This window comes from Nerophis ophidion, linkage group LG02 (assembly GCF_033978795.1).
Source record: "Nerophis ophidion isolate RoL-2023_Sa linkage group LG02, RoL_Noph_v1.0, whole genome shotgun sequence".
Taxonomy (NCBI): Eukaryota; Metazoa; Chordata; class Actinopteri; order Syngnathiformes; family Syngnathidae; genus Nerophis; species Nerophis ophidion.
Window position 1 is genome coordinate 19276111 of NC_084612.1, and position 124614 is coordinate 19400724.

Here is a 124614-nt window from a genome sequence, read left to right on the forward strand (position 1 = left end):
TCACAAATAATTGGTTATTTTTCAAAACGGAGTATTGTTGGCGCTTTTTGGGTGGTTATTTACTGGGATTTATGGGCGGAATAGAGGACCTCCCATTGGTTCAGCTGTAAGGCGGCTTATATTCATGTTTATTTACAAGTTAGAATGCATTATAAACAAAATCCATCTGTCGTCATGTGTTTTATATATATAATGATAGGCAAAATCCCCCAAAAAGTGCATTTTCTCTCAACCGGTGGATGGTTACCTGAAAGGTGGCATGTGTCGTTTGATAGTCATTGATGAATGTATACGTCAGTGCAGAAGATGAGTGAAGAAACCGACTGGTGTGCTTACCCGCCAACATCATTTCAAAATAAACTCCATGGGTACTTAAGATAAAATGGTTACCAAGTTTTGAGGAAATCAATTACATGAATTCAAGTAAAATATTAAAAATATGTTCCTTTATGACAAATATTGGTCTATAGGTAAATGTACCTAATGTTAGCAAGTAATTCAAGCAATTAATTTATTGTGATTAATCACGAATGATCCAAATTATAAGTGTGTTTAATCTTTTTTTTTTTTTTTTTTTTTTTAAATCAATCATTTGAAAACACTACTTTTACTTATTCACAGGGGGTTGACTTCAATCCATACTGGAAAACTCGCCCTCTTATCACAGGGCCAATACAGACATACAACCATTCACACTCATTCACTTAATTTTTTAGTATCCGTACAGTTATAAGGTGTTACTATGGCTACCAGCGTCTTCAGGTGACACACACACCACTCTCCCAGAAATAATACAAAATTGTGCTAATTGTACTGGTTCTGCTGACTTTCTGTACACTGTTTTTAAAAGGACAACCCCTGCGAAAAACCCAAGGGAATGAATTGTACAATCAAAGACAAACATCAAAGTGTCTAATGAAGTGAAGTGAAGTGAATTATATTTATATAGCGCCTTTCTCAAGTGACTCAAAGCGCTTTACATAGTGAAACCCAATATCTAAGTTACATTTAAACCAGTGTGGGTGGCACTGGGAGCAGGTGGGTAAAGTGTCTTGCCCAAGGACACAACGGCAGTGACTAGGATATCGGAAGCGGGAATCGAACCTGCAACCCTCAAGTTGCTGGCACGGCCACTCTACCAACCGAGCTATATGAAGTCATTGGGAGGCTGATGAAGCACCTTCATCTCTATACTAACTGTGTTAAATTTCTCCCTTAGGGCAAAGCTTGAACTAATCAAGCAGGAAGGAGTCTATGAAGAAAAGTTACTGATGTTTAACTTTTGACAGTGATACAGCCCTGCAGCATATTTCAGGCTAACTTAGTCATGCGCTATTTCACACCCTCAGACTGTTTGTTGAAGGATTGACACAATATGAGTGGGCCTTAACTTGGATGTTCGTAAAAGTTAAAACCCAAAAGTACACAAAACTGACCTCAATGTAGCGGCTGCCCATGTGGTGCTTGTGGCGCTCCAGTGCCAGATCTCTATGCTCAGGATTGACAAAGCGAACCAAGGCCTCGCCATTCCTCCTTCCCTGAGCGTTGAGGCACAAGGCCACGCCCCCTCTGAAACAAATGACATAATTGTCCTTGAAAAACGTCAACATGTATTTATTTCGGTTCATTTGAAATAGGGACATATACAGAAACATAGATGTTTGAAACAATCATCTAATGTATGCATCATAGTGTTTGTAGCCAACGCTAATTTGTCAGTTGTCTCCAATATCTAATGATCTACATAGAAGCTTCCACCTGACTCTATGAAAATGAATGTTTTTCATAGTGTACATGGGTGTTAAGATGGTGTTTGTTTTATTATTTATCATATGTGCTCAATATGTATTATTCATAACTCTTTTTTTAGTTTTCATTGAATTAAAGGCCTACTGAAACCCACTACTACCGACCACGCAGTCTGATAGTTTATATAACAATGATGAAATCTTAACATTGCAACACATGCCAATACGGCCGGTTTAGTTTACTAAATTACAATTTTAAATTTCCCGCGGAGTTTCTTGTTAAAACCGTCGCAGAATGATGACGCGTATGATGACGCGTGCTTGTGACGTTATTGGTTGGAGGGGACATATTAGCCCAGCACCACTTACAACTAAAAGTCGTCTCCTTTCATTGCATAATCACGCAATAATTTGGACATCTGTGTTGCTGAATTTTTTGCAATTTGTTCAATTAATAATGGAGACTATAAATAAGTGGATTGCAGCTGCCTTTAGCACCGAAACACAGCAGATCTTTCTTTGTTTGTTGTAAAGCTTTAACACAGAGCGGTCAAGCGAACATGTTTCTCTACATCAACCAGCATGTTTTTGGATGGGAAAATTGTGATATTAAGTCGGCTTTTACCGGAGACATTAGTGGATTACTATACTTCCTACTGCAGCAGCTGTCAAAAAAGGAAGCCGGTAGCTTAGCTTCTCCATGGCTTCCATCAGAGACACTGGCGTTCACCGCAGCCATCTGACTTTGAGGTATGACTTTACAATCTCACTAAAACACTATTAAAACAATAAGCAGATTAGGGATCTTCCAGAATTATCCTAGTAAATGTGTCTAATTACATCTGAAACACTCACACTGCTGCCGCCCGGAGCCGTCGCTTTTTTTTTTTCTGTGCTTCACTCTAACTTTCCTTATCCACAAATCTTTCATCCTCGCTCAAATTAATGGGGAAATCGTCGCTTTCTCGGTCCGAATAGCTCTTGCTGCTTGAGGCTATGATTATAAACAATGTGAGGATGTGAGGAGCCCTCACACCGGTGACGTCACGCGCATATCGTCTGCTACTTCCGGTAAAGGCAAGGCTTACTTTATTAGCGACCAAAAGTTGCAAACTTTATCGTCGATGTTCTCTACTAAATCCTTTCAGCAAACATATGGCAATATCGCGAAATTATCAAGTCCGACACATAAAATTGACCTGCTATCCGTGTTTAAATAAGAAAATGTAATTTTAGTAGTCCTGGAAAAATGGCACCACTGAAGTGCAGCTATGTCTTCTTTTATGTCCTTTGTGTTCTTCAATTGTTTCCCTCTTGTTTTTACCCTATTTTGTGGACTTTTGAATATGCACTGCAACCACATAATTTATCCATTTTGGGATAAATATGTCTATCCTATCTTAATGCTTTGGTTAAAATATATCGGTAAAGCGCAACATACTTGGCGATATTGAGTCCTTTAAAGAAGCGAGCAATGTCTTGGTCTGAAGACTGCCATGGAAGTCCTCGCGCTCTGATGACCGTCTCACTGTCCACTGGCTCCGTCTTACTGCTACATGAAAACCATACAGGGAAACAATAAATTATTGAACAAAGCAGCAAACACACCATTTGTTTCATTAACAGTCATATAGACAACCTTAACTGTATTTTCCAGCAACCGTTCATGTAAATTATACATTGTCAAAGCGTGATTAAAAAAATATACAGTCTTCATATAAGACTTTAGCAAAGTACAGTATACCGTGAGAAAGAGTGACAATAAAAGCGTTAACAACACAGGCGTGCTAGCATTCCTGCTGTAATTAACACTTTAATCCCCTCTGATTTATAGACAATATAATTTAGGGTGTTGGCAGTCTTGCTGATAGTTGTGGCAACAACAAGATGTTTGCGTCTCATACATACCACGTGCCAGAATCAAACTTGTACTTTACGTTCTCCACGCAGGAAAAAATGTGATCTAAAAAGGACAAAACAGATAAGATTGTACATTAGCATCAAATACAAACCGTTTCCATATAAGTTGAGAAATTGTGTTAGATGTAAATATAAACGGAATACAATGATTTGCAAATCCTTTTCAACCCATATTCAGTTGAATATGGTACAAAGACAACATATTTGATGTTCAAACTGATAATTAATTTTTTTGCAAATAATCATTAACTTTAGAATTTTATGACAGCAACACGCGACAAAGAAGTTGGAAAAGGTGGCAATAAATATAGATACAACTGAGGAATGCTCATCAAACACTTATTTGGAGCATCCCACAGATGTGCAGGCTAATTGGGAACAGGTGGGTGCCATGATTGAGCATTTTTTTGGAAGCTGTTTTTATACCCAGTCTTTCACAAGAAAGGATGGGGCGAGGTACACCCCTTTGTCCACAACTGCATGAGCAAATAGTTTAACAGTTTAAGAACAACATTTCTCAAAGTGCAATTGCAAGAAATCTAGGGATTTCAGCATCTACGGTCCATAATATCATCAAAAGGTTCAGAGAATCTGGAGAATTCACTCCACGTAAGCGGCATGGCTGGAAACCAATATTGAATGACCGTGACCTTCGATCCCTCAGACGGCACTGTATCAAAAACTGACATCAATCTCTAAAGGATATCACCACATGGGCTCAGGAACATTTCAGAAAACCACAGTCACTAAATACAGTTTGTCGCTACATCTGTAAGTGCAAGTTAAAGCTCTACTATGCAAAAAGAAAGCCATTTATCAACAACATCCATAAACGCCGCAGGCTTCTCTGGGCCCGAGATCATCTAAGATGGACTGATGCAAAGTGGAAAAGTGTTTGTGGTCTGAAAAGTCCACATTTCAAATTGTCTTTGGAAATATTCGACATTGTGTCATCAGGACCAAAGGGAAAGCGAACCATCCAGACTGTTATCGACACAAAGTTAGAAAGCCAGCATCTGTGATGGTATGGGGGTGTATTAGTGCCCAAGGCATGGGTAACTTACACATCTGTGAAGGCACCATTAAAGCTTAAAGGTACATACAGGTTTTGGAAAAACATATGCTGCCATCTCAGAGCCGTCTTTTTCATGGACGCCCCTGCTTATTTCAGCAAGACAAAGCCAAGCAACATTCAGCAAGTTTTACAACAGCGTGGCTTCGTAAAAAAAGAGTGTGGGTACTTTCCTGGCCCGCCTGCAGTCCAGACCTGTCTCCCATCGAAAAAGTGTGGCGCATAATGAAGCGCAAAATACGACAGCGGAGACCCCGGACTGTTGAACGACTGAAGCTCTACATAAAACAAGAATGGGTGAGAATTCCACTTTCAAAGCTTCAACAATTAGTTTCCTCAGTTCCCAAACGTTTGAGTGTTGTTAAAAGAAAAGGTGATGTAACACAGTGGTGAACATGCCCTTTCCCAACTACTTTGGCCCGTGTTGCGGCCGTGAAATTCTAAGTTAATTATTATTTGCAAAAAAAAATAAAGGTAATGAGTTTGAACATCAAATATATTGTCTTTGTAGTGCATTCAATTGAATATGGGTTGAAAAGGATTTGCAAATCATTGTATTCCGTTTATAGTTACTTATAACACAATTTCCCAACTCATATGGAAACGGGGTTTGTATATAAGCAACATACTTTAATATCTATTCTTAATAAGTATGTCTATTGACATGTGTAGTTTGTCGGCAAAAAAATGCCCTATCAAACATACACAGAAAATTAGTCTGTTTAAATACGCGGGCGATATTTTAATATATTATTTGTAAGTGGACTTTATGGATGGGTTTCTGCCTTTCGCCATTCAGGCTGAGCGAGTTCTGAAAAAACAGGTACGACAAGTTGGGGGCCACAAAGGACAATTATGTAGACCCACACAATCAGGTAGTTAAATGGTTAAAATTGTTTTACAGCTATTTAATTAGAAAAGTAGACGTCACTTCAGTTAGTGCTCATGGTGTTTCAATCAATTGGTGTCAAGATGGGCGGTTACTTACTGTAAGGCTCAGCCAGGATGCAGAGGGTCAGCTCCACCATACTTCTCACTTCCCTCACCCCCGTCAGCTCTGTGACTCCAGGTAGACCCACATCTGCATGCCCGGTTAAAGGCCAACTACCTTTTTTTTTTAGTTTGTTTTTTTTACTCAACACTTTAAAATGGCTTAAAACAAGCTTTCATGCATCCATCCATCCATTTTCTACCGCTTATTCCCTTTTGGGGTCACGGGGGGCGCTGGCGCCTATCTCAGCTACAATCGGGCGGAAGGCGGGGTACACCCTGGACAAGTCGCCACCTCATCGCAGGGCCAACACAGATAGACAGACAGCATTCATACTCACATTCACACACTGCAATTAACTCAAAAAGGACACGTTCTAACATTGGTGAAAGCTCCAGCTTGTTTGCGGGGCCGGCACTGGGGCAGCATTTCTCAAACTCCTTTCTGAAGTCCACAAAGGAGAAGAAACACTCGGGAAGGACAAGATTCTGAAAAGCAGGCAGAAGCATTTGACAGGACAATACATCATTTGATGATCAGTTACACTCACAATACTAACAAAAGGGGTAAAAAGAATGCAGAATTAATAAAATAAGCATGAGAAATATAACCGTAATGAAAATATTCTTAGGAGTTAGGGTTATACAGTAAATGTTGAGAGTTTAGGCCTCCAATATAGTGCCATAATACTAATCCAAAAAAGGCTTTTATATAAAGTACTTTATTTGCATCATGTTTTGTATAATTTCACACTACAAGGAAGTGCAAAAATGACCCTTTTGCTGCATAGTTTGTTTTTGTAGAGGTGTAATGATTCATTTCAACAATGATTCAGTTCAATATTTATGTTTGCCGATACGATTCAGGGACGAGACGTTTTTTTTAGAATAATGCGATCCAAAAATGATTCATTGACATGAAATTGATTCAGTAAATTGTTAGCAAAAATTTTTTTTAAATCAACCAGAGTGACTATGAAATAAATACTGGATACTGCAGGTGAAGTTCCCTATTATCCTGTTATTTATTGTAAGGGAGTTAGGTATAAATGAATTACGGGTACAAACAAGCAAGCAAATAACAATTCATGGCTAATACATTTACAATTTACATTTAAATAAAACGCAGCCAACGCTTTAGGTTTAATTAACAAGAGAAAACGTTTTCTACTCCAATTTCAAACATTCAAGCAATTTTCAATAAAGTACAGTAACCAACATTTTGGGCGTAGAATTACCTCCTAAATAAAGTTCCCTGACCCGGCCATAGAATCTGTTTACCCCCAATAAAAGACAGCGTGTCTCAGGGGTGCGGAAACTTGTAGGCCCCCTCATCCCTGTTGATGGTGTTGGCCCCTCGCTTCCTAATTTCCATTGCATCCTTCATCAATCTTGTGTGCTTAATTCTGATGAATGACTTCTTGTGGTCTGGAAGTCGGTGTCTCCCGTCACTTGCTCTGCTTTCACTTCCGTTGTGTCGGTCACATATTTTGTGGCTTACAGTAGTATTGCGGCTTTATATTATTGTGTTGTGTCATGTGCTTTTTGCAGTATTGATGTAGCTGAAACCTTTTGTGTGGTAATTTATGATATTGTCTTGTCTATTGCCGTTGGTGTTTGTTATGACCTTTCTCGACCACTGTATTTGTCCGCCATTCTTGTTTTGATGATGCTACACATGGGCATATAGACTTCAGTTAACGTCATTTTCATTAAAAATGCTAAACCTCATAAAGTCTACTGTTTTTAAATCCAAAGTTTTCCTTTTTCTAGTATCATTAAAATCAATCGATTCCCTTTTAAAACAAGTTTGGATCGATACCTGTCTTCAGTAAAGAAAACTAGCAGAGCACAGATCAATATACTTATAATTTAAGAATATAATTCAATCTATTGACATATTGATCAATCGTTACACCCCTATTTTTTGTCCAACAAAATTATGTAAATGTATTCTCTCTTTACATTTTTGGACTGTTAAAATCTATACAATAGGAGAGCGAGAGTGTAACCCTATTTACCTTTTTGGAAGCCTCTGGGTGGAGGGCCTGTCGGATGACAAGGGGGCTGTTGACACAAAGAGTGTAAGAGCTCCTCTCGAGGCACTTTAGTTCCGATGCCACAGATTGCTGGAACTGCACAACAAACCGCAAAGGAAAATGTGTATTGTTACATCTTCTCGTAGATAACTGTCATTCATTGCATTCAAGAACCATCAAAACTTATCACAATCATATTTAAAAAAGGAAAATAATGCAGGTGTAGTGGACATCAACTAAATATAGCAGCAATTGACAGGACATCTTATACATGAATATGAGAATTTGAATAGGTTTCAACTCATGTGCAAACAGTACTGTGAGAATTAAAAAGCCCTAAAATTGAAGGTGTTGCTCTATTTAATGTTTGGATGGTGTGCACTTGTCAAACAGGTTTTAATGTTTGTCGAGTGGGAGTAGGATTACACAATTGCACTTCAAGACGCCATACAACTCCAACCAGGCTTGTTTAAGTAACGCAAACAACCATCAAAATCCTGAACACCAGCATGCATGATTTATTAAAGTACATGCAATGACCCCTGTCCAGTGTGTAGTGCCAACATGATGCACATGTTTGAAAGGCAATCACTTACCAACAAAAAACAGGCATGTTAATGGTGTTTTTACCTTTTTAAATGCGTTTAATGTGATGAGTGTGTCACTGCCACTTTTAAAAGAAATACTATATCATATGTCATTTATTATGATTCGTTAGTGAAACAATTAGTTCCAATACAAGGGACTTGTATAAAATGTTGCCTTTCCAAAGTGATCAGTTATCATCAGCTTTTTAAATTAGGTCTCAAACATCCCGCAAGACTCTTTTAAAAGACTAGATTGCGGAATTTAGACTGTGGTCAAAAAGTACTTTTAGTAAGCCCTACTGGGAACATGTCTTTATGTCTGTAGCTTTATTGATAATGAGTTGTGCTTGTCCTTGCCTGTTTCAGAGAGACACTTCCCCCAACTTGCTCCAGTGCCTAGGAAAGGCCGTTGGCACAAATCAGCAGCCACGTTTCCATTAGTCTAAATTACTCTAACCAAAAACAAAACGATCAAATTTATAGATCAAATTTCCTGACTGACAGACAGTTGTCCAGGCTTAAATTTCAAGACGTGAAGTGAAGTTTGCTTTTTTGCAAAACTGTTCTGTATGGGTTGGCTCATCTAGCAAGGTTGCGGGTCAGAGGACACAACATTTCCATGAGGAAAGATGTTTTTTTCCTTTGTGATGTCATGAAGAGAAAATGGCCTCTTAAAATGGATCAAAAGATTTTATATCAATATCAAATAAAATATCAATAGAATATCAATAAAAAAGTCAAAGTTGCATTACGTGGAGACCTCTAAATGAATATCTCTCTGTCAATCAAAACTGGGCATTATTACCTTGACAAAGACATTTTTGATCCAATTTGTTGAATGATCAAATTGCAAAACCCATCATGTCCTCATTCCACTGGAGAATTGTGAAAGAGTTGTCACCCCAGAGTACCCAATGTCCATGTGTGACAACATAAATTAGGCCCTGTGAAACTCTGGCAGAGAGAGCAGTTTCACATGGCCACAGGCTATATATGACTGATAAACACACACACAAAAGTATTACAGGTGCGTGTTTGGGCCCGTTTCTCAGTGGAGAAAATGCAGGGCCCATGAGGCAACGGCAAACATCTGCTGAAAAATGAGGAATAGGGTGTGTTCATGGGGTAACGTGGAAATGTTTTTTCGTAGATTGAACAGCAATGTGAGAAAAATGCGAGTTGTTCCACACAACAGGACCTAATAGTAACAGTGCAAACCTTGCCCAATTACTAAGACAGACGTTAATGTTCCAGAGCAGGCAATGACACGCCCCAACTCTTTTATTTGCTCAAATGTGCTTAATTCTTGAACCAACTGCAGCGTGGGAGACCAACAAGGTCACACAGCCCTGCCTCCTTAAGAGAGCTTTTATGTTGAAATCAGACAGCTTTAATTTAGTGGGCCCAATCACCCTATACCAGACATACACTTGAGCGCAAAACCCTTTCCCCCCACTTCTGACATTACCTTCTACATTGTTGAATCTTGAAGAACCTACAAGGTGTGTTCATAATTAAGGAGGAAATGGCCTTTGCACATGGTCCCATCTGAAAACACTCTTCACTGTATTATTTGTATGCATTGGTGAGGAAGGGCGGTGCATGTGGCCGCCACAATCTCTGATAAGAGCGTTGTCAGGGAGTGTCAAATAAGCCTAGTGTTAGAAAAATAGTCCAAAAGAATAATGCCGCAGCTGAACTTCTTGCACAATCAATACGGTGGTGTTCAGTATCCTCACACAAACTGACAAATACTATAGTGTATAGTATTGTAAAGTTAAATTAAGTAATTGTATTGCACAAAATACAAACCTTGTCAATACCTACCTGACTGATACAGTAGTACATCAATGTACAAGCTAAATTGGTTCTCAGCATCAAGGGTTGGAATTGGGGCTTAAATCACCAAAATAATTTCTGAGCGCTGCCACCGCTGCTCCTCACTGCTCCCCTTACCTCACCTTCCACGGGGTGGAACAAGGGGATGGGTCAAATGCAGAGGGTAATTTGACCACACCTCGGGTGTGTGCGTGTGTGTGTGTGTGTGTGTGTGTGGAGATAAGTGGTACTTTATTTTAACTTCAATGACCGACCTCGTAACTAAAAACACTTGTATCTCAAATTAGCCGCGCACATTGAAATAAAAACAATTTATTCAATTTTTGCCAAAAACACCACAAATTTAATAAGAAAACCAAACCTTGAGATTACAATAATTAGTTAAATATGAATACAATAAAATTTACTACAAACTACAATAGTGGTTTTATGAGATAATGTAATAATGTTGTAAAGCATTTAATGTGGGGACCGGACTAATCGGATGTTTCCTTTGGGTTGCTTTTCCGTCGTTTAACAATAGCAACGAAGAAATCGTTTATGTTGCACATAAACATTTTAGGGTGACGGACCGAGGAGGTCAGAGTAACCAACATGTGTGTCGGCATAAGACACCGGAAGCAAGGCTAATGCCCGATTGTCCAGAGAAGGACAAACTGAAACACGTCAGGCAGATCAATCGGCAACATATCTATATTTTAAATAATTAATGTCCACTATGTGGATGTTGTTCCAGCACGTAAGCGGAATTCTGCTTTGGAGTGGTGCAGACTGACGGTGCTGTGGTTGGGCTGCTTCGCCAAGTCTGCTACAGAGTAGGACACGGTTTTAACGGTTTGTTTTTCTGATTGGCTGCGTGTTGTCCTTGGCATGTCACTCAGTTGCGTTGGATGAAGGGCAGGATTTTGTTGATATCAGGGTGTGGGCTCTGAAAAAATACTACCAGTGGCAGGGGTTGTTCATAACTAATTAAAACGCTCGCAACTTAAAGCACAACAAAAATCTCAGACTGCTTGTATCTCAAAATACTCTTAAGGTACCACTGTATTTGCATTGTTAGAAGTAAACAACTGTTTTAATATTGTTGTGTGTGGGTATGTATGTCACGAGCTCTCTCTGCATGAAACTAAATGTGGAACAAAATGTAAAATGGTTTCCGACAATGTTTTTAAAAGCAATAGTGTCAAATGTTTACTGTGTATAAAAACAATACAGGTAAGGGTAAATACATTACTTCAGATATGAATATTTACTTTAAGGTACACGACGTTTAGCAATATTGTGGTTTGAGCACAAACAAAGTAGTCAAAGACCAAATTCAACATCCAAACATGAGTAATGCTATGACTCTTTACTTTTAGAGATTTTGCGGCGACACACCCACCAGGGATGATGAACTGTTTGACTTTGGCTTTTTAAATGTTTGCCTATTGGTTTTGTCTTAACATCCCTATGGAGTAACATGAGAATCTCATCCTGCAATCCATTACACTTTGACGAGAAAAATGCCTCACTATTAACCAATTCAGTACACAAAATTTGTTATCTTCTGGTGTAGTATAGTATGTAAATACAAACTTCAAGCTTGTTGCTTGTACTGATTAAAAATCAATAAGGTGACGATCAAAAAAACAAGACGCGTGTGTCTATGACATACCACATACATCAACAACACAGGCTGCAACACAAAGGCACCCGACAAGACATTCTAGGCGTGTTTCCTGGACTAATGGACAAATTACAGCGCAATACACTTTTAGTCATGACGCACAAATACACCGCAAATGCAGATTTTAAATCCGTTATAACTACATCTCACCTGCTTAACTTAATGTAGATGTGCACAGCACGGTCTACATACCGTCAACTCACAATTGCGAATGGTTTGTCAGTACACACCAAAAATATGTGATAAACTGGTATCTTTATTGGCTTCAAGAATTGTTCTTTAATCACTTCCGCTTCAAACCACACCTCCCCAATTTACTTTTTTTTTAAAACAAGCAAATTGAGGAACAGTTCAACATTTAACTAACAAAATGTCTGTCTGTGTGGTGGTCACTTTTTAAAAAGGCAGTTAAAACGTTTCCACCATCAATTCAGTAGTTGAATTAGATGCTCAATAGAATTGACAGATGTGTTGTCTTTACTGTGAGAAACAGGCTAAAAACAAGTGCAGTCCAAGATAACAAGAGAGTAATGGTTGACACAAAGGAATGAAAAGAACCAACTGATTGCTTGGGTTAATATTTAAAGGTTCAGCACACAAACTAACCTACACTGGAGCCTTAACCAGGCCTGTTTGCAAGGCACAACTCCACAAGTGGGCCCAGATTTTCATGAAACGTTAACCGTCCCAGAGCAAGAATGCAAAGTGCCATTCATATCAAGGCCAAGACAGAGTGATCATGAGAGGCAGTGAAGGGGTGGGGAAAGGTGCACCCAGTGCAAACAAACACTTGCAAGGTTCTTGAAAAACATGTTTGACAACACAAGCACTATTGGCTAAACACACAGTGACAGGAAAGAAAAAACAGCAAATTAATTTAAAAACACCTTTTTGTAGACCGGCACCCTTTCCACTTTCTGTCTGTCCTTCAGCATAAAAGAGAGGTGCGGTCACAGGTAAACAGCCCACCTTCCAGATGGCTGCAGCATGCATCAAGACAAGACAAGACCGGACTTGCGACTAGTCTTAATCTCCCACAAGCTCGAGGCGAAGCTAGCTGCTGAACTTCTATGCACTGTTGAAGAGTTTAACAGACAAAATACAACTCCCTCAATGAGAGGTCATTGAGGAGATTCACAGCTCTTCTATTACAGGGCGAGCAGATCAGTGCTATAAACATGGTCTTAAAAGCTTATTTATACCTGATAGAGTAGAACCTCAAAATTCAGATACTGAAGAAAATGTCAGGGGAAAAATACACCTACAACTGTGAATTGAACTAGTGCAGTAAATTATATTTATGTAGCGTTTTTTTCTCTAGTGACGCAAAGCACTATATAACATTGAGAAACCCATTATCTACACTTAAGCTATATTTACCCTGGTGCGGGTGGCTACAAGAAGCAAGGTGGGTGATGTGTCTTGCCGAAGGACACAACGGCAATGAATAGGATGGCGTAAACTAGATTCAAACCAGATAGGCTAAGTTTCTGGTCGGCCACTCTACCATCTGAGACATGCCGCCCCCCATTGTCACACTTGAGGTAGGGCTGGGCGATACTCGATATATCACGGGTTTGTCTCTGTGCGATATAGAAAATGACTATATCGTGACATTCGAGTATACGTTCTCAGGCAATTGCTTTTAGCTGCGGCCATTACACTACAGGCGTTTCTCACTCTCTTGTCTCTCCTTCTCACAGAGACGTAAACAAGAGCACCTTCTTACATATGTCACACGCTGTTGCGCGTGCCAAGTCATACGCTCTCGCAGAGCAGAGAGGTAGCGGCATGGGTAACGTTAGCTGTGATGATAGCGGTGCAGTGCGAGTGGTAATACGAGAGAAAGAAGGAGCGAATGTGGTAAAAAAATTAAGGAAGAATAATTAATTCCCAAGAAAAACAGCACATGGTCCATCGTCTGGCGGTGATTTGGCTTGAAGCGGTGAGATGTCGAACAGACAACAGTAATATGTCAAGTATGCGGCAAAAGCGTTACTACAAAAAGTAGCACAAATGCTGATGTATAGCATCATTTGAAAAGTCACCTGCTTGAGAATGAAGAGTGCGCAAAACTCCTCATGTCAAAATCTCGGTTCGATGCCACACGCCCACAAAATGCCCAAGCAACCATTTACACTTTCCACTATTCCACAAAAATAGTCGACAACAGAAGGAAATAACGTCCGCAGGAACCTACCACATAGCGAAGGACATACACTATTTGATTTCCTATTATGCAGCTCCTTTTTATTTGACAGTAATCGAAATATCTTGTTTGACATCATGCAAACAAGTGCACTTTATTAGTTTTAAACTTTTGTAGTGGCGTTCTGTACAAAAAGTGCACTTTAATTTATTGTTGTTTTGATAAGTCATCTTAGTGACATCATACACAAAATTGCACTAATAGCTTGTTAAAAATGTCTGGCGATCTCGCACTTTCTGTTCTGAAATGACATGAATGTTTGTGCCACGGCTCAACTATCTAATAAATACTGTTTAGGTAAATTGACTTAGTTGTGATTTCCCTTACTGTATAAAAGTTTAAAAATGAGCATATAAAATGCAGAATGAACAAGAATGTTTTAATGAAGACAGAGAATCATCATACCGGTGTGATTATATGCATCAAGTTTTAATTCAAGGCAAAATATCGAGATATATATCGTGTATCGTGACATGGCCTAAACATATACAGATATTAATAAAAGGCCATATCGCCCAGCCCTAACAGGAGGGTTTCCGATATACGGAACTTCAGCAAATCCCATAAGGCCTTGGAAATAGTAGAAGAAGTTGAGTGCTAACATTAGCTAAAAATTATAGTTACTCGCTAGGATTAAAATTGTGCTTGTTTCAAAATGTAATCAATTCAATATTATATTTATCATGCTTATGTGAGAGACGAGTACGGAAAATACATTTAAGCTAACCGCACAACAAAGGTATGAAAGATTAAATATCTAGCTGTTTGTTCACTGCAGTCTTGCTAACGGCTGGACAGATTTTCAGGTTATGTGTTTACTTTTATATAGTATATATTACGTTGCCTAGTATAAACATGAAATGTTTACACTCACTGACAAAGTTAAAATGCAGATAGAGTGTGTTGTTATTTTGACATTTGACAGCGGTTAACTTATTTCATACTGTGAGATAGTTCATCAAAAAACAATTGCATTTTAGGCAGGAGTTTTACTACATCCTTTTTAAATGTACAGTATATCACTACTTGAAATTTAAAGAGAACCTATCATAATTTTCATATTTTCTGTTTTATGTTGTCATACTGTTGGATACTCATGTTAAACAACGCCCAAGCATCCTATTACAAGGTTCATGCATTTGGGCGTGAGTTTGCACAGTTTGATGCCTTGACCGCTGTGTTTTGAGTTGTGACGCCACAGTGAGGTGGAAGTACTTATTTGGACACAGATATAAACTATCTGCTAGAGGGGTAGGAGATACAGAACCACTGCTCCAGGCATTGAGGATGTTATGCCTGTTGCCTGCTGCCATGTGTGTTATTCACTCTAGTCTAATGCCCTCCCATTTGCTCTGATATCATTAAACAAATACTTTTGTGTTTGTCATCACAACGTTTTACACAGGAATAAACCAGTTTGAAATTAAATCAGCCACTAAACTCAGTCAGAAAAAGACAGTGACATAATGACTTGCTTTGGAGGTAACAAGACAAAGTTAAGATAAAAAATATATTTTATTCTAACACTAATGTGCGACATGCAGTAACATAAGCACTGTACAAAAACTTTTACACTAATTATTGGTCGCACAAACAAGATGACTGGCATTTATGTCTGTCACTTACAGCTGTCTTGTACACATGCACAAAAGCAGTCCGAGAGTGTTACAAACCCTGTTTCCATATGAGTTGGGAAATTGTGTTAGATGTAAATATAAACGGAATACAATGATTTGCAAATCATTTTGAACCCATATTCAGTTAAATATGCTACAAAGACAACATATTTGTTTTTCAAACTGATAAACATTTTTTTTTGCAAATAATCATTGACTTTAGAATTTGATGCCAGCAACAACTGATAAAGAAGTTGGGAAAGGTGGCAATAAATACTGATAAAGTTGAGGAATGCTCATCAAAAACTTATTTGGAGCAGGTGGGTGCCATGATTGGGTATAAAAAAAGCTTCCCAAAAAATGCTCAGTCTTTCACAAGAAAGGATGGGGCGAGGTACACCCTTTTGTCCACAACTGCGTGAGCAAATAGTCAAACAGTTTAAGAACAACGTTTCTCAAAGTGCAATTGCAAGAAATTTAGGGATTTCAACATCTACGGTCCATAATATCATCAAAAGGTTCAGAGAATCTGGAGAAATCACTCCACGTAAGCGCATGGCCGGAAACGAACATTGAATGACTGTGGCCTTAGATCCCTCAGACGGCACTGTATCAAAAACTGACATCGATCTCTCAAGGATATCACCACATGGCCTCAGGAACACTTAAGAAAACCACTGTCACTAAATACAGTTGGTCGCTACATCTGTAAGTGCAAGGTAAAGCTCTACTATGCAAAGCGTAACAACATCCAGAAACGCCGCCAGCTTCTCTGGGCCTGAGATCATCTAAGATGGACTCATGCAATGTGGAAAAGTGTTCTGTGGTCTGACGAGTCCACATTTCAAATTGTTTTTGGAAACTGTGTCCTCCTGAACAAAGAAGAAAAGAACCATCCGGATTGTTATAGGCGCAAAGTTGAAAAGCCATCATCTGTGATGGTATGGCGGTGCATTACTGCCCAAGGCATGGGTAACTTACACATCTGTGAAGGCACCATTAATGCTGAAAGGTACATACAGGTTTTGGAGCAACCTATGTTGCCATCCAAGCATCGTTATCATAGACGCCCCTGCTTATTTCAACAAGACAATGCCAAGCCACGTTTTACAACGGCGTGGCTTCATAGTAAAAGAGTGCGGGTATTAGACTGGCCTGCCTGCAGTCCAGACCTGTCTCCCAATGAAAACGTGTGGCACATTATGAAGCGTAAAAAAAGACAACTGAGAACCCTTTCTTGTGAAAGACTGAGCGTTTTTTGGGAAGCTGTTTTTATACCCAATCATGGCACCCACTCCTCTCTGAGCTGCCACCTTATCGTGGTAGAGGAGTTTGCGTGTCCCAATGATCCTAGGAGCTATGTTGTCCGGGGGCTTTATGCCCCCTGGTAGGGTCTCCCAAGGCAAACAGGTTCTAGGTGAGGGATCAGACAAAGAGCAGTTCGAAGACCTTTATGAAGAAGAAAAAACATAGACCCAGATTTCCCTCGCCCGGACGCGGGTCACCGGGGCCTCCCTCTGGAGCCAGGCCCAGAGGTGGGGCACGATGGCGAGTGCCTGGTGGCCGGGCCTGTTCGCGCACAGCCCTAAGAGGCAACGTGGGTCACCCCTCCAATGAGCTCACCACCCATAGAGGTCGGGTGCAATGTGAGCTGGGCGGCAGCCGAAGGCAGGGCACTTGGCGGTCCGATCCTCGGCTACAGAAGCTAGCTCTTGGGACGTGGAACGTCACCTCACTGGGGGGGAAAGAGCCTGAGCTAGTGCGCGAAGTTGAGAAGTTCCGGCTGGATATAGTCGGACTCACTTCGACGCAAAGCAAGGGCTCTGGAACCACTTCTCTAGAGAGGGACTGGACCCTCTTCCACTCTGGCGTTGCCGGCAGTGAGAGGCGACGGGCTGGGGTGGCAATTCTTGTTGCCCCCCGGCTCAAAGCCTGCACATTGGAGTTTAACCCGGTGGACGAAAGGGTAGCCTCCCTCCGCCTTCGGGTGGGGGGACGGGTCCTGACTGTTGTTTGTGCTTATGCACCAAGCAGCAGCTCAGAGTACCCACCCTTTTTGGGAGCACTCGAGGGAGTACTGGAAAGTGCTCCCCCGGGTGATTCCCTTGTCCTACTGGGAGACTTCAACGCTCACGTTGGCAACGACAGTGAAACCTGGAGAGGCGTGATTGGGAAGAATGGCCGCCCGGATCTGAACCCGAGTGGTGTTTTGTTATTGGACTTTAGTGCTCGTCACAGTTTGTCCATAACAAACACCATGTTCAAACATAAGGGTGTCCATATGTGCACTTGGCACCAGGACACCCTAGGCCGCAGTTCCATGATTGACTTTGTAGTTGTGTCATCGGATTTGCGGCCTTATGTTTTGGACACTCGGGTGAAGAGAGGGGCGGAGCTTTCTACCGATCACCACCTGGTGGTGAGTTGGCTGCGATGGTGGGGGAGGATGCCGGACAGACCTGGGAGGCCCAAACGCATTGTGAGGGTCTGCTGGGAACGTCTGGCAGAGTCTCCTGTCAGAGAAAGTTTCAATTCCCACCTCCGGAAGAACTTTGAACATGTCACGAGGGAGGTGCTGGACATTAAGTCCGAGTGGACCATGTTCCGCACCTCTATTGTCGAGGCGGCTGATCGGAGCTGTGGCCGCAAGGTAGTTGGTGCTTGTCGGGGCGGCAATCCTAAAACCCCTTGGTGGACACCAGCGGTGAGGGATGACGTCAAGCTGAAGAAGGAGTCCTATCGGGTCCTTTTGGCTCATAGGACTCCGGAGGCAGTGGACAGGTACCGACAGGCCAAGCGGTGTGCAGCTTCAGCAGTCGCTGAGGCAAAAACTCGGACATGGGAGGAGTTCGGCGAAGCCATGGAAAACGACTTCCGGATGGCTTCGAAGCGATTCTGGACCACCGTCCGCCGCCTCAGGAAGGGGAAGCAGTGCACTATCAACACCGTGTATGGTGCGGATGGTGTTCTGCTGACCTCGACTGCAGATGTTGTGGATAGGTGGAAGGAATACTTCGAAGACCTCCTCAATCCCACCAACACGTCTTCCGATGAGGAAGCAGTGCCTGGGGAATCTGTGGTGGACTCTCCTATTTCTGGGGCTGAGGTCGCTGAGGTAGTTAAAAAGCTCCTCGGTGGCAAGGCCCGGGGGTGGATGAGGGCCGCCCGGAGTTCCTTAAGGCTCTGGATGCTGTGGGGCTGTCTTGGTTGACAAGACTCTGCAGCATCGCGTGGACATCGGGGGGGGTACGTCTGGATTGGCAGACCGGGGTGGTGGTTCCTCTCTTTAAGAAGGGGGACCGGAGGGTGTGTTCCAACTATCGTGGGATCCCACTCCTCAGCCTTCCCGGTAAGGTTTATTCAGGTATACTGGAGAGGAGGCTACGCCGGATAGTTGAACCTCGGATTCAGGAGGAACAGTGTGGTTTTCGTCCTGGTCGTGGAACTGTGGACCAGCTCTATACTCTCCGCAGGGTTCTTGAGGGTGCATGGGAGTTTGCCCAACCAGTCTACATGTGCTTCGTGGACTTGGAGAAGGCATTCGACCGTGTCCCTCGGGAAGTCCTGTGGGGAGTGCTCAGAAAGTATGGGGTATCGGACTGTCTTATTGTGGCGGTCCGCTCCCTGTACGATCAGTGCCAGAGCTTGGTCCGCATTGCCGGCAGTAAGTCGAACACATTTCCAGTGAGGGTTGGACACCGCCAAGGCTGTCCTTTGTCACCGATTCTGTTCATAACTTTTATGGACAGAATTTCTAGGCGCAGTCAAGGCGTTGAGGGGTTCCGGTTTGGTGACCGCAGGATTAGGTCTCTGCTTTTTGCAGATGATGTGGTCTTGATGGCTTCATCTGACCGGGATCTTCAGCTCTCACTGGATCGGTTCGCAGCCGAGTGTGAAGCGACCGGAATGAGAATCAGCACCTCGAAGTCCGAGTCCATGGTTCTCGCCCGGAAAAGGGTGGAATGCCATCTCCGGGTTGGGGAGGAGACCCTGCCCCAAGTGGAGGAGTTCAAGTACCTAGGAGTCTTGTTAACGAGTGGGGGAAGAGTGGATCGTGAGATCGACAGGCGGATCGGTGCGGCGTCTTCAGTAATGCGGACGTTGTACCGATCCGTTGTGGTGAAGAAGGAGCTGAGCCGGAAGGCAAAGCTCTCAATTTACCAGTCGATCTACGTTCCCATCCTCACCTATGGTCATGAGCTTTGGGTCATGACCGAAAGGATAAGATCACGGGTACAAGCGGCCGAAATTAGTTTCCTCCGCCGTGTGGCGGGGCTCTCCCTTAGAGATAGGGTGAGAAGCTCTGCCATCCGGAAGGAACTCAAAGTAAAGCCGCTGCTCCTTCACATCGAGAGGAGCCAGATGAGGTGGTTCGGGCATCTGGTCAGGATGCCACCCGAACGCCTCCCTAGGGAGGTGTTTAGGGCACGTCCAACCGGTAGAAGGCCACGGGGAAGACCCAGGACACGTTGGGATGACTATGTCTCCCGGCTGGCCTGGGAAGGCCTCGGGATCCCCCGGGAAGAGCTAGACAAAGTGGCTGGGGAGAGGGAAGTCTGGGTTTCCCTGCTTAGGCTGTTTCCCCCGCGACCCGACCTCGGATAAGCGGAAGAAGATGGATGGATGGATCATGGCACCCACCTGTTTCCAATTAGCCTGTATACCTGTGGGATGTTCTAAATAAGTGTTTGATTAGCATTCCTCAACATTATCAGTATTTATTGCCACCATTCCCAACTTCTTTGTCACGTGTTGCTGGCATCAAATTCTAAAGTTAATGATTTATTTGCAAAAGAAAAAAAATATTTATCAGTTTTAACATCAAATATGTTGTCTTTGTAACATATTCAACCTAAAGTGGGTTGAAAATGATTTTCAAATTATTGTATTCCGTTTATATTTACATCTAACACAATTTCCCAACTCATATGGAAAAATACGACAATCGGACTATTGAACGACTGAAGCTCTACATAAAACGAGAATGGGAAGGATTCCCACTTTCAAAGCTTCAACAATTAGTTTCCTCAGTTCCTAAAAGTTTGAGTGTTGTTAAAAGAAAAGGTGATGTAACAGAGTGGTGAACATGCCCTTTCCCAACTACTTTGGCACATGTTGCAGCCATGAAATTCTAAGTTAATTATCATTTGCAAAAAAAAAACAAAGTTTATGAGTTTGAACTACAAATATCTTGTCTTTGTAGCGCATTCAATTGAATATGGGTTGAAAAGGATTTGCAAATCATTGTAGGCACCAGCGCCCCCCGCGACCCTAAAGGGAATAATCGGTAGAAAATGGATGGATGTATGTAGTCCGTTTATATTTACACCAAACACAATTTCCCAACTCATATGAAAACGGGGTTTGTAGAATAACCTTCACAAGCTTTGATGTGAGAAAGCAACTCAGCAGCTTATGTCAATACAGCAGCATAAGGTTATTGCCTCTCTCTCATCAATGCGCCACTAAATGTAGGTCCTTAATGTTAGCACTTAAGATAACGATATCGCTAATGCTTGGTTAATACTCAGGTCACAGGATGTAAATGGAGTACTGATGGCAATTTTTGTATGGTTATTTTTGGGGTTTTATAGTCACAATTGATGCAGTGACATCATGGCTCCACTGTAAGCAGACTTTTTATTTCTGTGTTACAATGTATTTTAAAAAGACGCCTTTTCGTCGCTCATCATGATTGTAAATTGCAGGCAAAATTCAAAAACAAAGTGCAGTTCCCCTTTAAACTTTTGACGTGTCGCAGGCTAGACTGAAGTCATAGTTTGTACAACCCTGGTTTAAATGCTAAAACACTCCCTAAAAACACTTACTGTGCAGTCAAAAGTGGTTTTATGATGACTTGGATTATGTTGTGCATGGAATGTTGAAATGTATTTCATAGTTGCCAAAAATGCTGATGACTCAAGGCAATTTAGCTCCTTAAAGAGGAACTGCACCTTTTTTAAACGTTGACTAGCATTCACAATGCTTATGTAAGACAAGCACATATTTTTCTTTATCTTTATGAATTCTAACTCGTAAATAAATATGAGCAGAATTTAGCTTTCAATGGAGTCTATGGGAGTCGCTCTGTTATGCCCTTAAAAAACATCCAAACACCTCCATCAGGGTTTTATGTGCATGCTGTAGGTATATATGTAATGTAGTAGTAGGTCAGGTCAGTTCTTATCCCTGCTACTGGTAAAATGTAACCCAGTACAACCTGCCGCATGGGTAGATGGGACCCGTTAGCCCAGTAAGGTGACCCATCTAGGAGAAGGTAAACTCCAATCCAAAACCGCCACTGCCTTGTGGTATACCTTTCTTGGGGAAGGCTTCGGGAGTAAACCCTGAGGAAAAAATCAGGAGACGGAGTCCCTAAGGTGGTCCACTGCTGGCTACAGCGGTGCACTGGCAACTCCTGCGACACTGTTGGTGCCAAATTGTACCAGCTCTTGCTGCTCCTTTGGATCCATCATCAGTGTGAAGAGGGGGGTCCTGCTGCATGGGCAACAGCTTGACCTCCATACTACTCTGCCCTGGCTTGCGCCCTGGAGAGGTCACTCCAGCCTCGTGTCATAGCGTGGAAACAACAAACGGGAAGCAACAGTCTACCGGTTATAAGCTACAATGCTCGATTGGCGTAGAGCATAGCGCCAGGGGTTGCTTCCGACGGTGGGAGAGATCCTTGAATTTCATTAGACAGCTACTGCCCGCCTTAAGCTGGGCAGCCCCCAGCCAATTAGGTGCTGTCCCGCCACAGTCTGCCTTCCTCATTGGGTGCATGGGGATTAGGTAAAACAGACAAGCAGACTGTAAGACCTGCACCAAGCAAGAAACAAAGTATGAAAAACAGGTGCCCAGTCCTAAAACTGGGAAGCTGGAATGTCCGGACTATGACACCCGGACACTCAAATGATCTCCAACACATCAGTGATGCAAGAAAAACGGCTGTCATTAACAATGAGCTACTGAGACTCCAGGTAGACATAGCTGCATTGCAAGAGACCCGCCTAGCCGACTCGGGAACCCTCAAGGAGAAAGACTTTACCTTCTTCTGGCAAGGAAAGAGTGCCGGAGACCGCAGAGAGCATGGAGTTGGATTCGCTGTCAGGAACACCTTGTTAAAGATGGTTGAACCAGGTGACAAAGGATCGGAACGCCTGATGACACTCCATCTCCACACCTCTGATGTCCCAGTGACCCTAGTCTGTGCCTATGCCCCCACTCTAACGTCTACAGCAGAAGTTAAGGACACATTTTATGCCAACTTGAATGACGTCATCAAGAACATCCCCCCGAAGGAACATCTCCTCATCCTCGGTGATTTCAATGCGAGAGTGGGAGCTGACCATGACTCATGGCCTTCCTGTCTTGGACACTTCGGAGTTGGCAAAGTCAATGAGAACGGGCAACGGCTACTGGAGTTGTGTTCCTACCATAACCTTTGCGTGACCAACTCCTACTTTCAGATGAAACCACAGCACAAGGTGACATGGCGCCATCCCCGCTCAAAGCATTGGCATCAGCTAGACATGATCCTGATCCGAAAAGCCAACCTCAAGTTTGTGCTCGTTACTCGTAGTTACCACAGCGCAGACTGCGACACCGACCATTCACTTGTCTGTTGCAAGATCAAGCTACAACCAAAAATTTTTCAAAACTCCAAACAGAAAGGCAAACCCCGCATTGATTCCACCAGCATGCATCTTCCAGAGAAAGTAGAAGAGTTTGCCAAGTCCCTCAACAACATCCTGTCTGAAGAACACCAGCACTACTCTGCCTCCGAGAAATAGGGCCACCTCAGGGAGGCTATTCAGAAAACAGCCCTTGCAACATTTGGGAGGAAGATCTTCATAAACAACGACTGGTTTGTTGCCAAGTCCAGCGAGATGACCCCTGTCATTGAAGCAAAGCGTGCTGCCCTTACTGAATACAAACGCTCCCCGAATGAGAAGTCCCTGCAAGCACTGAGAATTACAAGAAGCAAAGTGCAACAGACTGCAAGACATTGTGCCAATGAATACTGGCAACAACTCAGTGAATCCATCCAGTCTGCAGCTACCTCAGGTAACATCAGAGGGATGTACGAGGGCATAAAGGCTGCTCTGGGCCCAACACAGAGCAAAACAGCCCCCCTAAAGACCACCAGCGGGGAAGTTATCACTGACAAGGGCAAGCAGTTGGACAGATGGGTAGAGCACTATTCAGAACTCTACTCCAGAGAGAACACTGTAGTCGCCTCAGCCCTTGATGCCATTGAACAGCTGCCCATCATTGAGGAATTAGATGCTGAACCAACACTTGCTGAACTTCACAAAGCGATCGACAGCTTAGCGATTGGCAAAGCACCTGGTACTGATGGCATCCCCCCAGATCTCATCAAGCGCTGTAAAGACACCCTCCTGCAGCCTTTGCATGATGTCCTCTGCCAGTGCTGGAAAGAGGGAGCCGTGCCGCAGGACATGAGAGATGCCAAGATTGTCACCCTTTACAAAAATAAGGGCGACAGGAGCGACTGTAACAATTACAGGGGCATCTCCCTCTTGAATATAGTAGGAAAACTCTATGCCCGTGTCGTGCTTGTGCGCCTTCAGACTCTTGCTGAGCGCGTTTACCCGGAATCTCAATGCGGCTTTCGCGCCAAGCGCTCTACAGTGGACATGATATTCTCCCTACGCCAACTTCAGGAGAAATGCAGGGAACAACAGAAGCCCCTGTACATATCCTTCATTGACCTGACCAAGGCTTTCGACCTGGTTAGCAGAGAAGGGCTCTTCAGCATCCTACCCAAGATTGGATGCCCTCCAAAGCTCCATAGTCTCATTAGATCTTTCCATGACGACATGAAGGCAACCATCCAGTATGAGGGTAGCATATCCAACCCATTTCACATTAAGAGCGGAGTCAAACAAGGTTGCGTCCTTGCTCCTACCCTTTTCGGTATCTTCTTTGCCCTGCTCATCAAACATGCTTTTGGGACTGCAACAGAAGGGGTTTATCTACGTACAAGATCTGACGGCCGACTTTTCAACCTAGCCCGTCTTAAAGCAAGGACCAAAGTCCGTGAGACAACCATCCGGGACCTGCTCTTTGCGGATGATGCCGCCGTCATTTCGCACACTGAACCAGAACTCCAGTGCCTTATGGACAGATTCTCCCAGGCCTGCAAAGACTTTGGGCTTTCCATCAGCCTAAACAAGACCAATGTGCTGAGTCAGGAAGTGGACACTCCACCAGCCATCACAATTGATAAGCACCAACTCAAAATAGTACACCAATTTACTTACCTGGGATCCACCATCAGTGACAATCTGTCCCTTGATAGTGAGATCAACAAACGTATCGGCAAAGCTGCCACAACCCTAGGGCGCCTCACAACCCGCGTCTGGGAGAACCGGAAGCTGACAACTCCTACCAAGATGGCAGTGTACAACGCCTGCATTGTCAGCACTCTTCTCTACGGCAGCGAAACATGGACAACATACTCCAAACAGGAGCGCAAACTGAACACCTTCCACATGCGCTGCCTTCGCCGCATCCTCGGCATCCATTGGAGTGACAAGGTGACGAATGCCCAAGTCCTCCAACGCGCTGGTCTTCCTACCATGTTCACGCTGCTCAGACAACGCAGGCTGCGTTGGCTCGGCCACGTGTGCCGTATGGAGGATGGACGTATCCCAAAGGACATCCTGTATGGCGAACTTGCCTCTGGCAAGAGATCTGTTGGCCGGCCGAAACTGCGCTTCAAAGATATCTGCAAGCGGGACATGAAAGCTCTGTACATAAACACTGAACATTGGGAAGAAGTAGCGGCTGGCCGCAGCAAATGGCGCAGTGTCCTTCACAAACAGCTGAAGACTGGCGAGGAAAAGATCCATGCCACAGCCAATGAAAAAAGAACCAAGCGGAAGACAAGCACTCCTGCAGTTGCGCCTTCCAGCTACATCTGCAGTAAATGCGGCCGTGTTTGCCTCTCCCACATCGGACTCATCAGCCACAGCAGGCGTTGTCGCTGAGTTTAAACTTGACCTCTGGACTGGCGCAGTATCCATAGTCGTTACGACTGACGGAGGCCTTTGAATGTAGTAACATATTCATAATATTTACTTATTTTTCTCAATTTAAGCATACACATTAATTTCACAAATGTGTCACGTTTGATCTTTCCTCCAACAACAACCCTGATTATTACTCACTGCAGACTTCATGAGACAACAAACATAACAAAACATCACTTACTGTAAAAACCCCGTTTCTATATGAGTTGTGAAATTGTGTTACATATAAATATAAACTGAATACAATGATTTGCAAATCATTTTCAACCCGTATTCAGTTGAATATGCTACAAAGACAACATATTTGATGTTTAAACTGATTAACATTTTTTTTGTGCAAATAATCATTAACTTTAAAATTTGATGCCAGCAACATGTGACAAAGAAGTTGGGAAAGGTGGCAATAAATACTGATAAAGTTGAGAAATGCTCATCAAACACTTATTTGGAACATCCCACAGGTGTGCAGGCTAATTGGGAACAGGTGGGTGCCATGATTGGGTACAAAAGCAGCTTCCATGAAATGCTAAGTAATTCACAAACAAAGATGGAGCGAGGGTCACCAATTTGTAAGCAAATTGTTGAACAGTTTTAGAACAACATTTCTCAACAAGCTATTGCGAGGAATTTAGGGATTTTACCATCTATGGTTCAGAGGATCTGGAGAAATCACTGCACGTAAGCGATGATAATACGGACCTTTGATACCTCTCAGGCGATATTGCATCAAAAACCAACATCGGTGTGTAAAGGATATCACCACATGGGCTCAGGAACACTTCATAAAACCACCGTCAGTAACTACAGTTGGTTGCTACATCTGTAAGTGCAAGTTAAAACTCTGCTTAGGAAAGCAAAACCCATTTATCAACAACACCAAGGAACCCCGCTGGCTTCGCTGGCCCCGAGCTCATCTAAGATGGACTGATGCAAAGTGGAAAAGTGTTCTGTGGTCTGACGAGTCCACATTTCAAATTATTTTTGGAAACTGTAGACGTGGTGTCCTCCGGAACAAAGAGGAAAGTAACCATCCGGATTGTTATAGGCAAAAAGTTCAAAATCCAGCATCTGTGATAGTATGGGGGTTTATTAGTGCCCAAGGCATGGGTAACTTACACATCTGTGAAGGCACCATTAATGCTGAATGGTCCATACAGGTTTTGGAGCAACATATGTTGTCATCCAAGCAACGCTATCATGGACGCCCGTGCTTATTTCAGCAAGACAATGCCAAGCCACGTGTTACAACAGCGTGGCTTTGTAGTAAAAGAGTGCGGGTACTTTCCTGGCCCGCCTGCAGTCCAGACCAGTCTCCCATCGAAAATGTGTGGCGCATTATGAAGCTTAAAATACGACAGCGGAGACCCCGGACTGTTGAACGACTGAAGCTCTACATAAAACAAAAATGGGAAAGAATTCCCCTTCAAAGCTTCAACAATTAGTTTATTCAGTTCTCAAACGTTTATTGAGTGTTGTTAAAAGAAAAGGTGATGTAACACAGTGGTGTACATGCCCTTTCCTAACTACTTTGGCACGTGTTGCAGCCATGAAATTATAAGGTAATTATTATTTGCAAAAAAAAATAAAGTTTATGTGTTTGAACATCAAATATGTTGTCTTTGTAGTGCATTCAACTGAAAATGGGTTGAAAAGGATTTGCAAATCATTGTATTCCGTTTATATTTACATCTAACACAATTTCCCAACCCACATGGAAACGGGGTTTGTACAATGATGTTACTACAGTCCTGTTTCGATGAAGAATGACTCAAAGTCTTGTGAAAGGTAAAAAAAATAAAAAATAAAAGGTGGCCGCAAACCAGTGTCTTTTTCTCCATCTACGGATCTTAATTGGCTGTCAAAGTTGACCAACTTCTCAGTTTGTCCACATCATGTTACTCTCCCAGTGAGAGACATGATTTTGATCTAGAATTAACTTTCACAAGCTTCGATGCGAGAAAGCAGCTCAGCAGCTCATGTCAATACAACAACATACGGTAGTTGCTGTATCAAGGTCCTTAATGTTAGCGCTTATTTGGGGTGTGGGAAAAAATCGATTCGAATACGAATCACGATTCTCACGTTGTGCAATTCAGAATTGATTCTCTTTTCTTTTTTTAAATTGATTTTTTATTTTTTATTATTATTATTTATTTATTTTTTATCAATCCAACAAACCAATACACAGCAATACCATAAAAATGCAATCCAATTCTAAAACCAAACCTGACCCAGCAACACTCAGAACTGCAATAAACAGAGCAATTGAGGAGACACAAACACGACACAGAACAAACCAAAAGTAGTGAAACAAAAATGAATATTATCAACAACAGTATCACTATTAGTTATAATTTCAGCATAGCAGTGATTAAAAATCCCTCATTGAGATTATCATTAGACTTTTATAAAAATAAAAAAAATAAAAACAATAGTGTCACAGTGGCTTACACTTGCATCGCATCTCATAAGCTTGACAACACACTGTGTCCAATGTTTTCATAAAGATAAAATAAGTCATATTTTTGGTTCGTTTAGTAGTTAAAACAAATTTACATTATTGCAATCAGTTGATAAAACATTGTCCTTTACAATTATAAAAGCTTTAAAAAATATATATATACTACTCTGCTAGCATGTCAGCAGACTGGGGTAGATCCTGCTGAAATCTTATGTATTGAATGAATACAGAATAGTTTTGAATCGGAAAAATATCGTTTTTGAATAGAGAATCGCGTTGAATCCCCTCCAAAAATATTGATATATAATCGAATTGCGACCCCAAGAATCGATATTGAATCGAATCGTAGGACACCCAAAGATTCGCAGCGCTCGCGCTTAAGATAACTATGTCGCTAATGCTTGGTTAATACTCAGGTCACGAGATGTAAATGGAGTACTGTTGGAACTTTTTGTATGGTTATTTATTGGGATTTATGGTCGGAATTGACACAGTGACGTCACAGCTCCATGGTAAGCAGACTTTTATTTCTGTGTATTTAAAAAAGACATGTTTTTGTCGCTCATCATGATTGTGAATTGTAGGCAAAATTCAAAAACAAAGTGCAGTACTGCCAGTACCCCTTTAAACTTGTGACGTCTCACGGGCCAGACTGAAGACATAACTTGGACACCCCTGGTTTGAATGCTAAAACACTACCTCTGCAGTCAAAAGTGGTTTTATGATGACTTGGATTATGTTGTGCCTTTAAAGTTGAATTCTAGCTTTAAATAGACTCACCTCTTGGAGAACTTTATCTAGGGGTTCTGCATTGACGATGTCCTCTAAGGTGAGGCCTGTGTCCTCCTTGCACTGGTCTGTTAGCTCCAAAGAGTCTGGCTTGACAAGACATCTATGAAGTTTGCCCACCTGGATGGAACAAGGATTTAGCATTGCAAGGTGCACAAACTAATCAATAAGAAGTCGCCCTGCCATGTACGAGAAAACAGACATCCCACCATAAATAACAATGATAACGTAGTCGTATTGACATGTCAAACCAAAAAGGTGTGTTTATTTCTCGAATGCCGCATTCAGCCGCACACCTGGCGAGAGGGTGAGCTAACGAGCTAGCATTAGCACACACCGTGTTGATTTTTAAATGTCAACAACACCAGCTCAGACATTAAACCAAAATGAATAAAAAAAAAACAACAACAAAAAACACACAAACGTAAGAAACCGTACGAACGAACATACCTTTTTCTCACGTAGGTCCACAATTTGCCACACCAAGAGAATTATTTCCCTCTCATCCGAACCCAGTTTACCCCCATTTGCACCAGCTGTTGCCCCAAAGAACACCACCAGAGTATCACTGTGCGAAGCCATCAGGGACCACAAGGGGTAAAAACTACAATTAAAGCAAAAGAGTCAAATAAAAACAACACTAGGGTTTCACCTTTTTTCCAAGTGATAAGAGGAGCGAACAATTGAGGAGAGAGAGAAAAAAAGAAGGGGAGATTATTTTCAGAGGGTAGCCACGAAGGAGTTTGCGAACCAGTCACTCTACCTGTTGCTGTACTTGACAGAGCTCTATCCAGAGATACTGGTTAGACTGGTAAAGAAGGGTTGAAATCCGTCGTTCTTTCACGCCAACTCCATAGCAAATCCTGCGTGAGGTTTTTTTTTCTTTTTCTTTTTCTTTTTTTTCTTAGTTACCTGTGTGACTCAGCCCCCAGCACCAGCCGAGTCTTCAAAGCCTTCTCCTATTGGCTATTTGCCAAAGGTGAGGGCGGGACTATGAGGCGGATGTTGCAATCTGATTCGTCAGTGGCGTTTTAATCAGGAAGTGGTATGACAGGACATCCATGAAGCATACACAAGGAATGTGGCAGATCACAGAAAGTAACTGGAGGTAGACAATGTATATCGAATCTGCTTGTAATTGGGTCAAAATCAAGATAATCTGACCATTTCTGATTGATGCTTTTTGCATATTAAAGTATCGAAAACATGATGGAACTGCTGAATCAATCTGTTTCTGCTGGGATAATTTAAACACAGCAATTAAAGATTCAAAATCAAATGCAATATTAACAAAAAAACAATAAAAGAGTAGATAGATAAATAGATGAATGGATAGATAGATAGATAGATAGATAGATAGATAGATAGATAGATAGATAGATAGATAGATAGATAGATAGATGGATGGATAGATAGATAGATAGATAGATAGATAGATAGATAGATAGATAGATAGATAGATAGATAGATAGATAGATAGATAGATAGATAGATAGATAGATAGATAGATAGATAGATAGATAGATAGATAGATAGATAGATAGATAGATAGATAGATAGATGGATAGATAGATAGATAGATTAAAAACATAAATGACAAATGGGTTGTACTTGTATAGCGCTTTTCTACCTTCAAGGTACTCAAAGCGCTTTGACACTACTTCCACATTTACCCATTCACACACACATTCACACACTGATGAAACAAGCTGCCATGCAAGGCGCTAACCAGCACTCATCAGGAGCAAGGGTGAAGTGGCTTGCGCAGGATACAACGGACGTGACGAGGTTGGTACTAGGTGGGGATTTAACCAGGGACCCTCGGGTTTCGCACGGACACTCTCCCACTGCGCCACGCCGTTCCTATATAGATAGACAGATAGATAAATAGTACTTTAGTGATATTTCATTTTTATTTTTTTTCATCAATCCAACAAAACAATACACAGCAATACCATAACAATGCAATCCAGTTTCAAAACCAAACCTGACCCAGCAACACCCAGAACTGCAATAAACAGAGCAATTGAACAAACACGACACAGAACAAACCGAAAGTACTGAAACAAAAATTAATATTATCAACAACAGTATCAATATTAGTTATAATTTCAGCATAGCAGTGATTAAAAATCCGTCATTGGCATTATCATTAGGCATTTATAAAAATAAAAAAAAGAACGATAGTGTCACAGTGGCTTACACTTGCATCGCATCTCATAAGCATGACAACACACTGTGTCCAATGTTTTCACAAAGATAAAATAAGTCATATTTTTGGTTAGTTTAGTAGTTAAAACAAATGTACATTATTGCAGTCAGTTGATAAAACATTGTCCTTTACAATCATAAAAGCTTTTTTGAAAAAAATATGCTACTCTGCTAGCATGTCAGCAGACGGGTAGATCCTGCTGAATTCCTATGTATTGAATGAATACAGAATCGTTTTGAATCGGAAAAATATCGTTTTTGAATCGAGAATCGCGTTGAATCGAAAAAAATCTATATATAATCGAATCGCGACCCCAAGAATCGATATTGAATCGAGTCGTGGGACACCCAAATATTCGCATTCTAAGGTCAGTGGATGAATGTATATGATTGTAGTTGCTCTGACGTGGGAAAGGGCTAGGATTCAATAAGCTTTGCTTCTTCCTACTCCTTTTCGGACATGATGTGATGTGAAATGATGTGGGATTGTTGATGTATTATGTTGTAAGTGTGTTCATGTTCGAAATAAACTAAGAAGGTAAGAAAGAAAGAAAGATTCCTTCAGGAGAGTTCTTTCAGGAAAATTAAAGTTCCAGCAGCAGTGTACAGAGTTGAGATCAATTTAAAAAGTAAAAAGTAAATAATGGGGGTATAAATTGAAACAAAATATAAACATATTACAATAAGAATACAAATAAAAAGCAACAATGGGAATAAAAATACAATAGTAAAATGAGAGTATAACAAGAGAAACTAGGCAGTAGTGACCATGTTATGAAAAACTATTGCACTGTTATTGTTTTGCATCCCCTGTCATCCTAGTACCCCCCTCCTTCCTCCCCAGAGAGGAGTTGTACAGTCTAATGGCGTAGGACAAAGGAATTTTTTAGTCTATTAGTCCTGCACTTGGGATGAAGTATATTGTTACCATGTTTAATCATGTCATTACTTTTATGCATACTTACGTAAAATTGTGTATTTGTATATTGTGCAATATTACATTCATAGATACACCTATATATGTAGGCGTTTCTGGAGAAATTTTCTATGCATCTGTTAATGCTAAATATATGTGCAATAGGGCTATAGAAAGATGTGCATATTTTTTTCTAAAGCACACTTATTATATGCAACAAATTATCACACTTGCACTTTAGGACTAAAACACATGTTCATCTGCTTTATGGACTTTAACGACAAAGGTGACTGTATTTCTAATCCAGTCCTAAACCGAGGTCATGCAGAAAACGACTGTTATACAGTATATGGGTTTCTTTTTTATTATTATAGCTGAGTCTGATGTCTGATGTTGGTGCTGTTTAGCTTTTATGTACATGTTTGTTTTTGTTTTTTTCCTAACAGACTTTATGGTATGGCTACAATCTTGCATATATATCTTTTTTTAACTTGCAACAATGCCGCATGTAACGAATTAAAAATATAGAATATACAGTACAGGCTAAAAGTTTGGACACACCTTCTCATTTAATGTGTTTTCTTTATTTTCATGACTATTTACACTGTAGATTGTCACTCAAGGCGTCACAACTATGAATGAACACATGTGGAGTTATGTACTTAACAAAAAAAAGTGAAATAACTGAAAACATGTTTTATATTGTAGTTTCTTCAACATAGCCACCCTTGCTCTGATTACAGCTTTGCAAACTCTTGGCATTCTCTCGATGAGCTGCAAGAGGTAGTTGCCTGAAAGGGTTTTCACTTCACAGGTGTCATAGTTTGGATGCCTTCAGTGAAAATTTACGATGTAAACAGTCATGAAAATAAAGAAAACACATTGGATGAGAAGGCTTGGTCTAAATTTTTGGCCTGTACTGTATATTTTCCAGCAAATATAATAAATTGTGTAAATTCTGCTTGACATTTGTTAAAGAATCCAGTTTAAGTTCCTTCATCAGATTCTTTAATACTTTTTTGAGACACCACAATGTGTGCCCGTGGAACCTTGTGTGTGCTCTTATGAAGGCATGATAACAGGGTAGATTTGAAAGACCTTAAGTGTTCTTCCTGCTCCTTTTTATTTGTGCTTGAGAATCATACTTTAGTTGTTTTTTTTTTACTTCAAACAAAATAAGAAAACTTCCACTAATTTATGCTGAATCCATGCACCATTTTACTGCACTCTCATCCCAAAATTCCATGTTATGTCACCTCTGACACACCCTATTTATTCTAGCATATCAGTAAATGAACGACTCACTCTTTCTCTCCTCCTCCTTTCACTTATTCAGCCACACCTATTTTTTTTGTATGTGTGTGTGTGTCCCAGATAAACCGGTTTGAGTAGTTGAAAGCCACACTTTGGGATATAGCTGAAATCTAAGGAGCTGCATGTGTAGTCTATCACAACAGAAGCAGGGGGTATTTATTAAATAGCACGATCGTACATGTCAAAATTCTGTTTTCTTGTAGTGGTTCTGCAAACATTTACAGTACTTTCATGTCAAACCGACCTTTGATTTTGTTGGTATACATTGTTTACATCCACACAGGTTAAATGATAGTGTAGCTTTTCCTGTTAAAAATCAACCTGCAATTTTTTTCAATAACTGATTCCCCAAAACTCTTATTTAAAAGGTTTTAACGATGACATTTTTGCAAATACATAGAAGTAAAGCAATTCTGCCACTGTCACAAAGTTATTGATTTAATTACAATATACTTTGGAGTGGTCTAGAGCTGCACTGCATCACAAGTCAAAAGGTGAAAATCATATAGGAATTTGAGGTAACGCTTAGTAAGTGCAATAATGTTTGGGTTTATTAAAAATACATATTCTTTAGGCCAACACTGTGCGTATAAGTCATATGTCATCAGAAAAGAGTATAATATAACGAGAATCGAGTTAAATCGAAAATTGATTCTGAATTGAATTGTCACCCCAAGAATCGGAATCAAAATCGAATTGTGAGGTGCTCAAATATTTCCACCTATATTGTGCTTAGTAACTGTTATGATCTTCGGGAGACACCCCCAGTATCACATCTTTTGTTGAGAATGATCTTCATATCCTAAATCTACAGAAAATCTAATATGCCTAATGCATATTTAAAATGGTTATCCTCTTGTGTTGGATCTAATGAGAGGTTCCTAATGGTATGGCCTGTGATGAGACAAAAAAATAATAATAAAACGAATGAAAAGTAGAGGGCACACTGCCATCTACTGGGGGAGTAGCTACACTAACCTCACTGTTTTGCTGTCATGTCAATGGCCGGGCCAAGAAAATGTTTTCATAAGTCACTTGTTTGACGGTCTCTTGTGTAACTGAGAGCTCTGAGGCCTCAAGATGATTCTGCATTTTGCGCCGCAACAAAGGGAACACGCAGCTTTTCATTTTGCAATCTTAGCATGGAGGGGAAGTGGTCTTGAATTTTTTCTGCTGTGAGACTCAAGTAAGAAGTAGTGGTTTCCATTTTTTGTTGCATTATCTTTTTGTTTGTCTGGTAAGAAAAAATAAGTATGCATTTTTACTCAAATCTGTACTTTGCAATGTGTCAACAAAGAAGTAAAGTAATTCTATTAAACTCAATGGTATAAAAGTAGAAACCAGAAACCTGCCAATTTAAATACAATAACTCATGTTGATTTATCACAAACTATTATCAATTAATCTTGTATCAACGCGGATTATTCACACAATTTATTTTGACCGCGTATCGACCCCAAAAGGGACAAACGGGAGAAAATGGATTGATGGATGGTGCTTTACCTTAACTGTGAATGGTTACCTGAAAGGTGGCATTGGTTTATTATACAGTCAGTGATAGATCAATGCATACCTCAGATCCAAGATGAGTGAGAAGACTCCAACTGGTGTGCTCACTAGTAAATTTCACTTAAAATACAAATAATGGGACTTTAAGTAAAACCGTTACCAGGTTTTGAGCAAATAATGAAGTAAAATATTTAAAACATGTTTGTGTATAATTTTCTCACAATAAAATTGGCCGGTGGCACAGGAGTTAGTGCGAATGTATCACAATACAAAGGTCCTGGATTCGAGATCGTTCTGCATGTTCTTCCTGTAACTGTGTGGGTTCCCTCCAGGTACTCCGGCTTCCTCCCACCTCCAAAGACATGCACCTGGGGATAGGTTGATTGGCAGCACTAAATTGGCCCTAGTGTGTGAATGTGAGTGTGAATGTTGTCTGTCTACCTGTGTTGGCCCTGCGATGAGGTGGTGACTTGTCCAGGGCGTACCTGCCTCGTGCCCGAATGCAGCTGAGATAGGCTTCAGCACCCCCGTGATCCCGAAGGGGACAAGCAGTAGGAAATTGATGGATGGATGGATAAATAAAATTGCATTCGTGTCTAATATCGGGGTCATTTTTTGAGTTATTTCATATTATGCAAGCAAGTACTTTGATCAATCAAAATTAATCATGATTCAAAAGTGTGATTAATCTAATTTGAAAGAAAATAAAATAATTCAACCAATTCCAGCAAATTATGTGCAGCCTCACGTCTTTGTCCACTGCTTGCAACTTCCTCGCATATTTTGGACAATTTACGTAAATCTTGCCGATGAAATTTGCTCTGTGCGGCGCTCAAACAAATGTCAACTGTTTAATCAAGACTTATGTTTGTTTCTTCAACTTCAACTCCTGTTACATGAGACACCAAGAGCCTCGTGTACTAAGAGTTGCAAGGATTTCCTACTGAAAGTTGGCGTACGTTCAAATCCAGAAAACAACATACACAACAAAAAATTAAGATGTATTAAGTGTGCACACGCTCTAATCCAAGCACATGTATCTGTTATATTGTAATGAACGGAGAAGTGATCGCATATGTTTCTTATTAATAAATACACAAATTATACTGAAATTAGCCATGTGCCTGACATCTGCAAGCCCTGGCCTGACCGAATGTGCTTCTTACTTGTGTTCTGGGCGAATGGAAGCGGGTTAAGTGGAATCGTGTCAATGAGTCAGAGAACCGCAAACAGGAGCAAATAAGAAATTAATGGTACTACATCAGGAAGAATGTGAAGACTCCCTTTTTAGACCAGTTAATCTGCCGTTTCTTTTCTTTTTCTCCTATGTCCCACTCTCCCTTGTGGAGGGGGTCCGGTCCGATCCGGTGGCCATGTACTGCTCGCCTGTGTATCGGCTGGGGACATCTCTGCGCTGCTGATCCGCCTCTGCTTGGGATGTTTTCCTGCTGGCTCCGCTGTGAACGGGACTCTCGCTGCTGTGTTGGATCCGCTTTGGACTGGACTCTCGCGACTGAGTTGGATCCAATATGGGTTGAACTTTCACAGTATCATGTTAGACCCGCTCGACATCCATTGCTTTCGTCCTTTCCAAGGTTCTTAGGCACCATTGTCACCGACGTCCCACTGGGTGTGAGTTTTCCTTGCCCGTATGTGGGCCTACCGAGGATGTCGTAGTGGTTTGTGTTGTGGTTTGTGCAGCCCTTTGAGACACTAGTGATTTAGGGCTATATAAGTAAACATTGATTGATTGATTGAAGAAGATAGATGTGCACGGTCACAACAGGTAGCTGTACCACGGATAAAGTAGTGCTGCACAACGTTTGAAAAGATAGTTGCATGTACATTTTTAGAATGGGTGGGTGACTTTGATTGCCCCCAATTGAAATACAATTTGTGTAATTCACAACAAAATTTGTCAAAGCCAGATTACAGTTACATGTGAAAATTATGTCATATTTAGTTTGCAATATTTGAAATTTAAACATGCCAGCATATTAAATATATCAAAATGATACGAATGACTTTGACTCTTGTTTGATTACTTAATTTATTATTAGAACACAGGAGAGCTACCTGCGGTAGCAACGGTACGTGACAAATGGTCGGGCCTTTCCTCCACTTTCTCTGGCACCGTTAAGGTCTCGCAACCACCAGCTACTGCAACTGTCCGCCCAACTGGCCAATCTAGTGCTGTAGTCACAGGAACACATTGGGACCGCAACAGGTGGCAAAATAGTGGTACACCAAATAATCACTTAATTAAATAATCAAACACAGTGTTACTGTTTAAACTGTGTATAGTGTTATATTAGCCGAAATATTAAATATACTTGTTAAATAACATGTCTACCTTGTTTTAATGAATATTTGGGCCTACTATGGTACTGTATTTAAATGTTGGTCATTATGGTTGTATTTGTAAATGAGGCCCAAAATGAGGTGAGCCTAACTTCAGTTATGTTAAAATTAATTTATTTGTACTTCAAGAAAACCCATAAAATCTTTTTTTGGAATCTCACTGTGCCACACCCCTACTCTTCATGACAGGAGCGCTCTACTGAAAAAACAAAACAAAAAATAACAACACTGGTAAAAGATCCTACTCTATGTATGACAAAAGTGATGTGGTGTACTGTTGCAAAACAAAATCCCAAGGATTTGGCCCACTGGTGTCCTGTACAGCATCCATTGACTTTGCTAGGATATATCATTCTCACTAACATCCACGCATTCCTTTGACTCAGACTCACACTTAGAGCTGTCAGTTTGATTGTTCTGTCTTTTAGACACAAAGGAGAACTCCCTGTTGCCCTCCCCGGGAGATGTGCTGGAGATGTGTCGGAAGAGCTTCCGAATGCCGGTGTCTCGCACAGAGCTGCGAAAGGACCGAGCGGCGAACATGTAGAGGACGGGGTTCACAGTGCTGCTGATGAACACCATGGCTCCACTGACAAAAGCCATGCTGATGCGAACGTCCTCCAGATGATTGCCGATATCCGGGAAGGATGTACCTGCAATGATGATGACGAGGGAGAGGATGTTTCCAATGTGATACGGTGTCCAACAGACAGCAAACACCACAACCACACTGGCGATGAGGACTGTAGACTTGCGTTTGGACTTGAATGTCATTTGAGTGATGCGGGTGCACAGGCAGCCATAACACACAACCAGAATGGAGAATGGCAACACATAGCCCACCAGGGTCTCCAGTAACACACACACTAGCTCATGGGTGGCTGAGTAGTACTGGTTGTACAAGCAATGCTCCTCATCAGACCCCAGATCCTTATCGACAACACGGGTCAAGAGGGCAGGCACGCTGAACAAGAAGGCCGCGGTCCACAGGATCAGCAGCACTTTACTCAGAGCCTTTTTTCTCTTCCACTCTGCCGAGACGAAGGGATAGCGCACGGCCACAAAGCGCTCCACGGCCATAAGGGTGATGAGGAAGACGCTGCCGTACATGCAGGCGTTGATCACGAAGCCCATGGCTTTGCAGGAAGCCTCCCCAAACACCCACGAACGGGCCAGTGAGTAGATCCACAGGGGCAACGTGATGAGCACGAGCAGGTCGGCGACAGCCAGGTGCAGGATAAGCACCACAGTGTGCGAACACTGCTTGACGTGGCGCAGGATGGTCCAGATCACCAGCAGGTTCCCGGGGGTCCCGATCAGAAAGGAGAGGCCCAGTATCACGCACGCCACCACTGCTCCGCCGTCAAATCCCTCGGCGGCCATGACATCTAAAGAGAGCTGGTCGGAATGGTAGATGCTGACTGCGATGTCTGCATGGAAAAGAAAAACAAATTGCAGCAACAGCAAGGCCTCACTTCCTCTTTTTTTTTCTTTTTTTTTTCCATTTTGGCATAAAAGTGAGTCAGATTTTACAGAATGCCACTTTTGCTTCATTTAGGTTTAGTATATAGTTAATCTTAAGTAAACATATGCCTATAGTCTCACAAATACAAGCAATTGTTCCCATATGAAATTATGAACAATTTATTACTTCACAGGTAGTGTTTTAGATCAAATTAAGTAAGACATACCTTTTGAAATTTATACTTGCAATTTATTTTTGACTAATCATACTCCTTTACCTTACCTGTGGTTGGTTAGCTGAATGTGATCAGGTCAATGCAAAGATGAGTGAGGAGACGCCAACTGGTGTGCTCTGTGGCTAATTTGGCTTTGAAATAAACCCCACTGAGACTTGCGATTAAAAAAAGACATATTTGGGTCAATTGTTCAAAATGTGCACATTTAAGACTTTAAAGACTTCAAAGATTGTTTATTGTCAGTATCACTATACATGCAAGAAGACATAGGGAAGGATCGACAAACCAAATAGAGAACAGGAACAATGACGCTTCAAAAAAACTCTCTGTCTTAAAAACATTTACAGTTCCTAGAATATTACAGTTATAGCAAATTTACAAGTCAATTCTTGAACGTCTGTCTGCCTACTGTCTGACTGCACAAGTATGCAACAAGCATCAACCTTCAGGCCTGCCAGACTTATCTGTTGTTTTGAGACATTAATGTGTTTTGGTATCTCTAGTCCTTTAAGGGACATTATTTATTCCACAATGGTGAAATGATGTGCAGAAAATATTAATTTCCCCTTGGGGATTTTTAAAGTAAGTATTATTATGATTCTGATTATGATGCGGTTGCAGTGTAGATACAAAAATCCACAAAAAATAAGGTAAAAACAGACTTAAACCAGAGGGTAACATCAAAGAACTCAAAGGACATAAAAGACATTAAAAGAGCACAGAACTAATGCAACCCATCTGCCACACCAGTAAGACTATTCGTACATACAGCTACAAAAGTAAAACACAACGAAAAACCAAACAATGAGCAATAGATAATACATGCTGCGCACAAACAATTACACCATGCATAGACAAACGACACAAAACAAAAAAACTATTTCAACACCCACATACATCTTGGTGGGCTCTGCAGTGCATCACGCCATCGCCTGCTGGGGTGGAGGTCATAATCTCACATCCTGCTGAATGTAAAGAGCTCCACAGTTCCACGACCAGGACAAAAACTACACTGCTCCTCCTACATCCGGGATTAGACTATCTGCCTTCATGACACCTGAATAGAATTTTTCGAGAAGACCGAGGAGTGTGATCCCACAATAGTTGAAGCATACCCTCCGGTTCCCCTTCTGAAAAAGACGAATCACCACCCTGGTCTTCCAATCCAGAGACCCCCGATATCCACGCCATGCTGCAGAGTCTTGTCAACCGAGACATCCCCACAGCATCCAGAGCCTTAAGGAATTCCGGGTGGATCTCATCCATCTCATCCAACCACCGAGGAGCTTTTTAAGTACCTCGGCAACTTCAATTCCAGAAGTAAGAGAGCAGACTACAGATTCTCCAGGCACTGCTTCTTCATAAGAAGACGTGTCGGTAAAATTGAGGTCTTTGAAGTATTACCTCCACCGATCCACAACATTCTGAGTTAAGGCCAGCAGAACACCCTTATCACCATATACGGCTTTGGCAGTGCATTACTTCCCCTCCTGAAGTGGCACTTGGTGGTCCAGAATCAATTTGAAGCCGTCCGGAAGTCGTTTCCAATGGCTTGCCTAAACTACGATCTCTGAGTTTTTACCTCTGCGCTCACCAAAGCCAAACGCCGCTTGGCCTGTCTGACCTATTTGCTGCCTCCGGAGATTCATGAGCCAAAAGGACCCGATAGGCCTACTTCTTCAGCTTTAAAGTATCCCTCACTACGACAGGCACCAACCACCTTGCGGCCAAAGCATATATATATATATATATATATATATATATATATATATATATATATATATATATATATATATATATATATATACATATACGGAATAAGCGGTAGGAAATGGATGGATGGATGGATTTATATGTATACATATATATATATATATATATATATATACATATATATATATATATATGAACTTCACGGTGAAAGATGGGTTAGTTCGTCTGCCTCACAATACGAAGGTCCTGAGTAGTCCTGGGTTCAATCCGGGGCTCAGGATCTTTCTGTGTGGAGTTTGCATGTTCTCCCCGTGAATGCGTGGGTTCCCTCCGGGTACTCCGGCTTCCTCCCTCCTCCAACGACATGCACCTGGAGAAAGGTTGATTGGCAACACTAAATTGGCCCTAGTGTGTGAATGTTGTCCATCTATCTGCGTTGGCCCTGTGATAACGTCGCGACTTGTGCAGAGTGTACCTCGCCTTCCGTCCGAATGCAGCTGTGATAGGCTCCAGCACCCCCCACGAACCCGAAAGGGAATAAGCTGTAGAAATGGATGGATGGATATAATATATATACATATATATATATATATATATATATATATATATATATATATATATACACACGTTATTTCAGAAGAAACACAGAGGATATATCATCACTACAAGCTCTGGATGTTTTTTTTTAGATTTTTTCAATATATATATATATATATATATACTTATAGTGGGGCAAAAAAGTATTTAGTCAGCCACCGATTGTGCAAGTTCTCCCACTTAAAATGATGACATAGGTACACTTCAACTGTGACAGACACAATGTGAAAAAAATCCAGGAATTCACATTGTAGGAATTTTAAAGAATTTATTTGTAAATTGTGGTGGAAAATAAGTATTTGGTCAATAACAAAAATTCAACTCCATACTTTGTAATATAACCTTTGTTGGCAATAACAGAGGTCAAACGATTACTATAGGTCCTTACCAGGTTAGGACACACAGTAGCTGGTATTTTGGCCCATTCCTCTATGCAGATTTTCTCGAGAGCAGTGATGTTTTGGGGCTGTCGCCGAGCAACACAGACTTTCAACTCCCTCCACAGATTTTCTTTGGGGTTGAGGTCTGGAGACTGGCTAGGCCACTCCAGGACTTTGAAATACTTCTTACAGAGCCACTCCTTTATTGCCCGGGCGGTGTGTTTGGGATTATTGTCATGCTAGAACACCCAGCCACATTTCATCTTCAAAGCTCTCACTGATGGAAGGATGTTTTGGCTCAAAATCTCACAATACATGGCCCCATTAATTTTTTCCTTAACACGGATCAGTCGTCCTGTCGTCTTATCAGAAAAACAGCCCCAAAGCATGATGTTTCCACCCCCATGCTTCACAGTAGGTATGGTGTTCTTGGGATGCAACTCAGTATTCTTCTTCCTCCAAACACAACGAGTTGAGTTTATACCAAAAAGTTGTATTTTGGTTTCATCTGACCACATGACATTCTCCCAATCCTCTGCTGTATCATCCATGTGTTCTCTGGCAAACTTCAGACGGGCCTGGACATGCACTGGTTTAAGCAGGGGGACGCGTCTGGCACTGCAGGTTTTGATTCTCTGTCGGCGTAGTGTGTTACTGATGGTAACTTTTGTTACTTTGGTCCCAGCTCTCTGCAGGTCATTCACTAGGTCCCTCCGTGTGGTTCTGGGTTTTTTGCTCACCGTTCTCATGATCATTTTGACCCCACGGGATGAGATCTTGCGTTGAGCCCCAGATCAGGGGAGATTATCAGTGGTCTTGTATGTCTTCCATTTTCTGATAGTTTCTCCCACAGTTGATTTTTTCACACCAAGCTGCTTGCCTATTGTAGATTCACTCTTCCCAGTCTGGTGCAGGTCTACAATTCTTTTCCTGGTGTCCTTTGACAGCTCTTTGGTCTTGGCCATAGTGGAGTTTGGAGTCTGACTGTTTGAGCCTGTGGACAGGTGTCTTTTATACAGATAACGAGTTCAAATAATTTCCATTAATACAGGTAACGAGTGGAGGACAGAAGAGCTTCTTAAAAAATAAGTTACAGGTCTGTGAGAGCCAGAGATCTTCCTTGTTCGAAGTGACCAAATACTTATTTTCCACCTTAATTTACAAATAATTTTTTTTAAATTCCTACAATGTAAATTCCTGGATTTTTTTTCACATTCTGTTTCTCACAGTTTAAGTGTACCTATGATGAAAATTACAGACCTCTGTCATCATTTTAAGTGGGAGAACTTGCACAATCGGTGGCTGACTAAATACTTTATTGCCCCACTGTGTGTATATATATATATATATATATATATATATATATATATATATATATATATATATATGTATATATATATATATATATATATATATATATATATATATATATATATATACACACACATATATAAATATATATATGTGTATATATGTATATTAGGGCTGGGCAACGATTAAAAATTTTAATCGAAGTTAATCGCACTATTTCTCCGATTAATCGCGATTAACTGCATTGTATACGCAAAGCCCAATAATGAATTCAAAAGTAGTGTGTAATGCACCTTTATTGGAATATTCTCCCACATGAACAAAAGCGCCAAAACATTTGTTGTGCAAACACAATTTAAATCAGTCCTTGTTAAACAGTAGCAGTTAAATAGCATATTTTATGAAAATCAACTCAAAAAATGTAAATACAAACATTTAAGCTTATTGCCACTGCCAGGGTATTTAAGTCATCCTGTTTGTTATGGAAAATAAATATAATCTACATACAAAAATCTCTGAGCCACAATCATAACATCCGAACAGGCAATTTCTGAGGTAACAGCAGAAACATTTTTTTTATCAGGGAGCTTATGTTTAAAAAACCTATATTATAGGTAGTGGGCTGTTTTAGGGAATTTTTGATCAAATTATCCGTAGTAGCAATATTAATAATGTTGTGTTTATTCTGCGTAGTGCACTTAAAAAATTATGACCATATCTAGGAATTGATATGATGGGAATTTTCCCATTGTTTGCTTGGTGCTTTGATAAACTGAACGCATATACATGGTACTATTTGGGATGTTATGAGCCAGGGAAAAAAAGAACTACCCTACCCAGCATGCAACAGGAGTGACGAGCATGCGCGGTAGCCCGGTATAGGTTGTGTCGCCATGACGGCATCTTGTATGTTGTGATATGCACGCTCTGAAAGCAAACGTTAAGAACTCAGCCAACACTCCTCGTCTGCATTATTCATAAATAGACAAACACATATACTCCGCTGCTTCACAGGCCGCTGGATGTAGCCGGCAAAGTATTCCCATGCTAGCTAGCCGGTCTAGCAAGCACGCGTCATTCAGTCCAAAACGTCCCGATCTATCCACATTCAGAATTGTCTGGTGGTCTTAAGTGATCCCGGAGTGCCCACGCTGTAAGCCAGCCATGAAATTTGCAGAATTGTCCGGTATTTTTGCCAAATGTTCCATCTTTACCAAGAGCCCCTCCACGCCGATGTACATCCGGGAGATGCCATCTTGTTAAGAAAAGGCGTTAACAAAATAAAAGCACGTAAACAACATACGCAAATGTGCAATAAAATAATTGTCGGCGTTAATAGATTGATGAGTTAACGCGTAATTAACGCATTAATTTGCCCACCCCTAATGTATATATATACATATATGTATATACATATAAGTATATACATATATGTATACACATAGATATATATATATACACATATACAGGTGCTGTTCATATTAGAATATCATGAAAAAGTTGATTTATTTCATTAATTATATTCAGAACATGAAACTTACATATTATATCAATTCATTACACAACGTGATATATTTGAAATGTTTATTTCTTTAAATTTTGATGATTAGTACTGACAATTACTGAAAATCCCAAATTCAGTATCTCAGAAAATTGGAATATTAGTTACGACTAGTACCAAAAAATATTTTTTAGAAATGTGGGCCAACTGAAAAGTATGAACATGGAAAGTTTCAGCATGTACGGCAATCAATACTTAGTTGCAGCTCCTTTTGCCTGAATTGCTGCAGCAATACGGCGTGGCATGGAGTCGACCAGTCTGTTGCACTCCTCAGGTGTTATGAGGGCCCAGGTTGCTTTAATAGTGGCCTTCAGCTCTTCAGGATTGTTAGGTCTGGCATCTCGCATCTTCTGCTTCACAATACCCCATAGGTTTTCTATGGGGTTAATGTCAGGTGAGTTTGCAGGCCAATCAAGAACAGGGATACCATGGTCCTTAAACCAGGTACTGGTAGATTTGTCACTGTTTGCAGGTGCCAAGTCATGTTGGAAAATGAAATCTTCACCTCCATAAAATTGGTCCGCGGCAGGCAGCATAAAGTGTTCTAAAACTTCCTGGTAGACTGCTGCATTGACCCTAGACTTCAGGAAACACCGTGGACCAACACCAGCAGATGACATGGCACCCCAGACCATTACCGATTGTGGAAATTTGACACTGGACTTCAGGCAATGTGGATTCTGTGCCTCTCCTGTCTTCCTCCGGACTCTGGTACCTTGATTTCCAAAGGAGATACAAAATTTACTTTCATCTGAAAACATAACTTTGGACCACTCAGTAGCAGTCCAGTCCTTTTTGTTTTGAGCCCAGACGAGACACTTTTGAGGTTGTCTCTTATTCAAGAGTGGCTTTACACAAGGAATGCGACAGCTGAAGCCCATATATCTTGCATACGTCGGTGGGTGGTGGTTCTTGAAGCACTGACTCCAGCTGCAGTCCACTCTTTGTGGATCTCCCCCACATTTTTGAATCGGTTTTGTTTGACAATCCTCTCCAGGGCGCGGTTATCCCTCTTGCTTGTACACTTTTTTATACCACATCTTTGTCTTCCCTTTGCTTCTCTATTAATGTCCTTTGACACAGAGCTCTGGGAACATCCAACCTCTTTGGCAATGACCTTTTGTGTCTTGCCCTCCTTCTTTAAAGTATCAATGGTCATCTTTTGGAAAGTTGTCAAGTCAGCAGTCTTCCCCTTGATTGTGCGTCATACAGAATCAAAACGAGAGACCATTTGAAGGTTTTTCCAGGTGTTTTGAGTTAGTTAGCTAATTAGAGTGTGGCACCATGTGTCTTCAATATCTGACCTTTTCACCATATTCTAATTTTGTGAGATGTTGAATTTAAGGTTTTCATTGGTTGTCAGCTATAATTATCTCCTTTTTGGCAAAAAACACTTGAAATGTATCAGCCTGTTTGGAATGAATGCATACATTCTACATACAATAAATCAACTTGTTCATGATATTCTAATAATATGACCAGCACCTGTATGTATATACACACACACACACACACACATATATATATATATATATATATATATATATATATATATATATATATATATATATATATATATATATATATATATATATATATATATATATATATATATATATATATATATATATATATATATATATATATATATATATATATATATATATATATATATATATATATATATATATATATATCAAGTTTGGGGCTGTTTTGTGGACGAAATGTCGTAGGCGATCTCTTATGATGACGTAGTTGCAACGGGCACGAGACAGGAGCCTCCCCCTGGCTTGGCAACTCGGTGAAATAAACATGACGTTGGTGACAATTACGACATTTAACATGAAGTAACCTTAAAATCACACCGCTCGATACATTGTGGAGGCTGTACGCTGTCTACGACATTCTTGGAAGCTGTAAGTAAAAGTTGAATGTGTGCGTTGATGCCTAACTAGCAGCCAAGAGTGGGTGGCTAATGTTAGCCGACTTGTAAGCTAATGGTAGCTAACGTTAGCCAGTCGAGTTGCAAATACGTCAAATGATTTAGAATCGCCGGTAAACGACTCGCAATTGCTGTCATTTGTCTTATGCAAAGATAATACAAATGACCAGATTAAGTACGTAATACGCTTGTAGCAATAGACATGTCAGGTCCATGTCGTCGTGCTAGCTAACAGGTGAACATTTCACCTGGCTAACATAATTTCTGACATTCCATCCATTTTTTTTACCGCTTGTCCCTTTCGGGTTTGCGGGGAGCGCTTGAGCCTATCTTAGCTGCATTCGGGCGGAAGGCGGGTTACACCCTGGACAAGTCGTCGCATATATGCCCAAAGGAGCAGTCAGACAAGCCATCACTTCGAATACCCTACTAACCCAGGTCTACTCTGTTTTAACAGCATTATATTCTCGAGTGGGGAAGGAGAAGAAGAAGGGAAGTTTGAGCTGAAATGCCATTGCTATTTCTGGAGCGGTTCCCATGGCCCAGTCTGCAGACATACACGGCGTTGACCGTGGCTCTGCTGGCTGGCAGCATCTTCAGCGCTTACACGACCGTGACAGACCCAGCCTTTGGGTCCTTGGAAGCGGACGAGACTCCAACCCCCACTGAAGTGGATCTAGATGACCTAAAAAATGATATTAGTAGCACAGGACTTGCAAGCACTGTCTTGTGGTATTTGGTCACTGACAGCCTCTTTGTATGGGTGAGCTCCTGTTCCCAAATTCATATTTTGGTTGGACATTTTCTTAATGTGATTCTTTCTCTTCCTATAGGTGTTAGTGAACACATTCTGCTGCTCTTTAATGTTAATCGCTAAAATGATCCAGTACGTGGTGTTTGGTCCACTCAGAGTCAGTGAGAAACAGGTTAGTTTGGTGCATCTCTGTTTGTTTATCAAACAGGACAATAGTCTTTCTAATATCTTCTTCCTTCCAACTTCTCAAGCACCTGAAAGACAAGTTCTGGAACTTCATTTTCTACAAGTTTATATTCATCTTTGGAGTGCTGAACGTGCAGACTGTAGATGAGGTGGTCATGTGGTGTCTGTGGTTCGCTGCGCTGGTATTTCTTCACCTTATGGTGCAGCTCTGCAAAGACCGATTTGAATATGTAAGTTTTTATACATCCCACCCGCACTTCTATTGACAAATATTGTGGACAGTCTACAACTGCAACACGGACCACACTTGATACTTTGTTTTCTGTCCCACATGCACGATACAATCTGATACAGGAGTGCGTCGCACTGTCCCGAGGTAAAAATGTATCAGTGACCCAACAGGCTGTCGCTATTATTAGAAGCTGAGTCCATCTCAGGCGTTAGGAGGAAACCTTTTGAAAAATGTCATTTAAAAAAAATATATTCAAGTGATCTTAAACAGTAGTTTACTTGTGACACATACAGTAAATGTGGTTCGACGAAGCTAGCTTAACTGTGAAGGAAAATTGTACTAATAATTGGCCTACACAAGAATCCCTACTTCAGAATATTACTGCCTCGGTACTTGTCGGAAGCTGGGGAAACCACATCGCATTAAACGCATTAGTCGGAACAAGACACGCTGACAAAAATGGAGCAATTTCTCCTGTATTAACTTCTTGGATAAAGAGATACATTTTATTCTAGGCAATACAGAAAACAGCAAGAAAATGGGGCTTCGCGGAAAAGTGGAAACTAAATCATTATGATACACCCGTCCAGAGTTTTTGTGATTGTTTTTGTCATTTCTAGCCGTGTATCCTCAAATGTTACAATATAATGACAATGACAAATCTGTGACTAAGAGTGTTTCCCACAGATTGCCAATGTATTTGTGACGGTGGGGCCAACGCTAGAGGTGTGGTGGGTGCTGATCATAAAATTTGCATAATTGGCATGTATGCATACATATTCTTTAAGAAGGCAATAAAATGTATACATAGTTAAAAACAAATTTTAATTAGTAGTAAATATATATTTTTCTCGTATTGTCTTCTGTTTTTCAATTGTTGCTTCTTATTTTAGTACTAAACAGGCTGCACTTTGTACACGTGTGGTTGATTGACATATATTATTCTGCCCTCCCTGAATGTTGGATTTTTGTTTTCCAAATATGTAAACAGTCTTTTAATTTAGAGATGAAGAAACAACTTGTTTGTTTCTTTGTAATTTTCCTGAAGGAACTCTCCTGACGGAATAAATAAAGTACTATCTCTCTATCTATCTATAATAGTTTCTACTATTAAGTTACTGTAAAACTAAGCAGACAAAGAAAAGTACATTAATATACATATGAACTCGGCACATACACCTAAGAATCGAGATAAATCAACATTAAAGTTTGTTATAAAAAAAAAAAAAAGCAATACAATGAATTATACAGAATGAAAGTTGGCTGTAATGCGGCTAGCTTAATGCTAACATACAATTGAACAGCTGCTTGACAGGCTAACGAAAGATAGCAGAGCGAACATGTACAAACTTTTATCAAATTAGATTTTAACAGAACAACATTGACATACAACAGAATGTGTATTTCTACTTATTGGCTTATATTCCCCAATTTGTAGAAACAAATACTGACTGCTAACTTTGTACTCCTCAACAAGTCTCATTCTCCTGCAGCAAGAAATTTAACTATTCCACCACAATAAGCTGCTTATTAGCGGAACTTTATTTGTTGTTGGGGTCTTGTTCACCTTGTACAAAGTTCCATTTCCCCCCCTCTCGTCTGGATGCCTTTGTTTGAAATTCTGGAAAAGACTGTTGTGCTACTGTCTTTTTTCTACTAACTTTGCGGCATGCAGTCACTTGTCCACATCTTTTGCTGCAAATCCAAACCACTGCTCACACTGAGGGAAAACGTGTGTGTGCTTTGTGTGTGAATGGCCGCTAAGGAAATGAGACAGAGGGTGGAAGCTTAACTCAATATGAAATAAAAAATCAATACAACTTAAAAAATAAATCATGAATGAAAAGGAGCTGAAAAAACTATAAACTTTTAGTATCTCTCCCTCATTCACACATATGTAACATTCGTCGTTCAACTCAGAAGAGTAGTGAGGCCATAATTCTATTTCAACACATACAACAAAAAAATAAACAAAAACATCAAATTACTCAGTACTATTTTTATATTTTCATGATTTTTTTTTTTTAAATACAAAAAGAAATTTAGATTTTGTTCGCCTTTAATTACAATGCATCTTTCCATTATCACTGCTCGAAATCGGGATTTATTAAAAATCTCTATTCCTTTAAAGTTATAATTACTTTCTCTTATTACAAATATGTTTTGAATGTTGTTTGGTAGAATATTGTTGTTTTTTACATGTTGTGCTATATCAGTTCATTAAATACATGTAACTGTTAAGTTATTGGGATTGTGAGTTCCCTGTATCTATATTCGCTAATGACTGTTACAGCTTTTTTCTGTAAAAGGAAGCTTGGATTTAAATGTTTTAATGGCACTACACTACACTTCAATGCAATATGTTTGATATGGCACAATCATTAGATTATACAAAATATACAATGCATTTTTATTATACAATTTTTAACCTTATGTAAAATAGCAATACTTTTAAATATTTAACCTTTTTGTAATTTATATGTGATTTTTATGACTTATTGTCATCAGTCATAACCAGTGTTGGGTTAGTCAGTGAAAACCAGTAACTAGTTACAGTTACTAGTTACTTTATTTCAAAAGTAACTCAGTTAATAACTCAGTTACTTACACCAAAAAGTAATGCGTTACTGTGGAATCTTAACTATTTAGTTACTTTTTTAAAGCTTTTTTTTAAGGCTCCCATTCATGCCCTTTTAGCCTTCATTTTAGTACTGTTATTGCACTGGAGAATACAATCTGTTGACCAACTTGACATGCATTTGCATCACTGAACTCTGCTAAGCAATGTGGTCTAAATACAGCAAACAAAGACAAAGATATGTTTCAAAGGGACAATTTATTTCAGGTCAGAACAAATAGACAAAACTATTTTAAATAGCTGCAACATAACATACATAAGTAACAAACAGCATAATAACAACATAGCTGTAAACTTGGCTTCGCCCAAGGAAGGCACACATGACAAACGCACGATTGTGAAATAAAATCATGTCTTCAGGAGAGCAACGCTGTACTGAAGCCCCAGAACACTACGCATTTCCCCAGTTTTAGTTTAACGATAAGGAAAGATTGGTCTGGCCCATTTGGATCCCTTTTTATGTTTGTAAACTTTTTAGTCTATACACTTAGAGTGATGTGATAATCAAACACTCTAGAAATCTAGAATGAAAGAGCAACAGTATATAAGACCAGTGTGTACCTTCAGTGCTAAATGATGTGCAGAGGCAGAGTTTGGAGTGTTTTCTTTAGCTCGCTTTCCATCGGAAAATGTTTTCCGTGCCATTTGTCGTGTGACGCCCGGTATTATGCTAATTAGCTGCCTGATATCGGGTGGCTCCACTGTAGAAATAGCTTGCATGTCTTCTAGCTCATATGCTGCTCTATCAATGTTATTCTGGATAGCAGTACTTCTGTTAAGATCCAGCCGCTGTTGCTTCGGTGGAGGTGGAAGTGAAGTGTGTCTCTCTTTACTAGCTTTGTCGAAGCATGTTGCTTTTGTAGTTGTTTCAGCAGATTTGAATTGCTGTCTTGGGCAGTAGGTAGAATCTTTGATCCAAGACACAACTTACATTTAACTAAAATGTTATTTTCTTTGTGCTCGACAAAAGAAAATTTGTGAGAATATCTCATTGTTAAGAAATTCGACTTCGGCTACGCAATGATGTCTTGTTAGTAAACACAGACACGCCCCCCACCCTCCACACACACACACACACACACACACACACACACACACACACACACACACACACACACACACACACAGCGCGCCTCTTCTCCCCCTTGTGACACAGGAAGATTCAGAAGGACGACACCGCAGCTCTCCAATAAAACACTCCGATTTTCTCAGATTCTAGCCCATACTACATAAAAAATAATATAAAATAACGCAGTAACGCATCATGTAGTAACGGTAACTGAGACTTAATATGAAAAATAACGCGTTAGACTACTAGTTTCCGCTGAAATTAACAGCGATACAGTAATGAGAATACACTAATGCGTTACTTTGGAATGCTCTAGTCCAGGGATGGGCAAACTTTTTGCCAGGAGGGCCACATTGGATTGTAAGATTTGACAGGGGTGCCGGGCCAGGAACAGATGGATGGAGTGTTTGTGTGAAATAATATAAATTACATGTAAAAGCCATTACGTGAGAGGATTTGGCCTACAAACATGTAACATATCATCATGAGTAGGCAGCAAGGCTCATTGTACAATTTTTTTTTCTTCCAAATCCATTAATTTCATTTGATTAACAATAAACACAGTAGAGAAATTCACAGTATAAATTAGATTTACTTGAATTGTGAGAGCGAAATTAATTGTCTCCTCTCTGAGCTGCTACCTTACCGTGGTAGAGGAGTTTGCGTGTCCCAATGATCCTAGGAGCTATGTTGTCTGGGGGTTTTCATGCCCCCTGGTAGGGTCTCCCAAGACAAACAGGTCCTAGGTGAGTGATCAGACAAAGAGCAGCTCAAAGACTTCTATGGAATTACAACGAAATGAACCCAGATTTCCCTCGCCCGGACGTGGGTCACCGGGGCCCCGCTCTGGAGCCAGGCCCGGAGTTGGGGCACGATGGCGAGCGCCTGGTGGTCGGGCCTGTTCCCATGGGGCCCGGCCGGGCACAGCCCGAAGAGGCAACGTGGGTCATCCCTCCAATGGGCTCACCACTCATAGGAGGGGCCATAGAGGTCGGGTGCATTGTGAGCTGGGCGGCAGCCGAAGGCAGGGCACTTGGCGGTCCGATCCTCGGCTACAGAAGCTAGCTCTTGGGACGTGGAACGTCACCTCACTGGGGGGGAAGGAGCCTGAGCTAGTGCGCGAGGTAGAGAAGTTCCGGCTGGATATAGTCGGACTCACCTCGACGCACAGCAAGGGCTCTGGAACCAGTTCTCTCGAGAGGGACTGGACCCTCTTCCACTCTGGCGTTGCCGGCAGTGAGAGGCGACGGGCTGGGGTGGCAATTCTGGTTGCCCCCCGGCTCAAAGCCTGTACGTTTGAGTTCAACCCAGTGGACGAGAGGGTAGCTTCCCTTCGCCTTCGGGTGGGGGGACGGGTCCTGACTGTTGTTTGTGCTTACGCACCAAACAGCAGTTCAGAATACCCACCCTTTTTGGGTACACTCGAGGGAGTACTGGAAAGTGCTCCTCCGGGTGATTCCCTTGTCCTACTGGGAGACTTCAACGCTCATGTTGGCAACGACAGTGAAACCTGGAGAGGCGTGATTGGGAAGAATGGTCGCCCGGATCTAAACCCGAGTGGTGTTTTGTTATTGGACTTTTGTGCTCGTCACAGTTTGTCGATAACAAACACCATGTTCAAACATAAGGGTGTCCATATGTGCACTTGGCACCAGGACACCCTAGGCCGCAGTTCCATGATCGACTTTGTAGTTGTGTCATCGGATTTGCGGCCTTATATTTTGGACACTCGGGTGAAGAGAGGGGCGGAGCTTTCTACCGATCACCACCTGGTGGTGAGTTGGCTGCGATGGTGGGGGAGGATGCCGGACAGACCTGGCAGGCCCAAGCGCATTGTGAGGGTCTGCTGGGAACGTCTGGCAGAGTCTCCTGTCAGAGAGAGTTTCAATTCACACCTCCGGGAGAACTTTGAACATGTCACGAGGGAGGTGCGGGACATTGAGTCCGAGTGGACCATGTTCCGAACCTCTATTGTCGAGGCGGCTGATTGGAGCTGTGGCCGCAAGGTTGTTGGTGCCTGTCGTGGCGGTAATCCCAGAACCCGTTGGTGGACACCAGCAGTGAGGGATGCCGTCAAGCTGAAGAAGGAGTCCTATCGGGTTCTTTTGGCTCATAGGACTCCGGAGGCAGTGGACGGGTACCGACGGGCCAAGCGGTGTGCAGCTTTAGCGGTCGCGGAGGCAAAAACTCGGACATGGGAAGAGTTCGGGGAAGCCATGGAAAACGACTTCCGGACGGCTTCGAAGCGATTCTGGACCACCTTACGGCGCCTCAGGAAGGGGAAGCAGTGCACTATCAACACCGTGTATGGTGCGGATGGTGTTCTGCTGACTTCGACTGCGGATGTTGTGGATCGGTGGAGGGAATACTTCGAAGACCTCCTCAATCCCACCAACACGTCTTTCTTTGAGGAAGCGGTGCCTGGGGAATCTGTAGTGGACTCTCCTATTTCTGGGGCTGAGGTCGCTGAGGTAGTTAAAAAGCTCCTCGGCGGCAAGGCCCCGGGGGTGGATGAGATCCGCCCGGAGTTCCTTAAGGCTCTGGATGCTGTGGGGCTGTCTTGGTTGACAAGACTCTGCAGCATCGCGTGGACATCGGGGGCGGTACCTCTGGATTGGCAGACCGGGGTGGTGGTCCCTCTCTTTAAGAAGGGGGACCGGAGGGTGTGTTCCAACTATCGTGGGATCACACTCCTCAGCCTTCCCGGTAAGGTTTATTCAGGTGTACTGGAGAGGAGGCTTCGCCGGATAGTCGAACCTCGGATTCAGGAGGAACAGTGTGGTTTTCGTCCTGGTCGTGGAACTGTGGACCAGCTCTATACTCTCGGCAGGGTTCTTGAGGGTGCATGGGAGTTTGCCCAACCAGTCTACATGTGCTTTGTGGACTTGGAGAAGGCATTCGACCGTGTCCCTCGGGAAGTCCTGTGGGGAGTGCTCAGAGAGTATGGGTATCGGAATGTCTTATTGTGGCAGTCCGCTCCCTGTATGATCAGTGTCAGAGCTTGGTCCGCATTGCTGGCAGTAAGTCGGACACGTTTCCAGTGAAGGTTGGACTCCGCCAAGGCTGTCCTTTGTCACCGATTCTGTTCATAACTTTTATGGACAGAATTTCTAGGCGCAGTCAAGGCGTTGAGGGGTTCCGGTTTGGTGGCCACGGGATTAGGTCTCTGCTTTTTGCAGCTGATGTAGTCCTGATGGCTTCATCTGGCCGGGATCTTCAGCTCTCACTGGATCGGTTCGCAGCCGAGTGTGAAGCGACCGGAATGAGAATCAGCACCTCCAAGTCCGAGTCCATGGTTCTCGCCCGGAAAAGGGTGGAGTGCCATCTCCGGGTTGGGGAGGAGACCCTGCCCCAAGTGGAGGAGTTCAAGTACCTAGGAGTCTTGTTCACGAGTGGGGGAAGAGTGGATCGTGAGATCGACAGGCGGATCGGTGCGGCGTCTTCAGTAATGCGGACGTTGTATCGATCCGTTGTGGTGAAGAAGGAGCTGAGCCGGAAGGCAAAGCTCTCAATTTACCGGTCGATCTACGTTCCCATCCTCACCTATGGTCATGAGCTTTGGGTCATGACCGAAAGGATAAGATCACGGGTACAAGCGGCCGAAATGAGTTTCCTCCGCCGGGTGGCGGGGCTCTCCCTTAGAGATAGGGTGAGAACCTCAACGTAAAGCCGCTGCTCCTCCACATCGAAAGGAGCCAGATGAGGTGGTTCGGGCATCTGGTCAGGATGCCACCCGAACGCCTCCCTAGGGATGTGTTTAGGGCACGTCCAGCTGGTAGGAGGCCACGGGGAAGACCCAGGACACGTTGGAAAGACTATGTCTCCCGGCTGGCCTGGGAACGCCTCGGGATCCCCCGGGAAGAGCTAGACGAAGTGGCTGGAGATAGGGAAGTCTGGGCTTCCCTGCTTAGGCTGCTGCCCCCGCGACCCGACCTCGGATAAGCGGAAGATGATGGATGGATGGATGGATACTTGAATTGTTAACATTTGATTATCACAGAATAACAGCAGAGAAACTCACAGTTTCAGTGGGAACAGTGTTGTTGATCTCCCTTTTCGGCCAATGCATCACAGTCTGGAGTGAATTTGGTTGTGGTAATTCCCAGGATAGCTCCGAGATGCTGGTCAGTTAACCTGGATCTGTGACGGGATTTGTTGATGATCATGACGCTGAATGTCTGCTCACAGACGAAGGTCGAGCCAGACAAAGTTAGCATCTTTTGTAGCAAAGTGGCGGCTGATATTGTACTCTTTGTAAACCGCGACAGTTTCTTGGCATACCAGACACACACAGCCTTTGATCGGACTTCAGTAAAAAAATATTTTGTTGTCCATTCTGCATTAAATACTCGGCACTCACTGTCCATTAAACAAGGTTTACAATAATAATATGAAATGTAATTCAATAATAGAATTTAAAGGGTGGCTCCTCCTTAATGATAGTCAAGCGCTGAAAACGCATACGGGAGGCAGAAAGAAGCCTTAACATTGATTAGAGTTTTTTGTAAAAAAAAAAAAATATATATATATATACATTTTTTTTTCAATAATTTGGACAAGTTCTGCGGGCCGGATTTAAAACTTTCAACGGGCCGTATACGGTTGCGGGCTGTAGTTTGCCCATTTCTGCGTTAGTCCCTAAACTGGTCATAACACCCAAATTATATGTTGTTCTTTGACTCTCAACTCCTTTGACATATATCGAGGGACGCACACTTTTATTACTACAAAAAAATTATAAAAGTATGATAAAATAGCAATAAAATCAGTTTATTGCGTAGGTCTATGGTGAACTGTCGCCATGTTTAAACTTGCCATATCATTATCGATGTGGGTTATTTTTTTGCTATAACTTTCTTTCATCATTCCTCCTCAGTGAGTTGTGTCACCGTTTGCATGTTCGGGGGGGGGGGGGCTGAGGTCGGAAAAGAAAAAAGATGCTAACATGGCAGACCCAAGCAGTGAAGTTAAATTGATACATTGGCATTGTTGAAATCAAAAGTGTGGACCCCCTTTGGGTTTTCCAATATTTGTGGGACAAAGCTGGATAAGGACTTTGCAGTGTGTAAGTTGTTTATGTTTCTCAACCCTACAGTATAAACCCACAGATACTGTACAGTATATTGTTGGTTATTAAGAGCGATATACCGCAGTATCGCCATACAGTACTGAGATTATTGCTATTGTGAACCATGTGTTGTATCCTGAGGTACTCTTGACCGTCCCTGCCATAATGTATGGCAATGTTTTTAGAACAATCAGACTTGAAAATATAAATAAACTTTTATAAGAAGAGTACATACTCGCTTGGTGGGATATGCAGTTTGTGGGGATGTTTTTAACAAGTTAAAGTCCTACTTTTAACCTTTCTATCTTTTTTTAATTTGTCGTCCCAGCTGTCATTCTCTCCCTCCACTCCCATGAACAGTCACGTGCGAGTGATGTGTCTCCTGGTCTCCCTTTTGCTGGACTGTTGTGGTCTGGCTGTGGTCTGTGGCCTGTTGGGGGCATCCCATGGTATGCACACACTGTCTTTCATGGCAGCAGAGGTAGGGACCAAGGCACACGCTTGGTTTGTGTAAATGCCTTGGTTGTTTTACAACTATTAATGACCTGTCTTTTTTTGTCTTGTCAGTGTCTGCTGGTGACCGTTCGCACAGGGCACGTCATTATGCGGTAAGTCCCCTTTAAAGCCTCTTTAAGGCATGCATCCACGTGCACACAGTAATGCACCATGAGATGATATGTCAGATTTAGATCCAGGTTTGGCGGAGATAATCCAAGCAGTATAATTTGTTTACAATAGCCTCTTTGTTCCACAGAGGCATTTTATTTGACACAAGTCAGAAGAACGGTCAATCATCACAAATTATCACACTGTTTTATGGCAGTAACTTTGTGAATTTTTAAATGTAAGTCTTTTTATAGCAATTATATAATAAACCTATTTTTATTTGAGTATTATTTAATTTTACATAGTGTTTTACCATCATTATTTCTCACCTACATACCCCTAACATCATGTTCAAGCATCTTCTGTGCATTTCTGTGCAGGTACTCCATACACCTGTGGGACCTGAACCATCCAGGGACATGGGAGAGTAAAGGAACTTATGTTTACTATACAGACTTCACTATGGAGCTGGCTATGCTCTTTCTAGACCTCATGCATCATATCCATATGCTGGTGAGACAGTGAATCGGCATGTCAGCAAAGTCTGTGAATACCTTTTTCTCGAGTGGTCAACATTATCTGTCAATATGTGTCACATCAGCTTTTCGGGAACATTTGGCTGTCCATGGCGAGTTTGGTCATCTTCATGCAGCTGCGTTATCTCTTCCACGAGGTCCAGCGCCGCATCCGTAGGCACAAGAACTACCTTCGTGTCATCAACAACATGGAGGCCAGGTGAAGGCAAATAAATGTAGATGTATTGTTCATTGATGCAAGTATAGCAGTTATAGTTGTTTCATAGTTAACATGCTTAATATTTTGTTAATCTTTGATACAGATTTGGTGTTGCGACTGCAGAGGAGCTGGCAGCTAATGATGATGATTGTGCCATTTGCTGGGATACCATGTTGACAGCACGCAAACTTCCCTGTGGTCACCTCTTCCATAAGTAAGTAATTCATTAAAATGATTTTAAAGCTGTTTTGCATGGGATTATTTACTTGTTTTTCAATCAGGTATTTGCTTTTTAGTAGAAGACTATAAGACAACATACTTGAATGCATTTTAATTGTTTGCTGGGTGAAACGGAACATTTTAAGAGTTTTCTCTTGTTTGAATTTGGAAAATTTTCAAAGCTGATTGCATCTAACCTGATACTTTATTTATTTTTTGTCACTCGACTGACAGAGGCGGTTATTAGCTTAGTTGATATAATAACCTCCATTGTGCCAAATAAACTGCATTCTTTGGTATCTTATTTTTCATTTTCATGTATTATTATCACTGCAGGAAAAGGCTAAAAAAAGAGCTTCAAGAAGTCTAGATTTTTATTTTTATGTTTACAATTTCAGAAATAACGTCCTGGACACAGGGCGACTTTGAGGGAAAAAAACAAAGGATTAAAATGAAAAGTACATATTAGTTTTTACTTATATTTAGGTATTGTGTACTATTGACTGTATTTTGATTAGGGCGGGGCTATATGGCCTTTTATTATTATCTAAATATTTTTAGGCCATGTCACGATACACTATATATATCTCTATTTTGCCTTAACCTTGAATTAACACTTGATGCATATAATCACACCAGTATGATGATTCTATGTGTCCACATTAAAATATTCTTGTTCATACTGCATTAATACATGATAATTTTAAGCATTCATGTAGAGAGGGAAATCACAACTACCATATTTCCTTGAATAGCCGCCGGGCATGTAATATGCGCCTGCCTCAATTTACGGCCAGGTAAAACTCGCTTCCCTAATTTAAAAGCACATGCTTACTTATACCGCCAGGTCAAATTTGTGATGTCACGAGTGACCCTTCCCCTACTGTCATTTCAATTCGGCGGAGGAGTTTATATTTGCTCTCACTGTGTGTAAACCAGGGGTCTTGTTCCACAGCCACACAGATCACACTAATGGTTGCGATACAAAACAACTTCAACACTCCCACCACCACGCGCCACACTCCGCGAACCCACATTAAACGATGACAAACACACTTGTGGAGAACATACGCCCTGCAACACACCACAAACGCAACACAACACCCACCCACAATGCAATGCATCCACGACTCCCGGCTACACCGTCGATACCCCCCCCTCCCCTCCGTGCGTTGGTTGAGGTGGGCGGGGTTGGGGGGCGCGTGTATAATAGCCCTGCATCACGGATACACGGCACTATGGGTAATCCCTATGCCGCGCCTATAATGTGCCACAGAGCGAATGCTCTCCAGAAATGTGCTTGGTGAGGGTTCACAGAGTGCGGTGCACGCACACTAGTAAGAGCCCCAAAGCCGTCCACATCACAACCATCAGTGTAAAAGGTATGGCTGTTGACCAAGTATGCATTGCAATCTCTTATAAGCAGCAGCTACATGCATGTGTCCGGCCGGCACGTAGACAGCATGGTTTAAAAGTGATTGCGATGACATGCTGTACAGCAGTGATCCCCAACCACCGAGCCGCAGACGCAGGATGATAATAATAATAATTATTATTATTATTATTTTTTTTAATCACACTCAATTTTTTACTGCATGCCATTGGTAAGAGCAGGGGTGAGAAGAGGTTTTAAATTAATTAGCGCCCCGGCGGCTATTCAAGGAAATACGGTAAGTTGGTTTACCAAAACTGTATTTATTAAGCAGTTATCAAGCAGTGGCACAAACATTCATGTATTTCAAAACAGAAAGTGCAAGATTGTCAGAGACATTTTAAAACAAACTATGAGTGTACTTTTGTGGATGATGTCACTGAGATGACATTTCAAAACAACACAAAACTAAAGTGCACTTTTTGTCCAGAACGCCACTACAATAGTTTAAAACAAATAAAGTGTGACATCATGCACAAAAGTGCACAAGATATTTCAATAACTGTCAAATAAAAATTAGCTGCATACTAGGAAAGCAAATATTGTATGTCCTTCACTATGTGGTAGGTTACTCCGGACGTTATCTCCTTCTGTTGTTGACTATTTTTTCATACGGTCTTGATCTGGAAATGAAAGACGCCAGGCTCAATTGGGTCAGTGGTTGCTTAGTAGTTCTGCTACTTTTTGTAGCAACGCTTTTCCTGCCTACTTGACATATTACGATTGTCTGTTCGACATCTTCCCGCTTGAAGCCAAACCACCCCCAGACGATGGACCCGTGCTGTTTTTCTTGGGAATTAATTATTCTTCCTTCATTTGTTACCCGATTCGCACCTTCTGTCTCTCGTATTATCACTTGCACCACTGCGCTACCTCTTTGCTCCGCGGGGGTATATGACGTTGCACATGCGACAGTATGTGACGTATGTAACAAGGTGTGCTTGTTTTATTTCTCTGTGAGAAGGAGAGACAAGAAAGAGTGAGAAACGCCTGAAGTGTAATGATCGTAGCTAAAAGCAACTGCATGAGAACGTATACTCACGATATACCGTAGTCATTTTCTATATCGAACAGAGACCAACCCGCAATATATCGAGTATATTCGATATATCGCCCAGGCCTAATTGTAATCAAAATATTGTATGTGATAAAAGACCATAAGGATAAGTATTGTGTTGATATTGTTATTGTTAGTAGTACTCATAGGTAATACATGTGATTGTTATTGATATAGGGCGATTTAACTCATGGAAGATTGGAATCAAAATCTGCAAATAATTTAAATATTTTGTTGGCTGTAAATCATTTGCCAAAGCAACAAGTAGCCTTATAGCTCTTAAATTCAAATCAAGAAAGTAATATTTTTCATAATATAGCTAGGCATTGCATGAACTACAATAATAGAACATACCGTAATGGTAAACAGGAAAGAGAAAATGATCAGGCGTGAGGAGCACATTTTACATGAAAATGTTGAAAATCTTTGTAAAGTCTACATCCTGAAAAACATTTTTCACATATTTAATAATAAAAACAGGTGTCTTTGTGTATGTGGTCTTATGCACGGTGTGCTTTTGCAGCTCTTGTTTGCGATCTTGGCTGGAGCAAGACACGTCGTGCCCCACGTGTCGCACTTCCCTGAACATTAGCGGGGAAAATGACCAGGCGAGAAGCCAGCAGCAGGGAGCGGGCATGGAAGACAACGGGGTCCCAACTGGAGCAGCTGCAGATGCAAGACCTCATATGAGTCAACACAACCACTTCTTTCACTTTGATGGTCTGGTCTACATGCAGAAAACAGTTTTTTTTTCCCACAGTGTGTTAAGCTAGTAAGAATAAAAAGGCATTCTCTCCATCACAGGGTCTCGTATTGCTAGCTGGCTTCCCAGTTTCTCAGTAGAAGTGATGCACACAACCAACATCTTAGGAATTGCTCAGGCTAACAACTCTCAACTGACAGCAATGGTGAGTTTATAATTTATTTTAACAAATATTTTGATTTTTCTTAATTAAGTTACGTGCTCTTTAAATCAAGTAGATTATTTTTCTGATCCTTTGGCTGTGTACCTTTTAGGAAAGTACAGGTACATTGTGAACCAAACCGTCCACAGTGTACATAAAGTTTTCATGGTTCGCTGAGAGTGATAGCAACTTTATTGTCTGTTTTGCTGTCTATTATGCTGCTATTATGCTCTGCACCCATCAGGCCCATCAGATCCAGGAGATGTTTCCTCAGGTACCCTCTTACCTGGTCATGCAAGACCTTCAGCTGACCCGCTCTGTGGAGGTCACCACGGACAACATCCTGGAGGGTCGTATCCAGGTGCCTTTCCCTCCACCTGCACAGGTCCATGCAACCTTACTGAACATTGCACTTGTTTATTAATAATTTAAATAATGAAATAAGAATATAAACCTTACATTTTTCTTCTACTTGCTCAGGCCTTAGAGCGCAACCCATTGCAGGTGACTCATGCAGAGCAGGCAGGGCCCAGTGGAGCCGCTGAGGTGCTCAGCGAGCCTGACAACATGGAAGCCCGAGGCAGTCGCTTCTCCAAGTCAGCCGAAGAGAGGCAGAAGATGTTGAATCAACGGAAAGAGGACATGGTCCAGCAGGCACGCAGGTTGGTGTTATGTCCGAGAGGGTATAAGTGCAATCTCCTAAGGTCACAGACAAAGCTTTATGACCTGCCATAAAATGAAGAAGAAGTTTGAGCTGCTTCTGTATTGCCTTTGAGGCCATGTCCACCAGAATACGGATATTTAAAAAAACGCATATACAGGGTTAAAAAAATATCCATCCACATGAGTGTAGTTTAAAAACAGTCAACACACGCTGTCATGCATATTTGGTCTAATCAGAAACCCGGAAAAGCAGCATCAGCTGACTTAGTGTCATTACACCTCTGTTAATATAATGTTTATTGGACACAAGGGATTTGAACAATTTAATCTAATTTTTCTCCTAAAATAGATCCATCCAATCTTGATAAAACTAGAGTAAAATGTTCACCTATCTGCATTGCATCTTTGAAATGAACTTAAACTATAACCAAGACAAACGATCGATCACTTGCGCTGTGAGCTGTGTTAACACAAACTGCACTGCACACTCTTATCTACGAGGGTCAGAGGGAATATTGCACAACAAATCAATGATAGAAGTGACAAACTTTCCATTCAAATTATACCGTGTTTGTTGACAAGGTCATATAGCCATGGAAGCACATGCAATCTATTTATTGGGCAGAGGTAACATAAACCTGTGAAAGATTCAAAAGAGCTGTCGTCATCTACCTGCTAAGCTAACAAAAACAGCTCAAGCAAGACTACTTAGTGGACTTGCTGACATCACACGTCACGACGCAACAGGCACCGCCTTTTAAAAGGCACATACTCAGATGCACACACTGCTGTCATATATATGAAACTTATCTCAACTGCTTTGTGCCTGATATTTGAATTTTATTTTGTAAGTAACACATTAATTGATTTCCCTAGTAATTAATTACATTCATTAAAGGAGTAATTCTGTCACTAATTTAATTATGTTTTTGGTAAAGTAACGAGTAACTACAATTATTGACTTTTTAAAAGTGATTTTCATAACACAGCTTGTCACACAGCATCATGAAGCAGTATGTAAGGGTTCCTGACCAACATATTTGTGTTCATGTTCTATATTAATTTTCACCTATAAAAACACCATTGTTAAAGGTCCTTTAATTTAATGTTGCTGCTAATATTTAAACATGTCCTCTTAAACCGGGGCACTTTATTTCACATTTTGTTCTTTTGTGTTTTGTTAAATGAAGTATTGAGCATAGCTAAATATTTTTATAAAGAAGATTGGAGATTATATGTGACTTCTCTTATTATTTTTGAGGCTTTCTTTTTTCTTATCTTAAAACACAGCCTAAACGGGAACTGCCTATCGTTGACAACCATTACGAGACATTACGATGGATGGATTTTTTTTTTAATGCATTGTAAATATTAAATCAAATTTGATCAAAAGTCTGCTTACAATGGAGCTTAGGGGAGCTGTTCAATTCTGCCTTTTGAGACCCTAAAAACATCCAAAAACCTCCATTAGGGGTTTTATATACATTATTTAACTATATATGTAATGTAGTAACGAGCAAAATTATAAAAATATTAAATGTTTACCTATTTGATCGTTTTAAGCATACACAACGGATACATTTCAAAAGCGCCTCTCGACCTTTGCTTTTTTTTTCTTCATCACAGATTTCTGCTCACTGCAGACTTTGAGAGCCAACAAAAATAATAAAACATCACTGATTGTACAATATATGCTGTCATTAGGATGCCGACTGCTAGGATGTTCATATATTCCTATTTAGATGAATGTCTCATAGTCCTCGAGTGGAAACAGGTTGGAGGGTGGGGGCAGAACAAGCGATTTTTGTGTTGTGTTCTCGCCAGTTTCGGGTCCTAAATGGTTGTCAAAGTATACCAACTATCTGAATACGTTCTCAGCCTTCTTCTGTCCAGGTGAGGTACATGATTTATTATTTAGAATAAACCTCCAGGGACCAAGGAAGCGAGGAAACAGCCGACCACTTGATGATGGAAACATAGGGACACACCGTGGTGATCACGTCGCCGCTATAGTTTGTCTGCGTTAGCACTTGTAATAACAATATCACTTATACTTGGTTAATATTCAAGGCTCAAAAAGTAAATGGAATATTGTTGGCACTTCTTGAATGGTTATTTATCTGATTATATGGGTAGAACAGTGGAGCTCCCGTTGGGTCTGCTCTAAGCAGACATTTGTTTACGTTTCTTTAATATTTAGAATGCTTTTATGTATTTTTTTATTCAACTGTTGTCATATCTTTCAAAATGATTGTGAAGGAGAGGCAAAATTCCCCAAAAAGTGCAGTTCCATTTTATGTTGGGATCCTATCATAAAAAAACTACTTTTCTTACCTGTTGGTACTTGTTTTTGTGTATTTGGGGTCTCCATCAGTTCTGAAAATTAGAACACAAGGCATGGTGGAGATATTTAGTTATGTCAACTAATATTTCTATTTATGGGCTAGTTTATGAGCCAAACTATATCCAGATAGGAGTTTTGATCCATATCACCCAGCCCTACACTTAGCAATTGTGCTAGCACAGAGATGTTCTCTGTATTTAATTGAGTGTTACACAGTGTTTCCCCCAGAAAATGTCTTAGTTTGGGTGGTGACTCCAGGATGAGGGGACAGAGGAAGGGGGTGGGTGGGTGTTAGAATCGGTGTAACTCGGTTTGTCGCTATCACGTCTCCACCTCGTCACTGCCACCACAGCCTCGGGGGGCATTAGAGTACAGACTGGTGACGTAGGCTGGCTTCATCGCGTGAAGAATTCTGCAACTTTTGGTTGTTTTCCACTCCATTTACTGAATGGCGATATACGATATATATCTCGATATTTTTTCCGTAAAGTAAAAACATAACAGTCCTAGTTACCTGACATACTAAAATAATGACTCACAAAGAGAAATTAATGACTTACTGTAAGTTAGCATTTGAAAAAAAATAGTTAAAAGTGGGGCCACATGCTGACATATGCTCAACTAATCATGCTTAATTACAGTATTTGGGAAGCCTGCAGATGATTTTTATTATGTGTTATATTTTTTATCAACATATGATAGCAAGGGACTCTGCAATTAAAAAAATCTTATTTTTCTTCTACTTCTACTTCTACTACTTCTTCTACTGTACTTCTACTACTTCTTTTACTTCTACTTCTTGTCTTTTAAACTATATTTAAAGTTGAGTTTTGGTAGTACAATACATACTCATGTGTTCAAATGAATGAATAATCGTGTTATCATTTGTGATTACAATTAAGACTTAGACAAACTTTAATGATCCAGAAGGGAAATTGTTCCACACAGTAGATCAGTTACAAATAATGGAAAGTATATGCAGGTTTAAAATAGACTAAAAGCATATAGGATATATGCTGACATATTATATCATATGTTTATATCATATATGTAATAAATAACAATTACCATGTACAATATTACAGAATATGTATAAAATAGAGAGTGAATCCAGTAGAAAATGGACATTATAAACAAAGAGAAGTAGCTAACATAGAAGGTGTCAGGTAATAGACATAATCTATTGCTGTATGGCGAGTGATTATACAGCTGGATGGACTGCTGAATGAAGGAGTTCTTGAATCGAACACTGTGGAAACGAAACTGAAGGAGCTCAATATCAATCAAAAATAATCTTTATTATTATTTTTTCCATAATCGTCTAACCCTTCCATTTAGCCTGGACATAGATGATTATCACTCTGAAACTTTTACAGTACATCAGGATAGTTTCTTTGTTATTGTTGCGGTGTAGATTTTGTTAGATTTGTATTCATTTTGTCCACTGATTGTCACGTTTTCTGTATTGTTCGGAGTAGTTTGGACAGACATTTACACTACTTTTGCAACAAGCTCCTTTTGCAGTTCTCTAATCTTAATCCTATTGTTCTTCATTGAGATGCTCACCCAGCAGAGTTTTGTACTACAAACCCCGTTTCCATATGAGTTGTGAAATTGTGTTAGATGTAAAAATAAACGGAATACAATGATTTGCAAATCATTTTCAACCCATATTCAATTGAATGCACTACAAAGACAAGATATTTGATGTTCAAACTCTTAAACTTAATTTTTTGGGGGGAAATTAACTTAAAATGTCATGGCTGCAACAAGTGCCAAAGTAGTTGGGAAAGGGCATGTTCACCACTGTGTTTCATCACCTTTTCTTTTAACAACACTCAATAAACATTTGAGAACTGAGAAAACTAATTTTTGAAGCTTTGAAAGTGGAATTCTTTCCCATTCTTGTTTTATGTAGAGCTTCAGTCGTTCAACAGTCTGGGGTCTCCGCTGTCGTATTTTACGCTTCATAATGCGCCACACATTTTCGATGGGAGACAGGACTGGGCTGCAGGCGGGCCAGGAAAGTACCCGCACTCTTTTTTTTACAAAGCCACGCTGTTGTAACACATGTTGAATGTGGCTTGGCATTGTCTTGCTGAAATAAGCAGGGGCGTCCATGAAAAAGATGGTGCTTAGAGGGCATCATATGTTAGGCGGTATAGCTCTGTTGGTAGAGTGGCCGTGCCAGCAACTTGAGGGTTGCAGGTTCAATTCCCGCTTGTGCCATCCTAGTCACTGCCGTTGCACGACACTTTACCCACCTGCTCCCAGTGCCACCCACACTGGTTTAAATGTAACTTAGATATTGGGTGTCACTATGTAAAGCGCTTTGAGTCACTTGAGAAAAGCGCTATATAAATATAATTCACTTCACTTCACTTGTTCCAAAACCTGTATGTACCTTTCAGTATTAATGGTGCCTTCACAGATGTGTAAGTTACCCATGCCTTGGACACTAATGCACCCCCATACCATCACAGATGCTGGCTTTTGAACTTTGCGTCGATAACAGTCTGGATGGTCCGGATGACACGATGTCGAATATTTCCCCCAAAAATTTGAAATGTGGACTCGTCAGACCACAGAACACTTTTCCACTTTGCATCAGTCCATCTTAGATGATCTCGGGCCCAGAGAAGCCGGCGCCGTTTCTGGATGTTTTTGATAAATGGCTTTCGTTTTGCATAGTAGAGCTTTAACTTGCACTTACAGATGTAGCGATGAACTGTATTTAGTGACAGTGGTTTTCTGAAGTGTTCCTGAGCCCATGTGGTGATATCCTTTCGAGATTGATGTCGGTTTTTAATACAGTGCTGTCTGAGGGATCGAAGGTCATGGTCGTTCAATGTTGGTTTCCGGCCATGCCACTTATGTGGAGTGATTTCTCCAGATTCTCTGAACCATTTGATGATATTATGGACCGTAGATGTTGAAATCCTTAAATTTCTTGCAATTGCACTTTGAGAAACGCTCTTAAACTGTTTGACTGACTATTTGCTCACGCAGTTGTGGACAAAGGAGTGTACCTTGCCCCATCCTTTCCTGTGAAAGACTGAGCATTTTTTGGGAAGCTGTTTTTATACCCAATCATGGCACCCACCCACCTGTTCCCAATTATTATCCTGCACACCTGTGGGATGTTCCAAATAAGTATTTGAGGAGCATTCCTCAACTTTATCAGTATTTATTGCCACCTTTTTCAACTTCTTTGTCACGTGTTGCTGGCATCAAATTCTAAAGTTAATGATTATTTGCAAAAAAAAAATGTTTATCAGTTTGTACATCAAATATGTTGTCGTTGTAGCATATACAACTGAATATGGGTTGAAAATTATTTGCAAATCATTGTATTACGTTAATATTTACATCTAACACAGTTTCCCAACTCATATGAAAACTGGGTTTGTATTTGATTCAGTCTTTACTATTGGACTTTCTTAAGTGTACCACTTTAATGTGTTTTGCATCCACTCCTCTATGACCTTACTTGTAGAAGATATCTGACAAAGAGTCCAGAGGATCAGGATGAGGATGTTCCTGGACTGGAGGAAGAGGAGGCGTACTCTTTCCCAAGTCTTGACTCCACAACGCTGCGACGTAGAGCCATGGCGGCAGCTGCAGAGAGACGCATGCAACAAGACACTGCACCTTAAAAACACAGATAGAAACCTCAGCGTCCACTACAAGGCATGGCAGTGTTTTTTTGTTTTTTTTTTAATCCTCCATTCGTTGTACAGCGATGGTCATCGCATATTCAAACAATAATTAAAAGACCATTGCAAACACAGCCTTTGGACTGGTTTGCCTTGCCAGAATAAGGATGGACTATCAAGACGGGCCTCTGTGTCACTTTTACAGCTAAACTTCTCTAAGCATTGAGTACCCTGCCTGTGCTAGCCAATGCTCTTCGTGTACGTGCCAGACTTGGGCTTGACAGTAAACCAGGTTGTGTGCCAGCTGACATAAAAAAGAGCATGTTTTGCTTTCACAAGAACCTTTTCTTGAGATGTTTGGGTTCTTCATTTTCTTTTTTAGGATTCTAGTGTGTTTTTGTTTGCATTTGCTCTCCACCTGCAGTCTGGTTGGGAAAAAGAACACATCTGTAATAGTGTGTTATTTTCTGGATTCCAACTGTCAACTAAGTAGGCAAGAATTACAATACCATTTTTTTCCTTCTTACCCTTGTGTAAGAGAATGTCACTTTAGTATTAATCAGCCTTTCAGTCAAACGAATGTTTTTATTTCTGCAAACAAAAGTATTCCAACCCAAGCAGGTTGAGGTGTATGCAGTGCATAATTTAACCAGCAGGGGAGTATAGGAGCCATGTACATTTTCTTTTCCAGTAGTCTAGACAACAAAGGGGAAGTATTCAATTTTGTAAAAGATGTGATGGGTGTATTTCCTTCAGTTACTCTCTGTGAATAAGAACATATTTTACAATGAGCCTTTCGTGTCCCACATTTGTTTCCAATCATTTCACATGTTTCACAAGTTCCCGTTGTCTTTGTCAAATTGTTCTTGGACAATGGGTTCTTTGGGTTTAGTTTTTGGATCCTTTGGCTAGTCCAGTGAAACACGTACCAGCAAAATGATCAATGTTGACTCACTTTAAATATTATTTTAATCATTAACATCAGTGCCCTTTTAAGTATTTGTTAATGTTTTGCTGAATCTTAAAAATGCATTTTTTTTTGTTTCTCAAAGTTCCTGTAAAAGCTTAAGTGTCCCCCCCTCAAATATTTAAAGCCTAATTTCTGCGATATTGTGTTATGACTTCAATACAGACATTTGACTGACTGACACAAATATAAAAACTCCTGATGAGTTGCCAAGGATAAATCTTTTTTGTACATCTTGTTCCACAAATGATTTAAATAAAATCCACATACTTAATACAAAAAAAAGGCTACAATCTTAATATACTGTGAAGTGTGCACATGCTTTTTTTCCAGTCACTTAATTTAAGGATTTAGTTTAAATTTTTTAGTTTTTAAAATCAATTTTAAGTATTGTGATAATTTACTGTGTGTGTATATATATATATATATATGTGTGTATATATATATATATATATATGTGTGTATATGTAATTATGTACGTATATATATATATATATATATAAATGATAAATGGGTTGTACTTGTATAGCGCTTTTCTACCTTCAAGGTACTCAAAGCGCTTTGACACTACTTCCACATTTACCCATTCACACACTGATGGAGGGAGCTGCCATGCAGGGCGCCAACCAGCACCCATCAGGAGCAAGGGTGAAGTGTCTTGCTCAGGACACAACGGACGTGATGAGGTTGGTACTAGGTGGGATTTGAACCAGGGACCCTCGGGTTACGCACGGCAACTCTCCCACTGCGCCACGCCGTCCCTATGTATTTATATATATGTATACATACACATATATGTATATATATATATAAATATATAATGTGTGTGTATATATATATATATATATATATACATATATATATATATAAATATATAATGTGTGTGTATATATATATATATATATATATACATATATATAGTAATGACACTTAATATTTTGTGTTGTAAACATTGTAAGGCAAATTTTTCCAAAAAAAACAAGAAATACATCTAATATTTAAGTCCTCAATCCAACAGGTGGCGCGACACTATTTGTGCCCAAGTGAGTCAGAGGTTTTCTTCCTGTCACTTACACACAAACCACTAACCTGAAGAGATGCAGCCTTAACACCTGCTGGGAAAAAAAAGTGTCAAGGTTGTTGAGTAAGCAAATTGGACAACACTGAAAAAGCAGGGTTGTCATACATTTAAAATACTGAAATGTACGGCTTCACAGTACTATGGAGTTTTATTCCTTGTTTTTGGTCTAAATTAAGCAGTTTTGAAGGCATACAATGACTAAAATATCAATAATACTGTAGTATTGACACTAGATCAGACCAAAACAATCACAGCGTGTTGTTCAGTATTGTTTGATTGATTTATTTATTGATACTTTTATTAGTAGATTGGACAGTTCAGTATGTTGTGGTAGTGTTTATATGCGTGAAAGCAGACTTCAGAGACTTCATGTAAACTTCACACAGCTTCCTTTACTCGTTCTTCTTCATCCCCTTAATCCCGACAATACACTCAACGGCGCCCCCTCTGGACGCTATGTGATATTGTACTGAACATCTGTACATCCCCCCTTTTAGCTTATAAACCTCTTTTCTTTATTTTAAACATAGAACTGTTTCAAAATGAAATAATTCCAAAATGATAGTTACTTCTATCGTATTCACCAGGTATTAATAACTGAGCATATTCAAGTCCCATTCAATAACATTAATACCCAACATAACACACATGTTTTTAGGAACAACAAACAAGACCAGGGAAAACTCTCTGGTCAATTAGCATGTTCATAAATCCAGTCTATCTGGAGGACGGGAAACTCTTCCCGACCTGGTCACTGTTTCACCTGCATCCGTCTGCCTTTGGACAGTCTCTGACTCATCCGGGCAGGATAAACCACTTTCTGGGAGCACTGTCAGGTGAGCCCTGTTTCGTCTTAAGCTCCCTTGGTCCGTTTCCACATTGTACGACCTTGGTGTTGAATTCGGTCCCTGGACAGTAGCTGTTGTCTGCGCTGTTATAATCCACACTCTCTGTCCTAGAACCAGAACTGGTAAATCCTTAGTCCTGTGTCTCAGGTTGAATGACTCTCTCTGCTTCTATTTTAGTTCTTTGTCTTTTTTCCTGATAGCTCTGAGGTTTGGCCAGGCTGGTTTCAGTGCTTGAGGAGCAGTAGGAACTGTTGATTTTATCCTCCTCCCCATCAACAGCTGCACTGGGCTCAGCCCGTGAGCCAGTGGTGTAGCTCTGTAAGCCAAAATAGCTTTCTGAGGGTCTGGACTTTTGTTGAGCAGCTGTTTGACCGTACGGACAGCTCTCTCTGCTTCTCCGTTGCTCTGGGGATAGCGAGAGCTGCTGGTCGTGTGGTTGAAACCGTAGTCCTGGGCAAAAGTGGCAAAGTCTGTGGATGAAAACTGTGGCCCGTTGTCAGTCACCAAGATTTCAGGCACTCCAAATCTTGCAAAGATTACCTTGAGTCGCTCCACAGTTGTAGATGTTGTCAGGGTCGGGAGGTTTGCTACTTCAATGTATCGGGAGTAGTAGTCCACCACCACGATATAATGTCCATTCTTCCACTGAAAGATATCAGCCGCCACTTTTTCCCATGGTCGTGCTGGTAGGGGCGTGGTCATTAACGGTTCTGTCTTTGTCTGTGAATATTGGCAACAGATTTCACACCTTTCCACCATCTCTTTAATCTGTCTTGTTATCCCTGGCCACCATAGGGATCCTTGTGCCCTTGCCACACACTTAGTCACGCCATGATGGCATTCATGCAACCTTTCCATCATTTCCTGTTGCATGCATGCAGGGATCAGAATCCTCGTTCCCTTAAGAAGCAAACCCTCTGCCATGTTGATATCGTTCCTCTCCGACCAGAATGGCAGAAGATGCTCAGGAACGCTTCTCCTGTGAGAGGGCCAGCCTTTTTCCGTCAATGTTTTCAGCTGCCTGCAAACACTGTCTGTGCTTTGAGCTTCTTTGATGCACGCTAGCTTACTATGAGTGGCAGGGAGATAGTGTAAAATGTGATCAATGTATGCACAGCATTCTTTCTGCAAGCTACTATTGGCCTCTCTGGCCTCCATTCCCAGGGGAGCTCTTGAGAGTGTCAGCAGTGACGAGTTGTTTTCCTGGGACATGTATGATTTTGTAGTTGAACCTCAACAGTCTTAGCCTAAATCTAAGAATTCTTGGAGGAAGATCATCCAAAGACCGAGAGCCAAGCAGCGAGATTAAAGGTTTGTGATCGGTTCTCACTGTGAATTCCAAGCCTAGCAGATATGAGCTGAGTCGCTCACAGGCCCATGTTGCCGCTAGTGCTTCTTTTTCTATTTGCGCGTACTGGATCTCTGTGGGCGTCAAGCTCAGTGATATGTACACAACAGGTCTCCATCTACCATCTGTCTGCTGCTGCAGGAGGACCGCCCCAAGTCCATATGACGACGCATCTGCAGATACTAATGTTTCTTTCTTAGGACTGTATTGTGCCAGGACTGGAGGAGAACTCAGCTCTTTTTTAATTTTTTCAAAGGCTGTTTTCTGTTGTGCGTCCCAGGTCCATGTGCTGTCACTTTTTAACAGGTCACGAAGGGGTTTTGTGAGAGCTGGTAGACTAGGTGAGAACTTGCCAACATAATTCACCATTCCCATGAACCGGCGGACTTCCTCCACATTGCGAGGTTCTGGCATGTTTTTAATGGCACTGATTTTGTCTGGATCAGCCTCGATTCCTGATGCGCTTATGTTGTGTCCAAGGAATTTCACTTTTTCCACTGAAAATTCACATTTTTCATTGAGGGTGAGGCCCGCTTTTTCCACACCTTTTCAGTACTTCCTGCAGCGTTTCATCGTGCTCTTTTTTGTCTTTTCCATAGACTAAGATGTCATCTGCATGGCACAGAGCGCCCTTTGCTCCTGCGATTATTTGTGATTTTCTCAGCTGAAAATGCTCAGGCGCGGAAGAGATGCCGAAGGGGAGCCTCTGAAAGCAATATCTTCCGAAGGGGGTAATAAAATTTGTTAAAGGCTGTGATTCTTCATGTAGAGGAACTTGCCAGAAACCAGATGTTGCATCTAATTTCGAAAATACTCTTGCCCCCTCACGCTGTGCCAGTGTCTCATCAACTGCAGGCAGTATGTGTCTCTCTCTGCACACGCTGTCGTTAAGTCGGGTGAGGGCCACACAAATACGAGGTTTCTTATTTGGCTTGGGGACCACTACCATCCCCGCACACCATTCAGTTGGCTCCTCAATTTTTCTTATGACCCCCATTGCTTCCATCCTGTCTAACTCTTCTTTAACTTGTTCTTTCATTAGGTAATGGAACTCTGCGCGGGGCCGAGAGAGCATAAGGAACTGCTTCATTCTTCAGTTTTATCTGATAACTTCCTTGTAGCTTTCCAAGCCCTAAAAAAACTTTTGGGAACATAGCTCTGTATTTATGGCTCGCTTCTTGTTTCTCTTCCTGTACTGAAGCTACCTGTTGTACCAGGTTCAGCTTTATTAAAGCAGGAAGTCCCATTAGTGGCATCACCAAGTTTGTCACCACATATACATCCTGCCTTATTTCTCTTTTTTCTGTTTTAATGTGTGCTTTCATGATGCCCAAAACCTTCAATGGACAGTTATCTGGACCTTTAATCTTCTTAGGTGGTGTCTTCAGCCTGCCATCACCTGCTCTCAAGTACATAGCGGATGGAATAGCTGTAACTGAGGCTCCTGAGTCCAGTTTAAATGTTACCTTATTTCCATTGAGGCTGATTTCTTTTAACCATTGCTCTTCAATTCCTTCTGTGTTAACTGTCCTCATGAAAGCTATGTCTTCTTCTGTGTTACTGTCCACTATAGCTTCCACTCTTTGAGATGATCTGCAGACCGCAGCGAAATGTCCCTTTTTTTTTGCATTTTCGACACTCGGCCTCTTTGGCTGGGCACAGTTTCCAGGGGTGTTGTGGCCTTTGCCGCACCTTGTACATTTCTCATTATAGTATGTCTTGTTTACAGTGCTTGGCTTGAACGTAGACTGCTCTGGTCTGCGTGGGGAAGCTTGTCTATATTGTGCTTTCCCTCTGTTTGTGTTTATGGCATCCACATTAGCACCTTTAATTTCTGTGTGTCCCCCTCGTAGCAGTTGCTGTTGTTTCTTTATGTCTTCCTGCTGTCTGACCTGGGTTATTGTTTTTGCCAGCGTCAGGTCTGGGTCTAACTGAAGTCTCTCTGACAGCCTGGAGTCTCTTATCCCGACCACTATGCGGTCTCTTATCATTTCCTCCTTTAAAGCACCAAATGTGCAGTGTTCTGCCAGCTTATGCACATCTGTGATAAAGTTCTCTGCAGACTCACCTTGTTGTTGCTCTCTGCTATTAAACTTTGCACGCTCATAAATGACATTGTGCTTATCCACAAAATGTTCATCAAATGCTTTTGTCACCTCAGCATAGACTGTCTTCTGTTGGTCGCTTAGTGGTAACGTAGTGAGAATGTCGTCACTTTTTTCACCCATCACATACAGTAGAGAGTTGACCTGATAGCCGTCCTCTTTTCCGCTCAATCCTGAAGCCATCCTGAACCTCTCGAATCGTCTCAACCATTGCGGCCACGAACTGGGCTCCTTGAAGTTGAAGCTGCCAGGAGCCGCGATGGAGAATATTTGATCTGTCATCTCCCGTCCTTATCCGGGCTCCGATGCGGATCCACTGCTCTCCGTAGCCTTTCCTGCCGCCGGCTAGGTAAACAATGACGACCTCAGCTGGACTATTTCAGCCACACTTCTCCCAACTACACCTACTTTTTACCCACAGTAGGTTCGCCTACTTCTGACACCATGTTGTGGTAGTGTTTATATGCGTGAAAGCAGACTCCAGAGACTTCATGTAAACTTCACACAGCTTCCTTTACTCGTTCTTCTTCATCCCCTTAATCCCCACAATACACTCAACGGCGCCCCCTCTGGACGCTATGTGATATTGTACTGAACATCTGTACACAGTACATATTCCGTACACTTGACCACTAAATGGTAACACCCGAATACGTTTTTCAACTTGTTTAAGTCGAGGTCCACGTTAATCAATTCATGGTTGCCAATGATTGGCTTCACCTCGTCAGTATTGCTGTATTGTAGTGTATTTATGTATTCTTTTTTAAATTTTATAAACCTTTATTTAAAAATTGCAACATTTACAAACATCCATCCATTTCTACCGCTCATTCCCTTTCAGGGTCGACGGGGGCACTGGCGCCTATCTTAGCTACAATCGGGCGGAAGGCGGTGTACACCCTGGACAAGTTGTCACCTCATTGCAGGGCCAACACAGATAGACAGACAACATTCACACTCACATACAATTGAGAAATAATAATCAAAATAAGTACAAAACAGTGACTAGGGGGTTAAAAACTCAATAAAGTAATTAAAAAAGAATGATAGGCTCACACAAGTTCAGTAAACAATTTAAATTTGGAAAACAGCATAGTTGTATAGAGTAGAGAGTGTTTTAACGTAGAGTTCTAATTCTTTTTAAAGGCACATAAAACAGATTGGGTATTTAGAAACTTACATTTATGCATATAAAACTTAGCCAATAGTATAATGAGGTTGCAAAGGTTAAATTCATTTTCAATTTTTTTCATACAGTGTAAATCCAAATAGCACATCTTTAAAGAAAAGCACACATTTGTCATGAATATTGTCCAGGATTCAGTGTACTGCAGTTTGTGTTGCCTTTGTGTAAACTTAATGTAATGTAATGTAATGTAATGCAATGTAATGTGTACATGACACAATTGGAAATCGTAGGCTTACTTAATACAGTTTTTCGTTTCAAAATTAAGGCAGTAGTGTTTTAGCATGTAGAACACATGTTTTAATGACCATCTAACAAGAAAGTAAGTCATGGATCCACAAGAAACAAACGGATGGAAAGTAATCAAATGACGTCATCTGGGAGCGCCACTACGACGACACCCCGGAAGTGCGCCACGTCACAAATCTGACCCAACCCCCAGGGTGTTGTGGCTCAGGCCATTTCAAACTATGCTTCATTCTGAAACTGAAATTCGTCTCTCCTTCGACTGGAACACTTTTAAAAGACTTTGACCCGCACATGTTTCATTTAATCCCAGGATTCCAACCCTGAGGTCCGATCTTGTCTGCTGTTTTACCGGTAAGTACTTTAGCTAACCAGCTAGCCTGTTAACGTTGTTTAAATTGTGACATATTTTAATCAACAAGTGCTTTCTGCTGGACGTGTGTGCTTCTATAATTGTGGCTTCACTACTTTCTTGCCACAAATAATTTTTAATCTGACAAATGCCGTCCAGTGGGCATCATCGCCTTTCGGTACAAATGAATCATTGAACTTTGGGAAAAACTAATTCCTGCACTCTGTTGGTTTTGATTGATATAGTGGAAGTTGCAATCTTAAAGGCCTACTGAAATGAGATTTTCATATTTAAACGGGGATAGCAGGTCCATTCTATGTGTCATACTTGATCATTTCGCGATATTGCCATATTTTTGCTGAAAGGATTTAGTAGAGAACATCGAGGATAAAGTTCGTAACTTTTGGTCGCTAATAAAAAAGCCTTGCCTGTACCGGAAGTAGCAGACGATGTGCGCGTGACCTCACAGGTTGTAGAGCTCTTCACATCCTCCCATTGTTTACAATCATGGCCACCAGCAGCGAGAGCAATTCGGACCGAGAAAGCGACGATTTCCCCATTTAATTTGAATGAGGATGAAAGATTTATGGATGAGGAAAGTTAACGTGAAGCACTAGAAGAAAAAAAAAAGCGAGTGCAGTGGGAGCGATTCAGATGTTATTATACACTAGTGATGGGTCCGGCAACACCGATGCATCGGCGCATGCGTCAAGCTCATAGAGCGAAACCCTGTGTCGGTGCGCGTACTGCTCTTAGAAAGTCACGTGACCGATCATGAGCTGTTTTGGTCACGTGACCAATACGTGAACTGTGTCGCGCTGGCACCTGCGCGCCAACCTGTGTTTATAAGGAAGCGCATCTGTCAACGAGATGCTGCTGCCAACAGAATCGCCGCGCTTCTGTCGTTGGTCATTTGTCATTTATCGTCATCGGAGATCATTTCCACCGTGTGGGAATATTTTGATCATATATCGGAAAAAAAGTATTTGTGTTCATTTCCTTGTCGTTTGATCCTGTTCTCTCAAAGTTTCTGGCATTGTCCCACCCACACAAACATCCAATTGGTTAAATTAAAAAGCAGTGAAGTACATTCTCTTCGATAGCTCAGTTGGTAGAGTGGAGGGCTGTAGTAGATTATGCTGAGTTCCTTAGGGCACTTGTTCAAATCCAGCTCGGACCCATTACCTTTTTACCATGACTTGATTAACGTGGACCCCGATTTTAACACGTTGAAAAACTTATTCGGGTGTTACCATTTAGTGGTCAGTTTGTACGGAATATGTACTGTACTGTGCAATCTAATAATAAAAGTTTCAATCAATCAATCAACAGTGCCTATTCAGAGCGCATGTAAAAAAAAAAAAAAAAATCCCAGTCCACAAGTATCCTCATTCACAACACGCTCTCTTAGATTTCCATGTTATGATACATGTGCATACCATTTAGTGGTCAATTGTACGGAATATGTACTGAACTGTGCAATCTACTAATAAAAGTTTCAATCAATTAATCATGTTCACGTTATTTATTGACTGTATCTAAAAAAGATATAAATATATTTTTATTTAAATGAGGATATGAAATAATCCTAAATGAAATACCATGATTTGGTTTATATTATTATATATACTAGGTCATAAAATCAGTGTCAGTTGAGTCGGTCCATAGGTTGCCTGTAGGGATTTTTAATGTCCAGCAGGTGTCAGTATTTAGTGACACAGTGTTGACACAGTATCAATACAGTTTTGCAATGTGTCGAAATGATACATGAAGCCTCATCAACCCATCACTATTAGACACATTTATTAGGATAATTCTGGAAAATCCCTTATCTGCTTATTGTGTTAATAGTGTTTTAGTGAGATTATAAAGTCATACCTGAAAGTCGGAGGGCTGCGGTGAATGCCAGTGTCTCTAAAGGAGAAGCCAAGATCACAGCTGCCTTTTTGACTGCTACAGGAAGAGGTCGCATAATCCACTCAAGTCTCCGGTAAGAGCCGACTTAATATCACAATTTTCCCATCCAAGAACTTGCTGGTTGACGTAGAGAAACATGTTCGCTTGACCGCTCTGTGTTAAAGCTTCACAACAAACAAAGAAACACCGTCTGTGTCTCGGTGCTAAAGGCGGCTGCAATCCACCGCTTTCCACCAACAGCATTCTTCTTTATGGTCTCCATTATTAATTGAACAAATTGCAAAAGAGTCAGCAACACAGATGTCCAAATTACTGTGTAATTATGCGATGAAAAGAGACAACTTTTAGCCGTAAGTGGTGCTGGGCTAATATGTCTGCTACAACCCAAGACGTCACAAACAAGCATCATCATTCCGCGACGTTTTCAACAAGAAACTCCGCGAGAAATTTAAAATTGTAATTTAGTAAACTAAACCGGCCGTATTGGCATGTGTTGCAATGTTAATATTTCATCATTGATATATAAACCATCAGACTGCGTGGTCGGTAATAGTGGGTTTCAGTAGGCCTTTAATTTTAAACCTGCTCCTCAGGATTGTATTGCTTTGTGTAAGACTATAATTATATGGAGGTTACTGTTGTTTTTCTATTTTTCTCAGAACTTACTGCCAAAGTGCTACCTAACCCCTCAAACAGGACATACAAGTTATTACGTTTTTGAAGGGTGTAGATCAATATTTGTTATTTATGGTAAAACAAAATCTGTAAACATTAGTCCTAAACAAAAATGTCAAACAATATTAGAGTTAGGCAATATAAATGATAAATGATAAATGGGTTGTACTTGTATAGCGCTTTTCTACCTTCAAGGTACTCAAAGCGCTTTGACACTACTTCCACATTTACCCATTCACACACACATTCACACACTGATTGAGGGAGCTGCCATGCAAGGCGCTAACCAGCACCCATCAGGAGCAAGGGTGAAGTATCTTGCTCAGGACACAACGAACGTGACCAGGTTGGTACTAGGTGGGATTTGAACCAGGGACCCTCGGGTTGCGCATGTTGTAACCATTTCACCAATCTCGCGCACTTTCCAAATTTGGACGCGATCTAACAGCAAAACAGTCTCCCAAAACTGCGTAGATGGCATCAAGGCCTATTTATCCAAGCGTGAGGGTTGGGAAACGAAGGTGTTTGGCGAGGGAAGTTTGGATTCAGGTCGGGTGGCCTATTTCAAGTTCCAGGTAACCCTACATAATTATATTTTATAAATAGTAAACCAAGTTGTGGTAGTAGTTTAGTCGGGGATGTACACTGTATAGTGATGAATCCAATAAACATTTGATTTGACTTCGATTTGACATTAAATTAGCAAAATGCAGTTGCGCATTTGGCAAATTGCGGCCATTGGTATTGTGCTTACAACACGCACGGCCACTCTTCCACTGCGCCACGCCGTATGTCTGAAAACTATCAGCAAGCTGAGAGTGAGGGACGCAAACAGACTGGACAAGCTGGTAAAGAAGGCCAGTAACGTGGTGGGAGTGGAGCTATACTCTCTGGCGGTGGTGTCAGAGAGAAGCCAGCTATTATAGACAATCAATCAATCAATCAATGTTTACTTATATAGCCCTAAATCACTAGTGTCTCAAAGGGCTGCACAAACCACCACGACATCCTCGGTAGGCCCACATAAGGGCAAGGAAAACTCACACCCAGTGGGACATCGGTGACAATAATGATCCAGTGGGACGTCTGTGACAATAATGACTATGAGAACCTTAGAGAGGAGGAAAGCAATGGATGTCGAGCGGGTCTAACATGATACTGTGAAAGTTCAATCCACAATGGATCCAACACAGTCGCAAGAGTCCAGTCCAAAGCGGGTCCAACTCAGCAGCGAGAGTCCCGTTCACAGCGGAGCCACCAGGAAACCATCCCAAGCGGAGGCGGATCAGCAGCGCAGAGATGTCCCAGTCGATACACAGGCAAGCAGTACATGGCCACCGGATCGGACCGGACCCCCTCCACAGGGGAGAGTGGGACATAGAAGAAAAAGAAAAGAAACAGCAGATCAACTGGTCCAAAAAGGGAGTCTATTTAAAGGCTACAGTATACAAATGAGTTTTAAGGTGAGACTTAAATGCTTCTACTGAGGTGGTATCTCGAACTGTTACCGGGAGGGCATTCCAGAGTACTGGAGCCCGAACGGAAAACGCTCTATAGCCCGCAGACTTTTTTTGGGCCTTGGGAATCACCAACAAGCCGGAGTCCTTTGAACGCAGATTTCTTGCCGGGACATATGGTACAATACAATCGGCAAGATAGGATGGAGCTAGACCGTGTAGTATTTTATACGTAAGTAGTAAAACCTTAAAGTCACATCTTAAGTGCACAGGAAGCCAGTGCAGGTGAGCCAGTACAGGCGTAATGTGATCAAACTTTCTTGTTCTTGTCAAAAGTCTAGCAGCCGCATTTTGTACCAACTGTAATCTTTTAATGCTAGACATGGGGAGACCCGAAAATAATACGTTACAGTAGTCGAGGCGAGACGTAACAAACGCATGGATAATGATCTCAGCGTCTTTAGTGGACAGAATGGAGCGAATTTTAGCGATATTACGGAGATGAAAGAAGGCCGTTTTAGTAACGCTTTTAATGTGTGCCTCAAAGGAGAGAGTTGGGTCGAAGATAATACCCAGATTCTTTACCGTGTCGCCTTGTTTAATTGTTTGGTTGTCAAATGTTAGAGTTGTATTATTAAATAGAGTTCGGTGTATAGCAGGACCGATAATCAGCATTTCCGTTTTTTTGGCGTTGAGTTGCAAAAAGTTAGCGGACATCCATTGTTTAATTTCATTAAGACACGCCTCCAGCTGACTACAATCCGGCGTGTTGGTCAGCTTTAGGGGCATGTAGAGTTGGGTGTCATCAGCATAACAGTGAAAGCTAACACCGTATTTGCGTATGATGTCACCTAGCGGCAGCATGTAGATGCTGAAGAGTGCAGGGCCAAGGACCGAACCCTGGGGAACTCCACACGTTACCTTAACGTAGTCCGAGGTCACATTGTTATGGGAGACACACTGCATCCTATCAGTAAGATAAGAGTTAAACCAAGACAGGGCTAAGTCTGACATACCAATTCGTGTTTTGATACGTTCTAATAAAATATTATGATCGACGGTATCGAAAGCAGCGCTAAGATCGAGGAGCAGCAACATAGATGACGCATCAGAATCCATCGTTAGCAATAGATCATTAGTCATTTTTGCGAGGGCTGTCTCCGTCGAGTGATTTGCCCTGAAACCGGATTGAAAGGTTTCACATAGATTGTTAGACGCTAAGTGTTCATTTAACTGCTCCGCAACAATTTTTTCGAGGATTTTTGAAATAAAGGGAAGGTGAGACACCGGTCGGTAGTTTACCATGAGGTCAGGATCGAGGTTAGGTCTTTTAAGAAGAGGATGAATAACCGCTTTTTTGAATGCTAGGGGAACAGTGCCCGAGGAAAGTGATAAGTTTATAATATTTAGCACTGATGGACCTAATAATACAAAGAGCTCCTTGATCAGTTTCCCAGGAAGAGGGTCAAGTAAACATGTTGTTTGTTTTATTCCATTTACACGTTGTAACAATTCCTCTAATGTTATTTCCTCAAAACGAGAGAAACTATTTTGGAGGGCAGTATCCGCCGTATATACAATCGTGTCAGTGTTAATAGAACCCCGTTGTAGCTGGGACGCATTGTCTTTAACCTCCTTTCTAATGACTTCAATTTTCTTACTAAAGAATTGCATAAAGTCATCAGCTGAGTGGGTGGAGCTACTGGAAGGAGTCCCTTGTTGGGTTAGCGATGCTACCGTACTAAACAAAAATTTAGGATCGTTTTTATCACGGTGGATGAGATTTGAGTAATAATTAGCTTTAGCTAAGGTAAGCATGCGTTTATAAGTTATTAAACCATCACTAAATGCTTGATGGTGCACCTCAAGTTTAGTCGTGCGCCATTTGCGTTCCAGCTTTCTGCATAATAATTTCTGAGCTCTAGTTTCTTCTGTAAACCACGGGGTGCGCTTTTTTGGAGCCTTTTTTAACTTTAGTGGTGCTATGTTATCAATGGTTTCGCGCAGGGCGTCGTTAAAGTTGTTAGTGAGGTTATCAATAGAGCCCACATACTTTGGGAATGGTGCCATTACCGAGGGCAGTAGGTCAGCAAGAGTTGTCGTTGTGGCCGTATTAATGTTGCGGCTGCTATAGCAGTTATTATTATTATTAGTTTGACGAACATGCGTCTGAACCTCGAATTTTATAAGGTAATGATCGGACAATACTTTAGTATACGGGAGTATCGTAACTTTGGAAGCGGTGATACCCCTGACAAGCACTAGGTCTATCGTATTACCGTTGCGATGCGTGGGTTCATTTATTATTTGTGTGAGACCACAGCTATCAATTATACTCTGGAGCGCTACGCACGGTGGGTCCGATGGGGTATTCATATGGATATTAAAGTCCCCCATTATGATTATATTATCGGCGTGTGTCACTAGATCAGCAACGAACTCTGAGAATTCATTGATAAAGTCCGAACAGGGCCCTGGGGGGCGGTAGATAACAGCCAGGTGTAGAGGCAGCGGTGTGACAGACCTCATAGTAAGCACCTCAAACGATTTATATTTATTATTTATGTTAGGACTAAGGTTAAAGTTTTCGTTGTATATTAGTGCGACCCCCCCACCCCTTTTAAGCGGACGGGCAATATGCGCATGTGTAAAGTTAGGAGGACATGCCTCATTTAGCGCAAAAAAGTCGTTTGGTTTAAGCCAGGTTTCGCTGAGACCGATGACGTTAAGATTGTTGTCTCTGATAATATCATTAACTAACAACGTTTTGGGAGACAATGATCTTATGTTTAAAAAACCTACATTATAGGTAGTGGGCTGTTTTAGGGAATTTTTGATCAAATTATCCGTAGTAGCAATATTAATAATGTTGTGTTTATTATGCCCAGTGCATTCAGTATAATTACGACCATATCTAGGAATTGATACGACGGGAATGTTCCGATTGTTTGATTGTTGCTTTGATAAACTGCACACATCATGGTTAGCCTCCTCAGTAACGGGGATTTTCCGATTGTTTGTTTGTTGCTTTGATAAACTGCACGCATCATAGTTAGCCACCTCAGTAATAGACAACACCTCCCACCCACTACACTTGAACCTTGCGGAGAGAACGAGCACTTTCAGTGGAAGGCTCAGGCTCCCAAAATGCATCACGGAATGACACAGGAGGTCCTTCATACCGACAGCCATCAGACTGTATAATGCATATCTTCCTTCTTGACTGCACCTAAATGTAGAATATATGTAGAATATATTTAAACTATTCGTATATTATAAATATAATATATGGGCAGCACGGTGGAGAGAGGTTAGTGCGTCTGCCTCACAATACGAAGGTCCTGAGTAGTCCTGGGTTCAATTCTTTCTGTGTGGAGTTTGCATGTTCTCCCCGTGACTGCGTGGGTTCCCCCCGGGTACTCCGGCTTTCTCCCACCTCCAAAAACATGCACCTGGGGATAGGTTGATTGGCAACACTAGGTCATTCCCGGTGTGGCCCTTGTGTGAGAATGTGAGTGTAAATGTTGACCCCAAGCTGTAGAAAATAGATGGATGAAATAAATTATATTATTTATTATTATTATTGTGTACTGTGAGCGAACTGTGGTGCTGAATTTCCCCCAGGGGTCAATAAAGTACTTTCTAATCTATTCTAATGTACGTTTTTTAAATTTGTTTATTGATAATTATTGATATTTCTCTATGACTTATGGAAAATATATTAAATGTTCCATCAATCCATCCTCTTCTGCTTAAGGGAAGCCCAGACTTTCCTCTCCCCCAGCCACTTCGTCCAGCTCCTCCCGGGGTTTCCCAGGCCAGCAGGGAGACATAGTCTACCCAACGTGTCCTGGGTCTTCCCCGTTGCCTATGACCGGTCGGACGTGCCCTACACACCTCCCGAGGGAGGCGTTCGGATGGCATCCTGACCAGATGCCCGAACCACCTCACCTGGCTCCTCTTGATGTGGAGGAGCAGCGGCTTTACCTTGAGCTATCCCCGGATGAGAGAGCTTCTCACCTTGTCTCTAAGGGAGAGCCCCGCCACCCGGCAGAGGAAACTCATTTCGGTCGCTTGTATCCGTGATCTTGTCCTTTCAGTCATAACTCAAAGCTCATGACCATAGGTGAGGATGGGAAAGTAGATCGACCAGTAAATTGAGAGCGTTGTCTTCCGGTTCAGCTCCTTCTTCAACACAACGGATTGATACAGCATCCACATTACTGAAGACGCTGCACTGATCCGATATTAACATTAAACATTTTTTTTCAAACGTATCCTCGTACTGATTATAATCCCCTCATTCACCAAGGCAGAAAGGAAAGGACATGTTCAGTTAAGTTTATTTCCAACATGCCTACAATACAATGTAATGCATCACATATTTCCAGGTGTTTCATTACAGCACGTCCGAAAAGGAGTAAGAAGAAGCTGATCTTATTTAATCCTACCCTATTTTCATTGCATTGCAGTTTTATCCTATTTCCTTGTTCTTTGTAACAGAACAGTAAATAAATAATAAATAAATAAATAATATACCACAGTAATACATAAATAATCTTTATCTCAAAAAAAAAAAAAGGTTCAAGATATTCATCATAATTGTTCTTCTATGTACTCTGTGAACACTTGTAGTTTGAACAGTCTCTTAAACTGAATCACATTGGTGCTTTGTTTGATTTATTTGGTTATTCCATTCCATAATTTAATTATACATACAGATATCCTAAAGGTACACATTTTTTAAATTTAAATTTTCCTCTAAGGTTATATTTCTCCTCTTTTGTTGAGAATTGTTGTACATTCTTGGGTAGCAGGTTATAGTTTGCTTTGTACATCATTTTAGCTGTTTGCAAATGCACCAAATTGTTGCATTTTGATATTTGTGATTCATTAAATAAAGAGTTTGTCTGTTCTCTATAGCCAACATCATATATTATTCTAATTGATCTTTTTTGTAACACAGTTATTAGTGAATGAAGCGCACATTTGTCGTTTCCACAATAATTCCGATATGGTAACACTAGTGAGTAGTAAAGAATATGAAATTATTTTTTGGTTCCAGAACATGTTTAGCTTTACTCATTATTGACGTGTTTCTTGCTGCTTTATGTTGTATATTTGACTTCAGTTCATTTTATCATCTATTAGTACACCCAAAAAGGTTTTCTTTTACCCTTTCAATATTTACTCTGTCTATTTGTATTTTTGTTGGACTTTCCTTTCTACTGTTACCAAATAACATTAGTTTAGTTTAACTGAGATTCAAAGAGATTATGTTTTTGTCAAACCATCTTTTTATTTTGTTAAATATTTCTGTTATTTGAATTAGCTTTTGTATGTTCGCTCTTGAACAAAACACGGTGCTATCATCTGCAAATAATACTAACTTTGAGTCCTTTGAAACTTTACAAATGTTATTTATATAAAGATTGAACAATTTTGATCCAAGTGTTGATCCCTGTGTTCCCTCTGAGGACTCCGGCTTCCTCCCACCTCCAAAAAACATGCACCTGGGGATAGGTTGATTGGCAACACTAAATTGTCCCTAGTGTGTGATTGTGGGTGTGAATGTTGTCTATCTGTGTTGGCCCTGTGATGAGTAGGGATGATGTTCGTTAAGAAATTATCAATGTCGATGCCATTATCGAATCCTCTTATCGAACTGATTCCTTATCGAATCCAGATAGGTTGTTGTGTATGCATTGAGTTCCAAAAGCCATAGATGTTATGTGACTGGGCCGGCACGCTGTTTATATGGAGGAAAGGGGGACGTGACTTAGGACAGCATGCGGACGTTAAAGTGTGATGGTTTCAGGTGAGAGAGGATGCTAAAGGGACACCCCCCGTGAGCGTATAGTGTTGCTATGTGCGTTGTAAATAAAAAAATTGCCGACAAACGCATCACCAACATGGTCCCGCTCACTTTCGACATCCCAGTGAAGCACACCGTGGAGAAGAAGGGGGACCAGCACGGTTGCAAAACCATACGCACAACGGGGCAAGAGAAGTCCGTGTTTACTTTTTCCGAGGAGCCCCACAGCAACGAGACTGACTTTAAAAATGACGAGAGGGAATCTGGCATGTTTGATGTAGAACTTGCCCAGATGTTCATTTCGGACACCGAAGATGAGGACTTTGATGGATTTGTGGATGAGGATTGATCAAAAAATAATTTGAGTACATTGATAAATACTTCAATAAAGTATAACCAAACTCCGCTTTGCTCTTTCTGCCTTTTTAAGACAGTGTCCATGCATGCTAGCGTATGTTTTAAGCTGGCGTATGTTTAACCATGTCTGCGCTCAAAAACATGCTGCGCCTTATTAATGCGTTATACAGAAATACCACACGTGCATGAAACAGCTCTTTTTAATATTCTTATCGAAGCAGCTGGAGAACCGGTTTTCGAACATCATCCCTAGTGATGAGATGGCGACTTGTCCAGGGTGTACGCCAGCCTTCCATTGGAATGCAGCTTAGAGAGGCTCCAGCACCCCTGTGTGTGTGACATACATTTATGTACGTTAGGTCAGGAAAAAATACAGCGGCTATATCATCCCTACAAGCCTCTTTCGCAGGTTTCCCCGCTTGTCAGGGGATTTTATAATAAGTTTTGGCTTATTTTCATGTCACATATTCTGTGTTTCGTAGGTTTCCCTGCTCGTCAGGGGATTTAACAATCCCCTGACGAGCAGGGAAACCTACGAAACAAGCTTGTAGGGATGATATAGCCGCTGTGTTTTTTCCTGATGAAATGTCTAATATGGATTGATGGATGAAGGGTAAGAGTGCTTAGTTGTTTAATAGATACACCGCAGGGTAAAAACACTTGTGAAAGATCCCGTGTGACTGTTCTGAGGCTGTTAGAAATTTGCTGTAAAAATGTTAGTCACTTGTTCATGTTTTGACCTAAACTCTCCAGTAGAAAAGCCTCACTATAGTGTTTGAATGTCTGGCAAGTGGAGATTACATCCAGTAGCTTTCATAATCATCATTTTTATGGGATACATTACAGCAGGTGTGATTATGTTCTATTGCTTTCGACTTATCAGGCTGTATCTTACTGTAAATGACAAATTGCCTGTCGAGTGTCCTTGCTGGTAGCTTGGAGACCAGCAAAAAATAAAGTGAGACTAGTGTGTCCTGTTGCTATAGAAACATTTGCCAAAGGTTCATGTTTGCTGGCGTCATTCGTGTTGAATGCGTCCTGGTGGGAGGGGCCCTTATCCTGGTCTGGGACATGGACCAAACCCTGTCAAGAAGACAAGGATTTTATGAGTCATATATAATGTCTGACACACTGGCTTGTCAAATATCATCATTACTCTAAGTCACAGTGTTCCTACTTCCTTGAATTCATTAAATACCTGGAGTTAGAACAACTACTTAAATACTGTAGTTAAGACGTCAGCTTATCTTGTAAAAACTCAGTTTAGATAGCGTCTATATTTGCTTTTTCTTTGGGGTTTTTTGGCTTGTTTTCATGTCACATATTCCGTACCATACCCATTCATACGTGTGAACTGTTTTATACTTGTTGTATGTTTTAGTTTAACAGTAGCAACAGTCATTTTTCTACAATTGTACTACAATTAACAATATGCTCTTTCACGCAGCCAAATTTTTGCTGTTGACGGTGCTTGAGGGGGCTACAGCCCCGTCACAAATCTGTTTAGCCTCAGTTGAGCCCCCCAGCATTTTAGGGCCCTACAATGCGAAAGGAACCTGCTGTTGTGTTTTTGGGATTTGCGTAAATCCCTAAAATGTGAAATCCAACAATCGAGGTATTGCAAAGATATTTATGAAACAATCTTGCCTTCCTTTATACTTCCTCCAAAGGAGCTTTTTGGAATTTTTCCTTATTTCTGACGTCTCACTTGTAACATCAGTGGATTATCCATATATAGTTAAAATGGCGCCACGTGAAAAGAACTGCTCACTAAACGGGACAGCTTCGTACGAGTCCAGATTTGCTAAGGCTACTGCGTCCATCTTTCCTAACGCCTATCACATGTCCAGCTCCATCCTTTGGCTTCCCAATCACAGCCTAAGTGTCACCTTTTTTTAGGCCCGCCCATTAAGAGCGCTCATTATAACCAATTGGCATTGTTAGCAATAAAAAAGGGTTAAACTTGCCTTAACGCATCACAGTTGTTGCAGGAAAGGAAAAGAGAATGAAAAGAAAAATACATTTGTGGAAATCGGATCCTGTTCTCTTGGTCTTTCTCTCTCACCTATTTCTTCCCCTTCTTATACGGACGATTGTTCCCCAGCTTTGGTTTTGTGATCCGAATTATTGTGTGTGTGTGTGTGTGTGTGCGAACACTACAGTCTATGTTGTTAATGTCATTATTCATTTTATTTCTGAGGTTATGATGTTGTGTCCTGAATCATTAGACACTAGCCGTTTGCACCGCAAAGCGGGTGCACTTTGTAGCTTAAAGGCCAGGGCTATTCAACTACATAATGAAGAGGTCACAGTGTCAGGAGTTCAAAGACTCAGGGGCCGGACATCAAAATGTGGATGTCTGGTCAGAAAGTGCCTCCGCAGGTCATATATGCCTTTGAGACTCAGTTCACTTATTTACAAAGTAAACACATTGGTTTTCACACTGCTTTGTCAATAAATTCATTATTCTGCCCTCGCTACTCGTTTCCAGCGTGAGCAGCGATTTAACAGTATGAAGAAACAGAAGCTCCAGAAGTTTTGTTGGGGATTGATGTTCCTTCTTTTGAATTATTTTCCTTCCTCGGTTGTATTTCTTTATTCACTTTTTCATTGAGGATTGTAAGGCTGAAAATATAAATATAAAACAAACACTACAAAAGTAGAGCACCCATTGTGTATTTTACATAAATAATGTCCATTTTGTATTTCACATGAAAAAAATAGGTTTAGTGTTAATACATTCGCACAACTACATATGTTTACGCGTATAGAAATTAAACCTCTACATACAACACATCAAACATTGCACACAATGTAATGGTTTGTGACTCATCACAATTAAACCTAAGGTGTAACGGTATCGCCCTCTACTGGTCAAATTTAGTGCTTCGTGTATTAAACGAGCTCTGATCGCCCAGAGTTATTCTTAGACTAAAAGCAACACAACCACAAATACAAAATACATCACAAAGTTAGGAATTTCAATACGAAAGTAAATATTTTTGTACACAATATCTACTTGCATAAATTTTTTTTTAGGTTTTTTTTAGTCTTCTACTCACTTCACTGCTGATTCATCATGACACATTCGTTGCCCCGTGCACGGTGGTTGGAGTACTGCATACTTAAACAAACCTAATGGTTTCATCAAGCCATTTTGGGTGATGTTTGGTGGGCCAGATGAAAAGCTTTGGTGGTAGAGTAGGCCTAATATTAATTTCAGTATTAATAATTTCTTTAGTTATGCTGTGATCCGAAACAATATTGCCAATGCATAGTTGTCCATCCATCCATCCATTTTCTACCGCTTATTCCCTTTTTGGGGTCGCGGGGGGCGCTGGCGCCTATTTCAGCTACAATCGGGTGGAAGGCGGGGTACACCCTGGACAAGTCGCCACCTCATCGCAGGGCCAACACAGATAGACAGACAACATTCACACTCACATTCACACACTAGGGCCAATTTAGTGTTGCCAATCAGCCTATCCCCAGGTGCATGTCTTTGGAAGTGGGAGGAAGCCGGAGTACCCAGAGGGAACCCACGCATTCACGGGGAGAACATGCAAACTCCACACAGAAAGATTTTAAGCCTGGGATTGAATGCAGGACTGCAGAACCTTCGTATTGTGAGGCAGACGCACTAACCCCTCTGCCACCGTGAAACCCTGCATGGTAGTCAATTTTCATAGTTGTCAATTTTCATTAATTATACATATGGATAAAGACATTTGTTATCACATTTTGGATTTATTGTCTGGTTATTAGCAGGCTCATGAGTGCTGTCTGTTGCTGTATCTGTCACCTTTTGTACATGAAACATTTTTGTCATCTTTTGTTGGGTTTTAGGTTGAACTATTTATTGAATATTCTTTGCCCTCTTAGCCCCTGGAGAGAAAAACTGGCGCTGTCACTGCTGTTGAAGAACAGTAACGATAACAAAAACACTGGGGAAAAATAAGCGCCTTTGAAGGCCTGTGTGAAAATGGCTATTGAAAAAAATTTTAAAATCTCAACAATAAAGTCAAGACTTTGACCTTAAGATATATCCCTAGTTTGTTTTCTACACATACAGCTGCATCTCCATACATTAAAATAATGTTCAAAAGTTATTTTTAACTTTTTGACACTTTAATTTATTCATACTAAATTAGGAATATTTCACTCTGTCGTGTATGTGTATGTAATAGTTTTACTAATTAAACTACAGTAGTACCTCAATTTAGGAGATTAATTGGTTATTTGATGGAACTCACGGAACACTTGTATCTCAAATCAAAGAAAAACCAACTTTTAGATAATACATGTTGTATAAAAACAACACAATGGAGTTTACTACTAACAACCACAGTAGTTTTATGACTGTAATATTGTACAGCATTTACTTTGGAGAGTGGACTTCCACACTATCTTTTTCCAGCTGCCTCTTTGCCAAACACCTTTAGCAGCTTCTCCATATTTTTATGGATAAATGTCCACCGTTTAAATATTCTTTTACCATTATTGGCTGGTGTTGAACACATTCTGCTTCACTACGGTGCAGACTAGCATTAGTACGCTTAAATTGCTTTCCCAAGTTTGCGACGTGCTCGTCATGTTCTTAATATCTTTTATTGATTTAATGAATATCGTACACTTCTTTTCAGCCCTGTACTTCCCCACTCACTTTCTTCCTTCACATGGTTAGAAAACTAAGTTATGTTGATCTCTTTCTACAAGCTCATGCTAACGATTAAGACCAGATGTTTGGTTCGATCTCACTGTGACTAGAAATTCCTACACCAACTAATGGTGGGGATGCTTGTAATTTAAAGCATAAAAATGTGTTGTTAGACAGCTCTTATCTCAAAACACTCTTAGGTTAAGGTACAACTGTACTTTTCAAAGATATTCTAATTTACTCAAATGCACCTGTATTTGACAGTTAAGGGTTTTCAAATGTTACTTACACCAGTTTTCTTATGGCCACAGTTTAACCCTGGAACATATCTTTTATATTTCTATTGTTTTCTTTGAGGGGGAAAAACATATTTGACATATTTGTCACTTTCCATGTGACGTGTGAAACTGAAGTGTTGGTTTGTATCCACAATGAGTACATTTAATTTATCGAGCACTTCTCACAGAGCGCTCATGAAGTGCTTCCATGGTTAAAATACAAACAGTACAATTAAAATAAGCAAATGGCATGATGCAACAGTGACATTAGAAATACAATAATAAATATGATAATACAAGTGATTAAAAATAATTAATATATCATTTAATAAAAAATGGTAATGGAATATTAGTTGAATGAGCACTTAGTTTTTTTTAACTACCTTTTATATTATAGTAGTAGTAGTAGTTTATTTTAGACATGTTCAAAACAAACCAAAATATCTCATTTAGAAAAGAACAATGTTAATAACAACAGCGTGAAGTCCAGATTTAGAAACTAACACTTCAGTATGAAACCTCATAAAAATAACACTACATAATGATCAGGTGTTCAGTAGGGACAAGCGGTAGAAAATGGATGAATGGATATCTAAAAAGGAGTGGGAAGAAAGGAAACTAATTTACTCCACCCCTTATTTATAAATTATTATCTGTTACATGTCGTTATCTACACAGTGATTGATTTACTAGTCTCAGATAAAGACTATTAGTAATATATTAAAACAATATATAAAACATTTTTGTCACAAACATACATATGTATACATACACATATACCAGTAAATACCCAAATAATAATAGTAAAAAAAGTTAAAAATAATATTTTGCAAAGTGTTTTTATTTGACTTTGAGGAAGTTGAATGAACCCTGACAAGATCATTTGTTTGACAGGTCAAGGTTCTTCATGACGTAAAACAAACACACCTTAAAATCCAAGCATACTTTTAAAACTGTAATCACTCTGGATTGATGTGAAATCCTTTTTCTGTCTCGATTGTAAACACACACAAATGATCCGTTGTATTTGTTGAATACTCAGAAGCAGTGTGTGTGTCTCCTAGGACCAGGTTGTGCAATGCTGCTAGACGACATTCCGCTGTTTGAGCCGTCCCTGCTTCAGGAGTTAGACTGGAGTGACAGCAGCGTCTCTTTCTCTCCTCTCATCTCTCCCTCCAACCCAGGGGAGGGCCTGGTGCTGAGGCCCCTCTGCACCGCCGACTTCAACAGGGGTTAGTTGGCACGTTCAATTGCTTCACGGACAAGTAGTTCACACATGCTTCAGCTGTAGTGTCGTCTACTGTGCTTGACACGTCTGGTGTCAGAAGATGCTCCAAGATTACTGTATTTCTCGGAGTATAAGGCGCACTTATAATCCTTTCATTTTCTCAAAAATTGATAGTGCGCCTTATAAACCGGTGCACTTAATGTACGTATTAAAGGGGCTTTTTGCAAATTGCTCAGACTTACATTTTTCTAATAACCAATACTTTAGCAGCCACAGCATTAATCCTGCCACAAGTACGACTCTTGCTGGCCTACTGCCCTCAGTAATGGGACCATTATGTGGGCTCTACTGATGACCTCATTAACAACTTAAATGATGCCCTGCGCAACGCCATTGATATTTTAGCACCACTAACGCTAAAAAAAAGGCCCCTAAAAAGCTGTTCACGGAAGAAACCAGAGCTCTTAAACTATCATGTAGAAAGCTGGAACGCAAAAGGCGTGCGACTAAACTTGAGGTTTTCCATTAAACATGAAGTAATAGTTTAATAACTTAGAAACACGCGCTTACCTTTAACTAAAAATAATTACTACTCCAATCTCATCCACTTCAATAAAAACGATTTTAAATATTCTTTCAGTACAGTAAACTCGCTAACACAAGGTACTCCTCCCAGTTGCTCCACCCACTTGGCTGATGACTTTATGCAGTTCTTTAATAAGACAATTGACCGCATTAGAATGGAGATTTAAGACAACGCGTTCCAGCTACAACTAGGTTCTATTAATGCAGATACGAATATATGTACGACGGATATTGACCTCCAAAATAATCTTTCTTTTTGATAGAATAACACTGGAGGAAATCCTGCGGCCTGTAAATGTGATAAAACAAAAATGTTTACTTGACCCACTTCCTGGGAAACTTATCAAGGAGCTGTTTGTAATATTAGGACCATCAGTGCTAAATATTATAAACTTATCACATTCCTCTGGTACTTTTCCCCTAGCATTCAAAAAAGCGGTTATTCATCCGCTGTTCAAAAGACCTAATTTCGATCCTGACCTCATGGTAAACCACCTTCCCTTTATTTAAAAAATCCTGAAAAAATGGTTGCACATCAGCTAAATAAACACTTGGCGTCTAACTCTCTCTGTGAACCCTTTCAATCCGGTTTCAGGGCAAATCACTCTAAGGAGACAGCCCTTGCGAAAATGACTAATGATGGTTGCTGATGCCTGCGATGAGGTGGCTACTTGTCCAGGGTGTACCCCGCCTTCCGCCCGATTGTAGCTGAGATAGGCACCTGCGACCCCAAAGTTAATAAGCGGTAGAAAATGGATGGGTGGATGGATGGATGGATGCTGATGCATCATCCATGTTACTGCTTCTTGATCTTAGCGCTGCTTTCGATACCGTTGATCATAATATTTTTTTAGAGCGTATCAAAACACGTATTGGAATGTCAGACACAGCTTTGTCTTGGTTTAACTCTTATCTTACTGACAGGATGCAGTGTGTCTCCCATAACAATGTGACCTCGGACTATGTTAAGGCAGTGGTTCTCAACCTTTTGTCAGTCATGTACCCCCTGTGAACATCTTTTCAATTCAAGTACCCCCTAATCAGAGCAAAGCATTTTTGGTTGAAAAAAAAAGAGATAAAGAAGTAAAGTACAGCACTATGTCATCACTTTCTGATTTATTAAATTGTATAACAGTGCAAAATATTGCTTATTTGTAGTGGTCTTTCTTAAACTATTTGGAAAAAAATGATACAAAAATAACTAAAAACTTGTGGAAAAATAAACTAGTGATTTAATTATAAATAAATATTTTTACACATAGAAGTAATCATCAACTTAAAGTGCCCTCTTTGGGGATTTTAATAAAGATCCATCTGGATTCATGAACTTAATTCTAAACATTTCTTCACAAAAAAAGAAATCTTTAACATCAATAATTATGGAACATGTCCACAAAAAAATTAGTTTTCAACACTGAATATTGCATTGTTGCATTTCTTTTCACAGTTTATGAACTTACATTCATATTTTGTTGAAGCATTATTCAATAAATATATTTATAATTTTTTTTTGAATTGTTTCTATTTTTCCCCAAGTGGAGGAGTTCAAGTACCTAGGAGTCTTGTTCACGAGTGGGGGAAGAGTGGATCGTGAGATCGACAGGCGGATCGGTGCGGCGTCTTCAGTAATGCGGACGTTGTATCGATCCGTTGTGGTGAAGAAGGAGCTGAGCCGGAAGGCAAAGCTCTCAATTTACCGGTCGATCTACGTTCCCATCCTCACCTATGGTCATGAGCTTTGGGTCATGACCGAAAGGATAAGATCACGGGTACAAGCGGCCGAAATGAGTTTCCTCCGCCGGGTGGCGGGGCTCTCCCTTAGAGATAGGGTGAGAAGCTCTGCCATCCGGGAGGAGCTCAACGTAAAGCCGCTGCTCCTCCACATCGAGAGGAGCCAGATGAGGTGGTTCGGGCATCTGGTCAGGATGCCACCCGAACGCCTCCCTAGGGATGTGTTTAGGGCACGTCCAGCTGGTAGGAGGCCACGGGGAAGACCCAGGAACCGTTGGAAAGACTATGTCTCCCGGCTGGCCTGGGAACGCCTCGGGATCCCCCGGGAAGAGCTAGACGAAGTGGCTGGAGATAGGGAAGTCTGGGCTTCCCTGCTTAGGCTGCTGCCCCCGCGACCCGACCTAAGCGGAAGATGATGGATGGATGGATGGATGTTTCTATTTTTAGAATATTAAAAAAAAATCTCACGTACCCCTTGGCATACCTTCAAGTACCCCCAGGGGTACGCGTATCCCCATTTGAGAACCACTGGTGTAGAAAGCTGGAACGCAAATAGCGTGTGACTAAACGTGAGGTTTTCCATTAAACATGGAGTGATAGTTTGATAACTTAGAAAAACACGTTTACCTTTTAGCTAAAACTTATTTATACTCCAACCTCATCCATCTCAATAAAAACAATCCTAAATATTCCTTCGGTACAGTAGCATTGCTAACACAACAAGGTACTCCTCCCAGTAGTTCCACCCACTTGGCTGATGACTTTTTGCAATTTTTTACAAAGACAATTGACCGCATTACAAAGGTACAACTGGGTTCTATTAATTCAGATACGAATATATGTACGACGGATATTGCCTTCAAAACAATCTCTTTCTTTTTGATGAAATAACATTAGAGGAACTCCTGCGGCTTGTAAATGGGACAAAACAAACAAGTTTACTTAACCCACTTCCTGGGAAACTTATCAAGGAGCTGTTTGTCATATTGGGACCATCCATCCATCCATTTTCTACCGCTTGTCCCTTTTGGGGATCGCAGCTGCATTCAGGAGGTAGGGCGTGGGACACCCTGGACAAGTCGCCACCTCATCACAGAGCCAAAACAGATAGACAGACAACATTCACACTCTAGGGCCAATTTAGTGTTGCCAATCAACCTATCCCCAGGTGCATGTCTTTGGAAGTGGGAGGAAGCTGTAGTACCCTGAGGGAACCCACGCAGTCACGGGAAAACATGCAAACACCACACAGAAAGATCCCGAGCCTGGGATTGAACTCAGGACCTTCATATTGTGAGGCAGATGCACTAACCCCTGTTACACTGTGCTGCCCCATATTAGGACCATCAGTGCTTAATATTATAAACTTATCACTTTCCTCTGGTACTTTTCCCCTAGCATTCAAAAAAGTGGTTATTCAACCCCTTTATTTAGAAAATCCTTGAAAAAGTGGCTACACAGCAGCTGAATGAACACTTAGCGTCTAACAATCTCTGTGAACCCTTTTAATCTGGTTTCAGGGCAAATCACTCTACGGAGACAGCCCTCGCAAAAATGACTAACTATGGATGTTGATGCGTCAGCCATGTTGCTGCTTCTTGATCTTAGCGCTGCTTTCGATACAGTTGATAATATTTTATTAGAGTGTATCAAAACACGTATTGGTATGTCAGACTTGGCCTTGTCTTGGTTTAACTCCTATCTTACTGACAGGATGCAGTGCATCTCCCATAACGATGTGACCTCGGACTATGTTAAGGTAACTTGTGAAGTTACCCAGGGTTTGGTCCCTGGCCCTGCACTCTTCAGAATCTACATGCTGCCGCTAGGTGACATCATACGCAAATACGGTGTTAGCTTTCACTGTTATGCTGATGACACCCAACTCTACATGCCCCTAAAGCTGACCAACACGCCGGATTGTAGTCAGCTGGAGGCGTGTCTTAATGAAATCAAACAATGGATGTCCACAAACTTTTTGCAAATCAACGCTAAGAAAACGGAAATGCTGATTATCGGTCCTGCTCGACACCGACGCCTATTAAATAATACCACCTTAAAATTTGACAACCAAACAATTAAAGAAGGCGACTCGGTAAATAATCTGGGTATTATTCTGGACCCAACTCTCTCGTTTGAGTCACACATTAAGATTGTTATTAAGATTAAGTCACACATTAAGATTGCATCCCAAGTGCAGGACTAATAGACTCAAGAACTCCTTTGTCCCACACGCCATTAGACTGTACAACTCCTCTCTGGGACGGGGGACGGGGGGTATTAGGATGACAGGGGATGCAAAACATTAACAGTGCAATACGTTTTCATAACATGGTCACTACTGCCTACTTTGTCTTGTTATATTCTTATTTTACTGTTATATTGTTATTCCCATTGTTTTTATTCTTTTTGTAATATTTCTCTATTTTGTTTCCATTTAAACCCCCATTATTTACTTTTTTCTTTAAATTGATCTCAACTCTGTACACTGCTGCTGGAATTTTAATTTTCCTGAAGGAACTCTCCTGAAGGAATCAATAAAGTACTATCTATCTATCTATCTAAAACAGCCTCCGACGTTATTAAAACAGCGTTGTTGCTAAAATCTGTCCCATTTTGTCCACCAGCGACGCTGAGATCATTATCCTTGCGTTCGTTACGTCTCGTCTGGATTACTATAACGTATTATTTTCGGGCCTCCCCATGTCTAGCATTAAAAGATTACAGTTGGTACAAAATGTAGCTCCTTGACTTTTGACAGGAACAAAAATCATATTACGCCTATATTGGCTCACCTGCACTGGCTTCTTGTGCACTTAAGATGTGACTTTAATGTTTTATTACTTATGTATAAAATACTAAAAGGTCTAGCTCCATCCTATCTTGCTGATTGTATTGTACCATATGTCCCGGCAAGAAATCTCTGTTCTAAGAACTCTGGCTTATTAGTGATTGCCAGAGACAGGTATGGTTTGAAGAGACAGTCAGCAGCTTGAAGATGGTCTGTAAAATATTATTTAATATTCTGTAATCTATGCCAGTAGTTCTCAACCTTTTTTCAGTGATGTACCCCCTTTAAACATTTTTTTAATTCAAGTACCCCCTAATCTTTGCAAAGCATTTCTGGTTGGAAAAAAGAGATAAAGAAGTTAAATACAGCACTATGTCATCAGTTTCTGATTTATTAAATTGTATAACAGTGCAAAATATTGTATTTGTCTTTCTTGAGCTACTTAGAAAAAACGTTATAAAAATAACTAAAAGAACTTGTTGAAAAAAACAAACAAGTGATTCAATTATAAATAAAGATTTCTACACAATCATCAACTTAAAGTGCCCTCTTTGGGGATTGTAATAGAAATCCACCTGGATTCATGAACTTAATTGTCAACATTTCTTCACAAAAAAATAAATCTTTAACATCAATATTTATGGAATATGTCCACAAAAAAATCTAGCTGTCATCACTGAATATTGCATTGTTGTATTTCTTTTTCACAGTTTATGAAGTTACATTCACATTTTGTTGAAGTATTATTCAATAAATATATTTATAAAGGATTTTTGAATTGCTGCTATTTTTTAGAATTTTACCCCTTCAAGTACCCCCAGGGGTACGCGTACCCCCATTTGAGAACCACTGATCTATGCAAGATTTTGACCAAATAACCAGCATTACATGTTATTTAGACCACAGGAAATGTTTTAAATGTTGAAAAAAATCATAATACGACTCATCGGCAGTACGCCTTATAACCCAGTGCGCCCTGTGATCCCAAAAATTTGGTAGTCATTCAGCGTGTGTCTTTCAGGACTCTTTAAGGTTTTATCTCAGCTATCCGAGACAGGCGATGTCTGCGCTGAGCAGTTTACAAGTAAGTCAACGCCAACGAGAATAACCATGCAAGCTCCCAGGAGGAATTAAAAATAAAAGGCCATCTCTGCGTTTGTTGTTTCGCAGGAAAGTTTGAGCACATGAAGAAAACGGGCGACTACTACGTGTTGGTGGTGGAGGACACAAATCTGGGGCAGATCGTAGCCACGGCCACTCTGATCACCGAGCACAAATTCATTCATTCGTGTGCGAAGGTAGGTTGCCGTGTTCTGTGTTTGCGGTAGAGAACATGAAAAGTGGAGGCAAAGATGCGAGTAGGCTCTCTTTGTGGGTTTGTGAGCAGAGAGGCCGAGTGGAGGAGGTGGTGGTCAGTGACGTTTGCAGAGGAAAACAGCTCGGGAAACTGTGAGTACAACTCTTTTAGTCCCTTCCCCCTCCAAAGAAAGACATGTTTATTACCGCTGCCCATACTGCATTTCTAATCAGTAAATGTGTGTAACAAATAAATACCCCACATCATTAGGTGGCTACTACGCTCCAATTAACGTATGATTCGATTTTGACATAAAAGTTTGCCGCCTCCATTATCTAACATCCAGACATTGTGTGTAACGAGTCAGTTTTGTTGCGTACCATTAGACCGGATAGATTCCCACCAGAGAAGACTTTTAATCGTCTTGATTATGCATGTGGTTTTGTTCATAGAACGCACACAAAACAATGAACAATTGTTTGTCTCCTTCCTTTGTGTCGGACCTTTCAAACGTGTGTTGGCCCAGTAGGCTTTCAGATCGTTCTTGCCTTTTTTTTTTTTTAATTGAGTATCACTGTAAAATAATCCACCATGGAGCCAAAGAAAGTTGCAGGTGCCATTATGTTTGATAAATTAGGCCACAATCACTGTTGAATCCAACAAAAAACTTGTAGTAAAGTACAAGGACACTTCTGCCCTCCTCTACGCCATCAAGTTTTCAGTTAAATTTCATGTGTTTTACATTGCAGTGCCATAATGTGCCAGCATTTTACTGGCATTTGTGACTAGAAAAAGGGCATGCGAGTATTAAGAAAAAAAAGGAGGGCACATGTGCTAATACGGATTTTGACCCTTTAATTCACATTTTGATCCTAAAATAAATTCATCTAAAGTCAATCAAACTTGAGTAAAATTTTGGTGCATCTGTATAGCATGTTGGAAATAAACTTACCGTATTTTCTGGACCATTGGGGAGCACCGGATTATAAGGCGCACTGCTGATGAGCGGGTCTATTCAGGTCTACTTTCATATAAAAGACGCACCGGATTATAAAGCGCATTAAAGAGCTCATATGATTTTTTTCTAAATGGAAAAAACTTCCTTGTGGTCTACATAACATGTAATGGTGGTTCTTTTGTCAAAATGTTGCATAGATGTTGTTTTACAGATATTCTTCAAGTCACTTTCTGACAGTCGCTTCAGGATGCGGCATTTTGTGGGCGGTCTTATTTACGTGGCTCACCTTCGGCAGCGTCTTCTTCCCGTCATCTTTGGTTTAGCGGTGTAGCGTGCAAGGATGGGAGTGGAAGAAGTGTCAAAAGATGTTTTAACTAACGTTCAGACTTTACTTAAATCAATAGAAGAGCAGCATTTTCTCATCCGTGGCTCACTAGTGCAACAACAACGCGGGAAATGTGTCACGTACAAAAACGTCCAACTGGAACTCTCTAATAACTAAAGTGTTGTGGGTGAACTATGTAAACCCACTACACCGGTAGTTTTAAGCACTTCCCTAGCAATATATAAGTTAAAACTTTACACAACTTCATATTAGAAATGGCAACAGCAGAGGCTGAATGCCCCATAAAAAGAAAATAGTGAAAAAGAAGCAGCCTATTGACTACAGTGTCGTCATGGACTATAGTTGCGGACACGCGCAAATTTTCAGGACTTATGCAGATCCCAAATATATATCAACAGGTACCAGAAGGTAAGAAAAGGTGGTTTTACATGATATTGTGAAAAAAACGTCAGCTAATGTCTGCTAATAGGTGCCATTTTGCGGTCCTTATACACACACCATAGCAATACTAGTATCTCTGACTAGGGTAGCTGTAATGGGCCGACAATCCATCAAGCGTTGCGGCTTTAAAGTCCTAATACAGATTTTTGAGCGCCGTGTGTAATGTTCCTCATTTTCAATGGAACATTTAAAGTTTTGGTGTTGTTTACTGGCGTCATATTGCAGTCTACACGTATCTCTTATGTGTGCCTTCCATCTATTGGTCACACTTATCATTACACCATGTAGCAAACATACACAATGTGAAAGTGTGAAAATGATGGCAGGTTGGTGATCCTGGTTAAAATTGTTGTGTATGTCCTATCATGGCCGTGACTACTATTGAGGACAGTGAGGTCATGTCCTCAGGATTAATTTAGGTGACAAAAGGGTGATGATATATCTGACTGTAAATGTACTTGTACAGCGCACAATTTCCTACAACATCACCATGCAGTAGATCATCTTCTCCCAAATTAATTTTCCTGAAGGAATCCATAAAGTACTATTTATCTATCTATACAATCTTTGGTCATGCGCAGCCCACTACAACTCCCAACAACGTAACGCAATGAAATCTACTTTTACTTTAAACATTATCCGATCCGAAATGAGCTGTCAACATGAAATCTTACAGAAGTAACCAATGTAGCTTTCACCTGAATGAAATTGATGTCGGTATGATGACCTTGTCATGTGAGTCTGGTGCCACCTGGCCATAAATGTACAGTACAACACACTTTTGCGATAAGTGGGTGGGGGACTTTTTGCTTGAAGAAGCACATTAAGATGCAAATTATTAAATGACCAAGCGCGTCATATAATATTTGACCCCAAATGTACTCTGGCCACGTCATGCTCTGTCACTGATTAAAATATGAGACGAAAATGTCCTTATTTACATCCAGTGGCTCTGTGGTGGACGTCATCAGTACTTGCAGTGCAAAGCAGAAGATCTTGGGTTCGAACCCTGGTTGTGGTTAAATATGTGCTATGTTTTTTGAATTTGTTTCATCCATCCATCATCTTCCGCTTATCCGAGGTCGGGTCGCGGGGGCAGCAGCCTAAGCAGGGAAGCCCAGACTTCCCTCTCTCCAGCCACTTCGTCTAGCTCTTCCCGGGGGATCCCGAGGCGTTCCCAGGCCAGCCGGGAGACATAGTCTTCCCAACCTGTCCTGGGTCTTCCCCGTGGCCTCCTACCAGCTGGACGTGCCCTAAACACCTCCCTAGGGAGGCGTTCGGGTGGCATCCTGACCAGATGCCCGAACCACCTGATCTGGCTCCTCTCGATGTGGAGGAGCAGCGACTTTACTTTGAGTCCCTCCCGGATGGCAGAGCTTCTCACCCTATCTCTAAGGGAGAGCCCCGCCACCCGGCGGAGGAAACTCATTTCGGCCGCTTGTAATCGTGATCTTATCCTTTCGGTCATGACCCAGAGCTCATGACCATAGGTGAGGATGGGAACGTAGATCGACCGGTAAATTGAGAGCTTTGCCTTCCGGCTCAGCTCCTTCTTCACCACAACGGATCGATACAACGTCCGCATTACTGAAGACGCCGCACTGATCCGCCTGTTGATCTCACGATCCACTCTTCCCCCACTCGTGAACAAGACTCCTAGGTACTTGAACTCCTCCACTTGGGGCAGGGTCTCCTCCCCAACCCGGAGATGGCACTCCACCCTTTTCCGGGCGAGAACCATGGACTCGGACTTGGAGGTGCTGATTCTCATTCCGGTCGCTTCACACTCGGCTGCGAACCGATCCAGTGAGCGCTGAAGATCCCGGCCAGATGAAGCCATCAGGACTACATCATCTGCAAAAAGCAGAGACATAATCCCGTGGCCACCAAACAGGATCCCCTCAACGCCTTGGCTGCGCCTAGAAATTCTGTCCATAAAAGTTATGAACAGAATCGGTGACAAAGGACAGCCTTGGCGGAGTCCAACCCTCACTGGAAATGTGTTCGACTTACTGCCAGCAATGCGGACCAAGCTCTGACACTGATCGTACAGGGATCGGACTGCCACAATAAGACAGTCCGGTACACCATACTCTCTGAGCACTCCCCACAGGACTTCCCGAGGGACACGGTCGAATGCCTTCTCCAAGTCCTTCATGTATTTGCTGATTCCCATCAGCCCTGAAAACTTGGGTGTGGTGGAGATATTTAGTTGCGTCAACTGATATTTACATTTGTAGTGGAGATTTACCCCAAGAGCTTTGCGTAAATCCGTCATTGTAACTGGGCGCTCTAGTCAATAAGCTCCTTATTTTGGTCTATCCTCTTGTTGTAGGGCAGACTGGCTCGTTCATGCACATGCATCCACTGTTGAAGCGCCCTTTCATTTTCTACTGCTTATTCCCTTTGGGGTCGCTGGTGCCTATCTCAGCTACAATTGGGTGGAAGGTGGGGTACACCCTGGACAAGTCGCCACCTCATCGCAGGGCCAACACAGATAGACAGACAACATTCACACACTAGGGCCAATTTGGTGTTGCCAATCAACCTATCCCCAGGTGCATGTCTTTGGAGGTGGGAGGAAGCTGGAGTACCCGGAGGGAACCCACGCATTCACGGGAAGGACATGCAAACTCTACACAGAAATATCCCGAGCCCGGGATTGAACCCTGACTACGTATTGTGAGGCAGACGCACTAACCCCTCTTCCTCCGTGAAGCCACTGTTGAAGTGGAGGCACGTAAATAAGGGCCCGCAAAACTGTGCATCTTAAAGAGACGGTCAGAAAGCAGCTTGAAGATGTTCTGTAAAACATCTATGCAAAGTTTTGACTAAAGAACTATTACGTGTTATGTAGACCACAAGGAAGTGTTTACACGTATAAAAAAACCCAAACATAATTACTTTTGTAAAAAACAATTTTGCCTTACACTCATGTTAGCAACAGTGCGAGCAGTTTAGGGATGTACTGTTTGAACGTTATAGTAGGCCGTATGATGGCATTGTGTTCATATGTATGAGTGCACCTTGTATGAGTGTTAATAATGAAACTGTGATATTTTAGACATTTCATATTGCTCCTAAATTGTTCCTGTGCTCCTTGTGAAAAAGCTAAACGTACAGACCATTGTTTGTGTATGGAAAAAAACATCTCTAAAATGTGTTTTTCTGTTAATATTTTAGAGCGTCTGGAACAAAGTAATTGCACTTACATTTATTATGAGCAAAATGTTTTCAGTTTTTGTACGATTCTGTCTTCGTCTCAATATTTGGGAGGAAGTCATGCTTGGGAATAATGCTTAACGGGTGTTTGAGGCAATGGCCAAGAATCTAACCCGTGTTAGAAGAACAATGTCCTAGCACATTTATTAATTGTAGTAATGATTGATGGTGTAAAGTACTCCCTGCTAGTGAAATGGTCAGCTTTTACAGTATTTCTTACAGCTCTTTGTACTGGTAGAATACTTTCTGGATTTCTACCAATTTTCCTTCTTTCTCCTCAGGTTAGTCACCACACTTACCCTACTCAGCAAAAAACTGAACTGCTATAAAATCACACTGGAATGTGCACCCAACAATGTGGGCTTCTACCAAAAATTTGGCTACACGGCTTCAAAGGAGACTTACATGCAGTGTCGCTTCTCCAACTGAGGACCTCAGCCAGTTTGAATCTTTTTTGGGGAACCGCGTTGACGTCATCTAAGGGATCGCTCTGTGGTTTGGACTGTGCGTCAATTGAGCGTCATCATGACCTCACAGCAGACGTGAAGGAAAAACATGTTGGTAACCGTGGCTACCTACTGATTACATTCATCAGGCATCTGCAGATAACATACTGAATGAAGCTCATGTTTAATCATTGGCCATCAAAAAGTAAATGTGAATTGAACACTAATCAGTGGATACATGTATTTAATTAGATACACTATGCTGTATGAAAGTCAAAGGGTATATAGAAGTGAATGTTTTTCACTTGGACAGCTGCAATGATCACTTTTTGCAATGGGACATTAATTCCAAGTCACTTTTGTAAATTCATATTCAAGTTTTTTTTATCTGAGCCACAAGAGGACATATTTAATGGAATTTATTGCAATACAATAAAATATCGACCAGTCTTTTCTTGTCTTTCATTTAGCTCATATATTCATCTTTTAGTTAAGGGATAATTGCAGACAATCACATATCACACCTGACATATTTTAGACTTTTAATGCATCCATAACAAGTTCTAGTCATTAGTTCAACTAAAATCTAAAGTCAAAATTGAGATAGAACATGTCAAATTAACCTAAATTAAAAGGAGATTGCTTTGTTAAAATATGCACACAGTAGATGTTGCCTTATCCACCCAAAATGTCAATATTAGCGTCACAGAAGTGACTAAGCACAGTCATATATTCCAAAAGTGGTTTATGGATGAACAATTCAATCCAGAATGAAGGAGAAATGTACATCATAAACACAAAAACATGTCAGTCCAACTTTATTACGCAATAACTTGTGAATTCTCCATTATGTACTATCAAACATTAAGCCTGATGTTAGTTGAGCCTAACACATCAAAAAAAGGCATGAACTATTCCTCTCAACTCCTGACTTAACCTCTTTCCACCTGCTCCCCCCCATCTGCATGAATTCAAGTATTGAAAGTGCATTATTGCAATACTGTCCCGCTGCATATGCAAAATGCTTGAAACACTATAAAACTGCAAAAGTCCCACATCGTTGCATACAGCTCACAAAAAAACAAACTTATCAAATATGCTTGTCCCCACCAGACCTCCATGTCTCAGACATGTGTGGTCTCCCATACCCACCCTTTTCCCCAAATAGAAAAAAGATGCAAATATCGACATTTTCAGTCCTATTAAAAATGTCAAGAAGGAAAAGAAAGTGCAATGCGCCACGTGGCTGTAAATGTAAGCAAGCCTCATCCATTCTGTCCTGCTGTGACCTGCATTGCTCCACAGTCCTCGTCTTCTTCCAAGCTGCGCTTCCTGCTTCCTGTTCCCCCAAAAATAAAGGAGACAGTGAACACTATTTTGACAAACCAATTTAGGGATTGTGTACTAACCTGGCATGCCTGCTTGTAGAAAGGAGCGGCCCAGCTGCATGGGCGACGACATTTTAACGGTTAATTTGGCGAGGTAGATCGCTTCATACTCCTAAAAACACAAAGACAGATCACCATGTGAGCACCACTACCACACTGGCAGTCCTTCAAAGTGTACTTCACATCTCACCATGGGCCGAAAACTGCACTCTGCAGAATATTAACCAAATACTGCATATGCCAGTCGGCAACCTTTCCCAGTCTACTGTGTTATAAAACGTGTCCACTTAAGTCGGCGTGGACAAACATGGTCACAATATAAACGTCTAGTTACACAACTATTAAACGGTGATGTCCGGTATTGTGCAAAATAAGCTTCAAAATAAAAGCATGACTACATAAACCTGGATTCCGCTTGTCTATTCCCCCCTCGATTGTTAGCCACAGGAAAAAAAGATTTGATAATTTAATTTTAGTCCAGACCAGTGCTTCTTAAAGGCCTGCTGAAATTAGATTTTCTTATTTAAACGGGGGTAGCAGGTCCATTCTATGTGTCATACTTGATCATTTCGCGATATTGCCATATTTTTGCTGAAAGGATTTAGTAGAAAACATCCACGATAAAGTTCGCAACTTTCGGTGTTAAGAGAAAAGCCCTGCCTCTACCGGAAGTAGCAGACGATGACGTCACATGTTGATGGCTCCTCACATATTCACATTGTTTTTAATGGGAGCCTCCAACAAAAAGTGCTATTCGGACCGAGAAAACGACAATTTCCCCATTATTTGAGCGAGGATGAAAGATTCGTGTTTTGAGGATATTGATAGTGTCGGACTAGAAAAAAAAATATTAAAAAAAGTTTAAAAAAAACGCGATTGGGACGGATTCTGATGTTTTTAGACACATTTAATAGGATAATTTTGTGAAATCCCTTATCTTTCTATTGTGTTGCTAGTTTTTTAGTGAGTTAAATAGTACCTGATAGTCGGAGGTGTGTCTCCACGGGTGTCTTGATGCGCAGTGTCTCAGGGACATCGACGGCAGCTTTGTGGATGGCACAAGCTCAGCTTTTCTCCGGTAAGAAGCGACTTTTTAACCACAATTTTCTCACCGAAACCTGCTGGTTGATATTCCGTCGTGTTTAATGTTCGCTTGACTGCGCTCTGATCCATAGTAACGTTTCACCTTCGGGAATTTTAAACAAGGAATCACCGTGTGTTTGTGTGGCCAAAGGCTAAAGCTTCCCAACTCCATCTTTCTACTGTGACTTCTCCAATATTAATTGAACAAATTGCAAAAGATTCAGCAACACAGATGTCCAAAATACTGTGTAATTATGCGGTTAAAGCAGACGACATTTAGCTGTGTGTGTGCGCAGCGCTCATACTTCCTAAAAACCCGTGACATCTTGCATACACGTCATCATTACACAATGTTTCCAGGACGAAACTCCCGGGAAATTTAAAATTGTAATTTAGTAAACTAAAAAGGCCGTATTGGCATGTGTTGCAATGTTAATATTTCATCATTGATATATAAACTATCAGACTGTGTGGTGGGTAGTAGTGGGTTTCAGCAGGCCTTTAATTACTGTATTTTCTGTTACGCCTCCCTATCTCACCGTGACTTTAAATAGTATTATTTGTCTATAAAACTGTTGTAAGTACACCTGGGCATAATATTGTATCCTTAAGATTAAATAAACAAAAAAAGAAATCTGGATCAATTTACAACTTTATTAACATTGTCTTTTATTCTGTAACAGAAAACATTGCATTAATTTTCTTGAAATAAAAAAAGAAAATCTTTATTTAAACTAAACATTTGATCAACTTGAACCATTTGATACTGAAAAAGAAAAATATACAAACAAACCATAAATTCAAACTGATTATACATTAAATCAAGAGCACGATATATAAAACAGTAACCTACAAAACAAAAAAGTATAACACAAGTTGTGTTTTATTTTTTTTAATCAAAATGAGGAAGTGATGATTGATGGGTACAATGAGCATATTTTGTAGTCCAGAGCTTTTCAAAGCGGGGTTTGAAGCATGATTCGGCATGAAACTGATAAAGCATCTTACCCGGGGTTACACGCGCACCACTGTTTGTGTCTAGGCAGACGGGAAAATTACTGCAGCAGCTCTGTTGGCTAAAATATTTTTCGTTTCATTTGGAGAAAGTAGTTCACGATTTACAACATAAGAAAACAAAATATAAATCTGATGAGCAGGTATTCAGCTGAATGTACATATATATATATATATATTTTTTTTTTAATGTAGTACGTATTCATGTTACATTCATGCTCCTATTTAGTTCCATTTGTTTTCATATTTCATTTCACCAAAGCAGTAAGTTTTTATAACAAGCTAATGGCTCTAATGGCCAGGCCAACGCCACTGCCCCCTATAGCTCAATGCCCGAGTCACAGCCCTAACCATCCATCCATCCATCCATCCATCCATCCATCCATCCATCCATCCATCCATCCATCCATCCATCCATCCATCCATTTTCTACTGCTTATTCCCTTCCAATGCTCCTTAAAAAAAAATGCACATAAGGAGGAAAACAATGTCATTAAACTACTGTAGGTTACAAACTCCTTTATTATCATTAATTCTCCATATGAATGTGGCCAAAGTCAAATGTTTTAGCAATTGGTTGGTTGGTTTCAATATTGTCGACACTCAAGTCAGCCAGTCTGAGGGGGAAATTGTATTTTACAACCTTTCCCATTAAATAGAGCAACAAACACTAGTGGCGCTTGTATTCACTAATGTACAAAATAACATAATTTCAAAAGACAATGGATACAAAGTGAGTCTTCAGAAAAAAATGCTATTTTGTGGTCATGTATTTTAACATTATAATTGAAATGAAAATGTTTACATCTCTAAGTTTAATAAAACAAATAATACAACATACTTTGTTAGCAAAAATTTGCACCTATATAATACAAATATTAATTAACAAAATATCTTGAGGGAATGGAGGCTCAAATATACAGAATCATAACAATAACTAAAATAGCTAAAATATTGCCAAACAAAGTTGCACTTCAATATTAAACATGTAAGCAGAGGTTGAGTTACATTACTTAACTGACAATCAAGTTAGGGCCTTCTTAAACTAAAGTGCAAGGTAACAATAAAACAATGGTTTAAACAGATGTATTAACAGGTCATATGCAAGGCAAATTTAAGTTTGGCAGATTTCGAGTGAGGAACACCAACATGATATGACAACACTTTATTATTTTTTTTTACATTTATAACAGTATTAAATGGCAACATGTCTGTGAGCGCACACTATTTTGTTTACACCGACCTGCCAAGTGATTGCTAAGTGAGTTTGGACTGTCAAGTAGTTCTATTTCAAGTGAGCGTTGTTAGTTGCGCACATTTGGCAAACTGGCTTCTTGGGTCTTGATAGCCTCATCTTGTTCCATGGGTTTTATACTGAAATATTCCCACATTGGTGCGGTGGGATTTGGTTTTATGTTCATTTTGTCAATATTAGCTGCTACATGCTAACTAGTAGCACTGTGTGATGCTGGCCGACCAGCCGCCCTGCATTGCTTCACAAAGAGTCAAAGACACTTAATGAGGACAAGATAATTCCCCTTCTTTTCTTTCCTTTATGGTACTTACGCGCCTAGCAAATTAAAGTGACGAAAAGTGTGAATACTCTTGAAATATGCACATGGCGATTTATGGACGCTGGAAAACTTACCGACTTTAATTTTTATATATCGTCCGTTAATTGACTTAACGAATATTGGCCCAGGCCTAATCTGAGTTCAATACCTTAATCAAAAATGAAAGTGTCTATTAAAATGAATTTTCCAGTTTGCATCTGAATATATATGTTGTTAAAACATTTAAATTTTTTTTTTTTTTTTATAAATGTATCAACTTTAGAAAATAGATTTTCTGTGCTTGCTTTATCTGAAACCTGGCTTGTTGACAATATTGCACAACTTTACTCATTACCTCATTATTATGCCGTACATGTATGTTGGAGAAATAAGAAGGGTGGTGGAGTTTCTATTTTTACAAATACGGACTTTACGTTTGTTGATTCATTTCAGTAATGTTGAGGTCGATTCAATGGTAAATGGGTTACACTCTTACAGCGCTTTTTTACCTTCAAGATACTAAAAGCACTTTGGCACTCTTTCCACATTCACAAAAAAATCAATATTTGTAGAAATTCCAAATTGCTGTAATTTTGGAGGGAATACTCTTATGATTGTTGGGTGTATACATTGCCCACCTGACAGTGACACTGATATCTTTATTGAAGCATTGTCATCCACTTTGGAGATGATTAGTGTCACAAATAAGGCTTGTATTCTTTTGTGGGGAGTTTAATATTCACCCTTTAAAACAAAAATTAAGTTCTTCAATTGATTTTCTGAATTCAATGTATATTTTTTATCCACTAAATAATAGACCTCAAAGGGTAACAAACTCATCTGCAACTTAAATTTATCACATTTAAACTAATCATTTCAATAATTCAATCATTTCTGGCTTACTGATATTTTAGATCGTTTTCAAGAATTAGTTTTTTTTTTATACTAATATTTCGCTGAAGTTGAAATGAAACGTACATTTACTATACTTGTCTTTTAATATCTCATGCTAATCTTGATTGCTTGACAAGACAATGAAGAACTGTCAAATATTCCTGAATGGTTTAAAATGAATGAATGGTCACTTGATATTAAAAAAAAATTATTTTATGATTTTTAGTATGAAAAACAAAAGCAATAATAAAGAAGAGGTGAAATTATTCATGGATGGAATAACATTAGCTTGGTGTCTCAAACCACATTTTCAGGAGTTATTGTTAATGAAAAATGAACTTTGAAACAACATACTGAATTTGTCCGTAGCAAAATGCTGAAATCCATATGGCATTTTGAAAAAAGTTCATTGTTGATTGTTCTTGTATGTTGACATTATACTATAATCCACGTATATTGTATCGCAATAGTATTTGGGGTGCTATTTGTCATTCATACCTTTATTAAGTCTTACTAATCCAAATGAAATTTTTGAGAACAATGATTTCATCGTATGTTCCTCTTAAAAAGATAGTATTTTGACAAATAGTTTTCCATAATTTATTAACATAATCTTCTGAAATACTTTCATCTACCTTTATGGAGAACATCAACTAAAAAATGTACACTATAACACAGAGAACCCTCTCTTTGGAAGAAACTGCCACCAGCTCTTCAATCTACAACAACACTTCATTCTTTCAAAAACAAATTAGGTCCATGTTGGTCTGAAGTGAATTATGATATTGATGTTTGCTGTAAATTATATGTATTGCATGTGACTTGTCTATTTTATTTTATTATTACTTTTTGCTGCTGTGTAAATTGTGCCTTTTTGAGGCAGGTGTCTTTACAAGATCTTACTTAGGGTGTCCTCAACCTGTCCTGCACATATTTTTGCTTTACATTGTATATTGTTTTTTTTTTTTTCTTTCTGTGTGTGTGTGTGTGTGCAACTACAACAACACGAACGGTATTTAACGCTCTTACCAGTCCAAAGCTCACTTCTTAAAAGGTTTCAGCTCACCTCAAGCTGATGCACAAATCCCACATTAGGGTTGATGCAGAATCTCCGCTCTTGGATGTGGCTGAAAGCATCCCTGGAGTGAACACAAAAGGTACACAACATAAACAGACAACTCTTATTATTTCACACTTGAGCTGCTTTTTTTTGGTCAAAATATAAGGACATTTATTAATGTTTGACAATGTCCAAGTCCTAATTTCAAACAATGATTGTCCCCACACATTCAATACACCTGGGGCTGCTCAATTTTCGCCATAAGTGAAATACAGGAATTTTTTTTTCGTGTGTAATTAGAAACTACAAATGACAAGAGGGGGTGGAAGGGTTGTGGATATGATCATGTTATTTGTAATGAAATAAATTAATACAAAAGGCTTATATATAATTTAATGACAAATCTTTGTCTTTTTGTTATATCAACATTACATACTTACTTGTTGCTCATTTATTTTCTTTCTACAATGTACAACAGATCCATTAAAAAGGCATGTTACGCAAATGGCCCCAAGGATCACACTTTGAACACTACTGGTTTGCGTATTTCACCAAGAAGAAAGTGTTTCAGTTAAGGAAATGAAAAAAATGGAATTTCACTTTTTTATTTCTTTTATGCCTATCATTCACAATCCCTATTAAAAGACAAGAAAACGTGCTTTTCTTATTAAAGGGCACGCTAATTTGTAAAATATGGCAAGTACAAGGTGGCTAACAATGCAGCTAATGGGAGTACGCTATTCCGCTATAAAATCCTCTAAACAAAACATCCAAAAAAAAGCCAACAATACTCCATTGACATCTTGTCACTTGAATATTAATCAAGTATCACCGATAGTTATTGAAGGCACTAACACTGTCAAATTTCTTTTAGCGGGTCCGTGATCACAGAGCTACATCGCCTCTGAGCTGGTGAGTTAATTCTAGATTATAAATCATGCCTCTCACCTGTTGAGTAGGTTGTGGCATTAAACAGAGAAGTGGGTCAACTTTGACATCCAATTTACAAACCCCGTTTCCATATGAGTTGGGAAATTGTGTTAGATGTAAATATAAACGGAATACAATGATTTCCAAACCTTTTTTTAATCCATAATCAATTGAAAATGCTACAAAGACAACATATTTGATGTTCAAAGTGATAAACATTTTTTATCGTGCAAATAATCATTGACTTAAGAATTTGATGCCAGCAACACGTGACAAAGAAGTTGGGAAAGGTGGCAATAAATACTAATTAAGTTGAGGAATGCTCATCAAACACTTATTTGGAACATCCCAAAGGTGTGCAGGCTAATTGGGAACAGGTGTGTGCCATGATTGGGTATAAAAACAGCTTCCCAAAAAAAGCTCAGTCTTTCACAAGAAAAGATGGGGCGAAGTAAACCGCTTTGTCCACAACTGCATGAGCAAATAGTCAAACAGTTTAAGAACAACGTTTCTCAAAGTGAAATTGCAAGAAATTCAAGGATTTTAACATCTACGGTCCATAATATAATCAAAAGGTTCAGAGAGTCTGGAGAAATCACTCCATGTAAGTGCCATGGCCGGAAACCAACATTGAATGACCGTGACCTTCGATCCCAGACGGCACTGTATCAAAAACCGACATCAATCTCTAAGGATATTACCACATGGGCTCAGGAACACTTCAGAAAACCACTATCACTAAATACAGCTTGTCACTACATCTGTAAATGCAAGTAAAAGCTCTACTATGCAAAGCAAAAGCCATTTATCAACAACATCCAGAAACGCCTCCGGCTTCTCTGGGCCCGAGATCATCTAAGATGGACTGATGCAAAGTGGAAAAGTTTTCTGTGGTCTAACCAGTCCACATTTCAAATTGTTTTTGGAAATATTCGACATTGTGTCATCCGGACCAAAGGGGAAGCGAACCATCGCAAAGTTCAAAAGCCAGCATCTGTGATGGTATGGGGGTGCATTAGTGCCCAAAGCATGGGTAACTTACACATCTGTGAAGGCAACATTAATGCTGAAAGGTACATACAGGTTTTGGAACAACATATGATGCCATCTAAGCGCCGTCTTTTTCATGGACGCCCCTGCTTATTTCAGCAAGACAATGCTAAGCCACATTCAGCACGTATTAAAACAGCAAGGCTTCGCAAAAAAAGAATGCAGGTACTTTCCTGGCCCGCCTGCAGTTCAGACCCGTCTCCCATCGAAAATGTGTGGCGCATCATTAAGCGTAAAATACGACAGCGGAGTACCTCGGACTGTTGAACGACTGAAGCGCAACATAAAACATGAATGGGAAAGAATTCCACTTTCAAAGCTTCAACAATTATTTTCCTCAGTTCCCAAATGTTTGAGTGTTGTTAAAAGAAAAGGTGATGTAAGACAGTGGTGAACATGTCCTTTCCCAACTACTTTGGCAATATTTCCCAACTCATATGGAAACAGGGTTTGTATACTCAAGAGTACGAGAAAAACACAAAAAGACGCTGGTTTGCTGCACTTTTTTTTTTTTAACCTGCATGAGGATTATGAATAATTAATCGGCAAGATATGAACATCCCATCAGTCGGCGTTACAGGGAGAGCAGATATCGTACAGTAAGTGGTTAATATTACGTTTGATATTTGTATTTATTCTTTAGCACAAAGCAATACTTATGCATTAAGTTTGTGTTTCACGAAAGCTGGATCCGATTAAATATGGTGTATGAGGTGTATGGTGTACCGCCAGTTGTTATGTTTAAAAGCTAGGGCAAACTGGAAGTGCTGAATCCGCATCTGTGACCGGGCAAGCCATATAGCCATAAATGAATGTATGGGAAATACTGTTGTGTACGTGTGGGGAGCGTGATATGTCTGGTGTAGTCTGAAAGTGCGAGATAGAGAGTGATTATAATTTAAAATGAATCTTGCGGGGCCCATGTTAGACCTGGGCAGTATTCTGAGAAACAATGGAAAATATTATCACAATATGTCAGTAATAAGTTGAGACAAATGCTAATAAATAAGTAAGTTTGTGTGTGTTTTAGTAAGTTGTATATTTAAATACCTATGTATAAAAATAAGGTTAAATGATAGAAGGAGGAATAGGGATGGAGAGAAACAACTAACCTGTATTTCATTCCAAATGTTTCCATTAGGTAGGCAATCACTAAGGCGGCACTGAAAGTGAAAAACAGTTTTTTTTATAGTCACTGCTTTAATTTAACTATCTATGCTCTTCAGTTGAACTTTTTGATCGTATTAATTTCTGAAAAATGTTATCACAACAAACTTTCAAAGCCAATTTTAAAAACACCCTATATATGTAAAAGCCGAAAACTACTACAATGTTTGGTACACTTTAGCCTTTAAGGTCATAACAATCAGTTCCTGGATGCTCGTTGGACTTGAAACCCAATTGTTCCTACGGACAATAGTGTTAAAAGAAGTTGACCGCAATGGAAGGTCAAATAGGTCAGATTAAAAATATATATTTTAGTTAAAATTGCAAATATACATTATTAAATGTGTCGATTTAATGTAAAATTATAAACATTCAACTAGTTTTCACAATTTAATTCAAATTAATACGTTTTATCTTTTTACAATCTGATTATTTCACGATTTTATTATTTTATGATTAACTTCATTATTTGTTTACATCACACACCTGTGTGGCAGCTTTTTATGAATTTATTCCATTCGTCAAACTCACCCGTGAAAGTGAGTGAGTGGGTCTAACAGAAATCTGGTCCAATGATTGCTTCAGTCTGATGTCTGTAACTTTGAAAGTCTTCCAAAACATGGTAGCTGAGGATATAGTTTTAATTTTCAGGAATTGGTGGTAGATATTTGCTACTTGCAGAGTATGTGGAAGCGGGACCTGCTGATTGCTGACCCTTAGCATGAAGTAAATAGAGGAATTCATCAAAGTTATAAGTTATTTCCACTCTTTCAGATCAGTACTCCTCCACTTCTTTGGTCGAAGTTCTGGGTTACCAATCAAGTGTTAGGTTCTGCTTACTGACTTTGATGGCACAATTTGATAGATAAAATAAAGTCACCAAGTGTTGCCACACAGGTTCATTAAATAAATGGTAAAATAATAAAATCATGAAATGTTTAGTATTTCAATAGTTAATTACAATACTTAAATATACTGTATATCATTTTACATTAAACTAATAATGACATTTATTTAATTCCTATTTTAACTAATGACATATTTAAGTAATGATTTAAAAGATGTATTTAGGTCAGTCATTTGACCCTTTATACTACCACTGCTGACAAAGTCTAAATACAAATAATGTTAAAAAAGAAAAACGCATGACGCCGATTTTAGAGGCCTTGTTTTCTGCTAATTTTTGGGTTAAATTTTAGGAATCACTGTAGACAAACTCAAACAATATATCAGTGCATGCAGTTAATTTGTGTCCGTAGTGTGAAGCAATATATTCTATAATATACCTTCTGGAGATCCCTGCATTACCATGAACCAGTACTTTCCCTAAAAGAGGACAAAATGGGTTGTAGGATAAAAACATTCAGTGCTGTGATAACAGTATGCAACCTTACCCCCTGTCGCTAAACAGCTGTCAATAAATTCTTTAGTCTATTAGGGGGGGAAAAGTAGCAATTATTACAAGACAAATGGCATCTTTATATTGAAGAAAAGCAACACATTTACAACTTACTGTAGGGAAAAATCTAATTATATTTTCCACTGGATTGTCTGCAATATCTAACACAAGGTATCTGCAAAGACACATAACGTTCAGACAGGTAAGCACTGAGCAGTGATGAACATGCACAACCTTTATTTCAGCTTACAAATAATGTTACCTAAATGTATGAGGGAAATTAGGTTTGATAAAATTGGCTTCAATGTCTTGTCGGACACACACAATGTGCGTTATCCCCTCTCGCTCCAGAATCTGCACCTGTGACAACACCACAAAACGTGCATTAACACACTAAAAAATTCAGTTAACATAATATTGATAAATACCTTGCTTTTCATTGCAGCAGAGTAAGGACCTAAAAACAGTCCAGGCAATATTTCCTACAAAAAAAGAGAAGAGAACAGCATTAATTCCGACAGCAGTTTTTAATTTAGATTTCATTATAGTCTTGACGAAAATGTAGTGTAATTTTAGTCATGTAAATTGATTTACTCAAGTCAAAAAATACAAAATTTTGTCAGCTGAAATTACAGTAAATTCAGTCTACTATAATACAAAGTATAAAAGGTAAGGCCTCCTTAAAGTTTATTTAAACGCACCAATATTTTAGACTAACTGCAAAGTATTTGTTCAAAACAAAAGTAGCATGGTCTTATGGTCAGGAATTACATCCAATGAATACAATAGTCAATGCTAATAAGTATCTTTTTTATGCTATGTCTCTGGGAAAGCAACGGAAAACGGTATAATTATAAACTTCGGTAAAATACTAGGCGGTTAGTAACACCGTTTAATGTTTTTATTATGGAAAAAAGGTGATTTATTAATGCATTTTAGGCGACAATGCTCACTAGCTAAAAACTCAGGAGCAAAGGGGGCGCATGCACACTACAGCTGTTTGCAGTGGCGGAAAACAACACAAGCTTTGCAGTGGCGGAAAATAACACATGTCTCTTGAGATGTTGCCCTCCAAGCGATCGGCCAAAATCTGAAGTCTGGATGTAGGCAGTAGTGACCATGTTATGAAAACGTATTGCACTGTTATTGTTTTGCACCCCCTGTCATTCTAGTACCCCCCACCCCCCGCCCCAGAGAGGAGTTGTACAGTCTAATGGCGTGTGGGACAAAGGAGTTTTTGAGTCTATTAGTCCTGCACTTGGGATGAGTATAACTATAATCAGTATCTCATAAAAATAACAATACATTTGCTTTTCCCTTATTTGCAGAGTGGGCATACAGCGGGCAAGTTCGATGCCGCAACTACAGTACACCATCATCACACATGCAATACCTGATGCCTTCCAGAAGCAGCTGCTTATGCTCCCTTGTCAAAAATGGTAGAAGACCTCACTGAAGCGCTGTCATATTTCATTGCCTAACTTTCAAATACTTTAGAGGTGTGTAACACTAGACCTCTTAAATATCAACACTATTTTTCGATTCTAAGACAAAAGGTGCTGTTACATTACATCTTATGGCAATCATGTGCCATCTTGCACATTTATTTTTATGTATTCATGTTAGTCAGTTTCTGCCATATTACTTTGTTTATAATGCGTATGTTGCTTTCATATGTACATTTAATTTCCACTCGAGGTACATGAAACAGTTATCGACAATGTTTCTTCTACAAAGTGCATAATTTTGAATGTGTTATTTTTGTTTTAAAATAAAACTTAGTCAAAAGATCTCAGTTTAAGTACTTTTGGAAAAATATTCAACACATAAAAATAACGCGATAATGATAACCGTGATCATTTTGGTCACAATAACCGTGATAAGAAATGTTCATACCATGACATCCCTAGTTTTGTCTAACGGAGTTCAGATGCATGCTTTCATCATAATTTGTCTATGAACGCAGGAGAACTGGAAGCTGCAAATACACATAGCTTTAACTTAGTTGTGTAGATGTCACAATTGACGGCTCGCCTGCTGATGGCATCGTATAGTGTCAAAAATAAAATGTGTCCTCTTTACTTTCTCCCAGATGTACACATATTACAATGTGGAACATGTAAAATCCGTACGATATTGTTTTCGCGGTGAGAAATGTAACTTTCTCATCTCACAAGGTAAAGCATCTGATTGGGCTCCTAAAGGCACATGATTTGGCAATGCATTGTTGCTGGACAAACTTTTTTGTTCACATAGCTTTACTCAACCTGCGGTATTGTGAGAGAGAACACAACAAACTGATATAAAATAGATCATATGAAAGAAAACAAATTGTGGGACTGCACTGAAACAAACTACATTGTGTTCCAAATGCCTGCCACCTAAGAAAATAAGTAAAATTGGTGGAATTCATCCATATGAGCATGTCCAGATTTGCGCAAGCTGCCAAAAGTTTCCTGTATCTTGGTCGTCAACAGAGTCTGTTTTAATACAGGCCAAACATTTCGGAATGCCAAGTCGATTAAGACTCTCAGACAAACCATTGATTGATTGATACTTTTATTAGTAGATTGCACAGTTCAGTACATATTCCGTACAAATGACCACTACATGGTAACACCCGAATAAGTTTTTCAACTTGTTTAAGTCCATGTTAATCAATTCATGGTAAACTTTGGGTGTGTGCAAGACCTCTGAATTTTACATCTGAAAATAGAAGACAGTCTTTCTTTCAGAGGTGTTAAGTCCAACAAGACTTGTCACTGTGTGGTTAGGGTTAGGGTTAACTCTAACCCTAACCCTGGAGAAATGTCTTTGAAAATAAATATATTGCAAGTCTGAAATACACTGGGCATTAATGTGGGAAACATTTAAAGTCTTATTGATCTATGAATAGGGCTATTGCTTTTTCCCCCAAATACTGATTTTTTTTCTTACCCCGCAGCTAGCTGAGCTAAGCAGCTAACGCTTACAGCCTACTAAATTAATTGCTATGTGTGCAATAGCATAACACAGGCTTTAATTCAAACATACCAGTGTCAAAATGCCATGAACACACCAACATGTATCAGGTGATGAAGTTAAAATCTCACGGCTGCTAGACAGGCTATTTATCTTCTTTTTATTAGCTCACTTCCTTTTACATTGGAAAATACACATCTTACCTTTTTTATTCCGAAGAAATCATGACAACCTACGAGGCAGTTAATTATGTTGCACAACGTTTTGAACTTGTTGAAAAAAAGAACAACTTTAAAACAAGAGTCATGCCTTTAGCCATGTTAATAAGCTTTTTAGAGGCAAGCTAGAACCACTATGCACTGCGTTTCGCATCACACTTTTCAGCCCTATTGACTTTTCTTTGTAACTAGCTTTCGAATGTGCGCTTTTAAAAAGCCGTGACTGGATATATTACGAACCTGCCCCACCCATCTACAAAAACTAAATTAAATATGATTTGATTTTTTTTCTGTCAACATTTTTATTAGTCGTCAAAAATGTCAGCTAATTTCGTTATAGTCGTAATACTTGATCGTTTATTTTTTCATGCAGTAAAAGTATTAAATCATTGTGAGCTAAGGATTTAGCTATTTTTGAGAAACATTTAGAGTGTAAATATGTTTATATTTGATTCGTTATTTTTGTCAGGTAAAAATAGGTTGTTGACAATAAGACAAAAAATATTAGTCAGCAAAATTAACACTGGTAAAGATGAACAATGGAGTCAACATTTTATGAAGTATGCAAATCTAGTCTTATAAATACTGTAGACATTGGACACTTCATTATTAATAGGAAATGTAATGAAAAGTAACTTCCAGTATGTGTTTAGTACCACTACAAACGATAATAAATATACTGTTAAATGTTTATTGCAGATCATTAGATTGAGAAATAATTATTTATTTATTCATTATTTAACACAATATTAATACTTTATCGTTTATTTGTTCATGAGGTAAATATATTAAATCAATGTGAGCTTAGGATTTAGCTATTTTTTTTGCAAAATATAGTGTAAATATGTTCACATTTGATTTGTTATTTTTGTCAGGAAAAAATAGTTTGTTGACAATAGCAGACAATTAATAGTAAGCGAAATTAACACTGGCAGAGAAGAATACAGTCAACATTTCATGAGGTATACAAATCTAGTCTTATACATACTGTAGACATTGGACACCTCATTATTTATAAGAAACATTAGTAATGAAAAGTAACTTCCAGTATGTGTATACATACTACCACAAATGATAAATATACTGTAAAATGTATATTTCAGGTCATTAGCCTGAGTACTAATAGTGTCTGATGAAAATTATTTACACGATATTAATACTTGTTTATTTGTTCAAATCAAAGTTTATTTATATAGCCCTACATCACGAGTGTCTCAAAGGGCTGCACAAGCCACAACGACATCCTCGGCTCAGACCCCACAATCTTTTTTTTGTTCATTCAGTAAGTGTATTAAATCATTGTGAGCTAAGAATTTAGCTATGTTTCTGTAACATTTAGTGTAAATATGTTTATATTTGCTTGCAATGAGGTAGCGACTTGTCCGGGGTGTACAACGCCATCCGCCCGATTGTAGCTGTGATAGGCACCAGCGCCCACCGCGACCCCAAAAGGGAATAAGCGGTAGGTAATGGATGGATGGATGTTTATATTTGCCGGCTGTCAGCTGTCAAATGTAAATAAACGTGAACATAACGTTAGCTATGACTCTCAGCCACGAACGCCTCTAAACATGTGCAACTTTAACATACCTGCATTTCTCGTCTCATTGGATAAGCCCAGTCCTGTAAAATATAGATTTAGATAAAGGTAAAAAAAAAGGAGGTTAAACAATTAATATCGGAGATAAAATGCACTTTATGACGTGGCTAATGTTAGCTGGCTAATGCTAAACTAGGATACTTAGCGGTGTTAGCTACTACTTAGAATACTACTGTCAGTTTGACTTAAATAATAAGTCGCACTTGAGACATTTATAAAACACATTTCTTAAAAAGCTATACAATATCGAATTGTTGTATATAATGACTACATTTGAGGCGGCCACAAAGCACGATGGAGCTATGAGGCGTTCAGGAACCCACCAGAAGGTCCTCTTTCGTGCCAGGTAAAGACGGAAACTCGAGTTTAATCTCCTCGTCCATTCCACTCAGGGGTTCTGTCCACTTGCCGGTCCCCTCGTTGACGCGACGGACTGGACTGTATCTCTATGCTGACTGGGTTAACTCCTCAATCGGTGTAGTAATGTGTGGCTAGCTTTTACATGCATGTTCGCCATGCTGTCCCCTTGTGACACTCACGTCACGTGACCACCGTGACGCCGCCAACGGCAAACCCGGAGCTTTTTGGGGCGGAAAGGAAAGCAAGAACAAGGAGGACATCTAGCGGTAAAGATAGGAAATGCACACCTTTTTGGAACTTTTTGATTCATTGATTGAAACTTTTATTAGTAGATTGCACAGTTCAGTCCATATTCCGTACAATTGACCACTAAATGGTAACACCCGAATAACTTTTTCAACTTGTTTAAGTCAGGGTCCACGATAATCAATTCATGGTACAAATATATAGTACCATGGTACAAATATATAGTATATATTTGTATATATACTATATATACTATATATTTGTACCATGAATTGATTAACGTGGACCCCGACTTAAACAAGTTGAAACGCTTATTCGGGTGTTACCATTTAGTGGTCAATTGTACGGAATATGTACTGTATTGTGCAATTTACTAATAAAAGTTTCAATCAATCAATCAACAGTGCGTATTCAGAGCGCATGTAAAAAAATAAAAAAATTCCCAGTCCACAAATATCCTCATTCACAACCGTTCTCTTAGATCTCCATGTTATGATACATGTTCACTATATTTATTGACTGTATCTAAAAAGATAAAACATATTTTTATTTAAATGAAAATATGAAATAATCCTAAATAAAATACAATGATTTGGATTATATTATTGTATATACTAGGTCATAAAATCAGTATCAGTTGAGTCGGTCCATAGGTTGCCTGTAGGGATTTTTAATGTCCAGCAGATGTCAGTATTTAGTGACACAGTATTGACACAGTATCAATACAGTTTTGCAATGTGTCCAAACGATACATGAAGACTCATCAACCCGTCACTAATATATACTATCAGCATAATACAGTCATCACACAAGTTAATCATCATAGTATATACATTAAAAAATTATTTACATTATTTACAATCTGGGGGTTGGGATGACTTCAGTCATCAACAGTTGCATCAACAAAGAAATGGACATTGAAACAGTGTAGGTCTTACTTAGTAGGATATGTACAGTCAGCAGAGAACATAGTGAGCTCAGATAGCATAAGAACAAGTATATACATTAGAAATACATTTGGTTTTTTACATAAGGTTATTTACAACCCGGGGAGATGGGATGTGAATGGAGGAGGGTATTAGTAAAGGGTTGAAGTTGCCTGGAGGAGTTGTTTTAGAGCGGTTTTGAAAGAGGAAAGTGATGCACTTACTTTTACACCTATTGGGAGTGCATTCCACATTGATGTAGCATAGAAAGAGAATGAGTTAAGTACTCCATCCATCCATCCATCCATTTTCTACCGCTTTTCGCTCTCGGTGTATTCAAATATTTTATGCAAGGGAATCTTACTGCTGTTGTTCTTTAAAAAAAAAACAGTCCTTACAGGTTTAATATTATTTTTGAGTTTTTTGTGCGTCAAACAATACAATCTCTAATAATTGATTAAGTTATGACATATAATTTAAAATAATTGTATATAATAATATTTCATGACCAATGTATTTTAATAATAATTAAATATATTTTGTGTATCCATCCATCCATCATCTTCCGCTTATCCGAGGTCGGGTCGCGGGGGCAACAGCCTAAGCAGGGAAACCCAGACTTCCCTCTCCCCAGCCACTTCGTCTAGCTCTTCCCGGGGGATCCCGAGGCGTTCCCAGGCCAGCCGGGAGACATAGTCTTCCCAACGTGTCCTGGGTCTTCCCCGTGGCCTCCTACCGGTTGGACGTGCCCTAAACACCTCCCTAGGGAGGCGTTCGGGTGGCATCCTGACCAGATGCCCGAACCACCTCGTCTGGCTCCTCTCGATGTGGAGGAGCAGCGGCTTTACTATTTTGTGTATTTATTATTTATTTATATTGCCTTAAATACTCATATTTATTTAATGGATTTTAGAAATGGATTTGTATTATTAAATCATTTTTTTTATTTAATTAGATATTTAGTAAGGCTATACTACAATACTCACTATAATCTTCAAATATTTCATGATCATTAGACTTCAAAATAAAACTAATTTACATATTTCATGAATCTTTTGACATTTACGCATCATAAGAATCCCCTCAAATCCTTCCCAAAAATGGATTAACTCGCTGGAATATAAAGACAATATACAATACATCCATAAACGTGGATGCATATGCAAAAGTGCAATATATTTATCTGTACAGTAATGTATTTATTTATATCTGCACCTTATTGCTCTTTTATCCTGCACTACAACGAGCTAATGCAACACATTTTTGTTCTTATCTGTACTGTAAAGTTCAATTTTGAATGCCAATAAAAGGAAGTCTAAGTTTAAGTAATTTTAATGGTCTAATTTGCTGTATATGTAATTTTTGGCATAATAAACCCTCTACGCATATTAGAGACATGTTTGAAAATGTGTCAATATATATCATATGTTTTTGTATAACATATAAATACAGTTTAGTAAAAAAAAAAACAATCACCATCTTGGCTCAGTCAAGCTAAGTGAAAACATCCATCACATCTCATCAAGACAGCGATTAAACTGCAACCCAATGACCTGAAATATTGCTAGAATAGAACCTGACCATGTTTCATGTCACCTGCAATATTTTGTCCGTAGAACTGCAGTGGTCTACAAAGCTCACTACATCGGAGGATATCATTTGAGTCACTAAAGAAAAGTGCTACACAAATATAATTCACTTCATTTCACTTCACTCACACACACACAGCCACATTAATATACACACACATGCCGTACACACATATATATATATATATAAGTATATATATATATATATATATATATATATATATATATATATATATAAAACTATATACTGTAGTTTATATATATAGACTTCCACATATATTGTCATATCATCATCGGCGATCACTCGAAGCAAGTATGATAGTCTTCCTGTTGGTGGGTCTGGTCATCTGTGGGTCCTCAGGTGGCTGTAGAGGCGGACCCGTGATCCACAGACTCTATTGCAGTGGGGGCATGTGTGGGTGATTGTCGTGGTGGTGGTGGTGGTGTTGGTGGTAGTGGTCTGAGGAGCTGTTTTGGTAGTGGATCTCTCCTTTCTTTGTTGCCTCTTGGTTTCCGCGGCACGGTGGAGGTCCTTTTCTAATTGTGCATTGCCTTCATAGACCATCCTTCTCCACAAACCCTCTGGTGGACAGCCTCCTCCCAGGTGTTGAGGTTGAAGCAGCACTTCGTCAGGTGGATTTTGAGGTTATCTTTATACCGCTTCTTCTGACCTCTTTGGGTGCGTCGTCCTTCCACCAGTTGTCCGTACAACATTTGTTTTGGAAGGCGACTGTCTGGCATGCATATTACATGGCCTGTCCATCGC

At 40.3% G+C, this 124614-nt stretch overlaps 5 protein-coding genes across 10 annotated transcripts in view; 2 read left to right on the forward strand and 3 right to left on the reverse strand.

Annotated features, from left to right (window-relative positions):
• esrp2 (epithelial splicing regulatory protein 2) overlaps window positions 1–29930 on the reverse strand; it is a 51868-nt gene extending 21938 nt beyond the window's left edge. For 2 of the 4 annotated variants that reach the window (XM_061878700.1, XM_061878727.1), the window contains exons 1-8: window positions 29448–29754; window positions 28989–29117; window positions 7752–7865; window positions 6105–6219; window positions 5729–5821; window positions 3657–3711; window positions 3190–3300; window positions 1437–1569 (exon numbers count right to left, since the gene is read on the reverse strand). In XM_061878700.1, coding sequence (XP_061734684.1) covers window positions 1437–1569; window positions 3190–3300; window positions 3657–3711; window positions 5729–5821; window positions 6105–6219; window positions 7752–7865; window positions 28989–29117; window positions 29448–29579 — 882 coding nt within the window. In that variant the 5' untranslated portion in view covers window positions 29580–29754. The other 2 variants (XM_061878717.1, XM_061878709.1) reach the window with 2 other exon arrangements.
• Window positions 29931–36978: 7048 nt separating this feature from the next.
• si:dkey-148a17.6 (uncharacterized protein LOC108190685 homolog) lies at window positions 36979–38758 on the reverse strand. Its single transcript, XM_061878740.1, has one exon. It carries the CDS (start codon window positions 38689–38691, stop codon window positions 37648–37650), a length of 1044 nt encoding a protein of 347 aa, XP_061734724.1. The 5' UTR covers window positions 38692–38758; the 3' UTR covers window positions 36979–37647.
• Window positions 38759–46301: 7543 nt separating this feature from the next.
• LOC133537593 (E3 ubiquitin-protein ligase AMFR-like) lies at window positions 46302–68867 on the forward strand. The gene is made up of 14 exons (XM_061878751.1): window positions 46302–46486; window positions 46970–47275; window positions 47346–47438; window positions 47518–47682; window positions 56788–56940; window positions 57027–57067; window positions 57446–57578; window positions 57667–57800; window positions 57904–58014; window positions 61032–61228; window positions 61313–61416; window positions 61658–61798; window positions 61894–62075; window positions 67917–68867. The coding sequence occupies exons 2-14, from the start codon at window positions 47021–47023 to the stop codon at window positions 68074–68076; spliced, it is 1869 nt and encodes a 622-aa protein (XP_061734735.1). The 5' UTR covers window positions 46302–46486; window positions 46970–47020; the 3' UTR covers window positions 68077–68867.
• A 7144-nt stretch (window positions 68868–76011) lies between these two features.
• Window positions 76012–104860, forward strand: gnpnat1 (glucosamine-phosphate N-acetyltransferase 1). 2 transcript variants are annotated; one of them, XM_061878786.1, is made up of 6 exons: window positions 76015–76211; window positions 92430–92597; window positions 98722–98784; window positions 98871–98998; window positions 99088–99149; window positions 104246–104860. In XM_061878786.1, the coding sequence occupies exons 2-6, from the start codon at window positions 92444–92446 to the stop codon at window positions 104391–104393; spliced, it is 555 nt and encodes a 184-aa protein (XP_061734770.1). In that variant the 5' UTR covers window positions 76015–76211; window positions 92430–92443; the 3' UTR covers window positions 104394–104860. The 2 variants fall into 2 exon arrangements, with proteins under 2 accessions (XP_061734778.1, XP_061734770.1); XM_061878794.1 differs by lacking the exon at window positions 98722–98784 and having other exon boundaries at window positions 76012–76211.
• Window positions 104861–104938: 78 nt separating this feature from the next.
• styx (serine/threonine/tyrosine interacting protein) lies at window positions 104939–121289 on the reverse strand. Of its 2 annotated transcripts, XM_061878764.1 has the most exons (11): window positions 121051–121288; window positions 120718–120750; window positions 116377–116430; window positions 116211–116308; window positions 116063–116123; window positions 115944–115980; window positions 115836–115875; window positions 114495–114545; window positions 111409–111481; window positions 105820–105910; window positions 104939–105749 (listed from the first exon to the last, which is right to left on the reverse strand). In XM_061878764.1, exons 1-11 carry the CDS (start codon window positions 121108–121110, stop codon window positions 105676–105678), a joined length of 672 nt encoding a protein of 223 aa, XP_061734748.1. In that variant the 5' UTR covers window positions 121111–121288; the 3' UTR covers window positions 104939–105675. The 2 variants fall into 2 exon arrangements, with proteins under 2 accessions (XP_061734748.1, XP_061734757.1); XM_061878773.1 differs by lacking the exon at window positions 114495–114545 and having other exon boundaries at window positions 121051–121289.
• Between the last annotated feature and the right edge of the window lie 3325 nt (window positions 121290–124614).

Coding starts and splice junctions, on each gene's coding strand:
- si:dkey-148a17.6 (XM_061878740.1), bottom strand. CDS start 38,691: ATGGCCGCCGAGGGATTTGACGGCGGAGCAGTGGTGGCGTGCGTGATA.
- LOC133537593 (XM_061878751.1), top strand. CDS start 47,021: ATGCCATTGCTATTTCTGGAGCGGTTCCCATGGCCCAGTCTGCAGACA. Junction 47,439..47,517: donor TCAGAGTCAGTGAGAAACAG/GTTAGTTTGGTG, acceptor CAACTTCTCAAG/CACCTGAAAGACAAGTTCTG. Junction 61,799..61,893: donor CTTTCCCTCCACCTGCACAG/GTCCATGCAACC, acceptor CTACTTGCTCAG/GCCTTAGAGCGCAACCCATT.
- gnpnat1 (XM_061878786.1), top strand. CDS start 92,444: ATGCTGCTAGACGACATTCCGCTGTTTGAGCCGTCCCTGCTTCAGGAG. Junction 98,999..99,087: donor TCATTCATTCGTGTGCGAAG/GTAGGTTGCCGT, acceptor GTTTGTGAGCAG/AGAGGCCGAGTGGAGGAGGT. Junction 99,150..104,245: donor GGAAAACAGCTCGGGAAACT/GTGAGTACAACT, acceptor CTTTCTCCTCAG/GTTAGTCACCACACTTACCC.
- styx (XM_061878764.1), bottom strand. CDS start 121,110: ATGGACGAGGAGATTAAACTCGAGTTTCCGTCTTTACCTGGCACGAAA. Junction 111,482..114,494: donor ACATTTGGAATGAAATACAG/GTTAGTTGTTTC, acceptor TGTTCACTCCAG/GGATGCTTTCAGCCACATCC. Junction 105,750..105,819: donor TCTACAAGCAGGCATGCCAG/GTTAGTACACAA, acceptor TTGGGGGAACAG/GAAGCAGGAAGCGCAGCTTG.